General features: G+C 33.2%; 2 protein-coding genes across 2 annotated transcripts; one reads left to right on the top strand and one right to left on the bottom strand.

The window, feature by feature from the left end:
• The first annotated feature begins 6,154 nt into the window (after positions 1 to 6,154).
• LOC126887192 (uncharacterized) lies at positions 6,155 to 43,193 on the top strand. The gene is made up of 2 exons (XM_050654581.1): positions 6,155 to 6,331; positions 42,139 to 43,193. The coding sequence occupies exons 1-2, from the start codon at positions 6,325 to 6,327 to the stop codon at positions 43,149 to 43,151; spliced, it is 1,020 nt and encodes a 339-aa protein (XP_050510538.1). The 5' UTR covers positions 6,155 to 6,324; the 3' UTR covers positions 43,152 to 43,193.
• A 3,417-nt stretch (positions 43,194 to 46,610) lies between these two features.
• Positions 46,611 to 52,116, bottom strand: LOC126886084 (uncharacterized). The gene is made up of 2 exons (XM_050652928.1): positions 50,286 to 52,116; positions 46,611 to 46,783 (listed from the first exon to the last, which is right to left on the bottom strand). Exons 1-2 carry the CDS (start codon positions 52,114 to 52,116, stop codon positions 46,611 to 46,613), a joined length of 2,004 nt encoding a protein of 667 aa, XP_050508885.1.
• Positions 52,117 to 144,179: the final 92,063 nt, after the last annotated feature.

Here is a 144,179-nt window from a genome sequence, read left to right on the forward strand (position 1 = left end):
TTATATTAATAATTTATATTATTGTACTACATTTGAAGAGGGTAGGCGGCGCCTACTTTCCCTACCCCGACGGGCCGCCCCTGCTTCGAAGAGCAGTAGAAAAAAGACGTTACCGCGGAATTTAGGAGGAATAGAACTTATGGATATAGGTGAGCAATTAGATAAACAAATTGTTAAATTAAGAACTTATTTTCAGATGCAGGCTGAGACACCTACTCTACATTGCCCTATTTGACACAATGATGACACAATACCGATCAAATTGAGGAAACCAGAAATACGCATAAACCACCTTACAAAGGACGAAAAAATGCGAACCTAGATGGGTTGGGTAAACCTCTGACCTCTGCATTGGCGACATCCCAATGAGGTCAGCCAAGACAATAAAGCGACGAGCTATTGGTTGACATCAGGAAAGATGTTCCTTGACACAGAAGGTTCATTACTGGCCATTTAAGATCAGGTTATACCAACCGAAAATTACCTGAAATATATCGTCAAAGACCCTCAGCTCCAAAACGACAAATGCTAATAAATGTTGTACTACAAGCTAGTGTTGCCCAAAATCGGTCTTGGTCTTGCAGTCTTGGTCTAATTCTTGCGTTTTAGCAAGACCAAGACCAAGACCAAGACCGCCTTATTTTAGCAAGACCAAGACCAAGACTGACCGTGCAAGACCTGAGCAAGAACAAGACTAAGCCTGCGAGACTCTTGCGTCTTGAAGTTAGGATTGAGTGTCGTTTTATGGAATATATTAGTTCGGGAATATAGGTCTGGATCCCGCGTATGAAAAAAAAGTTGATTAATAGCAAGCTGAAAATTTGTTAATAGTTTTAGGGTGTCTAGTCGGACAAACTTTGATGTATGGGAACACTGGAACAGGGGAAGTTTTAATTGTGGAACAGGTTAAAATTTGGAACGTCAGACCACGAAAACGTCACATGTATTTTGTCCGACAGAACTTCCAATTGATTTGTTACCCTTTCATTAAACGCTCATGCAAAAATCATACTACTATTTATCACCTGTCATAATTCCTGTCATTTGACATGTTCTACGTGTTCCACTCATTAAAATGCCCATTTAGTGATAAATAGCAGTCTGATTTTTGCATGAGAGTTTAATGAAAGGGTAACAAATAAATTGGAAGTTCTGTCGGACAAAATACATGTGACGTTTTCACGTTGTGACGTTCCAAATTTTTAATCTGTTCCTCAATTAAAACTTCCCCCGTTCCAGTGTTCCCATATATCAAAGTTTGTCCGACTAGACACCCTTAAGCTAGTAACAAATTTTCAGCTTGCTATTAATCAACTTTTTTTTCATACGCGGGATCCAGACCTAATATGCTTAGAGACAATGAGATGCAAAAAAAATATAACAAAAATTTGGAAAATTGGATTTATGCACATTATGAACAATACGATAAACATATAAAGCGAATTAAAATATCCATATAAGAACACTCAGAGGTCAATTATTTCAATGTAAAAATAAAATATTTATTTTCATTGTTTCCTAATATCAGACAACGCCTTCGCTACGAAAGTAATTATTGTACTAGATTTTGACAATACCTTTCATAAAATAATCTGCTTGTGTTGTGTGACGCCGCCGACAGTATCATAATATCGCATTGAAACTTTTAAAGATATAATGTCGCCTTTGTTGATAAAAATATAATACGAATAGCATATCCACTGTTACGGACACCCAGTCAATTGGTTTTCCTTATCAGTTAGTGGAAATAATACCATATCGTAAAGACTAAACGTCCTACTTATAAACTTTTTGCAGAGTGTGCAATTAGATATTAGATCAATAGGCCAAACAAAATTTTTTGCTGAAAAAGCACTAGATAAGGTAATGCCCGGCTACCCTGTATAGTCCATTCACTCACGGTAAAATGTTACAAAACCTTGAAATTTTAAAGAACTGCTTGGATTTTGGATTGACATGTTTGCGTACACATAGCTAACACGTCAAAAAAGAGATTGGCCGATGCATGTGTGATTTTGCCCTGGGGATGAGTTTCACCTTTCACCCCTTCTTGGGGGGTTAAAAAACAAAGGTTCAAAATAAGTCAAGGTTGAATAAACTGACTAATTCTAAGCAACTTTTGTTCTATTTTATTCATATACAAATAAACCAAGTCAATACTTTTCGAGCTATTTGCGACTGAATATATTCATTTTTCAACAAAAAAAACACACGTTTTTCGACGGTTTTTGCACAAATGACTCAAAAAGTAAGTATTTTATCGAAAAAAATATTCTAAGCAAAAATATATCTTATAAAAAATTGAAATAAAATGATGCATTTAATGGTAGGGGAACCCAAGCGGGGACTTTTGCAGTTACTGGAGCGCGTCAGGTTATCACATAGGGAGAAACCTTGTACCCTGTAAATGTACCTCTACCATATATTGGCTTTTAATACAGGGAATTCGTTAAGAGAGGCCCGAAAAAAATATATATCCTTAGAAAAACTCGAAATCGTCAGATTAAGATAAGGTAAGTTTAGTATGTACATGCAAAACAGTGTATATTTAAAAAATCAGACGATTTGAGCGGGGCGTAAGGAAATGGGTGAGTCACAAAGTTTCACAAAAAACCGAATCTATCGAATGATAATAAACACGACCACCCACGGAGAGGGGTTAGGGGGGAAGGGGGGGTAAATTTTAAATTGTAAATGTGAACCTCACGATATTTCGCGAAAAGAATATGACATCGAAAAACTGAAAATTACACGTATTCAATATTTTTGAAAAATCTATCGAAGGACACCAAACACCAAATGCAAACTTTTATTAAGAAACAAACTGACTATCGTGGGACATGGTAGATAGCTCAGTTAATTAGACGTTATACTATAGGCAGGGATAGTTTAGATCGTGGGGTCAAACCCACCCAATGTGAGTTGTTTAGACATTTATTAATTTGGTTGGTTTTTACTATGTCTATGTGAAGTCAAGCTGAAAATGTACCTATACGCTTACGTTGTTCTAAGATCTAAAGTAATATTTAATAAATAGCAATATGCTAGTGGGTAACTGCGAGACTTGCAAGACTCTTGTTGCAAGACCAAGACCAAGACCAAGACTGGGAATGCAATACCAAGACCAAGACCAAGACCAGGTGTATTGGTGCAAGACCAAGACCAAGACTGTCCAAGTCTCGTCTTGGTCTTGCATTTGGGCAACACTACTACAAGCCCAGGAAACCATCCAGCATCTTACAGGGGGCTGCCAGGCATTTGCTGCAACTGAATACAAGGAACGGCATGACTCGGTAGGAAAGATCCTTCATCAAGTGATTGCATCCGGTGCCGCCCAAAATCCCGACAGCCAAAATCCCGACAGGCCAAAATCCCGACATACATTAATCCTCGCATAAATAAAAATTCCGACTTTTGTTTAATATTTTTATTACAAAATACTTTTGTTTAGTAACAAAAAATAAAAAACAGATGACCATAAACAAAAAACAAGAAATAAATGTAACTATATTTTAAAAAGAAACTTATCAAATCTGTCGGGATTCTGGCCTGTCGGGATTTTGGCCTGTCAGGATACTGGAGTGTCGGGATTTTGGCTGTCGGGATTTTGGGATAGACCCGATTGCATCAATCTCGTACTTCTCCACACGGAGCATCTCCCCGTATTATCAATACGCTCCTGAGGGTATGTTTGAGAATGAAAACTACAAGCTATACTGCGACCGCACTGTAGTCACAGATCAAACAGTGGCACATAATCAACCAGATTTCACACTATACTAAATTAACAGTTAGGATTCAGTAGAAATAAACAAGCCAAGACACGTTAAATGCTACTAGGAGCACTCCCGAATCATAATTTACAATGTATGTATTGTTGTAGGAAGGTTTTTTGGAAAAATTCAGAAAATAAATTTATATCACAGACCACGAGATCATAGATTTTCTTCACCCTGCATATGATCAAAATTGTATAGAGTCTAATTAAGTTAATAAACAGTGCTTTTTCGGGGAAGGTGAAATCGTTAATGTGGTTTTCGTTAATGGGTTTTTTTTAAAGGATTTACAGACAATGCTTCGAAAATATTGGAAAGTGCATGGTATTTCGTTTTGTAATCATCAATACGATTTGTGTAAATATTTCGTAGAAATTTTAAACGGTAAACAAATTTTATTGAGTTTAGAATGTAAGGCCTTTTGTTTAGTTCTTTGAAAAAACGATAGTAATTGATGTCTCTTAGAATTTTAACAAAATGGAAAGTTGGATACAAATTAAGTTGGTTTCTTAGGAAAGGAAAGTATGAATATTTTTGGTAGAGAAAGATCGATGGAAGGGATGAGAATGCGGAGTCTGAATTTGAGAGAGGAAAGATAGTCACTGTGTGATTAATATCGAGAGAGGGCAGTCCAGTTTTTGAAAAGTGAGAAATCAGTGTAAAGGGGTGAAATCGGCATTTGCGAGCAGAATCAATTTGAAACGAAATTGTTAACCGGTTGAGAAGTTAAATTTTCCTGTGTCCGAGGAAGATTCCTTTTGTTCTGTCTAGAACGAGTAGCTGATTGGTATCTATTTGCACAAGATATCGAGCAAGGAAAAACTGAGGAGAATTGGAGCGGGTCCTGGTTTTGTTTGTTTTTGAAGCAGTTTGGACGAGAGAGAATTTGTCGCAACATCCAAAGAGTACGTGAGGAAGAATCAAGGAAGACGCAATCTGGGAGGAGATGTAGCGAAGAAACTAAAAGGTTAGTCAAATAATTTGTTGAAACTGGGACAGTTTGTCTTTATCCACACCATATATGCTATTTTTTTTTGTATTGAACAGTTCTATAACTCAGTTAGTCATTCCAAATTTAAGCAATCAATTCAAAAGGAAAATGAGTAAATGTTATTAAATTTAGTATGAATAAATGAATTTTTTTTAAATAATTCTTTTTTGTTAAAACAAGGAGACATCAGAGTTAAAACTTGCTTTATTAAGTAAGAAATTGTTGCAACAAATTTAGATTTTAGTATTTTTGTTTAAATCTTATTTATACGGCATATTGGATAAATAAATAATAGATTACATTTATATGATATTGAATGTGTTTAATTTCCCTATCTTATCCTGGAAGGAGTAAGCAACTAGAGATAGTGGAAGCCACGAATTAAAGGTATTGCATCGAATACAAAATTAACCCTGAGAATAAAGTTTATTAGAAAATCTAATTTGAATTTGGTTTTGTTTACATAGGCAGCAATTAAATTGAGTGATTAATTAAATTAAGAATTTGCTAATCAATCTAATAAAAGATATAAAGTAGAGCATAACAGTATATACATTGAAAATCCCAAATCGTAATTTCCAAAGTTGATACATTGTAAATTATGATTCGGGGGTGCTCCTAGTAGCATTGAACGTGTGTTGGTTTGTTTATTTCTACTGCATCTTGATTGTAAATAATTTAGTATAGTTAATAAATTAACAAGACAATCAACACTAATTCATGTGGCGATACCTAACAACAATAATCTAGGTACTAAATTTACTGCGAAATTTAAATGCGAAAGCAATGGTAAATGCAAAGTACCCAGATGATACCTAATATTATGTCTACTACCGGTCATTCCTAAGAACCTCCTCGAAAACATAAACAAGCTTGGTCTAAATATGATCCTGGGTCCTGACCTTTCACCATGTGATTACCACATGTTCGGTCCATTAAAAAATGCATTAGGCGAAATGCGCTTTGATGATAACAATCAAGTGGAGAAATTCTTGGGAAATTGGTTAGATACCCGCCCCTTATTTTTTTTATGAAAATGGAATACAGAAACTTTCTAGCCACTGGGAAATATGCTTACAGAAGGAAGGAATAAGTATTAGAGAAAAATGAAGTATTGGTTAGTTGTTGTAATTATACGTCAATAAAAAGTTAATAGCAAAGGTCGGTTCATATTTGATGGACCTTTCGTATCTATAATAAAAAAATTTGATCTACAGGTGAGTTGACCATTTTTGATTGGCAGCGAACGTGTTAAATACCAGTAATTATCATAAAGTCCTCGTATATGCCATTAAAAAAACCGTAAAAAAAACAGAAAGATCAAAAACACTCTTCAGCGAAATTAATTCATTAATACGTTATATGTATTATAATCATATTAATGTATGTTTGGGAGTAAAAATAGAAAACACCGATTTGTAATTTAATACAGCATTTTAAGAGGTGGACAAAAGTGCATCATACTGTTAATTGTCGCGGGTTTTGTTGTGCGTTAAGTATTATAAACAAGAAACACTGCATTTAACCTCATCTTTTAAGTTGGATTACACCAAAGAAATGACAGGTATGTATTTTTGTGCATAATAAGTTTTTTTTCATGAGCTTTTTTTTATTTCTATTAATTCTAAGGGTATGATATTTATCTCCGGAATTAGTCATTACTATAAAGGTACTAGAGTAAACAAGACATACTTAATAACAAATTATACAGTGCTTTTCAGTTAAAACTATCCACCTTAATAGTAGCATGTACGAGGAAAGTTAGTACGAGTATGCTAAATGTGCAGTCACTCGAGCGTTATGGGGACCTATTGGGTTGTGAAGATTAGGTCATAAAACCACAAAAAGTTAAGTAACGTTTTCCATTGAAGTGGGGAATTTCCATTTTTAATTCAATTTTCCTTTTACAACAATCGTTTCTTTCGATTATAGCGCCATATATGCATAATTGGAAAAAATGTTTCGAATAAAAGTTTCTTATTTTTACGTAAGGAATCCAAATCTGCAGTCAAAAAAGGGGACTCCTATTTAAGCTTTTAAAATTACCCCCCACTCCAAGGCTGTAGGGGGTCGTGTTTGGTGTCATTCAATAAATTTTTCAAAAATACTGAATACGTGTGTTTTTCAGTTTTCGATCTGATGTTCATTTCGCGAAATATCGCGGTGTTTCTATTTAAAATTTAAAATTTACCCCCCACCCCTCTCCGTGGGGGTCGTGTTTAGTATCATTCCATATATTTTTGAAAAATATTGAACACGTATTTTTTAGTTTGTCAATCTGACGTTTATTTGTCGAAATATTCGCTTTTTTCTTGTGAAATTTTGTGACTCATCCATTTTCTTACGCCCCACTCAATCTGTCAGATTTTTTAAATATACACTATTCTGCGTGTACTTAACCTTTAACTACACGCGCTGGCGTATTTTGTACGCCAGATATAAGAATTCTACTGCAAATATATTTAAAAATTTAATTTTTGACCTTGTTTATCTCTCTAACCTATCACTGGAATGTGCTTTACAATTTGGTTTTGGTTTCGTTATAATAGGCGTTCTGGGAAGATCGTAGTTTACAGTTTATTATTTGTTGTTTCCGGTGGTGGACAATATACCCCACGATTATATTAATATAAGTAGTAATATAAGTACATATTTTAATTGTTTTTAGTTAATATGGCACAAAATATTTTTTTTATAAACAATACTCTTTCTCCTGTAAAAAATTTCAAAAAAATTTTTATTAATAGTTTTATTTATCATGGAATCCAGTTATTCCATGATTCCAATTATAAATCCCAGTTGGTTTACTGAGAAGGAACTCCATGTATTCACTGATGCCGAATAAGGTTTATAACAAACAACTAAGTGTATTTAAAAAAAAAATAAACAAATCCGCTGTTTTTAAGTGTTTTTCTTATGGCGTATAAAGTACGCCACGCGTGTAGTTATGTTGCAACTTGATGCGCGGGTAGCTAAAGGTTAAGTAACCTTATCTTAATCTGACGGTTTCGAGTTTTTTTTGAAGGATAGAAATTTTTTTTCGGGCCCCCTTAACGAACGCCTCTGTATTAAGATCCAAAATATGGTAAGGGTACATTTCCAGGGTCCAAGGTTTCTCCCCGTATGATATTCTGACGCGCACGAGTAACTGCAAAAATCCATGCTTGGGCTCCCCTACCATAAATAACTTTGGAACCACTGATGTTTAGAAAAAGCGCAAAATCACGTCAAATAATATTTAAAGGGATACAAATTATGCCATATTTAAGCTTGCGGGGAAAGGCACTCTCTCACCCTTTGAATCATCGCTTAATTTTTTTACATTACTTCCGCCATTTTTGATTTGATATTTAGTTTCTCCTCTTTGTACTGATTTCAGAAACACATGATGCTTAAAGTGATATATGAGAAAAATAAATACAAAAATGCAAAAAAGTGTTTTAAAAAAAAATAATTTTTTTAACAATATTACAAACATTTAGAACGAACATTTCACTACCAAAAATTTAACCAACAATAATTATTCAAAATATTAACAAAATAAATTCTTTTGAATAATTATTGTTAAAATTTTTGGTAGTGAAATGTTCATTCTAAATGTTTGTAATATAATATTTGTCAAATTTTATTTCAATCCAGTGTTCTGGCATTTGTATTAATGTTGTTCATAAACTATCAATTTAAGCACCATGTGTTATATATTTTTTAAATAGCTTAACGGTCAGACAAACTTTGATGTACGGGAACACTGGAATAGGGAAAGTTTTAAATGTGGAACATGTTAAAAATTTGGAACGTCAGACTACGAAAACGTCCCATGTATTTTGTCGGACAGAACTTCCAATTGATTTGTTACCCGTTCATTAAACTCTCATGCAAAAAATCAGACTAATATTTATCACCAATTGGGCATTTTAATAAGTCCGACACGTAGAACATGTCAAATGACAGGAATTATGTTGGTGATACAGAGCAGTCTGATTTGTGCATGAGAGTTTATTGAAAGGGTAACAAATCAATTGAAAGTTTTGTCCGACAAAATACGTGGGACATTTTCGTAGTCTGACGTTCCAAATTTTTAACCTGTTCCACAATTAGAACTTCCCCTGTTCCAGTGTTCCCGTAAACCAAAGTTTGTCCGATAAACACCGTTAAGCTATTAACAAATTTTCAGCTTGCTATTAATGAACTTTTTTTGGTACGCGGGATCCAGGTCTCTAATATTATTCTCAAGCTATTTTCATGTAGGATCGTAATGAAGTTAACTGTGTTTGTTGGAAATAAGCCACAATTTTACTTTGGAATAAGTTTTTTTGTCGCTTCAACTACCACTTCGGAAATCGTTCTCAAAATACAAATCATTAATAAATTTAAAAAAATTGATTGTTGCTTAGTAAAAGTATCTTTTAAGAGGAAACAGTAGCGATCAACAGGTAGCGAAAACGAGTTCCAAGATTGCGGCTGTAATTTTGAATATTTTTTCGAGATATCTGGCACACGTATTCGTAATATAATAAAGAATGGCGGTACAGAGCCTCATTTTAAAAATATATTAATATGTGGAAATTACTCTGTAATTAAATACAATATTATAAAAACGAGCATGTACCGCCATGTACTACTACTGAAATGTACTACTAATGAAATAAAAAATTTTTGTATTTCCAAAATGACACAAAATCTAGGCATCGGATAAAAAATTTATTTGAAGAAAGTGTATTTATTTGTTCTTCTTAATAGCGGTGCAGGCTCGTTTTTTTAATATTGTATTTAACTACAGAGTAATTTCCACATATTAATATATTTTTCAAATTGGGCTCCGTACCGCCATTCTTTATTATATTACGAATAAGTGTGCCGAATATCTCGAAAAAATATTCAAAGTTGATCGCTACTGTTTCCTCTTAATAATATCATTTTATCTAACTCAATAATATTGACAATTTAGATATAATATATTTATTATTAGAGTCCGGATTTCTAAGCATAATGCTTATGGTAAATAGTACAAGCAGAATTATTTTCTTTTTAAATATGAACGAAATATGCAAAAATAAATCATTTTGACACCACCTTTTATGCTTTTTTGCTTTTCTTAAATTTTTATCCCTTTTTTGAATTTTAGTGCTTATTTGGTGCTTTTTTATATACTATTATCATTTTTGCATTTGCGAACAGCAGAAATTTAATTTTGATCTGTGTAGTGCAATTGTGGATTTTGATCTCCCATTAAATAAATTGCAAAATGAAAGTTTTAAAGCATTTCTAGAAAAGTACTATCGAATACGTGCTGGACGAAAGTACCTACTCTGCGAAAAAATATGTTATAGTCGGTTCGCTAAACTCAGACAAAACTGGCTAGTGATTTTAGTTGGTAATTTTTTGTTTTTGACCAATTTTGCCAAAATTGGCAAACTTACTAACTATTTAGTAATTATTAACTATTTAGTAATTTTTTTGCCAATTTTACGCAATTGCCAAAATTACTTAGATACTAAAATCACTAGCCAATTTTGTCTGAGTTTAGCGAACCGACTATAATTGCGTTTACAAGAAAACCAGAAAAAAAGTAAAAACACTAGTGGGAAACAATTACCTCTGGTTTGCTGTGGACGAGACTACGTATATTTGTGGAAGGTACGTTGTTAATTTAATCATAGGCGTACTTCACGAAGAAATCTTGACGAAGGGTTATTTAGTTGCTCAAAAGAACTAGAAGCAACAAATAACAATTATAATACAGTTCCAAGATTCGTAATACAGCTTCCCGAGGCTGTGTCCACCAACAAAATAGTATTAATGCTTTTCGATGCTGCACCATATAATATGATCAAAACAGCAGCAAATCTTAAAGTGTTTTATCCAAATCTGATTCATTGTACGTGTCTAGCACACGGCCTGAATCGAATTGCTGAGACTATACGGCTGCAATTTCCACTTGTTAATGAGTTGATAAAAAATGGAAAAAAAAATTCATTAAAGCTCTTTTGGCCACACGGTCGATTTTTTACGGCGCGATAATTTACGACGCCCATTGGTTTGACTACCTCCTCCACCAATTTTAGATGAAATCATTTGGAGGAGGTATAGACCAGTAAGGATCTGTTCTTGGGTGGATGTGAGAGGTGGCATTCGGATTTTTGCGGATAAAGTTAGGTGATAACTTCGTTACTAATAATTGAATTATGCTTCTCAAATATGCCCGAAACATTAATAAAAAAAAATATTTAAAAATTTCAAAAACTTCGTTTTTTTTTCTAATTTTTCTGCTTATAATTTAAAAACTATTCATTATATAACAAAGTCGTATAGGAATAAATCAAAGATAATTAAATTTTCTATCAGATGCGATTGGTTAAAAATATCTTAATTTATCACCCTTGCTTCAAAATAGCAATAATATAAAATAAGGTGGCAAAACAAGCCTGTCTTTATTCAATGATTTTCCATCACTTAGGTTACACTTGGAACCTTCCTAATTCGTTTAGAGAATTTTTGTAATGTGATAAAACCGTAGACCAAATTTCATTAAAATTGACTTACTAGATTTTGCATAATAATTTTGCAATCTAATCTTTTTTGTGAAAAATTAATATTTTTAAAATCTTGCACAACAAAAACTAGAACATACAAAGATTTGTCAATGTTTTTGCATATAAAGAAGTACTCCACCTATCTAATGCATTTTACAGAATTGAAATCGGATTTTTTAAGCAGCCTCAGCACAGTTTTAAAGTTGTAAACAATTTTTTGGCTTATAAACAAATTTGTGCTGTGGCCAGGAGGGGGTGCTACGGGCTCCTTTATTTAGATGGACTTATCCAAGTTCTTTTATGTATTTTGACCCGTAGAACACGAATTTTTTGGGTAACAGTTGATCCGGATGTCGATAAGATTGTTATAAACAAAGAACTTGAGGAATTACATAAAATCGATTTTTCGCAAAATAAAACATTTTTCTGTATTTCTTGGGTAATTCTAAGCAAAAAATGTTGTTACAAGTTTTTCGTAGGATGCATAGTTTTCGAGATAAACGCAGTGGAACTTTCAAAAAATCGAGAAATTGCAATTTTTGAACGCAAATAAAGTTTGATTAAAAAATAAAATAGCAATTCTGCTGACAGCATTTGAAATTTTAAGACAAATTATACCGGTTTTAGTTATTTGCATTGTTAAAATTTATTTTTTTATTATTAAACAAAGCTATGTGTTTATAAGCCAAAAAATTGTTTATAAATTTAAAACATTGCTGAGGCCCTTTAAATAATCTGATTTTAATTCAGTAAAGTATATTAGATAGGTAGGGTACCTCTTAATATGTAAAAAAATTAGCCAACTTCTAAATGGTCTACTTTTTGTTCAGAAAGATTTTAAAAATTTGAACTTTTTTAAAAACATTTAGATTGCAAATTTATTATGCAAAATTTATTAGGTCGATTTTAATGGAATTAGGGCTTACAATACCGAGCCAAAATCTCAATACCGGTATTTGGTATTTAAAATTTCAAATACCGGGATCCCGGTATTAAAACCGGTATTATGAATAAAAAATATACACGTTATGTTTATACTATCCTCAGTTGTTATATCGACTTGTTCTTAATTTAATAATATATGAAACCTAATAAATTTTGTTTTGAAATAATTATATGTTGTTTATAACATTACACAGAGAGTAGGAATAGACAGGTACAAAAAATGTGCAAATAGAAAAACTATATATTTAATTCTAGGATAAATTTTGCATATACATAATAGGATAGTATTTTTACTTATGAAATTTGCTATTTGTAAATTAATTTAACTTTAAAATTACCAGAGAACGGCAGTTCTCGCCAGTGGCGCACACCTACAACCCCCTACACGCGACACTATTATATACACGAAATTTGCGATTTTCTAAATCTGACTGGGCCAACTTCCATCTTAAAGATCAGGAAAATACTCACCCATTCATATGTCAACCATCCATTTTGGTCCAAGGGTGTGGATTTTACGGCCCTTCCTATTTAGGGTCTGTTTTTCGTTCTCGTCCCCAAAACTCCCAAAAACTTCAAAAATTTAACTCCGGCCTTTGCGGCTTCTACTGATCATTACCTTTCCAACGCATGTCTAATCTTGAAAATCGGTTATACCGTTCAAAAGTTACCGAGCTCAGAAATAGGAGTCAATTTTTATTTAAAAAAGGGAAAATGTTTGTGGATATGTATGTATGTGTGTGGAAAAGTTAAACCGATCTGAATTTTTTTTTCTGTGTTTGAAGAGGGGGTGAGGGCCGATTCAGAACCGGTGTAGTTTGTGAGTTTTGACTACCCATAAGCCAGCTATAGGACTTGGTAGGTACAAAACGGCATATTTTTTGGCGGTATATATCTTAGGTTCCGGAAGAGACAGAAGAACAGTAAATACACCAAATCAATACCGTTGAGTTAAGCTTTCAAATGGTGTCTGAGCTGTCAGGATCAGACATACACACGGCTCAGTATAGGCGAAAAACTGAAAAACTAAACATTGAAAATTTTGGTTTTTCGACAATTACTCAAAATTTCAACCTACGAATTACGCCAATAACTCAGTGTTTGTAGAAGGACTCTAGACGAATCTAAAGATGTATACCTTATATCCGGAAAAATTCGAATTTTTAAGTTATAGGCTTCATAAATATGATCAAATATATTTCTTATGGGAAAAACGGTTTTTCAAGCTCAATAATTCCTGTAATAGCTTACGTTATCCTACTTGACCTTAGATGCATAAGATACTACTTGTCAATACGTTTCAAACTCATGTTTAGTGAACAAATCGGTTAAGCTGTTTAGAAGTTATTAAGCTACAAATGTATAATCCAATTAACGATTATTCCCTAAATGGTTTATGTAGTTGTAGTGGTTACGAGGTACGACGCTAAATTGATCTGGCAACGGGCAATCCGAGTTCATTTACCGGCCATCCCAATATTTTTTTCAATCTATTTCGAATAAAAAAAAATCTAGTGCACATTCGATAAACACTAGATAATTTGGGAGATAATGCGACAAAGGCGACCATTTATAAAGCTTAACGTGTAATCGAGAAACATTTCATTCAACTTTATACATTTAATTTATAAATAACTTTGAAAAACTTCTGATACAAGAATAAAAAACCGCTAACCGCCGTAAAAATGAGTGGCGCATACAATATTCCAGCTACAAAAGATCTGATATGAATATTACGTGGCGCGAAAATGTATTTTCATTTTGATGCAAAACAAAATTCTAGTTTTATTTTAAAATATTTTTTCATAATATTTTCTTAATTTGAAGTAAACGCGCCACAAAAATTTCAAAATTCAAACTGTATCAAAGTTACTCTTTTGTGGTGCGTTTTACTTTAAATTGGGCAAATCTTTTAAAATAAAACTAGAATTTTGTTTTGCATCAAAATGAAAATACATTTTCGCGCCACGTAATATTCATATCAGATCATTTGTAGCTGGAATATTGTATGCGCCACTCATTTTTACGGCGTTTAGCGGTTTTGTAAACTTGTATATTAATACACAGATTAACTTACTGTGACAAATATTTTATATGGATTACTCTGCATCTAGACCGCTATACATATATTTTCAATTATTATTAATATTTCAGAAAATAAGTGAGCCTAATTTATACACCACAATACACAAAAAAAATGAAAAATAGATCTGAAAATGTAAAAATAATTCTGATTAATAAATCTTACGGCTTATTTATAAAATAAAGTATTCTAATTTTAAATATTTAAGAATTTTTATACAACTCATTTTATGTATTTGTATAGAGGAGATTTAATAATTTGGTTGTAGAAGCTGATATAACACTTCGCCTTGAATTAACGACCTTCACGCTTTTAGAAAGCGCTTTACTTGACTTGTATGTGTAATAAACGTATTTAATAAATATTTTTTACAATAATGTTGGTTGTTTATCTTCAAAAATAATTTCTTGTAATAGAAAAAAATATCTTAGAAGAAGGTTTATTTTGCATCAATTCACTTTTTATAAATTAAGCTAATACCGAAATACAGGTATTTTTATTATAAATACCGGTATCGAATACCGGACAAAATCGTCGGGGATCCCGGAATTCCGGTATTGTAAGCCCTAAATGGAATTTGGTACACAACTTAAGTATGTTACAAAGAATTTCCTAAGCGAACCACTAGGGTTCTAAGTGCCACCAATGTGGTTAAAAAATATTGAGTAACAACAGACTTATTTTGCCCCCTTATTTTGTATTTATTGCTATATTGCAGAAAAGGTAATATATTAAGACATCTTTTACCTGTCCTATATCATACAAAATTCAATTATCTTTATTTTATTTCCCTACGACTTTGTTCCAAAATGAATCTCTTTAAAGTTATAAGCAAATAAAGCAGAAAAAAATCGATATTTTTCGAAATTTTTAAATATGTTAATTTTTTTATTAATGTTCCGGGCATATTTGAGAAGGAGCATAAGTCAATTATTATTACTGAAGGTGTCACCTAACTTTGTCTGCAAAAATTCGAATGCCACCTCTCACATCCAAAAATAGACGCTTTTTCGCAGATCCTTACTGGTCTAGTAGTCAAACCAATGGGTAAATGAACTTAATCGTAACGACTTCACAAGTTTCTTGACTCGTGTATATATTGTTTATGTGATCTGTAAGTTTCATCGGTTCAAAGTCCTTATTATTGAAACGGCTGTAGTTAAAAGGGGTTGAACGAGTCACTGATCACGAATGTATGCAAATTTAGAAACACCAAATCTTGATCAATTTTTGTCTAACAGAAAAACAAAAATATACATGATATTCAAAAAAGAAAATCTGACTTTTTTTGTATTTCGAGACTTTTGGTATCTCTAACAATTTTTAAGTTATTTTGAAAAAAAGCATATTTTTCAAAATTTAAATTTTTAAAAATTTTATTTTGAAACCAAATTTTTTCAAAAATAAACACTTTGAATCGATGAAACTTACAGATCATATAAACAAAATATAAGTAAAATAATTTATGAAGCGGCAACGATTAATTTCATTTAAGTTGCTAATTAGGGGGTGGTCTTCCCGATTTTTTTTTGCAAAAACAAAAGGGACCAACTTTATTTTGAGCGTAACTTGCTTAAATTTAATGCTAGAAACTTTTCTTAAAAACAGAAATAAAGCTTTTTTTAAACACTTTAAAAAAATTAAAATGGGTTTTCCCAAAAAGTGCTTAATTTTTTGGATATTTCACGTCGAAATATTCTATTTGAAATTTGGTGAATATGAATCTATATTTCATTGGCTATAACTCTGGTTCTACGAGATCCAGAGACCTAACGTGTACACCATTTTTTTACTTTTTTATAGGCTATATTTTTGCTGACAACAATTTTTTCGACAAAATACTTACTTTTTGAGTTATTTGCGAAAAACCGTCTAAAAATGTGGTTATTTTGTTGAAAAATGAACATATTCATTCGCAAATGACTCGAAAAATGTTGACTTGGCGAAAAAGCTCTATAGAACAAAAGTTACTTAAAATTAATCAGTTTACCCATTTCCGGAGTTGTTTTGGACATATATTTTTTCACCCCCAAAAGGGGGTGAAAGTCACCCCCAGGGCAAAAGCACACGTCGGCACAATATCACTTTTTTTCTTTGACATGTAAGCTATGCGTATTCCAAATTTCACGTCAATCCAAGCGGTTCTTTAAAATTTAGAGCAAAAACCGTGAAAGAATGGACTAGTAAGGGTGCGACTTTTTAGAGATATATTTCCTAACACTTCATTACCACCGGAACCAGTGTTCTCGGTGGGGTAGATGGTTAGATGCAGCTTTATACTACGCCTAATTTTTCGAAAATTTTAAAAGATTCGTATTTCAACTTAAAGATGTAACTAGCAAATCGATAGAAGATTGTAAGGATGTTTTAGGTGAAACAAAATTACAAAACAATCTTGCTTTTATCAAAAGCAACTTTTGTTCTGTGAATGAAACAATAAACCATTTGGATAAACGCAATTAGGTTAAAGCATTTTTGTTTCAGTTATCTATTTTTTTTTGTTTATTCTATTTTATTTTTAAATTTATAATAAGTCGTTTTAATTAGCTCTATTAGTTCTTAAGCTAAGCCTAGAGATAATTATATGTATTTTCCTAAAAAAATGGTTTGTCAAAATTTAGGTGTATTCTCATTTTCATGCTTTTTTTTTGTATAATAAAATGCTTTTTTCATAAAATCGTTATATTTTTAAGCGCTTTTTTCTTTTCTTTATGCTTTTAAATCCGAATTCTATTGATTATACATTTTAAAATTTATAACTTTAAAATGATTTTGTAAATATTTTTGAGCTGCGTTCCTGGGACAATTTTATTGAGTTATAGTTAACACTCTTTTAAAGCTTCAACCGTTGCTTTTCGTAAAAAAAGGTTCAAATTCAATTTCTGTTATATACAAACTTATTACAACGGATTAATAATTAACGAGGATTCACTCACCCTAATGAAAATAAAATGTCAGTCCTTTGTCCGTCCTAAATCAGCATAAACATGTCAAAAGGTATATATTTTTATTGACTTCTGACAAGCGACAATATCTCTATACTTACCAATTTAAGAATTTAGTAACATGTAATTTTAAATCAAAGGTAAAACAAGTTAATAAAATCATTTTTAGGTAAAATTGTGGCTTATTTCCCATTTGAATGTACTTGATTTTAAAACAAGTAGGTATGATATGAACAAATAAGTTGAAATTTTGTTGATTATTTCATTCATAGGAGATTCTGACCAATAGAAAGCTACAGAAATCTGAATTAAATCGATAATTTTTGATAATCTCCCGTCGTTAAGTATATTTCGTCAGATGCCCTTCGTTGCTACGAAAAAATACATTCAGTGACATTAATGACAATTAATGTTTTAAAAATTATAAAAGTGATGACTTTCAATCGTCAAAGATTTATAAAAACTGTGTGTTTAATGGTACTTACATAAATAAATTACAATAAAATTTTGGTTTTGAACAGTTTTATTCATGAAATAATCGCAACAAATTGCACTCGACCTCTGAAATTAATATAGAATTTTTGCTCTCGTGACACTTTGACATAATTTCACTCGCATTCGGCTCGTGAAATTAAAACTCTCAAAGTGTCACTCGGGAAAAATTCAATAATTTCAGAGCTCTTGTGCAATTACTACTGAAAATTTGAATTTCTCATGAAGATTTTCATTGTACTGTTTCGACTAGTGCACAAAAATACAGTAAATAAATACTAAGTAAGTAATTAACATACTGAAGAAGTAAAAAATACTTTATTTTATGACTGGTATATAAATTTTTTATTAAAAATTCTTAAAAAAGATCCAGGTTGGACTACAAGGACGTCACAGATTAACGAAAGTTTTTGGACTTAGCAGACCATCTTCAGGTTAAACTATAGATCATTTTATTTGAAACTAGTCACAGAAATTGTTCACAGGACCTTTATATTACAAGTATTAAGCCATTTGGACTTAGTAAAATGTAACAAAGTCGATGTAACAAATGTAACAAAAATATATAAGGGAGTCTTTATCTAGGCCCAAGACTGTATAGTACATGTGCTTCTTATATAAATATGAGAAAGCCGAATCCAACGAAAACAGTCTTTATGCTTTGGGCTTTCAGCTTTCTCATATAACAAGCACATGCACGGTGCAGTCTTGGGCAAATATGTAGACTTCCTTATATATTTTTAGTCTTGGACATTGACTTATTGTCGCATCTGATTAAGTCCAAATGGCTTGAAATTTGTAATATAATGGTCATGTGACCAATTTCTCTGGCTAGTTTTAAGTACAATGATCTAGAGTTTAACCTTCCAATGACCAACCTTTTTTTATTACACAGATTACCAACGGGGGTAAAAAATGACCCCAGGTCAAAAATGACCTGGAATGATTGTTTTCAGCAATTAAATCTTCATCTAACTATACATCCTCGTTTTCTGATACTATTTCATCTTCTAGATCATCATAAAAATCGCTAGCAGTAACAATTTCCTGTAACTCAGCCTCACTAAGATATTTGGGGCCATATCTTATATGTACACAAAATACTAAGAAACTATAATAATATACGCCAGGAAATAATAATAATGACTAACTGTAGCAGACAGAAATGTCATGATTCGTACATAACAGGCACCACAGTCTAAAAATAGATTTTTATTACGCGCAGTGTAAAACTACTTGGAATTCCACATAATAGACGGTATTTTACTAAACAACAACTTCAGAATATATTTTTTATTCGTAAAATACATGGAATTTTTTTATTTCCAAATATGAGGATATCTATAATGATGGTAAAGTCAAATAAAAAATAATGAGTTAAAAATTGAAAATACTTTTGAATTTATTAAAGAAAAATATACGCTTGGGTCCAAATTTACCCCCCCCCCCCGGTCATCTGAAAGTTAACGCGATAATGGTTTGCTAAGACCGAAAACGTTCGTTAATCTGTGATGTACTTTTAGTCCAACTTGGAATTAAAAAAAAATTAATAAAAAATTTATACAAGTTGTTTCATTACCAATTGTCCATATCGTAACGAGATATCGTAAGATTTATCCCAAAACACTTAAATAAAATATTCTTCGTTGCCGAGATACACAGTGTTTAATTACAAATGTTCTAAAATGATTTTAGCTCATTGTTAAAGTACCTTTTAAAATGTTTTGTTAAAACTTAACACACAGTTTACACATGTTAGGATACTTTAACTAGTGTTAAAAGATAGTTTTCCGCTGGAACCAGAGGCGTTCTGTAGGGATATACTTTATTTTCGCCACTTTTTCCCCCTCACAATCTACGCCACTGTCGTAATAATCATTTCAGTATGTTTTTTTGATTCTTCGTTAATTTGAAGTAAATATCATTCTGTTGTCTTAATGCGTTATATTGAGTAGTTTTCAAGTTATTTGCGTTTAAAGGTAATGGATTCAATGAGATTATGTGTATTTTAAACACAATATGATTTGTTTAAAATAAATTCGTCGCCTCAAAGCAACAGTAGGATATTTAAAAAAAATGACTTATGTGATATTTATGTCAAATGATCCGAAATAAACCCTTCTATTGAGTGTAACACTTAAAAAGTGATATACTTTTTTCATAATATTACATATTCTTGTGTAAATTCCTTTTAGCCCAAATTCTATAATGCAACACTAATACAACATACATATCATACCATTATATTTTGTCGTTTACCCATTTTGGTTTTATCAGTATTAATGCAACACTAAGTTATCTTACGCACATATCCTACTGTTGCCATATAATTATTGCCGAGTTGTGATTATGTCTTTGTTTATATCATCCAGCTTGCGGTCACAATTTTATCTTCAGTAATCTTAAACAATAGTTCTATTACATTGATGTTAAAAGGTGTATGTTAAGAGCAAAAATGAATAATTCAGCCAATTTAAATTGTATAAATCATAGGTATCTAGAAGAAGTCAGTATTTAGTGTCTTTAGCGAACAAAAATAATGATTCTGAGTTGTTGTCTGGAATCTATCAAGCACGGGAAAAAGGTAAGTTAAATTCATGATAAATTCCCCCTTAGAAATTTCGGGCTCATTTAAGAAAATGCAATAAGTTTTTACTTTCACAACTTTCAGCATACGCTATTACCAAAACTGATTCTGATGATTTTTTTATTTTATTTTGTTTATTATCTTGTCAAATTTTTAAATTTTTGGAAAACAGGTAATGTTATAATTTATGTAATAACATGTTTGAACAACAAAATTGTTTTTTTTTTGTATTGAAATGTGTAAAATTTTAAACAAAACTGTAGTGCAATATAAGTTTATAACAGAAATTTACGGATATCGTTAAAAAACGAATTATCTTTGAGGGCAACAGTAGTACAACTAACTTTTTTTCCAATTATTTTTCACTTTTTTATGAATTAATATAAATTGTTAGGTGACGCATTTAAAGTTAGCTACTCAAACAAAATTCCATGTAAATCCATTCAAATATAAAAAAGTTATTAATTACAGTGGAACCTCGATAAGTCGGCCCCCGATAACCCGGAAGTCCGGCTAACCCGGACCGATTTTCATCAGACAAACATTTCAAAAATAAAAATGTATGTATTATGTTTAAACATTTTATCTGTAGCCGCTTCTGGAATGTCTTAAAAATATCAAGTTTCATTGATAAAACTTGGCTTCGACCATAATATAATATTTGAGAGATAATGGGTATTTGTGTAATTTGAAATATACGGTGAAACTGACTCATGGCACACGGCGGCAGCGGCGGCAGAGCGACGTTCATTATCCATTATCGGGCTATCGCACACAACAGGCACCTTTTATTCCTTTATTTATTTTCAACTGTCTTTTAAAAAATTATTTTTAGAACAATGGTCTTTTAAACTTTAAACAATGAAAGAGCCACTGTTCTTAAATAACATAACATCGCTCCGATGGCAGACGAAATTGACACAACCGAAACTGACTGAGTTTTTTTACCTAGAAATGAACAATACTCTATCTATACTGTCTATACTACAACTATAATACTAATAGGTAAGTTAGATGTGTACTGTGCATATATATTTCATGTTGTTTTAATTATAACGGACTTTATCTATAAGTATACCGTATTATATTAATTTTTACAATGCTCTCCGGGTAACCCGGATTTTCGATAACCCGGATCGGCCGCGGTCCCTATTAATCCGAGTTATCGATGTTCCACTGTACTAAGTTTCGTAAAATTTTCAATTTCGGTTTTCTCGAAACTACATTATTTTACATATCCTACTGTTGCTTTGAGGTGACGAATATTATAATCTCATTGAATCCCTTGTCTTTAAACGCAAATAACTTGAAAACTACTCTATCGCATTGAGACAAATGGATGATATTTACATAAAAATTAACGAATAATAAAAAACATGCTGAAATGATTATCACGACAGTGGCGTAAATTGTGAGGGGCAAAAGTGCCGAAAATAAATATATATTCCTACAGCACGCCTCTGGTAACAGCGGAAACTATCTTTTAACACTAGTTGAAGTATCCTAACATGTGTAAACTGTGTGCCAATTTGGAACAAACAATATTAAAAGCTACTTTAACACTGGGCAAATACATTTTTAAACATTTGTAATAAAACACTATGTATCTCGGTAAGGAAGAATATTTTATTTAAGTGTTTTCGGTTAAATCTTCGTATTTTTTGCTAAGGTTTCTGCAGTTACGATATGGACAATTGTTAATGAAACACCCTGTGTACTAGCTACAAAAGGAAGTTTTTTTTATTTTTTTGTATTTTTTTTATATTTTTTTAATATTTTTGAGTTGCGTTCCTGGGATGCCTTTTTTGGAAGATAGTTCATTCGATTACATGAAATCAATTTTAACTTAAAAATAACCGTCAGAAAAATTATAGCATGTGATTTGTCTTTAAGAAGACCTCCGCATGCACTGATGACAGTAAGATTATCCTGTTAGTGACCCGATAATAAATCATGAGGGAAAAACCAGGAAAAAGCCTCATGATACTATTCCGACCTGGTTAAGTCAATGGTAACATGGTAACATTTAGTCTACCCTCAATATTAACACATATTTTATATGAATATATTCGATGGTGTAAAGGTCAAAGAGCGTAACCCTCAATTTATGAATTTTGCAGGCGGCTTAAAAAACTGAATGGTAGGGGAGTCCAAGCGGGGATTTTTGCAGTTACTCGAGCGCGTCAGATTATCATATGGGGAAAACCTGTTGCCCTGCAGATGTACCTCTACCATATATTGGCTCTTAACACATGGGCGTTTGTTAACCCTCCGTTATGAGACCGGACCGGACCGGTCTCCGTATGAGACCGGACCTCTATATAGCTTCCTATAACTCTGATTTTAGTGGAGATTTTGAATTGCTGCTGCATATACCTCTTCAGTCATCAGTCAACTGTGTGTGAAGTCCACGTGCAGTGTAAAAACGAGTATTGTACTTTTATTATTAGGCAGCACGTATTAATTAGTAAGGTAATTAAAAGTAGTAAGTAGTAAGGTAATTTAAGATCTTTTTCTTATTTTTAATGTTTATATATTTGTATATTTTTATTGAGATATGGATTACCAGAAGAAGAAGTAAAGATTATTAAAATTATTGGAGGAAGTATCGAATAACGAGGAACCTTATGAAGATGATGATGAACAAAGTTACTTTTTATTAAAGTAATATAATGTTGACACAAACGAATATCTAAAAAATTATATGATCATTATATTCAGTAAATAATATAATGATACACAATTTTGCAAATAAATTTTTTTTTCAAATATTGCTGACCCATATTTTTGGACCCGGTCTTCTGCACCGTGCGCGAGTATTCGATCACAAAATATTGGCGCGAGTAACGGAAGGTTAAGGGGGGCCCGAAAAAAAATCTGTCTTTAAAAATACTCGAAATTGTCAGATTAAGATAAGGTAAGTTAAGTACATGCAAAACAGTGTACCTATATATTAAAAAATCAGACGGTTTGAGTAAGGAAATGGGTGAGTTAAAAAATTTCGCGAAAAAAAAAGCGTTCGCGAAATGAAGGTTAGATCGAATAGCTAAAAAATAAGTGTTCAATATGTTTCAAAAATTTATCGAATGATACCAAACATGGCCCCCCACGGAGAGGGGTGGGGGGTAAATTTAAAATTTTAAATACAAGTCCCTCGATATTTCGCAAAATAAACATTAGATCGAAAAACTACAAAATACACTTAATCAATATTTTTGAAAAATCTATCGAATGATACTAAACACGACCCCCACGGAGTTGGGGTTACGTTAAAATCTTAAATAGGAGCCCCAATTTTTTATTTCAGATTTGGATTCTTTACGTAAAAATAAGCAAGTTTTATTCGAAACATTTTATCGAATTATGGATAGATGTTTATAAACTATAATCTAAAAAAACGATTATATGAGATGGAAAATTAAATTAAAAATGAAAAGTCCCCACTAAAATGGAAAATTTTAGTTAACTTTTTTTGGTTTTATGACCTACTCTTCACAACCCAATAGGTCCCCAAAGCGCTCTGGTGACCGCACATTTAGCATACTTCGCTCTTCTACTATATAGAGCTAGTTTCAATATTATTCTACTATTTACATGTAGCACTTCATCTCCTGAATTAAGTTAATACCACACAAATTTATATATATATATTTTTTTTTATTAAAGAAAAGTTACCGCATCCACCAACAGGTTATTAGCGGCATTACTAGATAAACAAAGGTTAACAATGATTTTTAACAAATAACAAATAGCTAGATTTGGTACAAAAATATTGATTTAGATTAGGTAGTAAGTCTTTCACTGGACAGTTTTCTCCTGATAAAGCTGGTAGGGTGTTTGGTAGATTGTTTATTGAACGTTCACTTTGATATTTAGGACCCTCAAATGACCAGTCACTTTTTGTAAAAAAAAAAACGTTTTAAAATCATTACATACACACTTGCGCACTAATTTAGATTCCGCACTTGATTGCTGCTTTACGAGTACATACTTCTGTCTGCCTCTTCATTGCCGATAATTCCTATATGTGATGGGATCCATATAAATTTCGGAGTCGTGTTGGTTTCTTGTGAAATTTGTAGTCCAGTTTTTATTAGTTTCTCTAAAGGACTTTTAGGATACAGATGCTGTATTTCAAGGAGAGAGTTGGGCGAGTCGGTGAGAAACAGAAATATTTAAGAGGTTTGCATGGTTTAGGGCACGATACAAAGCAAATAGTTCGTTGAAAGTAAAAAGGAGGATATAACAATAGATAGAAACCAGCTGCTAATCTATGATGACTGTGATGCATCACTTTCTAATCCGGAGCTCACCTCTCCAAGATGAGCAAGTATTTTTTTATTCAAGTTGGTCAGCCTTGTTTTTATTGATCTTTCTTTTAAGTAGGGACGGATTTTCTTTAGCATGTCACTGATACCTCTCAAATCAGAAGTGAAGTCATTGATTTTGATTATGGGGTTCGTTAAACCAGCTATGCTCTCTAGGAGGATGAATAATTTATCACAGTTCAGCGGAAATGGTGGTTCGTGATTATTGATAAAGGTTTTGGCTGGATGTAACATGCTAAAAATGGATATATTCGAATGCGTTGTTTCTTCAAGTTTAGATGTCTTTGGTTTCTTTCGAGTTGCTGTTGGTTTTGGTACTACAAACGGGTTTTTTTGAAGTGCAATATCGGTTTCTGGAGAGGCGACTTCACTTATAGAGCGTTTTAAATGAGTTTCTTTGTTTTCGGTCACTTCTGTATTTACATTTGGAAATTTTGGCTCAGTATGTTGTGAAAAGGTACTTTTGTGTGATGATGTGATTGGAGCTTGATTAGATTCAGACGTTTCAGGTTGGTTATTCGTACTGGTAAGGGTTTGCGTAGGAATTGATGCTGTTACTGTTTCTGCAGCCGAATTGGCTGCAGTTGTAGTCTTTGAAGTTATAGAACTTTGTGGAGTTTGTTGTGTCGCAGATATATTTTTAGGTTCGGTGCAGGCTGCTGCCACGTGTCCTGGTTTTTTGCATTTGAAGCAGACGTTTCCATCTTGAGAAATTAATATTGTGTAGTTTGTGTTTTCGAATGCTATTGTTACGGCGCTTGGGATGGTTAACTTGTGAGGGTTAACATATACTTGCCGTCGAAAGCTTAGGATATGGCTATACTCGGGAAGATTTGCACCGATTTTTAGAAATGTTATGGGAGATACAAGATGTAGACCGATTTTTTGCAGTTATTTTTCAAGGAAATAGTGTGGAATGGATGGGCATACTTGTGACATAACAATTCTTTCGGCAGGTGTTATAAGTCGTCTAGCCTTTAAAAGTTTTCCTCGGATAGTGATTTGGCCATGGTTATCTAAAAACTCATCTAGGATATTTTTGTTCGCAAGATAAATGCAAACTCGGTTGTTGGAAAGGCGGGAGGCGAAAATGATATTTTTAGGTTGAATAATGTTACCAAGAGGGATTAGGTAGTCATGAAGTGGAGTATTTTCGATTGAACTAAAGACTAGTGCTAGCTGTCTAGACGGAAATTTAAATTGATTTGTCACTACTGAGTAGCTTTTCGGTGAAATTTGGTTTTGTTGAGATTGTTGATCCATGCTTGCTTCGGTGGATATCATTTTAGAAGAACAGGTATCACCCATAAGAGTGAGTGCAGCCCTGTCCCCCTATTGGGAAAACCGACTCCAGTTTTGTCAGTATAAATCGCAATAAAATTGAAAATGTGTTTAAAATGTTACTGGTATATACAATTATTGTATATTATAATACAATGAAAAATTTACGTGAAAAGTCGATAATATGCCATATATCACTTACTGCTTTTTTGTTATGTACCACTTTCACAAAAACTTAACTTGTATATAAATAAACTTTTATTTATATTTACTTGTTGAAACGATAAATCTTCTGTTAATTGCTTTTTGATAACTGCCTAGCTCGTCTTCGATACGATGTTAACGGTACGAAGGTTCAAACTCTTCTCCACAAATTTATATTATTACTTACAAATACAAGAAGAAAATAATTTAATATTATATTTTGTGGGTTGCGCCTTTTGGCTTGCTTGTTTAAATATTTTGTTACGACTATTGATAGGGGGTTATGCTGTAAATATCAGAATCCCCTTTTAGTATAGTATAGTTGATCCAAAAGATGGCATAACCCAGACATCCAAAGTGAAAGTTATCCTTCAACACCAAATTGTTCTATATGGTCCACACAATGTCCAGAAAAAGTCACACCATTTTGAGCGTCGGGTTTGGGGGGAGAGGGGGGAGAAATCGGTAAATTCGTAGTTTTTTAAGTTTTTCGTCAATATTTCTAAGACGATGCGGTTTGGCATGAACAATCCTCTATACAAAATTGTTCTACATTAAATTTGAAATAAAAAAGGCCCTATGCATAACCTTTCTAAAATGAATGGTTCCAAAGTTACGGAGGTAGTATAGTATAACTTGTCCAAAAAAAGGCCTAACCCAAACATCCAAAGTAAAAGATTTCCTCCAACACCAAAATGTTCTATATGGTCCACATATTGTTCAGTAAAAAGTTACACCATTTTGAGCGTCCGGTTTGGGAGGGAGATGGGAGAGAAGCCGGTAAATTAGTAGTTTTTTAAGTTTTTTGTCAATATTTCGAAAACTATGCTTTAGCGTAAACAATGTTATACACAAGAGTATTCTACATGAAATTTAAAACAAAAAATGATCTATACATAATTGCTATAAAATCAACGGTTCCAGAGTTACGGAGGGTGAAAGTCGAGATTTTTGATACTTTTTATATTTTTTGGGCAATATTTATGCTATAACTAGACCAAAAACCCAGACATCCAAAGTGAAAGTTATCCTTCAACACCAAATTGTTCTATATGGTCCACATAATGTTCAGAGAAAAGTCACACCATTTTGAGCTTCGGGTTTGGGGGGGGGGGGAGAGGGGGGAGAGGGGGGGAGAAATCGGTAAATATAAAAAGTATCGAAAACCTCCACTTTTCACCCTCCGTAACTCTCGAACCGTTGATTTTATAACAATTATGTATAGAACCTTTTTTGTTATAAATTTTATGTAGAATATTTTTCTATAGAACACTCCTTACGCTAAAGCATAGTTTTAGAAATATTGACGAAAAACGTCAAAAAACTACTAATTTACCGACTTCTCCCCCATCTCCCCCCCCAAACCGGACTCTCAAAATGGTGTAACGTTTTACTGAACAATATGTGGACCATATATAACAATTTGGTGTTGAAGGAAAACTTTTACTTTGGATGTCTGGGTTAGGCCTTTTTTTGGACCAATTATACTATACTACCTCCGTAACTTTCGAACCGTTCATTTTAGAAGTGTTATGCATAGGGCCTTTTTTATTTCAAATTTAATGTAGAACGATTTTGTGTAGAGAGTTGTTCATGCTAAACCGCTTAGTTTTAGAAATACTGACGAAAAACGTAAAAAACTACGAATTTGCAGATTTCTCCCCCCTCTTCCCCCAAACCCGACGCTCAAAATGGTGTGACTTTTTTCTGAACGAAAATGGTGCGGACCATATAGAACAATTTGGTGTTGGAGGATAACTTTCACTTTGGATGTCTGGGTTTGGGTCTAACTATACCATACTATTTATGTTGGTTAGTATTACTTATTACTGTAATGTGATATTTGTTGTGTAAAATGATCTGATAGGTACACTGCCGTCCGTTAGCTAAAACATCGCTAGGGGGAAAGGGGGAAATTTTCAAGACATTGCTACTTTAAAACTATTTATCGTAGAAATATGTATGTTACTTCGAAAGGAGCGTGTTTTATTTCTCTTCCAATTAAATAGAGTTTCAAACAAAATTTACTTATTTTATGGTATAAAAAACAATAGAAGTGGTTTTAGCTGTGTCATTTATTATTTATTACCTATGAAAACCTTTACTAAAACATCACTAACCATACTTTAATGACGTTGTAGTTTAGTATTTTGGAACAAATGTTTGATACAATTTTTACATAGATTAGAGTCCGGTCCTGATAGCAAGCAAATCTTACAGCTTTATATCACTCCTGACAAATTTATAAATTCAAGTAGTTAAAAGTTGAAATATAATTTAATTTTTACATTGTTTGCAAGATAAAGTTTAAATGTGACAGTGTGTTAAAAAACCAACGATTCTGTGAGTACAAAATTGCATTATTTATATCTAACCATAAAATCAGAAGTTAAAAGGCAATATTTTATCGATTTCAATCCAAATTATCGATTATCGACAACAACTTTTTGCTGATTCAAGTAATTAGGCTGCCGTCTAATTTTGTTAAGAGGCCAGGTCCGGCTTCAGATCCGCTGTTCCAATGCATGTAAATTTTCAACGGGACGATGGCTGAACCGGAATTAGCTACTACTTCACGAAATACACCGACTACGTCACATATCTCTTACTCTCATGCATTAAACAGTTTTAAACATCCTTCAAAAGACCAAGGTATCATACTTTCAACCATACAAGGAATACAAGTTTTCGAATATGTAAAAGCTGTTGGATCAATAGTACAGCCCAAAAACGTTATTTGGGCATCCAGAATCGCAAACAACCGCATCTGCATCTACCTCTCGTCTAAATATATAGTTGACCAATTTCTTAGCTCCCACAAACATGTAATTATTGACGGCAACCAAATTGAAGTAAGAAGATTAATAACTCCTGCCCAGAGATTAATCATATCAAGTGTATGTCCTACTATACCTAATAGCATAATTGAAGACCATCTAAAAACTATGGGTATAAAATCCGTCTCCAACATGACGTTTCTACGAGTAGGCATGCAAGACCCGGAATATAGCCACGTGCTTAGCTTTAGAAGGCAAATCTTCATAAGTCCTTTAGAAAATGCATCGATTCCTGACTCATTCCTAATTTCATTCGACAATACATCATATAGAATATACATTTCCATAGACGGTTTAAACTGCTCCAGATGCAAGACGGTCGGACATCAAGATTCTGACTGTCCTTCTTTATCATCATTAAGTAGTCCAATTAATCAAACGGAAACTGACCATCAAGTGAACGTACTCAACTCTGCCAATAAAGAATATAGCCAGCCAGAAGAACAACCACGGAAAGAACACGAAGAAGGTACCCAGACATTAAAGGAACCGAAACTTAACATTACAAAAAATCACGAATTAACATCAGCCACAAACGACCAAACCACTTCCATACAAACAAACAAAGAACTACAGATTTCGTCACAACCACAAATATCCCAAGATTCAGTAATTGAAAGCGATAGAAAAATCTCTGAAGCTATTCATGTTACTAAAAGACAAATTTCCACTTCTCCCGAAATCCTTGAAAATGACCTACCTCCTCCCACTACTGAAAAACAAAAAAATAAAAAGCCTAAAACTCAAGATTCTATTCCAGATATTCTCAATGAAATTAAAGAAAAAATTGAAAATAGAATCCCTTCCTTCACACTTTCTTTTCATGAAATATGTGATTTTCTGTCAAATTCCCTTCACTCAAAACATCCTGAACTTATTGCTAAAAATTATTCAAATGAAAGCGATGAAATCAAAGAACTTCTAAACTTTATATATTCTCAAACACAAAATAAAAGTTTAAAAAACAATATTACCAGATTGAAGAAGAAACTACTTCTAAGCAGTCTTTCTTCTACTGACGAAACTGACTACGAATCAAGTTCTCAAGTAAATAGTTAAAATGGCCAATAATACATTCATATTACAGTGGAACCTCAATGGTTATTTTACCCATATAGAATCCATCAAGCTTCTTATAAACGATTATCTTCCTTTAGTCATATGCATAGAAGAAACCCATTTCAAACATCAAAATGTAACATTAAAAAATTATGTTCCTTTTCTAAGAAACCGAGTTACAGATCATTCAAGCGGCGGAACAGCAATTTTCGTAAGGGATGACATAGAGTCAACCGAAATACAACTGCAAACAAACCTGGAAATAGTTGCAGTGTCAGTCACCCACAAAATGAAAATCAATATTTGCAACGTATACTTACCTCATCCTACTGATTTAGATATAACTGAACTAAGCAATGTTTTAAACCAAATTCCACACCCAAAAATAATATTAGGCGATTTTAACTGTCACAACAGTACCTGGGGAAGTAACAAAACCGACAAATGTGGTAATCTCTTAAACAATCTCATCGACAATTTAAATTTAGTGTTACTGAACACTGGCAAATCTACTAGGTTCAATTCATACAATGGTACATTTTCAGCTATAGATCTCTCTTTATGCAGTCCGTCGCTAGCTACTTTATTATACTGGGACACATTGGGGTATTTATATGATAGTGATCATTTCCCTATCACAATAAACATAGATACTAATGATATATTGACTTTTCCAATTCACCAAACATGGAAAATAAAGTCAGCTGACTGGGATTTGTATCGAACACTTATAGAAGGACAAACAAACAACTTTAATTTAACCAATACCGCAAACGAAAATCTGGAACTATTTAATAATATTATTATTTCTGCAGCAACAATCGCAGTGGGGAAAACAAAATCAAGTAAAAGGCAGCCAGTTCCTTGGTGGAATAACGAAATTGCCCAAGCACTTACTTTGTCTAAACACGCTTTCAACGTTTATAAGAAACATAAAACTATCGATAACCTTATAATTTTTAAAAATCTCAGAGCAAAAAGCAGACAATTGATCAAGAAAGGAAAACGAGACAGTTGGAAAAAGTATGTGGCTTCAATAAATCCTTCCACTCCCATAGGCGACATATGGAACAAAGTACGCAGAATAAAAGGAACAAAATACTTCCGAGGCATAGATACGCTATCATACAATAACCAAATGCATTCAAACAAGGTAGCTATTCCAGAAATACTAGCAGATATATATGAACTTAATTCTAGTGATTCCAACTATAGCATATCTTTTTTAGAATATAAAAATCTAATGGAATCGTCAAATATACAAATCACCGAGAGCGACAATCCAATAAACAAACCCATAAGTCTTCAAGAATTAGAATTTTGTTTAAGCGCAAAAAATTCGACGCCAGGACCTGATGATATCCACCCTCTTTTCTTACGAAATCTTCCTCTAAATGCAAAACTAATATTAGTTGATATTTTTAATAATATTTTCATTCAGCACGACTTTCCTGATCTATGGTCGCAAGCAACTATAATTCCAATCCTTAAATATAATAAACCAAAAGACGATCCAAATTCCTATCGTCCAATCTCACTTACTTGCTGTACCTGCAAACTTTTAGAAAAAATCCTTAATTATCGTTTTAAATGGTATCTCGAAAACAATAACCTAATAAGTATCAGACAAAGTGGATTTCGTACGGGTAGATCCACAACAGACAATCTAATAACCCTTGAATCAGCTGTACATGAATCTTTTCTGCACAATCAAAAACTTATTGCCGTATTTTTTGACATAAGAAAAGCTTTTGACACAACATGGAGACATCTTATACTAAAAACACTTCAAGAATGGAATGTCCAAGGGCATATGTTGTCGTTTATTAAAAATTTTCTAGAAACACGAACTTTTCGAGTTAGAGCCAATGGATTCACATCTTCCAGACGAGTACTGCAAAATGGCACTCCACAAGGATCTACTCTAAGTCCTACACTCTTTCTGATTGCAATAAATAGTATTATACATCAAATAAAGCTGCCTGTATTTACTAGCCTATATGCAGACGACTTAGTCATTTATCTAAAAACAAATAATGTAACTCTGGGATCACATATATTGCAAACGGCCTTACATACAATTGAAAACTGGTCGCAAAACACGGGTTTTATATTTTCTGGCGAAAAGACACGTTATTTAATTTTTAGCAAAAGGAAAGACTATCCTAATATTCAATTAACACTTAACGGAGTTATGCTGAAGCAGTCAGAAGAAATAAATTTCTTAGGACTTTCTTTTGAACGTGACTTAAAATGGAAAAACCACGTAACGAATCTGCAACGTTCTTGCCAATCCAGAATTAACCTACTAAAAATGCTGTCAAATACCTCTTGGGGGGCTGATACAACAACTTTACTTAATCTATATAGATCATTAATAAGAAGTAAATTAGATTACGGCTGTTTATGCTACGATACTGCTAACAAAACATCTTTAAAAAAACTTGACTACATTCAAAATACGTGCTTGAGATTGGTTTTAGGTGCCACACGAACTAGTCCAGTAAGTAGTTTACAAGTTCTGGCTAATGAACTCCCTTTAAGCCAACGAAGGCAACTTCTATCACTGAATTACGTTGCCAGAATTTCAGCAAACAAAAGCAACGTAACCTACTCAACAATATTCTACAGAACAAATATATCTTCTGATCATTACGAAAACATTGCAAGAAATATGCTACCATTTCCTGAGCGAACAAAACGTATTGGTTTTAATTTAGAACAGTTCAGTCTCACTATACCCATTCATGTAAATTTTCCTCCCTGGATGATCAATCCTCCAAAAATAGATATGTCTCTAAAAGATCTCCCTAAACATTCCACACATCCTTTCCTTATCCAGCAAGCTTTTAAAAATTTAATTTCCAAATACCCAACAACTCATCGAATCTTCACTGATGCTTCCAAATGTGATGAAGGACATGCTGCAGCTTATATCTGCGGAAACATCAAGTCTACCGTACGAATCCCAACAAATTGTTGTATATATACCGGAGAACTTACAGCAATTCACCAGGCAATGAAAAAATGTGGTTCTATCCATGAAAGCAAATTTGTGATTATCACCGATTCAATGAGCGCATTACTTGGGATAAAACAGCTATATACAACTCACGCTATTCTTCTCAAAATCAAAGAAGAATTATCTTATCTACAGAATCAACAGAAAGATATTCTCTTCATCTGGGTACCTTCCCATATGGGAATAATTGGCAACGAGGAAGTGGACTCTCTAGCAAGCAATGCAACTACCGACCAAAGTATTTCTATCACAGATCAAATACCTTGGACTGATCACAAAGTAAATATCAAAGGTCATGTCCACAGAACGTGGCAAACTACTTGGAATCAGACTAACAACAAACTAAAAGAATGCCTAAGTCAAGTAGGAACTAAACTCATGTTACCAAGAAATAGAAAAGACCAAGTCATCATCAACCGACTCCGAATAGGACATACGTTACTAACACACAAGCATATCTTCAACAAGGAGGCCGCTCCGATGTGTACCAATTGCAACACGCAACTGACAGTGAAACATATAATTATCGAGTGTCCAGTGTACCAGAAAGAAAGGATCGCGTGTGCTCTTAGTGACAATATTAAAAGTGTACTGACTTCAAACCTAAACTCCTTATTAAATTATCTCAAAATGACTAAACAATACACCAGATTGTAAAGCATGTTTATATAATAATATGTATCTTACTGTTTGTGTATGTCCCCCCGCTAATAACCCTTAGTGGTTGATGCGGGTTTATGTGTGTAAATAAAAAAAAAAAAAAAAATTTTTACATAACTAAATTATCAATAATTCCGACACCATAATATCGCTACGGTGTTTAATTACGTTATAATTAAGGTTTTGATTTAATTTTTAAAACGAAACCTTGTCTAAAACATCACTAAAGGTGTTTAATTGTTTATTGGCTAAAATAGTTTACTCCAGTAGCCATTTTTTATATTATATGCTTAACTAAAACATCGCTTATTTGATAACCTTTCCTTAATAGCGATGTTTTAGTTAAGTAATAATGCCTTAGATTTGAAGCAATACAGTAAAATGTCATTAACCAACCAAATAAAACGGCAAACTTTGGACAAGAAACATTTATTATTATTAAAGAAATGAAAAAGGTATAAAAACAAAGTAGCACTCACAGGCCAAATAAAAAATCGAACAAAAAACAAAACTTATGAAGTGAATATCAAATTTTTAGAGGAAAAGGATGTAATTATTTATGTACTTAATTTCGTAGACTGGTCTAAGAAAAATAACAAACACATAAGGGACGGGGGCGCAGGATAGATTGAGTGGATATGATGGATAAGATTTTGATGAGATATATTCCGCGTGAATCCGAAAGCACTAATAATAGTACTAATACTTGTTTCATGAATCAGGAACTAGATTTATTTTTAAATGTTGTCGTATTTTAAAACATTGTTATCCGTCCTCTTCACCCGTCTCCTAATCATAGAAATTGTTTCTCTTTTAATATTATCATTAACAATATTTAAAAGTTATCAACGTTAATATAAATCTAGTTTCATTCCCCTCCTCGTCATCAGTTTTTGTTGGTAATGTTTTCCAAAATGTCAATTTATGTGGCGGTACTATAGGCGTTAATTTGTCAATTAACGTAGTTTTTCGGTTAAGTTCAACGCCTTTTGGAGAAGTGCGAAATGTGAGAATCATACAACTTGGATTTTTTTAAATATCTGTCAGTCATAACTTGCAGATATATAAAATCTTCATTAAAATTATTTTTGTATAGTAACCCAAATGAATTTCGTTTAAAACAAACATGTTTCATATTTTATAAGTAACCTCTTGGGTTACTTTTTTGTATACGCTTCTCACTAATCAAATTTGGAACATTAACAAAATTTTGTGGTGACATAGATTTGACTATCACTTTGGAGTTATTTATCGAAGCAACTGCGTCTTCGAAATCGGTAAAGTCATACAGATTACCCTTCTTCCTAATTGCAAGTTCTACCTGATGGTGAACTTGATCAGCGCTCATAAACGTATGATCAGGTTAAAAATAAAATAAGGAAATTTCTTCTGTAGATATTAAGTCACTGTTTACCATATGAACTAATTTATATAAAAGTAGCCAATTCTTATTTTGCGCTGTACAATTATCTAACCATATATTAAATGTTCTGGATATGGCGATTTTGCATTAAACATACATAAAAGGCGCTTATTATATCTTCTTGTTTTCGTCCAGCTATGCCATCATGCCACAAAACGGTTAACGGTTTTTGATTAGATGTTATTGTTCCCAGGGGAGCATGGAGCAAAAGTTTGATTGTAAGCAATTAAACGTGGGCAAAATATTATACTTTTAAAGGTTTCTAATCTTGGTAGCATTATGATATTTTCTAAATCTGAAGATATATAAATTACATTGTCACTTTGAGCCAGATTTTTATGCTTAGTATACAACTTCCTGGCTTGTGTATACTTAAGGCGATGTTTTCGAAATTCGACACAAATATTGCAATCTACTACAGTATTACAATCATGTGATGTTTGCTGTTTATGTAAATTAAAAGACTCACACATTTCGCACTCCTCATTACCAAGTCGAGTGAATGAAATATTCAAAGTTTTGAGTTGTTTGCGATAAACCTCATAGGACATATTTTATTTTCTTCTGGATTAGGGTGGGCCGAAAAAATATTTTTTTTATCCGATCGAAACGGGGTAGGTTTTAAAAGTTGCATTTTGGGTCCTAAAAGAAAACTGTAAAATATTTTTGTTGAAAACAAATATCTTCAGTCTGCGCATTTGACTAAAAATTTCAGTTTTTTTGGTATAAAGTAACTTTTTGGAAATAATTTTGTACACATTAAGAAATGAGATAGAATGACCGGGTAGCGTTATATATGTTTGTTAACACTAATAGAATAACCCCAAACAGTTTCATTTGTCTTATGCAACATCTTCAGTGTGCGCAAGAACCACCAATTTACGTGATTTTAAGGTTAAATACAATATTTTTATACCACTTACCTTTTCTAATACTTGAAGTCTAGTTGTTTTGAAAAGTCTACAGTCAGATTTTTTCTGTACATTTATCGAGGAAAATATAACATCATTTATGCAACTCTTCGCTAGTTCATAATGAACTACCCAGGACTCACCACAAGGATGTGGTTGCATATCGAGTCCCACCCGTGCCCTCCCTTTCACCCAACCATGAGAGCACGTTGGTCTTTTTGCTTAGGCTTTGAACTCTTTCTTGGAGTCAAACTTAGGCCGTATTGCTCTGTCAAATAGTCTAGTTCTGATTATTTGATCCCTTTTCTTTTCATCGCACGCTTGTAGTGCTGATCGTGTGACTTCTTTTACTGCTCTTTCGACAGCTTCCAGAGTTAAACAAAGTAGATTTGAGTATGGGTCAGAAATATTTATACGACATATGCAGAATAGTTACTAAAGGCGAATCAGCACCAGGATTTGGGGATAGAAGTCCTGGAAAGTTGAATCATGCACGCTGGGTGACAACTGCCAATCGTGTACTCCGATTGTACATTGCATCTAGTTCACCATCACATCAGTTGAAAGATTTAGCCAAATTTGTTGCCTTAGTTTATGCTCCAAGCTGGTTCACTATCAAATGCAATCACAAACTGAAGGATGGTTCAAGCAACCTTTGGAAAATGCTGGACTTTTCATCATATGTCACACGAACAAAAGAAAGTGATTCATAAGTGCATTCAAAATAATGCATACTTCGCACACCACGAAAATATGCTTGTGGCAATGTTCTCCGATGACAGGGAACACATTCGTCAGCTTGCGATAAGACGAATATTAAAAACGAGAAGAAAAAACGACAGAGAACGAGTTCGACTTTTTGAAATTCCTAAAATAAATTTTTCTGCCAAAGAATACGTAGATTTAATTGCATGGCAGTTTATGGATGTAACTGAGCCCCCTGTTACCATGCATCTATCAGAAGAGGACCTCAACAGAATATTGGTTGACGGCTTGTCAGATATTCTTGCAGAATATCTGACAAGCTATTCTGGTGTGCTGGGAAAATTACCGACACATACTCAAGCTGTCGAAAGAGCAGTAAAAGAAGTCACACGATTAGCACTACAAGTGTGCGATGGAAAGAAAAGGGATGAAATAATCAGAACTAGACTATTTGACAGAGCAATACGGCCTAAGTTTGACTCTAAGAAAGAGATCAAAGCCTAAGCAAAAAGAACAACGTGCTCTCATGGTTGGGTAGTGGAAGGGAGGGCACAGGTGGGACTAGACATGCAACCACCTCCTCGTGGTGAGTCCTGGGTAGGTCATTATGAACTAGCGAAGAGTTGCATAAATGATGATATATTTTCGTCGATAAATGTACAGAAAAAAGCTGACTGTAGACTTTTCAAAACAACTAGACTTCAAATATTAGAAAAGGTAAGTGGTAAAAAATATTGTATTTAACCTTAAAATCACGTAAATTAGTGGTTCTTGCGCACACTGAAGATGTTGCATAAGACAAATGAAACTGTTTGGGGTTATTCTATTAGTGTTAACAAACATATATAACGCTACCCGGTCATTCTATCTCATTTCTTAATGTGTACAAAATTATTTCCAAAAAGTTACTTTTTACCAAAAAAACTGAAATTTTAAGTCAAATGCGCAGACTGAAGATATTTTTTTTCAGCAAAATTATTTTGCAGTTTTCTTTTAGGACCCCAAATGCAACTTTTAAAACCTACCCCGTTTCGATCGGATAAAAAAATATTTTTTCGGCCCACCCTATTCTGGATATTTTGAACAGAAATCTTTGTACATAGAAGTTATACTGATATCGCTCGGTAAATATCGTCTCAATGACGCGTGCTCGCGTCTGTAGTGCGCTCTGCAAGATTGAATGATTGTATGTGGTTATTAATTAACTGGCGATCTATACGATACGTTTTCTGGTGTTTTCCACGCATGTCTGAATGAATGGGATTTGTAGCATCAAGTGACCTCAATATCGCGTCGTTATTTTTTTTATAACCCAAGGTAGCCAAAAAATATTTTACCCACGTCAATAACAGATCCACTTCTTTTCTTCTCAAACGCAAAACATCTTTTCGGTTTCTTTTAGGTTCACTTGTGTATTTTCTTTTCGGAACTGCTACAGCCACTTGAGACATAACAAAAACTCTTCGCTGTTCAAAAGACAAACTCAAAAAATCAGAGTTTAACTGTGCTCTATCTTGCCCAGTAAATTGCTCAGTATTCTAATTGCTTTTTAGCTCTCTTCTCTTTAATCCGTTCACCTAGGCCAGTGTCATACTTCTTTCGTTTCTGTGGTTGGACATCAAGTTCACTTTTCCCAGTACCAGTGCTTTTCGTTTGCATAGTGTTAGTATTTTTGTTTTTATTAGTCAAATCTACAGTGTGTTTTCTTGGCTCTTTTTTTCCCATTTTCAATGCATCTTATTTGACGACAGTGAATTACGGAATGTATGAGATGGTGAATATTTGGTGAGTGTAGCTGTATAAGTAGAAGGCTCGGTTAAATTTGTAGGAAAAGTTCGTAATTGACGTTACTTTGGCAATTTTCGGTGCGAAGGAACGTTTTCTGGCAAATTTAAATCGTCTGAATCTTCGCTTGAATCTGGAATATAATCTTCGTCGAGAAGTGAGTCCTCTGAATTAAAATCTAATATATTAGGACATAATGATGGTTTTGTATTATTATCAGGATGAAAAGAATTATGTTGGATAGAATCAGGTACATTATCAGATGGAAAATCATCTGCTGGCATTTCTTCATTATAAAACATATCAGTTTTTTCTAATGATATGCTGGGAAAGGCTTTGTTTAGCATAGTAATTTCATTTATCAAATTTAGGGATTGGTAAGATGTTAAACTATTTTGAGTCTCACTAAATTTGTTGAAAACTGCCGACGTCATGGAATATGGTCAAGCACACAAATTGTTTACAAATTCTGTTTCCTGTTCGCATCTTAAAATAATCCGAACTTGGTATTTTTGACGTTACCATATTATCTAATATGAGTTGAGATCGTCGGGAAATTTTAGAACTGCAAAAAACGAAAAATTACATTTACTAGGAATAATAACAGGTATTATTGGAATAGGATTAGAAAACAAGTAAATATTTCTTAAACAATATAAACTGTCATACACACAAACACACTATCATGGAAACATACAAAATATACAATCTTTCATCTTGTACATGTATCTACAGTACAAGTCGTAATTAATTCCATTAACTTTTAAAGCGCATTTGTTTAAAATTTTAGTAATAATAACAAGGAGGAACTTACCAAGGAATTTTCTTAGCCATATTGATGATTTGGCGTGAAATATCCTGTTCACCAAAAGCGCGTGACGTACTTTCTCCGATCGACAATTAATAGAACAATACCGACGATATACGATATGACATATGACCGCAGTGTAGGACAGGTGATACGGTGAGTGGGAGGTCGCCTAGTGATGTTTTAGCGTAGTATTGCTACTTAAAGGTGTTTTAGTTATGGAACTTCTTGGAGATTATTTGTCGCAAAACACGCTAAGAAAGATTAGTGATGTTTAAGTTTTACATCGTACAACAATATTTTAAATGTTCCTTACCTTTAATATCGTTAAGAAATTTTATCGATATTTTAGTGTAGTAATTGTGTATAACGGGTTTTTAGTAAAGTATTGTTTCGCGATGTAGTGAAATAAACCTTGACTAAAAAAAAGTTAAAGTATGTTAACGGTCTTATAGCTGTATAACTTTGGGCAACGTGGTTTTAGCTAGGTAGCTTAAATGAACATTTAAACAAAATACTATCATTGCAGGCGGTTCCTGATATTTTATTTGAGTAATGTGGATAAACGTAGTTTAAGCTTTGTAAAGTTAAAATTGTGTTGCAGATAACGATGTTTTTGTTTATGCTATCTTTGAAACTACAAAACTTAGAAATACGAATCCAGGACAGATCGATAGAGAATTTTTTTTATATAGTGTGGCACCTATAACTCAAAATCGGCTTATGGTGGCTTAGCGATGTTTTAGCTAACGGACAGCAGTATACAATAATAAATAATAGTAATCCTAAATAATGCTATATTAGAGTCGGTTCGCTAAACTCAGACGCAACTGGCTAGATATTTTAGTCGATAATTTTTTTGTTTTTTGACAATTTTGAAAAAATTGTCAAAATTACTAACTATTTAGTGATTATTAACTATTTAGCAATTATTTTTTGCCAATTTTACTAACATTGGGAAAATTACCGACTAAAATATCTAGAAAGTTGCGTCTGAGTTTAGCGAAGAGACTATATATATATGTATTAATATTAACCAATTAATCATTAGATATTAAACAAAATACAGAGTGGGCCAAACAGAACAGTCCACCTCGATATATGGCAGTATTTATTAGATTTTAAGAAAATTAAGAAACAGATCGATTTTTTTTCTAAGGGAGACACATTTTTACGATACATACATCTGTCATTTGTAAACCCCCTTCCTTCCATTTCCCCCACCCCTTATTTTTAAATAGGGAATAGGGTTTTCGTGTTACTTCATTTGAAAAGTTATTCAATTCTCTATTCAGTAACATTAACATTGACATAATTATTTATACAGGGTGTTCAAGAAAAATTATTTTGAATTAACTTAATTGAGAAAAACAGAAGAATGTATGCAATTTATTTAACTCATAATACATTCTACTAATGATAGAAAACAGAGAAAAATGTTTATTTGACAATTAAATATTGTTTTTTGCTTAAATTTAATATTCAACCTACCAAGAGGCAGATGGTTAGCTGCTTGAACATTGAAATTAAGCGAAAAGCAATGTTTATTTATCAAAAAACATTTTTTTCTGTTTTGTGACAGCAGTAGAATGTATTCTGAATTAAATTTATTACATACATTCTTCTTTTTGTGTCATTTAATTTAATTAAAATTTTTTTCTTGGACAACCTGTATAAATAGTTATCTTATTGGTTATATTACTGAATAAATAATTGAATAACCTTTTAAATGAGCTAACACACGACCCCTATTCCCTATTTAAAAATAAGGTGTGGGGGAAGTGGAAGGGAGGGGGTTGACAAATGACAAATGTATGTACCGCGAAAATGAGTCCCCCTTATATCAAAAATCGACCTGTTTCGAAATTTTCTTAAAATCTAATAAATACTGTCAAATATCAAGGTGGACGGTTTTCTTTGTCCCACTCTGTATAAAAAAATTAGTCTTCCTCATCAGTTTCAGCAAGTTCATCGGGCTCCGAAATATTCTGATCTAATTTTGATATATTCTTCTTGGTGCCGATTTGGAATAACATTATTTTTAATTAAATTAATTAGATTCGCGTATTTTTAGATTATCATTATTATCCCGGTTATTTACAGCGTTCTTCGCCTTCCGGTTCCCAGTTTTTTTTTAGATGCCAATTTAAATTCTTCGTTGTATAGCGGTGCCAGTGAAGGTGAAGTAATGGTTGATCGCCTTGTCTTGTGCCCTTTCACACAAATTCTTATTTCTTCTTCACTTTCCGGATCTAATGATGCTTTTGCTGTAACCGTGGAAAAATTTTGATCAGGTGATGCCAAGGATAAGTTAGACTTACGCCAATTATCCGGTACGTGATATTAGCTGTTCTGGGTTACGCCGTGAGGGTTACGCCAAATGTTGGGATGAAATTGTGAAACCACCAAATGTACATAATGATTCTGATATTTTATAGGTTTATAGTAATAGGTGGGGTACGACCTTTGTCCGGGAGGTGTATTTCTGGTCGGTCTTTCAGAAAAACCAAAAATCTCAATTTCTAATTTTTAAGGGGTTACGCTCTTTGGCATTTACACGATCGATATTATTGAATTACGAATGGTATCATTTTCTGTCTATTGATTTCCTGACGATATGAAATGTGAAAGGCACATCAAGAGTACACACGTTATGCACGCTATACAAATTTTTTATACACATGTTTTATACACGTATTTTTATACAACAAAATTGGACACAATTCATTTATAATGTTTTATTGAACGAAATACTATTTTTAGGTAATGGTTCCTTTTTGGCAGATTTAATCAATTATACAACTTTAGAGGACAACAATGACAATTTTGGTGATGACAGTGACAGCTATGAAGACGTCTATACCTTTTACGGACCCTTCAGCAAGGTGGTTAACATTTTTAAAGATATAATTTTAAGTTTATTCATACTTGTTCTTGACTGTATTCTACTGTATCTATTTTGTTCCTTTAGTAAAATTCGAAAAAAATACAACGTTTATATTTTAAATTTTGTTATTTTGGATACATTTGCACAGATAAAGTCCATCATTGATTTTTTGTTTATTTATACTTTATCTGTAAATCAATACTACAAGTTTAGCTATGTAATTTTTTTAACAGTTCATTTTTATAAGTACAGCCTAGCATTTTATTTTATTTTGTCTTTTTTATTAGCACTGGAATGGTTTGTGGAATCTTACCGACCACATTTACTTAATATTCCAGATTTTGTAAGAAACGTTGTTTTATTTGTTTTAAATTGTATAGTTCTAGTTTTAGGTATATTTACCTACTTTTTGCCTAGTATTGTAAGACATGATGATATAGTAATCTTCATTGCATATTTCGCAACTTTGTTTAGTATGTTAATTTTAAATGTATTAGTTCGTCGTGTGGACTTAACAAGAGCTTACGTTCATACGTCCTACATTCTTAATGTAGCAAATATCGTTTTTGTGTCATATTTCATTTTAATTTTATATAATATATTCCTTATTTATGTAGTAGAGCTAAATTTCGTTTGTTATTGCATTTTGTTGTTTACGTTGTTTATTCCTCAACTTCTAGCACACGCACATTTTGTTTTAATAATGTGGGTTTTCTATAAGAATAACATTGATGTAAGAAATGTTGTAAATCGCCATTTTAAGGTTTTGGAAGATTTCAACGACGACAGAACGTTAACAGAAAATCAAGAGGTTGAAGAAAATACGTACATTCATGCAGATAATTTTGGTAGTGTAGATGATACTAGACGAATAAGTAGTTTTATATAAAATGTAGAGTGATAATACTTTGTAAAAAAATACAATATCAAATACCATCTGCGATTTACTCTTTTTTTTTTTCATTTAAGTAACCTTATCAACTACGAAAATGTTAGCGTTTAAACAATATGTTACCATGATATAATATTAACTGGTAACTGGTACACTTTTGGAAGGGTTGATATAATATATAGGTTAGGGTGGTGCGAAAAAAGTCAAGTTGATAATCCAGTATCGCTATAGTGCGGAAAAGTTGCGATTGGTAATTAAAAGAAAAACAAAACAAAAATTATTCAAATCGGAATTTATCTTCCGAACCCGCAACGGTCCTAAAGATTATGAAAAAATGAAATTTTACCTTTTTTTCGGAAATTTTTATTTATTTTCCATGTACATTTTATTTATCGCTATAGTAAAATTTATTTACAGTTTACATGGTTGAGTAATAAAAACAATAGTTTTACGCACTTAACGAATATCTTCCACTCCCGCAAGGTCAATCAAAATCTATAAAAATTTGAAATTGTTGATGATTGTGATAAATTAAAAAACATTAAGTTATCTCATTTTTCTGTTACATTGTGAAGCTCTTCGCTTGTTTATATATTGTATAATAATATTTAAACGACCTAGAACTCACAATAAGAAGGTGGTTGCACTTTTTACTCCACCCACACCCTTCTCTCCTTACAACCAATGAGTGTGTGGTTTTTATATTATTTACATAGTACATTTCTTTTTAATTTGTTTGTATCCAGCTTTTAAACGTCAACTTTGAAATTTGATTTGGTGGTAAAATCTGGCAGCATGGACCTTGATTTAAGTGTTGCCTTGATGAATCCATCTCTTGATTGGATCCCACATACATTAGACGATACTTCCGTGACCAACTCTACGTACCGCTAGACAGCGTGCGTATGACAGGGACGGTTTTGTACATTCCAGTCTGGCGTGTTGCGTAATATAATGTAGGAACTTATATCTTCATTTGAGACGCTTTGAAGGACTGGTGGAGAAGATAGTTTTGCAACATTCCAATCTAATATTTCAGTGTAGTGCTGTGCTTCAAAATTTAAAGTAGGAGGGATAAAATTTCTAATACTTTTGCCCTTGGCTTTAGTCTATCCGGATTTTAACACTCTTCTTAGCCCTAGCTCTCTAATGTGTTTCTTTTCTCCCTACTAGTTGAAATTTTGAAGCACGGGACTAAACTGAAATAATAGATTGAAATATAATGTTGCAAAACTATTGCAGACTGTTGCAAAACTATTTTCTCCACCACTTCTTCGAAGTGTCAAATGAAGATATAAGTTCTTGCATTACATCGGGCGACATACCAGACTAGAATGAACAAAACTATCCCTGACATACTTAAGCTGATGAGAGGTGCCTAATGTTGGTCACGGAAGCATCGTCTAATGCAGGGGAGGCCAACCCGTCGATCGCGACCCCTGGGTCGGTCGATCGATGGCAAAAAAAATTATCTACCTACCTATCTATTATCGTCCTAAATATTACAAAAATTTTTAGTCAGTAGATCCCAGAGAATTAGAAAGACAGACATTAGATCTCGAGTCCGATTAAGTTAGTCACCATTGGTTTAATGTATGTGGGCCCCAATCAAGAAATGGATTCATAAGGGCAACACTTAAATCAAGGTCCATGCTGCCAGATTCTACCACCAAATCACAATACAAAGTTGACGTCTAAAAGCTGGATACAAGCATGAAAAAGAAATTTACTATGTAAATAATGTAAAAATCACACTCATTGGTTGGTTGGAGAGAAGGGTGTGTGTGGAGCTAGAAGCGCAACCACCTCCTCGTTGTGAGTTCTGGGTTGTTTAGGTATTGTCATACAATATATAAACAAGCGAAAAACTTCTCAATGTAGGAGAAAAATGAGATAACTAAACGTTTTTTAAATTATCAAAATCATCGAAAATTTCAAATATTTATAGATTTTGATTGATTTTGCGTGATCGGTAGATATTCGTTAGATGCGTAAAACTGTTGTTTTTATTACTTAATCATATAAACTGTTAATATATTTTACTATAGCGATAAATTTAACGCACATGGAGGATAAATAAAAATTTCCGAAGAAAAGGTAAAATTTAATTTTTTTCATAATCTTTAGGCCCGTTGCGGGATCGGAAGATAAAGTCCGATTTTAATAATTTTTGTTTTGTTTTCCTTGTAATTACCAACCGCAACTTTTCCGCACTATAGCGATACGGGATTATCAGCTTGACTTTTTTCGCACCACCCTAATATACGTGAAGACCTTCACGTCATTCTTGATCTTATCCCTTCTAGTATTTCCCAACATTTTATTAATAGCAATTTTATTTCAGCTACTTCTATTTTCTTTTTCTGAACTCTCTTTGTAGGCCACACTTCCCCACTTTACATCAACGTAGGCTTGTTAATCTTTTCTTTTAGCTTTTCACAGATTTTTTTACCCCCGTGTATCCCACTTATTCGCTTCCAGTTAGACTAACGAGCCCATATGTTAAGGGCAGTGTATCTATCTAGTGTCCATTTTTTTTATTATTTTTCTTTTGTAGTTCCTTCTTCTATCGGAGGCTGACTATCATCACAGCGATCCGTACCTTATTGGCGGGAGCTCTGAAAAGATCTGAGATGCAACTATACCACTCTCTCAAATTTCTCAGCCAGGAAATTCTTCTTCTACCTATGGATCTTTTCCCCTTAATTCTTCCCTGGATTATGAGCCGTAATATCTCATATTTCGCAGCTCTAGTAATGTAGCCCAAATATTCCAGTTTTCTTGTTTTGATGTTCTTTATCACCTCGCCATCCTTTTGTAGCCTTCTTCTGCATTCTGCAGAACACTTCTGCATTCGATACTCATTGGATCCATGGTAGTTTCAAAATCCTTCTATAGCACCACATCTCAAATGCTTCCAACTTTTTTATGTTGTCTACTTTTAGTATCCAGCTGTCCATTCCATACAAAAAAAGTCGAGAACACGTAGCATATTAAGGGTCTTACTCTCAGCTCTAGAGGTAGGTCTCGAGTAACAAACATTTTTTTTATTTTTATAATTATTTTCATATAGGTGTCAAAATATGTAAACTATTTTACTCGTTCTAGTTTTTTTTCTCAAGCAATTTGATGTCTTCTACTATTCCTATTCCTTCCCACCTTTCAACATATACTCCGATTTCGACATAATAAACGTAGACCTCTCCATTCAGGAATTGCCCTTTTCCAAGACTTTATCTTCTGCAATATTCTTTTGCTCTCCTCCACTAATACAGTATAATTCCCAAAGATTATTGACCAGGCAAACGCCTCCCTTACCTTCTTAGTCAGTACATCTGTTCCGTCTCCTTATTTTTTTTTTGGCATGGGCTTTTGCCATTCAGCCAGTTAGATGTGGATGTGGTGAAGAATTTTCAGAATTTCACGTAAATTTTAATACAACAGATCTAAAACAAATTACAATAACTTGAATGTAAGGAGTAAAAATGTTCGTTCATCGAAGCGTTGGTTTTTGTGTGTATTCTCGTCGTTATGTACTTTTTCGTCACCCAGTAACCCTGGCAAATGAACTTGGGTCACTTCGTTCGGCAATCTTCGGTAATACGCACTTGTACAATAATTGGCAGAGTCTAATAAATTTCAAAGTCAATGTACTTAACATATACTCCCCCACCTTGAAACCCCAAAGACCGGGTTTCAATAAAAAGTCTTAAAGAAAAAGTCAAAGATCATATTAATTATAGTTTTCAAACAAAAGTTATTGATCTTGGTTAGGCAGAACACATAATTTCACAACCGGTCGTTTAATCTCACCAGAGTTTGTCTTTATCACAACCAACCGCACAATATTGTCACTTCCGGTGTAAGTTTTTAAAATTCTGCCTAACTGCCACTTCAAGGCAGGAAGTCCATCATCCTTTACTAGAACCATGCGTCCAGGCTGGATCAGCTGTTGGCAATTCTCCTTCCACTTGACCCGCTGCTGAAGATGGGATACATATTCTTTGGACCATCTTGTCCAAAAGTGCTGTAATATCTGTTGCACCCTTTGGAATCTTGAAAGACGATTTTCATTAATGTCCATTAAGTTTTGTTGTGGTATACTCGTCAATGAAGATCCAATTAATAAGTGTGCAGGAGTAAGAGGGTTAGGGTCATTTGGGTCATTAGAAAGAGGATAGAGTGGTCTAGAATTGAGACAAGCCTCTATTTGATATAAAACCGTGGTAAATTCTTCAAATGTTAAAATTGCATTACCTACTACACGTTTCATGTGGTGCTTAACTGATTTAATGTTTGACTCCCATAATCCACCGAAGTGGGGAGCACGTGGAGTAATGAAATGCCATTGAATACCGTCGATTGAGAGGTCTGTAATAATGTGATCAGCATTTGTGTTAAAAAATTGTCTGAGTTCATTATTTGCTCCCACGACAGTGCTGCCGTTATCTGAAAATATTTCGGAGCATTTACCGCGTCGGGCCGTGAATCGGCGTAATGCCGCTAAGAAGCATTCTGTCGTGAGATCACTGACAACTTCTAAATGTATAGCCTTACTGGCGAAGCAAATAAAGAGAGCAATATAAGCTTTAGAAGTTTTGTAATTACGACCCTTTCTATCTCGTAATAAAACGGGACCAGCATAATCGACACCAGAAACCGTGAAGGGACGTGAAGGGGTAACTCGTGACTCCGGAAGATTGCCCATAAGATACTGTTCGGGTTTATTGTTAAATCTAAAACATCGGACACAATCACGAACAATTTTTCGAACCAAATTGCGCCCTGATATTGGCCAGTAATTTTCTCTTAAGGAAGCAAGAAGTGCTTGAGGACCAATATGTAAAAGTTTCAAATGCTCATGGCGAGCAATGAGTATCGTGAGGTGATCTTTCTGAGGTAGGACTATGGGGTGTTTCTTGTTAAAATCAAATGACGAATGATGTAAACGACCGCCAACGCGTATTAATTTTGTTGTTGTATCAAAGAATGGAGTTAGGCCAAGAAGTTTACTTCTTTTGTCAATTTGGTTGGAATTGGAAAGTGCATCATAATCATATGGAAATGACTGACGTTGTACGAACCTAATTAAGGTTAAAAGGGAATTATTGAGTTCTATTGTGGTCAAGGGACCTGTTATTCGTAAATGTTTATGAATTGACAGATTGTCTTTAAATCTTAAGACATAAGCAAAGACGCGTGTTAGTTTATTTAATGAAGAATATTTGTAGTAAAAGGTAAATTCGTTGTTGATGTGATGAAACACAAGAGTTTTGTTACGCAGTTCAGGTAATTCAGAAGTTATACAAACTTCTTGATGTTTTGTATATTGAGGCCATTCTTCTTGAGGCAAAGTGAGCCAAGAAGGGCCATGAAACCATATGTGGGAATTACTGAGCGAAGAAGGACTTATACCTCGTGACAGTAGATCTGCTGGATTATCATAAGTATTAATATATTTCCAAAATTCAGGGTTGGTCAGTTTATGTATTTGTGAGACTCGATTTGCTATAAAAATCTTAAGTAAATGGGGAGAGGTGTTTATCCATGAAATAACAATTTTAGAGTCAGTCCAATACGTAATGTTTTTAAAGGAGACATTTACAGATGAAGTGACCTTTTCAACAAGTTCAGAAAGTAGTGATGCCCCACAAAGTTCGAGTCTTGGAATGGTTACAAGTTTCATAGGAGAAACTCGAGTTTTAGCACAATAAAGATTTGAAGTGTAATTTCCAAATGTATCTGTGCAGCATATGTAAATACATGCACCGTAAGACGCCTCCGAGGCGTCAGAAAACCCATGAAGTTGAACAGAAACTGGGTTAGAAGAAAGTACATGTCTAGGTATTTTTAAAGTGTTTAATTTTGTAAGTTCGAAGTAGTATTTCGACCAAAGTGTGTAAATACTTTCAGGAACAGATTCATCCCAACTTATCTTGAGTTTCCAGAGCTCTATAAGAATAATTTTCGATGTAACTGTTACGGGTGAAAGTAACCCCAAAGGATCAAATATTTGTGCTGTACAGGATAAAATCTGTCTTTTGCTAATCTTTAAGTTAATTGTGGAGATATTTATAGAATATTGTAGGGAAGCACAAGACGGATTCCAAAGTAATCCTAGTGTTTTGTTATGTTCGTCAGAACCAAAATGCAAAAAATCAGGATCAGAATGATTTTGTAGAGACGAATCATTGGTAGTCCATTTTCTCAGAGGAAAACCGTAGGAAGATAATAAATATGAAATAGTTTCCTTGATTTCTCGGAGTTCTTCCGATGTGTCACAACCAGTTAATAGATCATCTACATAAAAATCGTGCAAAATTATAGAGGAAATTTTTGGGTATTCGGAAATATGTCGATGAGCAATTTCATGAAGAGACCTAATGACAAGAAACGCTGCTGATGCAGTACCGTAGGTAACAGTATTCAGTGTATAAGCAGAAATTTCATCATTTTTATTAAATCTCCAAAGGATCTTTTGAAGGTAACGTTGTTCAGGAGTAAGGAAAACCTGACGATACACTTTAGTTATATCTGCACCCATTACGAATTTATGTTGACGAAATCTAAGTAAAATGTAAAATAAATTATCTTGTAAATGAGGGCCGACATACATGATGTCATTTAATGAGTAGCCTGTGGTAGTTTTCGCACTACCATCAAATACAACTCTTAACTTTGTAGTGGTTGAAGTTTCCTTTAAAACGCAGTGATGAGGTAAGAAGAATCCAGAATTATCATTAGTGTCATTTATTAGGGACATGTGACCAAGTTTAATGTACTCACGTATGAAGTCATGATATTCTAATTTCAATTGAATGTTATTTTCAAGTTTTCTCTCTAAGTTTAAAAAACGTTTTTTGGCAGTAGTTAGAGAATCCCCTAAAACTGATGGAGATTCCTTTAGTGGAAGAGTAGTGATAAAACGACCATCACAATGGCGAGAAATATGCTGCTTAAAATGATTTTTAAAATAGATGTCTTCTTCGGAAACAAACTTAGTTTTAGGACACTCCTCTAGTTCCCAAAACTTTGTGAGCTGTGAATCTAATTCACTGGTAGAAGAAAAGTAACAATTATGTTGGGGGTGGTGTTGAATATTTGTTGGAATTGGGCCAGAAATTATCCAACCAAGAGTGGTTTTTTGAATGATCGGTAACCCAGGACCAAGTTTGATTTGCCCCACGCTTAAAATATCCCAAAATGTGTCAGCTCCAATAAGAAGGTCTACTGGACCAGGTTTTTCAAAATTCTGGTCAGCTAGAAGTAATTTTGTTGGAATATTGAGCTGGGAACGATTGATCTGTATGTAAGGTAAATTACTTGTTATGTTGGGCAAAATTAGACAAGATATTTTTTTCGAGAAATTGTTAATATCTGATTTAAATATTAGTGATGTCCGGAAGTTAATATTGTGAGTTAATTGATTAATTCCCGAGATCGAAGTGTTGATTTTTTCCTTTGAAAGTTGTAAAATATCACAAAATTTCTCAGATATAAAGTTGGATTGACTTCCGTTGTCCAAGAGTACTCTGCATTTATGTGAGTTGACGAACTTGTCAAAAACGTTAACAACAGCAGTTGAGAGTAGAATATACGGTTTAATAGCAGTGTGAACACTTGAGCTTATATGATGTGTTGAAGAGAAGTTAGAGGTAGAAGTAGATTCATTTGACTGCAGCCCAGTGTTTGGAACATTGGAAGGTAATGAAGATTGAGAAGAATTGTTTTCTGTGGAAACTGAATTTGAGGATTGTGAATTCTCGAAGTGTAACAGAGTGTGATGGATCTTTCCACATTTTCTACAACCAGTAGAACGACAATCCTTAGTACGATGGCATGTGCCAAGACAATTAAGGCATAAACGTAGACGTTTTGCATTGTTTAACCTATTAGTAGGATTTAGTTTTAAGAAGTCAGGACAATAATATATTCTATGTTCCTTGTTACAAAAGTTGCATTTAAACCTATTCTCTGTGTTAGAAACAAAGGCTCTTGTTTCAGACTTATTACCTTTGTATCGTGGTGAATTTTGATCCTGTTTATTATCATTGTAGTTATCTAATGACTCTAAGATACGACATCGTTCTTTTAAAAATTTCAGTAAATCATCTAAAACTGGTAGGTTGTCTTTACAATTTTGTGACTCCCAAGAGCGTCTTGTTGAGTTATCAAATTTTGTTGTTAACAAATAAATAATCAAATCATCCCAGTGTTTAGTGGGGCGTTTTAAAACTTCTAAAGCACGTAAATGTTTTTGTGTATTATCTAGAAGTTGTCTGAGACCTTGATTTGATTCTTTTGTGACTAGTGGTAGGTTAAAGAGAGCTTTAATGTGATTGTTTACAAGTAACTGTTTATTTTCAAATCTTTCGATCAATAAACTCCAAGCAATGTCGTAGTTTGCATCGCAGACTTGCAAAGATTTAATAGTGTCGGCAGCTATGCCACGTAATGACAGACGTAAGTAATGAAACTTTTGTACATTGGAAAGTGAAGTATCATCATTAATAATAGAATTAAAACTGTCGCGAAAGAAGAGGAATTGATCAAACGATCCATCAAATGTAGCTAGATTCAATGGAGGTAACTTAATGTTACTTGTATTTGTAGGCCCAGCTGCTGTTGAACCATTGACAATACGTGAATCAGACGTTTCAGTAGGTCGTCTAGATAAAATAAGGTTTTTGATGTCAGATATTATTTTAAAATATCTGTCCTCAAAAGTCTGCCTTTCAATGGCATGTATTGTGTCATAATTTTCCTCGCAGTCAGGATCATCAGTTTCAATAAGCAGCTGAACCTCATTAAAAACATCTAAAAGCTCTTCGGCTTTGGATAATCGCATTTCTAAATCTACGAGGTCGATAATTTCATTATTTTCTATACTTCGAAAATATGTTGTTAAACGTGTAAGAGCACCTTTAGTGGCCATTCTCTTTGTTTTGTTTTGGTCTGACATTTTTGACAATTTGACCAAAATTTATGAGGATGCAAAATAATTAAATATTATGTATGTATGTGGCGTATATTATTATACAGATATAAACAATCAAAATGTGTTTGATGTTTAAAGAAATAAATATTTGATCTTCGATGAATGTAATTAAATAAAAAGAAATGATTTATTCAAGTGCAGAAAACGGAAATAAATGTTTTGTAAGTCAATTATTATGTACGTAAGAATTATTATTAACGTTTAGTTACGATCTGTCAGAATAAAATAAAAAATCAGCTAGCACATTCACAATGAATACGAGAGTAGGTAAAACGTCAAATATGTCACTATTCGAAATAAATATATTAATTTAGATTGAAACTCATGTACTTAAAATATTTATCAAATAGAGACTGAAAAAATGTGAAATTATAAAAAGGATTCAGTATTCAGTGTTGTAAATGTAGCTTCCTGGGGTTGATACAGCGGGTCAAGTACGACGTCGGTTCGTAGAATGTAAAGCTGCTATTTTCTTTGTAGTTCTGCTGGCACTGTAGATTCGCAGTTCGAAGGACCAATAGTTGTGGATGTGGTGAAGAATTTTCAGAATTTCACGTAAATTTTAATACAACAGATCTAAAACAAATTACAATAACTTGAATGTAAGGAGTAAAAATGTTCGTTCATCGAAGCGTTGGTTTTTGTGTGTATTCTCGTCGTTATGTACTTTTTCGTCACCCAGTAACCCTGGCAAATGAACTTGGGTCACTTCGTTCGGCAATCTTCGGTAATACGCACTTGTACAATAATTGGCAGAGTCTAATAAATTTCAAAGTCAATGTACTTAACACCAGTCACAACTTTTTTAAGTTCTTCCTAAAGAAAAGAAAAGAAAGTAATTATCACAATACCTATTTGATTATCAGTAAGGAATAACATGGTTACTCGCTTCTCGTCTAGGGACCCATCAAGACATTAAATTAATACACAAACTAGACTAGGTCACGGAAAGAAGGTTTTTAACAAATGGGGTAAAACAAAGGTTATTAGTTTAACTGTGCTCACAAGTTAAGATTACGTTTTAAAATAAATTCTGTTAAATAATCATATACGGTTTTATTATTTAATGACAAAAGGTAGCAAATGTTATAGGGAGGAAGGATTTTATGATTGATTAAATTTTTTATTAAGTGATCAGTTTGTTGTATATATTTTGTACATTCAAAGAAAATATGGTTTAAATCTGCTCCTTTTTGACAATCTTCACATAAATTGGAACTTAAAATTCTAAGTTTTGCTAGATGGGCTGGATAACACGCGTGTTCAGATCTCATTCTGATAATAGATGTAATGTATCTACGTGGGACAGAGTAATTTTTAAACCAAAATTCACTCGGGATTGTGGGTTGTATCAGTGCATATTGTGACTTGGAGTATTGACTATATTCATAATATTCTTGTTTCCACTGTTTGTTTAGATCATTCTTGATTTTTATAAATACATCTGGGATGCAGAGCTTATAATCTGTTTTCACACCAGAAGCGATGGCTTTCCTAGCTAATATATCTACATGCTCATTATACTCGAGCCCTATGTGAGCTTTAATCCACAAAAATCTAACTGTTCTTTGCTCATGGTGTAATTCAAAAATAATTTTTTTAATTAGAAGAATGTAAATATTTGTGTTTTTACTGGGTAAAAACATAGTCTCAATGGCTAAAAGAACCGACAAAGAATCAGACGCAATTGTTGCGGAGCTGTCATTGGAACTCTTAAAATGCATTAATGCCTCATAAATTGCTATGGCTTCAGCAGTAAAAATTGAAAAATTATGATCCAGTGTAAACATGTTTTCTATACTTTTTGAGGGGATATAAAAAACGCATCCAGTGCCAAAAGAAAACTTTGATGCATCTGTGTAAATAACTGTTGATTCTGGCCAGTTTTCTAATAAATTTCTTAAAATATTGAAGATGATTGCAGTATTTACATGGTACCTTGGTTTAATTACCGTAATAGTTTCCAAAAAAGCATCAAAATCTTCAAAGTTTGAGCTGTTATATGTATGTGAGTTGGTGTAATCGCAATTTGAGAGATTCCTAAAAGCCTCACAAAGTGGAGGGGAGTTCTTGTGGATCCAGTATTTATTTATTAAATCTGCATTATTAAGTTTGCTAATATTGGAGTAGAGAGAGGAGTTTCTATGACAAATATTAATCAGAAATTTTTGACTAAGATATTGTCTTCTATATCTCAATGGAAATTCAAGAGATTCAACATATAACGAATTGGTTGGAGTTAACTTCATAGCACCCAGGCAAATACGCAATATTGTATTTTGAAACACATCTATTTTTCCCAAGATATACTTAGCTGCTGAACCATAAAAAACACATCCATAATCGATGATTGATCTTATGTACGATTGATAAAAAAGCAATGCCGTTTCTACATCGGCTCCCCACCAAGTTTTAGAAATTGCTTTAAGGAAATTTAATCCCTTGTTGCATCTGTTTAACATGAATTCGATGTGTAGCTTCCAAGTTAATTTACGGTCAAGCATCATCCCTAAATATTTAATTGAGGCACAGAAATTATTCTCACGACTGCTTACTGTTATTTTGTCTATTTTTGGGAGATTATGTCTCGTGAAAATACATATACTGGATTTGCTCGGTGCTATTTCAAATCCATTTTCTTTGAACCAGCTATTAGAGAAGTCGTCAATTTTTCCTAAAATTTGTATAAAGATGAGTATATCAGAAAATCATCAGCATATTGTATTATATTAAAGCTGTTATTTGCCATTGAAATATTGTGTAAATCAGCTGTATACAGATTAAATAATAGAGGGCTTAAAACTGATCCCTGTGGAAGTCCTAGGTTATTATATCGAGGACCTATCAGTCTATTATTATTAGATCTCAGATAAATTTTTCTGCAAGTGTAAAAGTTGAGTATGGTTTTCGCTAATGCAGCTGGTATGTGAAAGTTTCTAATCATTCTTTCCATTAGGATGTCAAGACACACACTATTATATGCACCTTCTATATCTAAAAATATTGTAGGTAGATATGTATTATTGCTAAATGTATCCTGAATGTCTGTTACTAATGTAGCAATAGCGTCTACAGAACCACATCCTTTTTTGTATCCAAATTGAAATTCTGGAAGTAAGTTATTCCTATCTAACCGCCATTCTAGTCTATGTTTGATCATTCGTTCTAATGTTTTTAGTAAACAAGACAAGGGAAATGGGTCTGTACGAATCTGCTAAGTTGGAATTTTTACCTGGTTTGAGAATAGGCATAATAATTACTTCTTTAAATTCATAAATAACTGAATTATTAATAATTATGTCATTAAATATATCTAATAAAAAGAGTTTAGCAATTTTAGGAAGAAATTGAATCATAGGATATTTAATATTGTCTAATCCTGGGCTTGTGTTGCATCTGTTTTTGAGTGCATATTCTAACTCAGCGATTTTAAATGGTTCTAGTAAAAATTTCTTTTCATTATTTTTTGTAGTAGGTATTATAATTTCTCGTGGTTTAACAAATGGTGGTGCTATCTGGTCAAAAAATTCTTCCTCTAATGTACTGTCAAAGCATTTTGTATTCGATATTGGTTTTCTGTTTATTTTCCTGGCTTGATTCCATAAAAATGATGATGGAGTATTTTTGTTAAGGGTGGAGACAAAATTTTTCCAACTTTGCTTTGCGATTGCTTTCAGTTTTTTCTTACCGTTTGCTATGGTCTCTTGACATTTCAAATAATTCTCAAAATTCGAATTGTGTTTATAATTTGAAAGTGATTCTTGTCTCTCACTGATGATTTTGTCACAATCTCTATTCCACCAGGGGGGAGGGGTTTGAATTTTGTTTTTAAAAGGTTTGTACCGTGGAATTGAAATTTCTGCTGCCTGGTTGATCCCATCTATTAAGAAATTGTATTTTTCTGATATATTTTCCATTTATTATTGCTTATCAAAAAATTGTTCTACACATGATCTATATAAATACCAGTTGGCCTTTTTTACGTTCCACTTGCTGGCAGGATTAATCTCCTCGTTTTTATTCTGGAAATTTATTTCCATGTTGATGATAAAATGGTTTGAACCTAAAGTGTCAGGATAGACGGACCAGTTTATTTTACTAGTTAGTTCAGGCGAAACAAAAGTTACATCAATGGCTGAGGTATTTTGGTCCGGTCGGGTAAAAATAGTTGGTTGACCATTATTCATTACTATACAATCCAAGTCATCTGCAACTGTTGTGAGTTGTTTTCCAACTGCGTCATTAAAAGTCGATCCCCAGATTGCATGATGTGCGTTGAAGTCTCCACCTATAATTGCTGGTTTACTGACTTCCGAAAAAATATTTTTCCAATCATCTACTGTGCTCTTACTTTTAGGTGATCTGTATATAGATAATATGCTTAATTCACTTTTTCCATATTTAATCTTTGTACCACAAACTTGAATATCCTTATTAAAATTACAATTTAAGTTTAATTCACTAAAAGAAATTGAATTATGAATTAATATACCCATACCGCCAAAACCATCTTGGCGATCATTTCTGATAAGATTGTAACCATTTAATCGATACTGCAAATTACTTTTAAACCATGTTTCACTTAAGAGGAGAATATCTATTTTTTCTTTGTTTAATTAATTCATTAAGCTACCTTTATTGGCAACCGCAGATCTAGCATTCCATTGACTTATTTTAAAAGTATTTTTAAGAGACATTAAAATTTACTATTATCTACTTTATCCAATACTTGTTCTAAACCTGAAATTATTGTTTTATCGTCTATTGTTTTTATGTCTTCCAATGTACGAATGTTACTTAAAAGATTAATTATAAAAGATGACACACATTTAGCTAATTCATTTTTGTTGTCAGTTTTTCCATAGTTTGGTTTGTATGGGTTAGGAGGTAAGGGATGTGAGGGTCCAAATGTGAATGGAAAATGTGGTTGATGTGCTGGTGATTGCATAGGAGGGGTGTTGGCTTTTCTTTTCTTTGCTGTAGGAAGGTTTTCACTACTAGAAATAGTTTGACGGTGTGTTGAAAATTGGGTTTGTTTCATACTTATATTAGGCCGATTTAAAGAAACATTATTGTTATTTACAGGGAGTGTGGGAAATTCTTTATCATAACTTGAAAGAACAGAAAAAGGACTGTGACTGATTTGGCCGGAGAATGAATTTTCGCAATATAATTTTGCTTCTAAAAAGGTAGTTTTTTGCTCTATCATAATGGTCTTGATTTTCTTCTGCTGCTCATAAAAAGGGCAATTTTTAGATATTGTTTCATGGTTACTATTTTTACAGTGAATGCAAAACATACTTTTCTCACATTTATGATCTGGATTTTTTATTTCACCACACTCTATACAGGATTCCTGTGAGCTTTTACACTGATTAGAGACGTGCCCAAATTTCAGGCACCGGTAACATTGAACAACCCTACCAACAAAATGCTCAACAGGAAAATAAACACGATTGAAAGCAACGAAACTGGGTAGAATATTTCCCTCAAAAGTAATGACTACAGTTTTCTTATCTACATATTCTATTGTATTTTCTTTTTGAATCCTACGTTTGGTTCTATATATATTTAAAACTTTTGACGTGCATTCAATATTCTCTAAAAGATAATTAACATCAAACGTCGTATCCACGTCTCTTACCAACCCTTTCACTTCTAACAAGTGATTTGGTATATAAGCTCGCAAATTATGTTCTTTTAGAGACTTATTATTTACTAAGTTGTTAGCATCTAAACGAGAATTTAATAAGACTTTTATCCTATTCTTCCCAATACTGCGTATTTGCTGTATGTGAGTAAATTTTAAGTTTTTAAATAATAAATCCCCTAAAACCATGGGGTGTAATCTTGATAAATTACTTAAATCACCAATTCTTTCAATATATATCCAGATATTATTTAAATTGTACTTATCTTACTGCAAATTAAAATGTTTTATCTCCTTTCCCTTGGACTGTAAATCATCTTTTTCCTGAGTTGTTTCACCACTATTTTCCAATACACTATTTCCACTAGACACGTCCATATCAATTTCTTTCGTCAAAGAGGACGTCTTTAGATTTTTATCCCCCATTACGGGGTCTATTTATTTAAAAACACAAAATTTATGTATTTATTTTTAAACAATCACCAAAACAAAAAGGAAAAACTAGAACTAATTAACAAGCTATTAAACCAAATACGATTACTACTAGACACGTCCGTATGGCTTAAAAGTATGCTGTAGAAATCATCTCCTTATAGTTTAGTAAATTTTAGTTTTTTCGATTTTATTTTACGATGTAAATTCATACCAGACCATTGTTAAAGTTTGGGTAAATTATTTTTTAGAAAGCTCTTAAAAGATTAAAATACATTCATTTTTACCCATAGTTCTGGGTAACATTTGTCATTTGTATTTGTAATCCTCTTTAGAAAGTAGGTATTTGGAAAGTTGTGCGAGGCAAGAGATATTCCAGCTTCTTAGAAGGACAATGATGACGATTTGTTAATTACGTTTTTTCCAAAGTGAAATTTTGTAGGACAGATAGAGACATTTTTGCTTTCCCCACCACCCGAAATTTCCGTTCGAGAGCTTTTTGTACTTTTAGTAGTAGTAGAAGCGAGCAAAACTTAGATCTGTAAGCACGTATAGCAATCAATAAAGATTTCTATAGAAAAGTGTCGTCGAATATTAATTTTATTTTGCTAAAGTAATATTAATAGCATCGTATATTCACGGTAAACTAATCGTGAATCAAACAACATCCTTAACAAGATTAAACAGGTAGGAGGGACTGAATGAACAGCGTTTAATACAAACCAACAATCACTAAAAAACTTTCAGTCACTTCGACAAAGTCCTTAGTTTGGTGTATTCTCTCCTCTCTTTCTCTCTATCGACTTCGGCAGAAGTCCTTAGTTTGCTGTATTCTCTCTTTCTCTCTCTCTTTTTCTCTCTCTCTCTCTCTCTCCCTTTCTCTCTATCATTCATGCCCTTCACGAGTCTTACGTACTTCTCAGGAACCCATTTAGCTCTCGTGCGTCTTCATAGCTGCTGTCTAGAAACTGTGTCGTACCTGTAGATACCATACTCATGATCTGTAGATACCAAATGTAGATTTCTTTTCTTTTCGCTGTATTTTTCTACCAACTGTCTCAAAGGAAACGAGGTATCCGTTGTTTTTCTTCCTGATATAAACAAAAACTGATATCCTCCTATCAGTGTCTCCCTACTTAAAATCCGCTTTACAGTTCTCTCGGAAATTTTCTTTGTCTGCGTCTTTATTCCTCCAAATTCCCTACAGTCCTGAATGTTCTGTTTATCTTAATAAAGAGATACCATCACGCTCTCCCCCCCAAAAATTGGGCATCCTTTCGTCTTCATATATTGTATATATCATATTTATAATTTTACATAATATTATCAACCTCGTTCTCTTATATTCTGCACATTCCTTCCTCCTTCCAAATCTGCACCTGTATTCCATCAGGACCTCCTACCTTATCATTATCCTATTCAAAGCCTCGACTACCTCACCTCTTGTTAGCTCCGGTATTCTGGTGTTCTTCATTTAACCTTCGGATGACCAAGAGGGGGAAATTGTGACCCCAGCCTAAGTTTTTCTTTAATAAATTCAAAAGTTTTTTCAATTTTTAACTCATTTTTCTTTATTTAACTTTAATATCACTCTAGATATCCTCATATTTTGAAATAAAAAAATTCCCTATATTTTACGAATAAAAAATATATCCTGAAGTTGATGTTTAGTAAAATATCCTCTATTATGTGTAATTCCAAGTAGTTTTACGCTAATGACGTCGACTTTGCAAAGTAACAAGACACTTACTCCACATACACACTACACATGACACTAATACTCATGTTGTGACTGGCTGAATGACATAAACTCCATGCCATAAAAAAATTCATTATTTTGTTAATTGTCATTTTTGACCTGGGGTCATTCCCCCCCCCCCCTTGGTCATCCGTGTAACAAAAAAAGGTTGGTCGTCGGAAGGTTAAAAACATTCTAAAATACTCATACTATGTCGCAGATGTCGCTATAACATCCTGACATTTCGTTCGTTGCAATCCGAGATTAGAAGCCAAGGATTATTTTGGATCAGTCAGAGAACGCTATATATGCACTCTCTGACGAGAGACTAATAAGTCTAGAAACCGGTAAAGGTGCTTGCGGCCTTTCTGATTGAACTAAAATTTAATACGGCTTTAGGTTTCGTATTGCAACGAAATGAAAATGGATATAAATTTTTAATTGTATTAGATTTACTCCTACTGAGTACGGAGGGATCCATCTTTCGTTGGAATTTTCCGCGCTGGGCAGATGGGACGTGATTTGCAAATTTTAGAAATCCCTCATGTTTTCTAGTCTCAGAATCCGTTATGGCTTGAATTTTTAGATGCCTCGGAGGTGTAACCACAAAGATGGTCCCAATAGGTTTTAATCTAGTGGAATATAAAATAACATTTTAAATTTTATTTTATGTGCTGTTACATTAAAACTTAGACTGTTTTCTAGCAGATGTCACTATTGCATCCTGCCATTTCGTTCGTTGCAATCCGAGATCGGAGGCCGGGGATTATTTTGGACCAGTCAGAGAACGCTTCGTATGCACTTCCTGGCGAGAAACTAATAAGTCTCGAAACCGGTAGGGGTTCTTTCGGTTTCTATGATTAAATTAAAACATAATACGACTTTAGGTTTCGTTTTGCAACGAAATGAAAATGGATATACACTTTTATTACTCATACTGTCATTGCTTTATTACAACATTAGATTTTAACACTCTTCCATCCGCAATCTTAAGCTGACGTACGTGATGGCGTGTCTCTTGGTTTAGTACGCTTTGTAACCTTTTCATATTTTCGAGTGTTTCCAACTTTTCATACAACTTTGCATTCAAAGATATATGACATGCCTTTGTAATAGTGGGGAATGGAGATTTTAGCTATAATAAATGTACTTAGACCCCATCGAGGTACAAATTTGACAATAGAGAGTAACACTGTCAACTGGAGATTTATATACTTATTTTTAATTTTATCTTTTTTGGCACTCCACTCATCCATCTAAGCATTCTCATTTCCGCCACATGCACTCGTTGTTCCTCTTTCTTTTTCACTGCCCAACATTCAATTCCGTACATCATAGCCGGCCTTATGGTTGTTTTAAAGAATTTTCCCTTCAACTTGATTGGAATTTTCCTGTCGCACAGCACACCACTCACTTCCTTTCACTTGATCCACCCAGCCCTAATTCTACTGCATACATCTCCATCTATTTCTCCATTACTCTGTAATACCGATCCCAGTTACCTAAAATTATTGCTTTTTACAATCAGTTCACCATCCAAAGATATCATTTTATTTGTAGTAACTCCATCTTTAAATGAACATTGCAAATACTCTGTCTTTGTCCTATTAAGTTTTAAGCCTTTTATCTCCAGAGCTTGTCTCCACTGTTCCAGTATTTGTTGTCTCTTTCACTATTTCCTACTAACACGACATCATCAGCATACATTAAGCATCATGGAATATTACCCTGTAATTTCGCTGTTATCTGGTCCAAAACTAATGAGAATAAATACGGACTAAGCACCGAGCTTTGGTGCAAGTATACTTTCATATGAAATTGATCAGTCTCTCTCACACCTGTCCTAACACTAGTCGTTACTCCCTCATACATATCCCTCACAACCTTTACATATTCACCAGGGACTCTATTCTTATGGAGTGCCCACCAAAGAATCTCTCGAGGAACTCTATCATATGCTTGCTTAAGATCATTGAATACCATATGGGCGTTTGTTTGTTTACTCCTTTATTTTTCCATCAACTGCCTTATAATGAAAATTGCATCTGTTGTTGATCTGCCCTGCATAAAGCCAAACTGATTCTCGGATATTTCGGTCTCTTCACGTATCCGTCTATCAATTACTCTTTCCCATATTTTCATGGTGTGGCTAAGCAGTTTTATAGCCCTGTGGTTTGTACATCGTTGTTTATCTTCCTTGTTTTTGTAGACAGGTACTAGTATACTGCTTCTCCATTCGTCTGGCATTTGTCCAACTTCCATATTTCTATTAAATAAACCTGCTAGCCACCTTGTTCCTGTCCCTCCCAATACTCTCTTTGATGATGCTTTGGGATAACTACTATTTACACCATGGTATACAATGGCGTACTTTATACAGACCATTCAACGTACAAACTGAACTGGTGATGATTTTATCACCTCAAAGGCAAATTCACTCAGTAGATAGAGTACAACAAGGACACTAAAATCTCGAGAAAATTTTACCGATTATTTTGTTAATATTAATCTCTTTGAATATCATAATACACTAATTTAAATTATTATATACCTAATTCTCTATTTTCATCTTTTCTGCTTCTATTCATCTTCCAAAGTAAGATTTCTCTTTTTTTATTTGAATACTCATCCGACTGCAGATCGCAAATTGATGGCCTTGTGTAAATTTCGTTAATTAATTTATCGATGTCTATAATATACACACAAATTTGGCCAACACTCACTGAAGTAATCAAATAAAACCGCTGCAAAACATTTGCTCTTCTGTGTTCAAGCACGAATAAGCTATTACTGATGCGCCACCAGAAATCGCAAAACCAGCGGCGGTGCATGATTCTTAGCTTGTATTTGGCTGATGCGATGCGGCGAGGTGGCCCAATTTTACTCACGGTTACATTTACTCACGGTTTTTGCTTCAAATTTTAAAGGACCGCTTGGATTGACATCAAATTTCTCATACACCCGTAGTTAACATGTCAAAGAAAAAAAAAATGATGTGCCGATGTGTGCTTTTGTCCTGGGGCTGATTTTCACCCCTTATTGGGGGTGAAAATACACGTTCAAAATATGTTCGGAAATGGATAAAATAACTACACTAAATTTATAATCAAGATGCAGTAGAAATAAACAAACCAAGACACGTTAAATGCTACAAACACTCCCAAATCATAATTTACAATGTATATGTTACCTTCGGTAAAAGTAGATAATTGGTAATTGTATACCTGTGTTGCACAACACAAGAATCATAAACGAGGCGCCGCTCATAATCATAAACGAGGCGAGCGGTATACTCCCATAAGCAGAGGATACCTATACTCTTATATTCACCAATTTTTATGCATGTCTACCACACCAAATTTTTTATTCGAGAATATTATATTTTTGAGAGTTCAAATGTCTTTTTTCAATGTTGTAACTGTGCCGGAAATTGACATTAACCTCATAACAAAAGACAATTTCGCTAATCGCTTTGAATAAAAAATATCCGTATTCTTATCGAAATAAATGCTTTTTCTCTCTTGGTAATTTTTCAAAAAATCTCCTTGAGTTATTTGCAAATTGTTGACACAGGAATGTCACATCACAAGTGTGTTCAGCCTTTATCAGGGGTAGGATATCTTGCGGGAATCCTGGTATACATATAACCAGAGACTTTTACATGAATTAGTCCATTCACTCACGGTAGAATATTGCAAAGCATCTAAATTTTAAAGAAACGCTTGGATTGACATGAAAGAAAAAAAGTGATAGTGCACCTTTGTGTTTTTGTGTGTTTTTGCCCTGGGGTATCAATTTTTCCCGGGGGGTGAAAAAGCATATCAGTATTCAAAGTATGTCCGGAAATGGATAAACTGACTAATTATAAGCAACTTTTGTTCTATAAGGTTTTTTCACTGTAAATACTTTTCGAGTTATTGGCTAGTGAATAATGTTATTTTTTTTTCGGTTTTTCGCAAATAACTCAAAAAGTGAATATTTTATAGACTATTTCACTAGGATATTTTTAACTGATAAAAAGTTATAGCAACGTCACGTTTCCTACTGACAAAGCTCCTTCCTGACCTGGATTTCTCAGCGACAAAATTATGACAGATCAGTCACGAAGGTGTCTGGTAATTTTATTGTTGTCAGCTTGACAAACGTCATTGAGGCGTAATCAATTTTGGACAGATATAATGAAGAAATAAAAAAATTGGTTTCGGAAAATGTCCCATTGAACACGCAGAGGTCCAGAAGTTCTATTTGGACCCAATTTTCGCAGTTTCTAGTGTGAGGAATTTTACGCTTGAAAGATGTACTACCATATTGGAACTAGCAAAAACTCTGTCGGATTATGCCTTTAACATAAAAAAGGCAATGGCGAAGACTATAAAGAGTCGTCGGTAAAGTAATGTTGAATTCTACAGCAGAAATTGTACAAACAATTATTTAACAGCATAAAAATCGACGCTGTTACAGGCTTCACAGACCCTTTCAAATGTGCAAGATTTGCCAGATATATCAAGCGGAGGCAGCTTCAAAGTATTCAAGAAAAAAAACTCAGTTAAAAAGCATTATCCACCGAAGAACTATTAAAAATCATCTAAACCTTCGACTAGGTAACCCCCGATGGAGCGCAAAAAAAGTTTGTTCACCTTTGCTCATTTGAACTTGCTTGGAGAGGCCATGGGGCAGAAAACTGCAAGATTCACTTTTTCCAGAAGGAATTTCATGTTGTGGGAAGATTTATGGATCTAATTAAATACAACAGCATTTTTCCAAAACAAATCAAGGCGGTTCGAAAAGTTTGGCAAGAAGCAAATGGCTGGTAAGAAATTCATCAAACGAAAACTTATACCCAGTTAGATTATTATTTTTGAAATGAATGGAAAAAGAGGACCAAACATTTTATCAGACAGACTTTTTCTTACCGTTCACCCCAACTGGAAGGATGCATCTTGGTTCAAAAACTGTCCACTTGCAATCAACACCGTATCTAAGTGGACAAAAATGTCAGCTAAAAAAATTGAAATAGACACAAAAAACATAAAATAACAAGCCATTCTCATCGATCTTCAACTTTGTCAGCCTTGTTTAAGGAAGGTGCTTCTGAACAGGAGTTAATTAAATTAACGGGTTACTTAAATGCAAGCTATATAAAACCATATCTGCAGCTGGATTCCAGTCACCACCAGAAATTGATCGAAGATCTCAGAACAACAAATGAAGGTGGACCTTCGGGTTTTTAAATGCTACAGGTCAGTAGTACACAAAATCATGCTTTGGTAGAAAATAATGGGCAAACTACTATAGCTTATACTTATAACAATTGTACATTTAATATTGTTAACAAATAAATAAAGATTATGTTTTGTTGGCATGGTGCATTAATTGTCTCGTGAAATAGTCTTGTCGGATATCATCCGACAGAAAATTATTTACCGGCAAAATTTTCTTCTGCTTTCATTCAAATTTGTTGCCTTTTGGCAATTTTCGCTTATGAAATTTTGACAAAATCACTCCACGTACATCTCGTGGTTTAACCGTCAAAATTTAATTCGAGAAAATTGCCAGGCAACAAACTTTCATACCTGTCGAAAATATTGCCGGCAAAATTGTTTTTCTTATGATATTAAATACGAAAATATTATATTTTTTATAGTTCAAATGTATTTTTTCATTTTTCTAACTGGGCCGGAAATTAATAAATAACAAATGGCAATTTCCCTAATCGCTGTGAATAAAATCTTCTCATCGAAATAAATAGTTTTACTCATAATCGGTTAGTAATTTATGGATTTCTAACCTTTGAAGTAATCAGGAAGCGACTTATTACTTACTTTAGTTTCCCAGCTAGCCGGGAAATTACTTTCCCGGCTAGCATCTGTCACTTTTCTACCTGCAAATGTCAATGTCATTTTTGATTAAAAGATGGTTCAGAAAGAATAGAATCCACTCAACATTTATTTAATTAAGAAACAACAACAACAATAACAAAAAGAAAACTATTTGGAATTATAAATATTAATAGTTACATTGGAACTATGATTACTATTAACAGTTAAAGTAAGACCGTGTTGCTCAAAATTATGAGTTTCAGAAATAGATGATTAGTAAATATAATAAACAAAATTTGATTATATGTACAATTAATGGCGTCGTGTATCGCCTAAATATCAAATTCAACAAACTTGTTTTGTTACCTAGCAACGATCTCACAGGTTACTTAAAATAATTCATCTTATCACATAATGAAAATGGATACAGATATTTGAAACGAAATTATTATTGGAGATTGTGAGTATTAGAAATCCATAAACTACTAACCGATTGTGAGTAAAATAGTATACAAACTTCGCGGGAACTCATTCTAGCCTCGCGTCTGTAGTTTACCTCGGTGCTTCGCACCTCGGTAAACTACCTTGCCGCTCGCTGAAATAGAGTACTTTCCCGCTAGGTATGTAATATACTATTCTCTCTTGGCAATTTTTCGAAAAATCTTTTTCAGTTATTTGCTATTTTTGACACAGGAATGTCACATCACAAGTGTGTTTAGCCTTTATCAGGGGTAGGATATCATGCGGGAATCCTGGTATACGTGAGATTACATCATAACTTTTTTAAAGTGTTTAAAATAGTTATTTTCCTAACTAGTGCGGAAAGTGATACTTTCACGCACGTTGATTCGAACTGCCGTTGACCCGAAAGACGCGATAGCGGAGTTCGGACAAGCAGTCGAGTGCGGGGAAGGCACTTTCCGCATGAGTTAGGAACAATATTTTTTCTAGGATGTACATTTGGAAAAAAGCCACAAAAATAGAGTTATATCAATTTTTATTTAGGAGTGAAAATACACAAATAATTCTTTGACAAGGTTGTCAAAACCAAACTTTCAATATAATGGGTTACCACGACAGCGATACTGGTTTCCATGACGACGATTCAAAACCATTAGAATTGTCTATTGATCTGACTTTTAATAGTATATTATTCAACGAGCATGTAATGATGGCTATTACTCACGATGATGAAGTTTGCGACACGAGCCGTAGGCGAGTGTCGTAATTCATCAGAGTGAGTAATAGCCATTACATGCGAGTAGAATACTATACTTTTTCTACGACCTCTTTTTTTATTTTAATTAGTAAAAAATTTAATTATCAACTACTCGAGATTTAAATTATAATAATTTACAAAAATACCTAAATGCTATTTACCCCTAGTACGTGGCTGAATAATTGGTTACCTACTATTACTAAATTCTTATTTGTTGTAAAAATACAACTAGAAATAGTCAATATAAGTTCTATTCGTTTCCGAAAAATTATAAGCTTAAATTTGTACCTACTGTCAGTGAATCTAATAAATAGGAAATGGCTGTTGTCGGTGGACGTATTTCATTTATATAGTTATAATGTATATTTACATTTTACTATATATTATATAATAATATAACTATACATATGTTATAACATATTTAACACAATATAACTTGAATAACAAACACAATATTAGTTATAAATTCCAATTAACATAAACAAAATGTACTAATGTCACTGTCACTAAATTAAATGATAAACGTCAAAATTTTTAGTAAACAAGATATAAACGTAAAAAATATACTGACATTGTTACAGTTAAAATTGCTTTAAAAATTTTTCGAAGTTAATTATTGATATAAATTACAATAAATATTGTATTAAATAAACAAGTATAAGTAATTTTATTTGCAGTTTATATACGATTAATATTAAAAGTGGCATGCGCCACTTGAATCCAACTTCAGCCCGTGAGTAATGACCCGTGAGTAACTTCAGCCCGTGAGTAATGAATTATTACTCACGGGTAAAGTAATCTATGAAAAAATAGCGAATAATGAGCATGTTATTAAACGGTCGTAGAAAAATAATTTTATTTCACCGAATTATCAGTAGTAATTGCACAAGAGCTCTGAAATTATTGAACTTTTCCCGAGTGACACTTTGACAGTTTTTATTATGTCAAAGTGTCACGAGAGCAAAAATTCTATATTAAGTTCAGAGGTCGAGTGCAATTTGTTGCGATTATTTCATGAATAAAACTGTTCAAAACCAAAATTTTATTGTAATTTATTTATGTAAGTACCATTAAACACACAGTTTTTATAAATATTTGACGATTGAAAGTCATCACTTTCATAATTTTTAAAACATTAATTGTCATTAATGTCACTGAATGTATTTTTTCGTAGCAACGAAGGGCATCTGACGTAATACACTTAACGACGGGAGATTATCAAAAATTATCGATTTAATTCAGATTTCTGTAGCTTTCTATTGGTCAGAATCTCCTATGAATGAAATAATCGCGCTAATTTCATTAAAACATGAACACGAAAAAATAAAAAGACTAAGTTTTCACTCTAATGGCATATAACATATCCCACCAGAATGAAAACAATGGGAACCTTCTCTGGTTACACCTCCGAGGCTTCTACAATTTGCAAGCCATACGGATGCTGAGACTAAGGAAGATGAGGGAATTCTACAATTTACAATTCACGTCACATCTGCTCAGCGCGGTAAAGTTCCAACGAGACTGGTTCCCTTCATACTCCACACAGAGTAAATGTAAATCAAAAATGAATAACCATTTTCAATTTCGTTGCAAAACGAAAATACAGCCGAACCATATTCCAGTCCAATCAGAGAGTGCTGCAAGCACCTCTACCGGTTTCGAAACTCATTAGTCTCTCATCAGGAGGCACATATGCTGCTCTCCCTGATCCAACCAAAACAAACCCCAGCGTGCAGTCCCGAATTGCAACGAACGAAATGGCATAGATGCCCTAGCGGCAACTGCTAGCAAAAGACTAAGTTTTCACTCTAATGGCATATAACATATCCCACCAGAATGAAAACAATGGGAACCTTCTCTGGTTACACCTCCGAGGCTTCTACAATTTGCAAGCCATACGGATGCTGAGACTAAGGAAGATGAGGGAATTCTACAATTTACAATTCACGTCACATCTGCTCAGCGCGGTAAAGTTCCAACGAGACTGGTTCCCTTCATACTCCACACAGAGTAAATGTAAATCAAAAATGAATAACCATTTTCAATTTCGTTGCAAAACGAAAATACAGCCGAACCATATTCCAGTCCAATCAGAGAGTGCTGCAAGCACCTCTACCGGTTTCGAAACTCATTAGTCTCTCATCAGGAGGCACATATGCTGCTCTCCCTGATCCAACCAAAACAAACCCCAGCGTGCAGTCCCGAATTGCAACGAACGAAATGGCATAGATGCCCTAGCGGCAACTGCTAGCAAAAGACTAAGTTTTCACTCTAATGGCATATAACATATCCCACCAGAATGAAAACAATGGGAACCTTCTCTGGTTACACCTCCGAGGCTTCTACAATTTGCAAGCCATACGGATGCTGAGACTAAGGAAGATGAGGGAATTCTACAATTTACAATTCACGTCACATCTGCTCAGCGCGGTAAAGTTCCAACGAGACTGGTTCCCTTCATACTCCACACAGAGTAAATGTAAATCAAAAATGAATAACCATTTTCAATTTCGTTGCAAAACGAAAATACAGCCGAACCATATTCCAGTCCAATCAGAGAGTGCTGCAAGCACCTCTACCGGTTTCGAAACTCATTAGTCTCTCATCAGGAGGCACATATGCTGCTCTCCCTGATCCAACCAAAACAAACCCCAGCGTGCAGTCCCGAATTGCAACGAACGAAATGGCATAGATGCCCTAGCGGCAACTGCTAGCAAAAGACTAAGTTTTCACTCTAATGGCATATAACATATCCCACCAGAATGAAAACAATGGGAACCTTCTCTGGTTACACCTCCGAGGCTTCTACAATTTGCAAGCCATACGGATGCTGAGACTAAGGAAGATGAGGGAATTCTACAATTTACAATTCACGTCACATCTGCTCAGCGCGGTAAAGTTCCAACGAGACTGGTTCCCTTCATACTCCACACAGAGTAAATGTAAATCAAAAATGAATAACCATTTTCAATTTCGTTGCAAAACGAAAATACAGCCGAACCATATTCCAGTCCAATCAGAGAGTGCTGCAAGCACCTCTACCGGTTTCGAAACTCATTAGTCTCTCATCAGGAGGCACATATGCTGCTCTCCCTGATCCAACCAAAACAAACCCCAGCGTGCAGTCCCGAATTGCAACGAACGAAATGGCATAGATGCCCTAGCGGCAACTATGGAGGTGTAACCAGAGAAGGTTCCCATTGTTTTCATTCTGGTGGGATATGTTATATGCCATTAGAGTGAAAACTTAGTCTTTTGCTAGCAGTTGCCGCTAGGGCATCTATGCCATTTCGTTCGTTGCAATTCGGGACTGCACGCTGGGGTTTGTTTTGGTTGGATCAGGGAGAGCAGCATATGTGCCTCCTGATGAGAGACTAATGAGTTTCGAAACCGGTAGAGGTGCTTGCAGCACTCTCTGATTGGACTGGAATATGGTTCGGCTGTATTTTCGTTTTGCAACGAAATTGAAAATGGTTATTCATTTTTGATTTACATTTACTCTGTGTGGAGTATGAAGGGAACCAGTCTCGTTGGAACTTTACCGCGCTGAGCAGATGTGACGTGAATTGTAAATTGTAGAATTCCCTCATCTTCCTTAGTCTCAGCATCCGTATGGCTTGCAAATTGTAGAAGCCTCGGAGGTGTAACCAGAGAAGGTTCCCATTGTTTTCATTCTGGTGGGATATGTTATATGCCATTAGAGTGAAAACTTAGTCTTTTGCTAGCAGTTGCCGCTAGGGCATCTATGCCATTTCGTTCGTTGCAATTCGGGACTGCACGCTGGGGTTTGTTTTGGTTGGATCAGGGAGAGCAGCATATGTGCCTCCTGATGAGAGACTAATGAGTTTCGAAACCGGTAGAGGTGCTTGCAGCACTCTCTGATTGGACTGGAATATGGTTCGGCTGTATTTTCGTTTTGCAACGAAATTGAAAATGGTTATTCATTTTTGATTTACATTTACTCTGTGTGGAGTATGAAGGGAACCAGTCTCGTTGGAACTTTACCGCGCTGAGCAGATGTGACGTGAATTGTAAATTGTAGAATTCCCTCATCTTCCTTAGTCTCAGCATCCGTATGGCTTGCAAATTGTAGAAGCCTCGGAGGTGTAACCAGAGAAGGTTCCCATTGTTTTCATTCTGGTGGGATATGTTATATGCCATTAGAGTGAAAACTTAGTCTTTTGCTAGCAGTTGCCGCTAGGGCATCTATGCCATTTCGTTCGTTGCAATTCGGGACTGCACGCTGGGGTTTGTTTTGGTTGGATCAGGGAGAGCAGCATATGTGCCTCCTGATGAGAGACTAATGAGTTTCGAAACCGGTAGAGGTGCTTGCAGCACTCTCTGATTGGACTGGAATATGGTTCGGCTGTATTTTCGTTTTGCAACGAAATTGAAAATGGTTATTCATTTTTGATTTACATTTACTCTGTGTGGAGTATGAAGGGAACCAGTCTCGTTGGAACTTTACCGCGCTGAGCAGATGTGACGTGAATTGTAAATTGTAGAATTCCCTCATCTTCCTTAGTCTCAGCATCCGTATGGCTTGCAAATTGTAGAAGCCTCGGAGGTGTAACCAGAGAAGGTTCCCATTGTTTTCATTCTGGTGGGATATGTTATATGCCATTAGAGTGAAAACTTAGTCTTTTGCTAGCAGTTGCCGCTAGGGCATCTATGCCATTTCGTTCGTTGCAATTCGGGACTGCACGCTGGGGTTTGTTTTGGTTGGATCAGGGAGAGCAGCATATGTGCCTCCTGATGAGAGACTAATGAGTTTCGAAACCGGTAGAGGTGCTTGCAGCACTCTCTGATTGGACTGGAATATGGTTCGGCTGTATTTTCGTTTTGCAACGAAATTGAAAATGGTTATTCATTTTTGATTTACATTTACTCTGTGTGGAGTATGAAGGGAACCAGTCTCGTTGGAACTTTACCGCGCTGAGCAGATGTGACGTGAATTGTAAATTGTAGAATTCCCTCATCTTCCTTAGTCTCAGCATCCGTATGGCTTGCAAATTGTAGAAGCCTCGGAGGTGTAACCAGAGAAGGTTCCCATTGTTTTCATTCTGGTGGGATATGTTATATGCCATTAGAGTGAAAACTTAGTCTTTTGCTAGCAGTTGCCGCTAGGGCATCTATGCCATTTCGTTCGTTGCAATTCGGGACTGCACGCTGGGGTTTGTTTTGGTTGGATCAGGGAGAGCAGCATATGTGCCTCCTGATGAGAGACTAATGAGTTTCGAAACCGGTAGAGGTGCTTGCAGCACTCTCTGATTGGACTGGAATATGGTTCGGCTGTATTTTCGTTTTGCAACGAAATTGAAAATGGTTATTCATTTTTGATTTACATTTACTCTGTGTGGAGTATGAAGGGAACCAGTCTCGTTGGAACTTTACCGCGCTGAGCAGATGTGACGTGAATTGTAAATTGTAGAATTCCCTCATCTTCCTTAGTCTCAGCATCCGTATGGCTTGCAAATTGTAGAAGCCTCGGAGGTGTAACCAGAGAAGGTTCCCATTGTTTTCATTCTGGTGGGATATGTTATATGCCATTAGAGTGAAAACTTAGTCTTTTGCTAGCAGTTGCCGCTAGGGCATCTATGCCATTTCGTTCGTTGCAATTCGGGACTGCACGCTGGGGTTTGTTTTGGTTGGATCAGGGAGAGCAGCATATGTGCCTCCTGATGAGAGACTAATGAGTTTCGAAACCGGTAGAGGTGCTTGCAGCACTCTCTGATTGGACTGGAATATGGTTCGGCTGTATTTTCGTTTTGCAACGAAATTGAAAATGGTTATTCATTTTTGATTTACATTTACTCTGTGTGGAGTATGAAGGGAACCAGTCTCGTTGGAACTTTACCGCGCTGAGCAGATGTGACGTGAATTGTAAATTGTAGAATTCCCTCATCTTCCTTAGTCTCAGCATCCGTATGGCTTGCAAATTGTAGAAGCCTCGGAGGTGTAACCAGAGAAGGTTCCCATTGTTTTCATTCTGGTGGGATATGTTATATGCCATTAGAGTGAAAACTTAGTCTTTTGCTAGCAGTTGCCGCTAGGGCATCTATGCCATTTCGTTCGTTGCAATTCGGGACTGCACGCTGGGGTTTGTTTTGGTTGGATCAGGGAGAGCAGCATATGTGCCTCCTGATGAGAGACTAATGAGTTTCGAAACCGGTAGAGGTGCTTGCAGCACTCTCTGATTGGACTGGAATATGGTTCGGCTGTATTTTCGTTTTGCAACGAAATTGAAAATGGTTATTCATTTTTGATTTACATTTACTCTGTGTGGAGTATGAAGGGAACCAGTCTCGTTGGAACTTTACCGCGCTGAGCAGATGTGACGTGAATTGTAAATTGTAGAATTCCCTCATCTTCCTTAGTCTCAGCATCCGTATGGCTTGCAAATTGTAGAAGCCTCGGAGGTGTAACCAGAGAAGGTTCCCATTGTTTTCATTCTGGTGGGATATGTTATATGCCATTAGAGTGAAAACTTAGTCTTTTGCTAGCAGTTGCCGCTAGGGCATCTATGCCATTTCGTTCGTTGCAATTCGGGACTGCACGCTGGGGTTTGTTTTGGTTGGATCAGGGAGAGCAGCATATGTGCCTCCTGATGAGAGACTAATGAGTTTCGAAACCGGTAGAGGTGCTTGCAGCACTCTCTGATTGGACTGGAATATGGTTCGGCTGTATTTTCGTTTTGCAACGAAATTGAAAATGGTTATTCATTTTTGATTTACATTTACTCTGTGTGGAGTATGAAGGGAACCAGTCTCGTTGGAACTTTACCGCGCTGAGCAGATGTGACGTGAATTGTAAATTGTAGAATTCCCTCATCTTCCTTAGTCTCAGCATCCGTATGGCTTGCAAATTGTAGAAGCCTCGGAGGTGTAACCAGAGAAGGTTCCCATTGTTTTCATTCTGGTGGGATATGTTATATGCCATTAGAGTGAAAACTTAGTCTTTTGCTAGCAGTTGCCGCTAGGGCATCTATGCCATTTCGTTCGTTGCAATTCGGGACTGCACGCTGGGGTTTGTTTTGGTTGGATCAGGGAGAGCAGCATATGTGCCTCCTGATGAGAGACTAATGAGTTTCGAAACCGGTAGAGGTGCTTGCAGCACTCTCTGATTGGACTGGAATATGGTTCGGCTGTATTTTCGTTTTGCAACGAAATTGAAAATGGTTATTCATTTTTGATTTACATTTACTCTGTGTGGAGTATGAAGGGAACCAGTCTCGTTGGAACTTTACCGCGCTGAGCAGATGTGACGTGAATTGTAAATTGTAGAATTCCCTCATCTTCCTTAGTCTCAGCATCCGTATGGCTTGCAAATTGTAGAAGCCTCGGAGGTGTAACCAGAGAAGGTTCCCATTGTTTTCATTCTGGTGGGATATGTTATATGCCATTAGAGTGAAAACTTAGTCTTTTGCTAGCAGTTGCCGCTAGGGCATCTATGCCATTTCGTTCGTTGCAATTCGGGACTGCACGCTGGGGTTTGTTTTGGTTGGATCAGGGAGAGCAGCATATGTGCCTCCTGATGAGAGACTAATGAGTTTCGAAACCGGTAGAGGTGCTTGCAGCACTCTCTGATTGGACTGGAATATGGTTCGGCTGTATTTTCGTTTTGCAACGAAATTGAAAATGGTTATTCATTTTTGATTTACGAAAAAATAAATTTAAAATAAATTAGTAAATAATATCTTAATATTAGTTTATTGCATGTCTTATAATATATTATAATGCGATATTACGAGGTACTTTATTTTCCCGCACGCCGTGTGGGAAAATTTACTTTCACGCATGCCGTGCCGGAAAGGGCATCTTTCGGAAAAGAAATGCGTGCGGGAAAATGGCTCATTTATAACGGCTGTAGAAAAAAAATTAAGTTTTATTTTTTGAAAAGTTTCTAGGATCAAAAGTAAGGAAATTACGCTCAAAATAAATTTGGTCCCTTATAATCGTAAAAATATCCCCGTAATTAGCATCCCCAATAAAATTATTCGTTACTACTTTCCAAGTTACTTTACTTATGTTTTGTTAATATGATCTGTAAGTCTCATCGGTTCAAAGTGCTTATTTTTAAAATGGCTGTAGTTGAAAAGGCTTGAACCAGTCACTGATCACGAGTGTAAGCCAATTTTAATCAGACATATCTTAACCAATTTTTGTCGTACACAAGAACAAAAAATCCAAAACCTTCAGAACTGCAAACCCTATATTTTTTATTTTTTGAGATTTTTGGTATCGCTAATAATGTTTTTGTGATGGGCTTTCCTGGAAAAGTGTTTCATTTTTTGGTTATTTCACGTTAAAATATTCGATTTGTAATTTGACGAATAATAATCTACTTTCCATTAGCTACAACTCTGTTTGTACTGGAGACAGACTTACAGTCTGGTACAGACTTGTTTTTACAGTCTAAAAACTTGTTTTTTTTTGTTGAAAAATAAACATATTAACTCGCAAATAAGTCTAAAATATTGAATTAGTGAAAAAACTATAGAATAAAAGTGCCTTAAAATTATTCAGTTTATTTATTTCCAGTCTTATTTTGAACATAAAATATTTGTTTCATCCTTGAGAAGGGGTGGTACTCACCAACAGGGAAAAAGCACACATAGGCACAATATCACTTTTTTTTCAAGCGTTTAATAAAAAATTTTCCTCTTGGTAAAAGGTATATTAGTTTAATCTACAAGGAAGTTCTTCCTTGTAGATTTTTTTTTCGTTGACATGTAGCTATTTGTATGCAAAATTTCATGCCAATCTAAGCGGTTCTTTAAAATTTGGAGCAAAAACCATGAGTAAATGGACTAAATATCTTTTTGAGGATTGAAGACTTCATAACTCATCAGCGTGATATGGGAAACTGTAGAGAATGATCTGGGTCTGGGCGCACTCCACCCCGCATTGGAGCGGAGAGCGCCCCTCACCAACATGAATTTTACACCCGAATGTCATTTTAGGGTTGTGCAAGTTTCACAGGGTAGGTTCGTCTATTATTTGATTGATACGGATATGAAACAAATCTGTATAAAAAATTTGCCACAATACACATGGTACTTCAATTAAAGAAAAATTAAGTTAAGACTGCAGAATATTTCCTAAATATTCGATTTATCAAAATTAAGGTTTATAATAACTATTTCCGGTTGTGTTTGTTCGAATATTTTAATGGTGAATTAATATTGATTGTAAAACATAGTAGGTAGTAAATAAAATAGTTATCTATTTAATAATAATTGGAATGGTGTAAATTAATTTTGTTTTTATTTTGTCGTTTCATTTAAATTGGTGGACAGTGTGTTTCCCTCCCACTAGTTACATATACCGAAACAATTATAAAGCAATATATTAACTTATAAACAAAAATTTTTAATTAAATATGTAGTATTTGAATTAATCAGACTAGATTGTAATGAGAATTGCATTTTACATTGGTTTCGATTTCGAATCCGGAAATAATTTTAAAATGTTTTAAATGAAACATTTACACAATTATTTCTTAATAACATTCCCAATAGATTGTAAAGCGAAAGTCCCTGATGTTGAATAATGATTAATTGTAAAATAATAATATAAATTACAGAAGAGAAACAGTATACCCCATTCCACGAATATACGTCTGTTTTGAATTATCGCGACAACGAATATTTTACTGTGCAAAATATGAAGAACGAAAGTAAATTGCAAATTATATTGTTGTTTATTGGAGTAATTATTAGAGCAAAATACTTTCGTACTTCTTATGTTGCACACTAAAATATTCGTTGTTGCGATAATCCAAAACAGACGTATATTCGTGGAATACACCATACGTTATTTTCGTTTATTTTACTAGATATGTTCATTGCTAATTTTTGAGTCAGTAAATACAGTAAATCATTTTTTGGCCACGATAATAAAATTCGCGTTATGCCAACCAGCGAAACTCATCTATGTATGTAGATTAATTAAGGCGAGTCAAGTCCCACAGCACTTAAGCCACAATTGACCAATTATTGTGCATCCTCCCAGGGGGTTGTCGTCCTTGGTTCATTGTCTATTCTGCCATTTCCAGGAATATTGACAAATTGCCAGGGGATATCTCTCCTATGTCTACAGGTGTAGGCCAAGGCTCGCCGAACGCATACTCTCGTATTGACGATAACTCCGGACATTCATATAGTACATGTTCGACAGTTTCGTCATCTCGTTCAAACTTCCTGCACAGAGTTGTGTCTACTAGCCCCAGTATGTGGAGCTGTTTGCTTAGTTGAGATTTTACAAGAGAGTGACATTTTACAATTTTCATGATTGTTCCAGTTGACCATTCAAAAAGGTTACCAGGTCCTAAGATTCTTAGGCCCGCTGTCTTCCTAGCCAGGTGGTGAGCAATGAGGTTGCCTTTATTTCCCTTGTATCCTTTAACTCACCTCAAGATGACGTTGTTATCATCCGAAGTTTGGGCTAGTGACTCCAATATTATGACACTCATTACTAGCCCTACTACCCAAGTAGCACCGAACGGGTTTATTAAGTCTTTTAAGGATGCTTTAAAACTGTAGAATAAAACTAAAATTAAAACCATTTGGTTTTTAAGTAAATCTTAAGATTGCAATAAAACCGCTTTCAGCATAAAAGGGCCCACTCTGAAAGAGGTCAATAAAACAAAAATAAAAACCTTCTTAAAACTTTGTTATCTGAAGCAACTGGTTTTAAAGCTGCTGTGAAGGTTAAAAAACACTTTAAGTGCAGACTGTTTTATAGCAAACTTAAAAGGTTTCCTAAATGAAGACTTTTAAAGACAATTTACCATATTAAACTATTCTTTAAACCCATATACTCCATATAGGCCAAAAAATAATAAGAAGAAAAAATAAGATGGAGGTTATGTTTAGCAAGCGTAAACAATTGTATGTAGTAAATAAAATCAGTTATTAAAATGCAGTACTGCAAGCAAAATACAATTAATTAAATTTACCTTTATATAATAATTGCATATCATATCAATATTGTGGAGCAATATATAATTTTTCTGCGTCAATGACAGAAGGTATGAAATATACGTCAATTTGACAATTTCAATTGACAATATGAATTATTTAAGATAGATGCAATATTTCTCCGCGACTCGCGCACGGTAGTTTCTCGTTTCCCTTTCCAAGTACTTGCACACCGCGAATAGGCCAACAAAATTTTTACATGTGTTATGAGAGGTAGATACGTATTTGTAACCATAAAATAATAAAAAGTACTTGGTTATTTCGGACTATCAAGCTAGAAAAATACTTGCGCACCCAACTTTATTGATAATGTTAACAAAAATAAGTCGCAATAACTCACGCCCCCTAAAATTTCTGACTTTTGGCGATTAAAAAACAAAAATAATAAAAAAATTTAAATCCAAAAAATATTAATTTGAAAGAAAAGTAATTTTATCTACAATTTTAATGTTTTAAAGTTAAAATAAATCGAATTTGTGTCTTTAATTCGCTTATTTATAATTTTTATGTAAGCCTTATATTGTAATCTATCATGGCTTTCAGCATCTCTAGAAAGCAATATGGCCGAAATCGAAATAAAACTATTTGGTCTATCGACAGAGAATTGTTAAGATCAAATGGTTTTATTTTATACCTTTCCAAGAGCATATATCCTACATAAAAGCAAGGTTCCCTTGGAATTAAAATCGTTTAGTTTTAATGCTGCTGTCAATAATGCCACTCTGTTTTAATGTGAATCTAACCTAAAATCGAGTCGTCATTGTGCTGCGTGTGTTGTATTTTTCTTTTAAAATGACCAGTTCGTTTATATTTTAAGTACTTGCGAGTTATTTCTTCCATTTTAACTGTACTTCCACTTTTTACAACACACTACAACCACTCTCCAGCTCTAAAATAAATGGCCGAATATTTTGGACATGAAAGAAGAGGAGATGATATTAGTTTTATTGTTGCTAACAAGAAGTATAGTTTAGTCTTTACGATAACCAAATTGATTCAGAGCGTTTGGTTTTAATATAGCCTACTTATTGCTTTTAAGACAGCAACTTTAAAGACAACTAAAAAATAGTTTTAAGGCATATGTTTTACTGACATAATAGTCTTAAGATCAAGTAAGTAGATAAGCAAGCGTTTTAATAATAGGTTTTATTAGTTATATTAGGAGAATCTTTAATACTGAAATAAAACGAAAAGGTAACAAACAAGTATCTAATAAAACCAAACAGTCCGGAAGTTCTTCATAAAATTGATTAGTCTTAAAGTAAACTGAGAATAAACAATTTTAAAATTACAATAAGAAAAATTTTCTATTAAGATTAATTAGTATTAGTCTTATTTGATACTCTTATTAGATACTATAAAACTAGTGACAAATGCATAACAGTTTTAAAGTTCTGGCAGTATATCTACTTTAGGTAACTTTAACCTTCCGATGACCAACCTTTTTTTGTTACACGGATGACCAAGGGGGGGGGGGGAAAGGTAATGACCCCAGGTCAAAAATGTCAAAAATGACAATTAACAAAAAATTAAGTTTTTTTTTAATTTTTTTTTTATTTTTTAATTTTTTTTTTAATTTTTTTTTGCATGGACTTTATGTCATTCAGCCAGTCACAACATGAGTATTAGTGTCATGTGTAGTGTGTCTGTTGAGTAAGTGTCTTGTTACTTTGCAAAGTCGACGTCATTAGCGTAAAACTACTTGGAATTACACATAATGGACGGTATTTTACTAAACATCAACTTAAGAATATATTTTTTATTCGTAAAATATAGGGAATTTTTTTTATTTCAAAATATGAGGATATCTAGAATGATATTAAAGTCAAATGAAAAAATAATGAGTTAAAAATTAAAAATACTTTTGAATTTATTAAAGAAAAACTTACGCTGGGGTCACAATTTCCCCCGCTTGGTCATCCGAAGGTTAAAACCATTATCTTCTTATTTACCACAATAAAAACTTTATAAACCTTAAATAAAACTAAAATGTTTTTATTGTGCTACTTAGGTATGGCACATGGTCTATTCAGGGTTAGTAGCGCTTATCTGCTTTCTGTGCAGATTATGATTGCTTTACCAGCTATACCTTTCTGGGTTATCTCTTTGACGGCTATGGAGATACGATCCAGTTCATTCTGAGCTACGTTGGCATTTTGTCCCATTTTTTTCCAGTATTTTATACTAAGGTCCAGTGACCTGGAGTATATCCCTTATCCTGAGCTTCCTTAAACTCATGAAACCCATCTAGTCGCTATAATCGCTTTAAAAAAAATTATCGAAAAATATCTCTTAGGGTCAAAGAAAGCCCCACTTATTCTTCATTATCTTTTTAACAACTGTGGACTAGGAGATAACTCGTATATTGCGTTCTTTTCTAGGATACAAATAACGAGTTATCTCGTTTTTTCTATATTTATGTGCCATTATTGTATACGATTAAACTTGGAATATATCAATTAAAAGATTGATGGATAGATAGCTTCTGGAAAAAGAAAAAATCTGTGCCGGCAAGCATGAGCTGTAAATTTATAATATAAGTGAATATAAATATCATTATTATGAAATAGGTGAAAAGAAAAAGAAAGACATCACTATAATAAACATGCAGAACGTGGTCTCCAATAGAAAAGCATGGAAAATATGGATAAAAGGCGGAACCCTAAATCCGATGCCCTGAAGGGCACTAAGGATTATGAGAAAAAAAAAAGAAGAAGAAATGTATTTTGACAGGTCAAATATGGTACAAAGTTATCAGTAGTAATTGCACAAGAGCTCTAAAATTATCGAATTTTTTCCGAGTGACATTTTGACAGTTTTAATTTCAAGGGGAGTGAAATTATGTGAAAGTGTCACGAGGGCAAAAATTCGATAATAATTTTAGAGATCCAGTGCAATTTGTTCCGATTATTTCATAAATAAACCTGTTCAAAACCAAAATTCTATTGTAATTTATTTCTTCTTCTTCTTCAGGTGCCATCTCCGCTACGGAGGTTGGCAATCATCATAGCTATTTTAATTTTTGAGGCAGTAGCTCTAAATAGTTGTTTCGAGCTGCATCCAAACCACTCTCTCAGGTTCTTCAACCATGAAATTCGTCTTCTTCCGATGCTTCTTTTGCCATCTATCTTTCCCTGCATTATGAGTCGTAGGATGCCATACTTCTCGCCCCGCATCACATGTCCGAGATACTGTAGCTTCTTTTCTTTAATTGTAAGTTCAACTTCCTTTTCTTTACCTATTCTTCTCAGTACTTCATTGTTTGTAACTCTATCTACCCAGGAAACCCTCATAATTTTTCTATAGGTCCACATTTCAAAGGCGTTAAGTCGTCTCATTGTCTCTATATTTAACGTCCATGATTCCACTCCATAGTATAGAACACTGTAGACGTAACATTTTGTTAGGCGTACTTTAAGAGCTAATGTTAAATCTTTGCTACATAGGACCTTTTTCATTTTTATAAAATTAGAACGTGCTTTTTCGATTCTGGCTTTTATTTCTGCAGTAATTTATTTATGTAAGTACAAATTAGTACAATTAAACACACAGTTGTTATAAATATTTGACGGTGGAAAGTCATCACTTTTATAATTTTTAAAACATTAATTGTCATTAATGTCACGGAATGTATTTTTTCATAGCAACGAAGGGCGTCTGACGTAATATACTTGACGACGGGATATTATCAAAAATTATCGGGTATAATATCACAAGAGAGTGAGAATAAATTGAAAATAATGCCTCAGTTTTTCGAAAATTTGTTGTCTGGCAATAGACACGAGAGCTCGCAGGGCTCGAGTGGCTATTGCCCAATGACAACAAATTTGAGTAAAAATGAAGCAATATTTTTTTATTTATTCTTACTGTCGTGTGATATTCGTAAGATTAATTTTTAATACGTATATTATGGATATTTTCTTAAATGTGACAGTTGTCAAAACTAGGAAACTGGTTGCCATTAAACAGAAACAATCTACTTAAAAAAATTCTATCGGTAATGTTCTACAGTAGATAATTCTCAGTATAATTTTAATGTGATTGGACAGAATTAAACACGTGATCAAATATATTACTATACGATTGGAAGTTAAAATCATCAAAAAATAATCAGTTTAATTTTTATTTCCGTATCTTTCTATTGGTCAGAATCTCCTATGAATGAAATAGTTACTGAAATAAATTAGTTTAAAAAATTTTTACCCAAATTCCCCCAAAAAATTCCCATAAAAGGCAAATAATAACAACGAATATAAGTCGGTATAAAATTATTGATATTGTTAAGTTACTTTTCAATAGATTGCAAAACTAGTATAGGCTTATCAGTAGTAATTGCACAAGAGCTCCGAAATTATTGAATTTTTCCCGAGTGACAATTTCACAGTTTAAATTTCACGAGCCGAAGGCAAGTGAAATTATGTCAAAGTGTAACGAGAGCAAAAATTCTATATTAATTTCAGAGGTCGAGTGCAATTTGTTGCGATTATTTCATGAATAAAACTGTTCAAAACCAAAATTTTATTGTAATTTATTTATGTAAATACCATTAAACACACAGTTTTTATAAATATTTGACGATTGAAAGTCATCACTTTTATAATTTTTAAAACATTAATTTTCATTAATGTCACTGAATGTATTTTTTCGTAGCAACGAAGGGCATCTGACGTAATATACTTAACGACGGGAGATTATCAAAAATTATCGATTTAATTCAGATTTCTGTAGCTTTCTATTGGTCAGAATCTCCTATGAATGAAATAATCAGTAATATTCTAAAAATATTATTATACATATATCCCATACCAATTACTTACTTACTATATTAATAATTTAAACTAATACGCACTTAAACAGGGACGTGATACAGTAAGCAAAATTAATTACGGATATTACCTGAATATGTGCTAAAATGTCCGTCATCTCAAGATTTGATATTTGATCCTCACAGACTGACAAGCAGATCGTTGTCGTCAGCTGGCACATGGCCTAAGATATGTTAATATTTACATTAATTTGATTAGATCTATATAAGCTTTGCATACAAATATACACATACGTACATACACACACACGATAAATGACACTGGAAAGGAATAATATACACTCACCGGCATGAAAAATGGACATGGAAAGACCTTGAATTTTTGATAAAATTGTGGAAACACACTTGTTATTTTTATTACAACTTACATATATAAATAATACCCATATAAATAATATGAAAAAAACATAGATAAATTCGAAGGAGTAGAACGATTCCAATACCTAGGAGCGATATTCACTAGGAGACCAAAGATGAAAGAAGAAATTCAAGCGAGAATTATGGCTGGTAATCGTCATTACTCTAAACAAATTAATACTTACTAGGGACATATTTAGAAGGGCTAGGATAATAGACAATGTATACAGTGAGCACGTAAAAGTTGGAATAAATTCATTTTCTCGAGAACGGACGATACTGGAAAGAAATCCCGAAACAGGTCAATTTTTATTTTTAATTTACGACTTTTTGGCACATATATTATACCCATCTTAGCGTTATGACGTCATCGATGATTTTTTTAAACTAGAATAGGGGTCGTGTGATAGCTCATTTGAAAGGTAATACAATTCTCTATTTAGTAATATAAACATTAATATAATTATAAAAATAAAATAAAAATTCCATTTTTATTCAGTTGCAATGCGAAGGCAAAACAATCTTATTTTTCACTTAGAATACGGAGCGCAATCCAGCACTCTGAATCGACGATTTTCGACTCTTGTTGGAGTCTCATCGGAGAGAACGTAGGCCTGCTGCGCCATACATGGTTTTTATACTCCCTATTGTCTTCTTCGCTTCAGCATCCATCTCGCTTGCAAATTTTAGAAGCCTTGGAGGTGTTACCAAGGAAATGGACCAATAAGTTTTCAATTTAAAAATATTTTAGTAATATTTTAATATTTTTAAATATTATTAATATTGCTATTAATATTTCTATTAACACAGGCAGTTGTGAACCCGAAATTAGGAGACGCATTCAACTAGCAAGAGCAGCAATGAGTGAACTAAACGGGGTCTGGCGTGATCGTCACATTACTATGAGAAACAAAAAGAGGCTCGTTTCAACTCTGGTCTTTTCCATATTTTACTATGCATGCGAGACATGGACAGTTAAAGAATCAGATAGACGACGTATAGACGCCTTTGAAATGTGGACATGGAGAAGCCTGCGTCGAATTCCATGGACGGCTCGCCGTACAAATATCTCGGTTCTGGATGAAATTAAACCGGATCAGCGTCTTTCCAGTACCGTTTACTCTAGAATTTTAAAGTTCTTTGGTCATATCCATCGAAGTGATCACAAAATGGAGCGGTTGGTGGTCCAAGGAAGGCCTCAGACTCAACGCCAACGCGGAAGATATCCACAGCGATGGGCGTACATTACTAAAAAGCTTCTCAACAAACAGTATACTGCGGCAATACATGTAACTGATGACTGCGACCAGTGGAGAAATATTATCAATCAAACTGTCCGAGCTGCTGAAGCCCAATTATGAACCACAACACATCTACTAAGATGTTAATGACTATGATGATGATGATGATTAATATTGAAAACTACTTCATCTTTCAATTGAAAGATGACGCTAGTCATCTAGTTCATTTACGTCAGTTGCGGAGTTGGGGAAAAACTCTCGGTGTTGGTCACTTAGAGTATGGAGGATTAGGCCTACGCTCTCTCCGATGAGACTCCAACAAGAGTCGAAAATCGTCGATTCAGAGTGCTGGATTGCGTTTCGTATTCTAAGTGAAAAATAAGATTGTTTTGCCTCCGCATTGCAACTGAATAAAAATGGAATTTTTATTTTATTTTTATATTGATCGTTACTTCTTAGAGTAACTAGGTCCATTTTCTGTTGGAATTTACCAGCTGAACAGACTGGGTCGTGAATTGTAAGGTTTTGAATTCCCTCTTGGCTTCTTTGCTTCAGCATCCATCTGGCTTGCAAATTTTAGAAGCCTTGGAGGGGTTACCAAGAAAATGAACCAATAAGTTTTCAATTTAAAAATCTTTTAGTAATATTTTAATATTTTTAAATATTATTAATATTGCTATTAGAATTGAAAATTACTTCATCTATTAATATAATTATTTATACAGACTGTCCAATTTTTTTTTAATTAAATTTATTGACATACAAAGAAGAATGTGTGTAATTTATTTAATTCAAAATACATGTTACTGCTATCAAAAAACAAGAAAAAAATATTTATTTGGCAAAAATATTGTATTTCGCTTAAATTAAATATTAAAGCAGCCAACCACCAGCCTCGTGAAGGTCTGAAGATTTAATTAGGGCGAAAAGGAATGATTATTTTTCAAATAAATATTTTTTTTTCTGTTTTCTGAGAGAAGTAAAATGTATTTTAAATTAAATAAATTACATACGTTCTTCTCTTTGTCAATAAATTTAATAAAAAAAAATTTTTTGGACCACCTGTATAAATAATTATGTTAATGTTTGTATTACTAAATAGAGAATTGAATTACCTTTCAAATGATCTATCACACGACCCCTATTCTCATTTTAAAAAAATCATCAATAACGTTATCACGCCCAGATGGGTGACGTCACTGGTAAGATATATATACCAAAAAGTCGTAATTTAAAAATAAAAGTTGACTTGTTTCGGGATTTCTTTCCAGTGTCGTCCGTTCTCGAGAAAATGAATTTATTCCAACCTTTACGCGCTCACTGTATAAAAGACAGTGATACTTGATATTATAGGTATGCCAGCCGTACACAGTTTGATTTTCAGAATGCAGTGGGTACCAGAGAGTAGGGTGGAACGAAAAAGGTAAAAAAAATAAGAGAAAAGAAAAATTCTTGTGGCTATCGTTTAAAAGTTGTGTCAGGTGATGAAAACAATTGGCGCGAGAGCATTTTGAAATAAAAAAATATCTTGAGGTTCCATATTGGATTTGAAAAATGAAAAAAAAATATTTTTGTCGAAAAAATAAATATAGCTCTGATCAAATTTCAATGATCGTGTTTTACCAACTAAGTGTGACATTCTAAAGTGCTTTCTCTTTATTCGTAATGAACTTAAGTTGACAAATAATAATAATGACGTCTTTAATGCCGTTGCAACGAAAGTAGAACAAATATGAATAAAAGCTTCTATTCCAACATTATCGCATAAGTGCATTCAAGATATGATTAAATATATTTATACAGAGTATTAAAATCTTAAGCGATAGGTACACAACAACCCAGAAAGCATCTGATTCATAAATAGAAAAGATTTGCCAGTTTCCAAAGGAGTGTAAAAAGTTATTGAATATCGCGGCTTGCAAGTGCAACATGACTGGAAGTGTGTGTGTGTACTTGTGATAAAATCAAGAAAGTACCACAAAATGAGCGAATTTTTCTTCAAGATCAACGATCCTGTCGAAAAATGGCAATTGGACCAGTGGATATTGCAGCATCTGCAGCAATAAGGAAGAAAGTGGAAAGAACCATGAAGGCACGGGCAAGTTCTCAAAAATATAATACTGACGAAATTGTTCTTAAAGCATGTACCATAGATTCATCTAACCCAGTCATGTCAAAGATACGGCCCGCGATCGCAATGTGTCACAGAAAGAAGAATCATGTTTTTTAGAGTTTTTAGACTTCACTCGATTGCTTGAATAAAATAAATTTTTTCTTAATGTATTTTTATTATCCTTAGAAACTACCAAGATTAAAAATTTTAACATAATTTGGCAAAATCCGATCATTTTAGCAGTGGCTTAATATAATTTCATATATAGTGACATCGGCAACACTACGAACTTAACTTAACGAACACATCACAGTCATCACAACACCACTGATATGTACTACGTTTAAAATGGCGACTCTGTACTTTTCAACTTCAAAGGCGGCATCAGGGAGTGTCCTTGCTGTTCGTTTATTATGCTGTGGTCTAGACTAGAACCTTCCTTATCGATATAAAAGAAGTGCGTCGACGTGTCACGTGAGTCAGTTGCGAAGTAGTGGTTGAGAAGGTATTGTACATTTTTTTGTGTCGTGCGTGTGCGATATCCATAATTGTGTCGAGTTCCATATTTGTTACGATTTCGGCATAATGTCACAAAAACGTAAAGTTGATAGTGAACGTAGAGTTTTTCAGTCTAAATGGGAAAATGCATATTTTTTCATAGAATGGAAAGGTAAACCACTGTGTTTGATTTGCAATCAAACAGTTGCTGTTTGTAAGGAGTTTAACTTGAAGAGACACTATGATACGAATCATAAATCAAAATTCGATTGTTACACTGAAAAAATAAGAATGGACAGATTGTCATCTTTAAAATCTAAACTTCAAGGTCAACAATCGATGTTTACTAAAGCTAATACTGAGAGCGAAGATGCCCTGAAATCAAGTTTTATTATTGCATTAGAAATCGCGAAGAGATCAAAACCTTTCACTGATGGTGATTTTATTAAAGACTGTATGTTAAAAGTTGCCGATGTTTCATTTCCATTTCAAAAGTCAATAATTCAAAATATTTCGCTGTCAAGAAACACTGTTGCTTCAAGAATAAATGATTTATCTCAAAATTTGGTTCTTCAACTGAAGGAGAAAATTAAGGAATTTACAAACTTTTCACTGGCTGTTGATGAGAGCACTGATACTGTTGATACAGCTCAACTTGCTGTTTTTATACGAGGTATTAACAGTAACTTTGAAATAACTGAAGAACTATTAAAGTGCGTTCCATTGACAGGTACTACAACAGCAAATGATATTTATTCTGCATTGGAGCATTTGATGGCAGAATATGGACTCGATTGGAATATACTTAGCAGCACAACTACGGATGGCGCTCCTGCCATGGTTGGCCAACATTCGGGCGTTGTAACTAAATTAAAACAGAAAACATCAGGAAATTTTGTGGGATTTCACTGTATAATTCACCAGGAATCATTGGCATCCAAACATTTAAAAATGGACCATGTCATGCAACCTATAATTAAAATAGTAAATTTTATAAGGAGCAGAGGACTAAATCACCGACAGTTCAGGCAGTTTTTACAAGATTTGGACGAAAAGTTTTCTGATGTCCCTTATTTCACCGAAGTTCGTTGGCTCAGTCGAGGAGTAGTTTTAGAAAGATTTTTTGCATTACGTGACCCTATTCAAGCTTTCATGTTAGAAAAAGTCAACCCAATTGATTATGACAATGACTGGTGGGTTGATTGTGCCTTTTTGGTAGATATGAATAAACACTTGACTGATCTGAATGTAAAGTTACAGGGTAAAAATCTGATTGTCACTCAAATGTACTCATGTATTCAAGCCTTTGAAACAAAGTTGAGGCTGTGGGAAAATCAGGTAAAAAATCAAACTTTGGATCATTTCCCTCATTTAAAATCATTTGGCACAGTGGATCAAAAAAATTGGATCAATATTCTCAACTTCTGCAAAATCTTATCACGGAATTCAACAATCGTTTTGAAGACTTCCACAAATTGAATGAAATGGAATTCCCAATTTTCAACAATCCATTCAATTTTGAAGCTTCACAGGCACCAGTTCATTTGCAAATGGAGTTGATAGATCTTCAATCGGACAGTATTTTGAAAGAAAAATTTAAAGAGGTTAACGCACTTACATTTTATACACAATATTTCAAGAGTTTGGATAACTACCCGGAATTAAAAAAGCATGCAGCACGCATTCTGTGCATGTTTGGTAGCACCCATTTATGTGAGCAGATGTTTTCCGTCATGAAAATAAATAAGAACAAACATCGCACAAGACTTACAAATGAACATCTCCAATCAATTCTTAAAATAAATACAACGAATATGATACCTGACATCAATGAGCTTGTCAAAAACAAGAGAAGTCAGGTATCTGGATCCTCGAGCTCAAAATAATTACCCTCTTTTATAACTTTGATATGATTTTTAACAACCGTATATTATAAGTATACTATTAAATAAAATGTTATAATAATTCAGTACATTTTTTTTTATTTGAATCTGGCCCGCCGACACATTCTGAATTTAATATATGGCCCTCTGCAAAATTGAGTTTGACACCCCTGATCTAACCCTTCCATAAGTAGCAGCTTGTCTGACTCAAATTCTTCTGATGCAGATGATAATGAAGAAGAATTCATTGCTCCTTTGTCAACAGTTACAGTCCAACCATCTACGTCACAAATACTGCGGCACTTCACTTCAATGGCTAGTATGCTTTTTTCATTGCAATGCGCTACCTCTACGTCATTTAATTCAACAGTTAGATAGACGCACCAGTCGACCACTTGGTTTTTCAGGGCCAATAGGGAAACTTCTGGAACGCTGTGAAGAGAAGGCTGTTGTCGATTTTGTCGCAATAGAAAACAACCTAGCAATATTATTAGAAACAACAGACCTTAGTAACGATCAGAAGTACTTGTACCAAATCAGTCAAGCAGTTGCTGCGGAAAAATGTCCTAATGATTTGAGCCTTACAAAAAAACTGGGAAAATATCACACGTAAGTTGGCTGACAGTTGATAATCGGTTGCTTTGATTGTATGTTGGAACTGAATGTCCCAGCCCCCAATTAATTATGTTAGTAAGTTTCATCCAAAAAGTGTATGCACCAGTTTGGTTTTATATAAAATTTTATCCACAATTTCTACCAGATGGCCAAAGAAAAATTGTCGATGCCGTTATCCAAAGGAATGCTTATTTTGCCCATCCCGAAAATGTATTACTCGGTATGATGAAAGATGAACGAAAACATATACAGGAGCTAGGACTACGCAGAGTGCCGAAAGCTAGAGAAAGTCAGAAAGAAAAAAGATCCGGAGATTGAAGATACCAACATTAAATTTTAGTGCTGCAGATTATAATGACTTAATTTCTGTTTCTGGATTCAAAGTTATGGCTCCTCCTTTGCTAAAACATATTTCCAATGAAGATGTAAGGGATATGATTGATTCTGGGAATTACAACAACATAGAGATCTTAAACTCCCCTTGTCATACAAAATTCGTGGAAAGAACTGTTAAGTTAGTAACTGAAGTATCAGCTGCTGTTTGTGGACCAGAATCAAGGGATGGCTTTATTCGTTCAAGATTGCAGTCTAGAAATATGCCGTTTTTTAACACAAAATCAGACTACCAATCTTAAAATGTATATTGTATCATAAAACAATTATTTAGATTCAAAGAACTGACAAAAAAATAAATTTTTTAAATTTAATTTTTTTTTGTTATTCCCAAAAATTTAAATTTAATATGGAACCTGAAGATAGGGTCCAATACAAAAAAGGTTTCATACAGTTTTATTATACATCAAAATACAACTTTTTCGCACTAGCCCCATAAAAGATAATGACTTCGAATTTTTCATTCCACCCTACCAGAGAGGCTACCTTTAGTATACAAGTGCTACTTCAACGATGCGGTAAAGCACGACAAGCTGATGGAGGTATTAACCAATATTGGAGTAAACACATGATCTAAGAATTATTATTAACCTTTACTGGAATCAAACATCGTCTATCTGGACAGAGGCAGGAGAATCCGACGATAATAAAATCAAATGTGGGGTCTGTCAGGGATGTATACTAGCACCACTGCTGTTTATCATACTCTGAGGAAATCGTTCAAGAAGCAATGGTTGATATTGAAGCCAGAATTGGAATTAACTGAGAATGTCTCAATAACATAAGATATGCATATGAGTCGGTGGTACTTGCTGAACGTTCTGAAGCTATCCAGGAGTTAATAAATAGGATCACAAAAGAAAGTCATAGATATGGACTTTCACCAATGTTTAATAAAACAAAATAATATGATGATAGCTAAGAAGGAACAGCAATTTGTTGATGTAGTCTATTTAGATTTCTCCAAAGCTTTCGATCGTGTTCCCAAACGTCGATTACTAGCTAAATTGGATCACTATGGTATCCGCGGAAAGTTAAACTTTTGGATTCAAAATTTTCTATCAGAGAGGTACTTCCGAGTTCGTGTTGGGGAAGCTTATTCACTGGACAAACCAGTCAAGAGTGGAGTTCCACAAGGATCAGTACTTGGACCACTACTATTTTGTATATACACTAGTGATCTTCCTCTTGTTGTATCCAGTAAGATTTCCATTTACGCAGATGATACTAAATTATATGTGAATCCAATTATTGACCAACATGTTCTTCAAACCGACCTTGACGCAATATTCAAATGGTCCTCAGAGTGGTTACTTCCACTGAATATTGAAAAATGCGTCATACTACATATTGGCAAAAATAACCCATTACTACCATACTTTATTAATGGGCATCCCATAGAGTCAGTAACCTCCCACAAAGATCTTGGAGTGATAGTTAATAGTAACTTAAATTGGTCTGACCATATAGTGTCCGTGTGTAAACGTGCAAATTCCAAACTGTTTCTAATCCGCAAATGTTTTACACGAATATCTCTAACCTCAATGAGTAAACTTTACTCTATATACGTCAGACCTATTCTTGAGTTTGCAGGACCAGTGTGGAGTCCAGATCTTAACCGTGATAAAGTCTTACTTGAAAATGTTCAACGTAAAGCCACAAGACTGGCATTTGGCCGTGTAAGACCTAATTATGAAGACAGACTATCCTTGGCTCATCTAAAAACATTTGAACATCGACGTCTTCGAGGTGACCTAATTATATCCTTCCGTATTTTAAAATATAATTTTGGAAACCTTAACACAATATTTACGCTAAATCTAGACGAACGATTAAGAGGTCATCGTTATAAATTAAAGAGAGAACAGACGACAACAAGATCCAGAATGAACTTTTTACCAAACAGAATATTTAACATCTGGAATAACTTAGATGAAGACACCATATCGGCAACTAGTGTTAACATTTTTAAGAATAGACTTGATAATTCTTTATTTTCTTTGCAAGACTGAATAATTTTAGGACGGCATTATTTATTGTTTCAAAATTTTGTTTGAAATTGTAATCTTTAAAATTTTTATTAGTTTTATAACGATATTTTTCTTTGTTTTGAACATTATGGGAGCTTTACAGGATTGAACTGTTTTAGGGCGACATTGTTTTATTGTTTCAATATTTTTATTTGATGTTTGTTAATTTTTAACTTTATTCTTAATTTGTATTACTTGTAAAATGATATTTCTCTTTGTTTTTGGGCATAATAGGAGCTCGCTCCTCTGCCCTTATTTGATTTATAATAATAATAATAATAATAATAATAATTTGGACGAATTAGTGTGTACGGTTAACAATTAGAAAGAGCAAAAACTTACACCTCCATTGATACGAACGTCAATGATTAGGACCATTCCCTATACGCCACTTGAAAGGAAATTGAGGCTTTCGAAATTGAGTTTATCAATCAAAAGGGTGTTAATTACAGGGTGCTAAATTTTAAAAATCCCCTTTTTATACCATCAGAACCGCTTATGCTAGCGTAAAAAAACTTTCAGCGATGATCCATGTACAAGTGTTATTTACAAATTTGTATAATTTACCCCCATATTTTCCCCAAAACCACCCAAAAAAAGAAAATGAATAAAGAAAATATGCAAAAATTTACTCAGGGCCACCTTTGTGGCTTTAGGGTGTAAAGAAAGTAAAATATGTATAAGTTATAACATGTAGCAGACAGTGTGTTCTTTTATTTGTCATAAGTATGTTATTATTAGTAAAATGAATAGGTGACGAAAAAAAAATCAAAAACTGGAGCCCGCCAAAGCATTTCTGAGGTTTGCGGCGCCACTGTGCCGTAACGGTTTCTTATATAAAAAATTGTATAGGACCTTATTTGTAGAGCAAATAGTGGTCTTTAATTATGTATACGCGTTATTTCAAAAAAGGAGGTATATAGGTAATGAGAAAATCGTAAAAATATGCTCGCCAAACTTATTTTCAGGGATAGGAGTAGTTTCCGCAGGGATGTTGCAATAACCATAATATACATACATGTATTTATAAAAAACCCTACTGATGCAGTAGTATTTTTCCCTACCCCCTTTAAAGGAATGAAAATGGATGTTCCGGGACAAATCTTTTAAGAAAAAGTTAGTCTCATAATAAGCACCTCTTGATATACCAGAAAAAAAAAATAAAACCGGACTTGTGTCGAGTTTGCGAAATTTAACCTGTTCCCTACACTAATATACTAATCAAAGAAACAAAAATAAAATTTGTATAGTAAACAATGGAAAGTGATGATGACGAGGTCGTTGCTGTTGTGGCAACTATTTTATTACTGTCCCAAAATTATAACCAGAGTACATATTATTTGGTTGCAAATGAATTAAATAATCATCCTGGTAAATTTCAATCATTTTATAGAATGAGTATTTAATTGTATTCAAACATTTACATTGTTTTATTGTGGGTCCTGGTTTAAAAGAAAAACAATATTTTCTTGTTATTGTCTATTCGAGTAACACTCCAGGTTATAATAATTGTACAACTCTTCGTTCTGCTCCACCCCAGAAACCAATGCAATATTAAATTCTTGGTCGGCATCGTTTTACTTAATTATTCAAAACATTCAAATTGATATCGAAAAGTAGAACACGTCCTATTTCATGAAACACGTTTCAAGAAGATACAAATGTTTCATGGGCATGAATCACATTCGTTTCATAGATATGCGGACGTCTATTTGTTTAGCAGTGTTTTATTTTCATAAAACGTGTTTCACGTTTCATGTTTCTTTGGTGTGCGCCTTCCGAAGATAAAAATGGTTTACACGCATGAATAACACTAATTTCATTGGTATGCGGACTTCTATTTGTTTAGCATTGTTTTATTTATGTCATGTTTGATGTTTCATGTTTTACGTTTCATGTAGCTTTGGTGTGCGGCTTCCCTTAATGACACAATCTGGAAGAACAAACACCTAAGACAAGACACAAAAGCATGAATCTATAAAGTAACAATTAGACCTATATTGACATACACGGCGGAGACAAGACCTGACAGGTCTAAAACGAGACGACTACTAGAAACAAAAGAGATGTAAATACTCCGACAAATATCAGGGAAATATCTGTTGGATAGGGAAAGAAGCGAAAACATACGAAGATCATGCAATTTAGAAGACATAAATGAATGGGTAACAAAACGGAAACAGAAGTGGAATGAACATATTAGTAGAATGGCAGAGGATAGAATAGTACGAGTAGCACGAGGTAAGTCACCAAATCGACGAAGAAGTATTGGCAGACCAGGAAAAAGATGGTGCGATAAATTAAACAATTTAGGAGGCTAATATTGAAGAAGAAAAGGCTTTAAAGCCTACATACAAGAAGGAAGAAGGAAGAAGAAGAAGAAGAAGAAGAAGAAGAAGAGGAAGAAGAAGAAGAAGAAGAAGAAGAAGAAGAAGAAGAAAAAGAAGTTCAAATCAAAGTCAAATTTTTCAAAATGGATTCATATATTTCAGAAATTTAAAACATATAGGTATCTAATCGTTATCTCACTAACACCTACAAGTAGTTGGTACGACAAAATTTATAAATAATTAAAAATTCAATAATTACGAGAAAATAAAATTTAAATATAAAGTTCTACATTATTTTATACACCTACTGCATTTTAATTATATAGGTAATAAGCATCACAATAAAAACCCGAGAGCCTAGCGTTTAAATCAATTTCTTTCAATCATATCGCTGTATGGTCCTATTGATCAGAGCCGGTTAATTTGCGTATATATTGGTCCAGTAACACACATTAAGTAAACGGCTGGGCTATATAAGATTTCAAATAGTATCCCAGACCAATTAAATTTTTATAAATAGGTACCGCTTTGGTAACTTTACAGAAAACATTTATTTTCAATACGAAAATATTTATAATACAAGAATTTGGAAAACAGGAATTAGATTTAAAAGATGTGAAAATGTATTATAATAACACATTATAATAACGTATTATAGAAACATTATAAATTCCAAATATACACATATTTCAATTCGGCTTCAGGAACGTGAGTGGAAAGTAGAGCTTTATTCTTACTTATTATAATTTGATAGATATCCCATGACATGAATGTAAAAATTTGCGCCCCATTTTTTTTAAACATGCAACACCAGAAACGAGCAGAAATACTTACATCAGCTAGTACAGATAGAGTAACTTACGAATCATCACAAAACTCTATTGTCATCAGATAGCTTAGATAAGGGTGGTATAGCATATTTTGAAAAACTGCTGACAGAATATTCTCATTATGATGAGACACACATAACACAAACTATTGAAAGAAGCAGAAAGTTATGATAATGAGACAGAAAACCGCCAAAAATTGAAGTATTTAAAAGGCAATCAAACTGCAGAAAAATAACAAGGCCCCTAGATGTGATAGTATACGCTCAGAATGGTTTAATTTGGGAGAAAGAGAAATAATAAAAAGAATAGGTATATGAATAGGTATATACACGATATATGGAGCAAGAGCAGAAAACAAATATATATTGCCTGGGGAGTTAAGGAACATACTGAAGCTCACCAACCCAGAAACTCGATTCGCTAGATCGTGTGATATGAGCGAGGGTTCGATCAAGAGTTTTGCCGTAAAATTACAACCGGAAGTCCGAGATTAAATTTCTCACCTTGACTACTATCAATGAGTTATAAGCTCTGTTCGCGCTGAATATCCTGAATGTACCCAGAGGGAGAACGCCTGCGCATAACAAAATTCAGCGTTCGCGGAGGTCGAATTTTTCCCTCTGAACAACCTCCGGATTTTTAATTCGGTGTTTGCGCACTACAGAAAAAAAATCTTGAACGTGTCCGGGATACCCTCTCGACGTTCGAGGATTTTGTTTCGGATTTTAATTTCGCACAGGCGCACAAAATATTTGGGAAAAATTTCTTGACATTGTGACCGATGGTCAGTGACCATTATTATTCTGTTCTTACCCCGTTCAATTCTTAACCTAAAAAATTGTTTAAACAACTTGTAGATGTTGATTCTGGTTATTAAAGTTTTTAAATTATGTAAAGTGTTGTATCATTTCAATATCCTTCAAACAAATTTTAATATTTTTTATATTAACCTTCCGATGACCAACCTTTTTTTGTTACTCGGATGACCAAGGGGGGAAAAATGACCCCAGGTCAAAAATGTTAAAAACAACAATTAACAAAAAAATGAAGTTTTTTTTTATTATTTTTTTATTTTTATTTTTTTTATGGCATGGACTTTATGTCATTCAGCCAGTCACAACATGAGTATTAGTGTCATGTGTAGTGCGTATATTGAGTAAGTGTCTTGTTACTTTGCAAAATCGACGTTATTAGCGTAAAACTACTTGGAATTATACATAATAGACGGTATTTTACTAAACATTAACTTCAGAATATATTTTTTATTCGTAAAATATAGGGAATTTTTTTTATTTCAAAATATTAGGATATCTAGAATGATATTAAAGTCAAATAAAAAAATAATGAGTGTAAAATTGAAAATACTTTTGAATTTGTTAAAGAAAAACATACGCTGGGGTCACAATTTCTCCCGCTTGGTCATCCGAAGGTTAAAGCCTTTTTAGTTGATTTTGTCAATGTTTTCCATTTAGTATGATTATAAATAAGTAGGTACCTTTTCTAGTATTATTATCTTATTACTTTTCATACGAGATTCGATAATTATCTGCTACGGTAATATTACAATAAATTGTACTGTGTTCTTACTTCATTTCTTCTACCTGGATGAGCTTATAAGTACCAACATATTCTTGTGGTTTATTTTTCAGTTTAATTTATGAGTTAAATTAGTCTTTTATTGAATAATGAATCATGAAACAATGAATAATAACACATCAAACTTATTCTAAAACTATTTCTTGTGTCTTGTTATGTTTCTTTATTTTTGTGGTGTAATAAACCACAACACAATGCCACAACCTATCAAATTCAATATACAAAATTGCAAATGATTGCTTTACTAAATTATTCCTTCCTTCAGATAATTTTCAACCCCCAGGAAGTTAAAGGTAATTATTATATCAAAATACTAAGCTGCAATTTCCAAGTAACTCAACAATCTTTTACTCTCTACAAAAATTTAAGCCGGATTTCGGCGTGGAAATACCATATTATATTGTCGAAATAATAAAGACGCTAATCAAATTTCTAATTTCTAAGAGAGGCATTGAATAGAAAGCCAATCCTTTGGCTGTTGCTGTTATTCTCTTTCTCTTTGTTACTGTTGACATACAAATTTGTTGCTGCATTTTTTGACATTGATTTCGAAATAAGAAAGGGACAAGAAAAGGCTTCCTTCTCTAACCTTAATGTATGCAACATTACATTACGAATCCGAAAATACTACTATACAGGGTGTCCAGAAACTCTACCGACAAACGAAGACAGGAGATTCTTCAGATAATTTTAAGATAATTTAACCCAATTCACTTAGTCCAAAAATGCTTCCTAAGGGAGCTAGAGCTCTTTGAAGATGGAGTCTTGTAATTAGTTTTTTCTTAAATACCTCCAGAACGCTTTTATTTAGAAAAACAAAAATTGGTACGCGTATTTATCTACAAGATATAAATCTAATCCATCCATTGCAAATTTCTAGTACCTATCATAGGCGTCCGTTTTGGGTAGGGCAACGGATATTTTATCGCATAACTTTTTTATCTTTAACGTTTATGCATTTCTGACACTGGATTATGAAATTTTGAAGTATTCTAGTACTAAAAGATACTCTTTTTTTAAATCGGTAGGACACACCGTTTTCTAGAAAAATCGATTTTAAAAATTTTTCGCTTTTTAAATAAAAAAAAATATTCAAAAAAAAAACTGTTTAGAAAGACGAAAATTGGTACATTTATTTATATTCCAGAGATAAATCGATTTCATTAATTGCGAATTTCTATTACTGGTCATAGGCGTCTGTTATGGGTAGGTCAACAGTTATTTTATAGCATAACTTTTTTGTCTTGAAATTTTGAGCATTTTTGACACTAGATTATTAAATTATGAGGTATTCGAGTACTAAAAGTTACTCTTACTTTATGTTGGTAAAATACTTCGTTTTTTTTTTTGAAAAGTTCTTTTCCAATTCCAAAAACGAAAAACTTTTAAATTGATTTATCTAGAAAACGGTGTGTCCTACCGACTTAAAACAAGAGGACCTTTTAGTACTAGATTACCTCACAATTTAATAATCCGGTTTCAAAAATGCATAAAAGTTAAGGACAAAAAGTTATGCGATAAAATACCCGTTGCTCTACCCAAAGCGGACGCCTATGACCGGTACTAGAAATTTGCAATGGATGGAATCGATTCATCTCTAAAAAGCAAATATGCATACCAATTCTCGTTTTTCTAAATAGAAGCGTTCTGGAGGTATTTAAGAAAAACTAATTTCATGGCGCCATCTTCAAAGAGCTCTAGCTCCCTTAAGAAGCATTTTCGGACTAGGTGAATTGGGTTAAATTGTCTTAGAATTATCTGAGGAATCTCCTGTCTTCGTTTGTCGGTAGAGTTTCTGGACACCCTGTATAAGTCTATACTTACTTATATAGCGAATACTACTATAAGGTCTCACTCGCGCTTAATTTGTCATTCTAACCGGTATAATGACGGAGAAATTGTATTTACAATGTCCCTAGGAAAATCGGACATGGATAATTCAACGTTTTCAAATTTTTTCGAAATTGGAGAAAATAATAACATTTGTAACAAGTTTTGTATATCAAGGGAAGGCCGAATAAAACCACTGTTCGGCTTACACAGTTGCTATCTACACATGCAACCGTAAATCGCTGTTAAGCCTTTAATGACAAGGATCTGACTATCCACATATAGTGCGAGAATTATTGGCTCAAAATGAGTTAATACTACGGCTGGTTTATAACAAAAACCAAAGAGAAAACACGAACATTTATATACAATTTTCAGGTTAAAAGTTCCATTCTGATTTTTATTTTATGTTTTCGCTATTCGTATGCGCTAAAATAGAAAAATAAAACCCATCACTTTATTACTTTATGTAGTACATGATTATTCATGTGTATCGTAGCCAGAAGAACAAACTGCATAACCCGTTTGAAGATCACTAAAGATAATTTTTGTAAATCGTATTTCTAGCTCTATCGAAATATACTTAATAGCCTAGGCGCAAATATTTTATGGCTATTTCTAATTTTCTGTCCTTACACGTCAAATTACGTGTAGTAAGATTCTCACTGGTATGGAGATGTAAACATTAGTTGACAATGGCATTGTCATCATTACCATAGAGACGGCTATTCATTCTGTTTTCGAATATTCTTCGATAACCATTACTTGTATAATCGCTTAAACTATTAATTCAGTTAATTAATAGGAGTATTTTTTCACTAACTATTTATTCAGAGATTACAATAATTTATATACCATACAAAAAAACTAATAATCGAGAAAAGAGAAAAATTGATAAAATGATTTTAATAATATTGTTTCGATGAAACGCTTAGATAAATTTTGAACATCTTTAACAACAAAATACTTGGATCACAGAATATATCGTGCTGTTGTATGTGCTTGGTTATCTTCCATAAATAAATTACAAAAAATAACTATTTATTAATTTCACGTCTTAAATCAGTTACTTATCAAATACACTATCAATATTTAATAAACAACTGAAAATATTCCTGAAGCCGTGTCAAATATTTAGTAGCCTTATTTGTCACTGGCTTGTCACCACATTCGGTTCGACTGAGTGCGTTGCATTCTATGACAACAATAGCGAATGTTTGATTTGGAAAATATCACCACGGACATGGTGTCCATTTTTTCGAATCCTGGAAAAATTAATGAATATTTTTGAGCAATTTAAGCGCATGAAAGGTTACATCATTACCGAGGGTAGAAAGTCCTTTGGAATAAACAAAAAGTTTCTTTTCAATGAGATATTTGAAATTAAAAGTCACACTCAATATTCTCTTCTTTTTCACCCCATCACGGGTTAACTGACTAATTTTAAGCCATATTTCTATAGTTTTTTTTAACTAAGTCAATATTTTCGAGTTACTTGCGAGTGAAACTGTTTATTGTTTAACAAAAAAAAAACACGTTTTTCGGCTGTTTTACGCAAATAACCCAAACAGTAAGTATTTTACCAAAAATATATTTTTAGCAGAAATGGAGCTTATAAAAAACAGAAAATTATATATTCAGGAAGTCTATAGACCCAATACAAGCAAAGTTGTAGCTCGTGAAAAATACATTATTATTCGTCAAATTCTAAATCGAATATGTCAACGTGAAATAACCAAAAAATAAAGCACTTTTCACCGAAAACTCATTAATTTTTTTAAAGGTTTAAAGTGCATAGGAAGTTTTACTTTTGTTTTTTATAAAAGTTTTTAGCATCGAAACTAAGCGCCTTACGCTCAAAATAAAGTTGGTCCCACTTTCTTTTGGTAAAACAATTGTGAATATATTCCCCTTTTTAGTAACCCAAATGAATTAAATAATTATCGGAAGACTAAGTTTTCACTCTAATGGCATACAACATATCCCACCAGAATGAAAACAATGGGAACCTTCTCTGTTTACACCTCCGAGGCTTCTACAATTTGCAAGCCATACGGATGCTGAGACTAAGGAAGATGAGGGAATTCTACAATTTACAATTCACGTCACATCTGCTCAGCGCGGTAAAGTTCCAACGAGACTGGTTCCCTTCATACTCCACACAGAGTAAATGTAAATCAAAAATGAATAACCATTTTCAATTTCGTTGCAAAACGAAAATACAGCCGAACCATATTCCAGTCCAATCAGAGAGTGCTGCAAGCACCTCTACCGGTTTCGAAAGTTATTAGTCTCTCATCAGGAGGCACATATGCTGCTCTCCCTGATCCAACCAAAACAAACCCCAGCGTGCAGTCCCGAATTGCAACGAACGAAATGACATAGATGCCCTAGCGGCAACTGCTAGCAAAAGACTAAGTTTTCACTCTAATGGCATACAACATATCCCACCAGAATGAAAACAATGGGAACCTTCTCTGGTTACACCTCCGAGGCTTCTACAATTTGCAAGCCATAGGGATGCTGAGACTAAGGAAGATGAGGGAATTCTACAATTTACAATTCACGTCACATCTGCTCAGCGCGGTAAAGTTCCAACGAGACTGGTTCCCTTCATACTCCACACAGAGTAAATGTAAATCAAAAATGAATAACCATTTTCAATTTCGTTGCAAAACGAAAATACAGCCGAACCATATTCCAGTCCAATCAGAGAGTGCTGCAAGCACCTCTACCGGTTTCGAAACTTATTAGTCTCTCATCAGGAGGCACATATGCTGCTCTCCCTGATCCAACCAAAACAAACCCCAGCGTGCAGTCCCGAATTGCAACGAACGAAATGGCATAGATGCCCTAGCGGCAACTGCTAGCAAAAGACTAAGTTTTCACTCTAATGACATACAACATATCCCACCAGAATGAAAACAATGGGAACCTTCTCTGGTTACACCTCCGAGGCTTCTAAATAATTATCGCTTTACCCTTTACTCTACTTATGTATTTCTATATGATCTGTAAGTGTTACTAGTTCGGAGTCCTTATTTTTGAAAAGTTGTAGTTGAAAGGGCTTGAACGGGTCACTAATCACGAATATATGCACACTTTAAACAGCAACATTTTATCCTATTTTGTCTTAAAGAAAAACAAAATAAAACCAAAATATCTATCAAAGTACAGCCTACATTTTTTATTGCTTGAGATGTTTCATATCACTAATATTTTTTAAGTAATTTTGAAAAAAATGGCCAATTCCTTCCAAAACTAAAAAAAGTTACTGTAAAACCAAATTTTTCCAATAAGAAGTATTTTGAACCGGTCAAACTTCATATAATCAACGGATCACATAATCAATAAATAGGGAGAGATTTTCATGATTTTTTTGCACATAAAAAGGGTAAAATTTTATTGTGAGCGTAACTCGCTTAGTTTTGATGTTAGAAACTTTAATAGAAAACAAATTAAAACTTTTTTAAACACTTTAAACAGGTTTTTTCCGAAAAGTACTACATTTTTTGGATATTTCACGTTGAAATATTTTTCAGTTAGGTACTTACTTTTTTTTTTAATTATTTACAAAATACCTTCCTAAAACGTTTTTTTTTGTTGAAAAATAAACCCCTCGCAAATAACCCGAAAAATATTGACCCGAACTTAAAAACGCTTTAGAACAAAAGTTGTCTAGAATAAGCCAGTTTATCAATTTCTGGACTTATAAACGTATGTTTCTTCACTTCCGAGATATATGTATGTCTTTCACCTACCAAGTAAAGGCAACCAACGTCACAAGTCCAACGTGATGTGGAAAGTAAGTAATAGGGATGGGAAAAACTTACCGGTTATAACCTAAAACCGGTTTTTCTTCTGCAATAATCGGTTTTTCCGGTTTTTTTGTTGTCACGATTATAACTGGTTTTTATTTTTAAAGTAATAACCGGTGAGAAACCGGGTAAGTGGAAAAAATACTGAATTCAAAAAAAAAATGTGAACATTTTTCGTACACTGAGCGAAAATGGGAAATTTTAAGCTGACTGAAACTGATTTCACAACATAGTCCAGAAAGCCACTGCGCATCCGCTAGGAAAAATATTCTAATTCGGATTTTTTGCACAATCTTACTCAAAAAGGACTCCTTTTAACAAATTTGCATGTTGCCAGGACCAAAAGGTGGTCAAACATTTTTTAAACGTTTGTTTTTTGTTTTTTTCCTAAAATTATTATTTTTGCATGGAGAAAAGTTTTTTTAGACTTTTTGGATCATTCCAAACAGAAAAGGTCTTTAGTGACTTTTCTCTAAAAATGATAGTTTTTGACATATAAGCGATTAAAAATTGAAAAATTGCGAAATCGGCCATTTTTAACCCTCAAAAACTATGTGAAAAACTGAAAATTTGAATGCTGCCAAGGTAGGTAGATATTCTTTAAACATCGATTGATGAAATCCCGAAGAGTTTTTTGCAGTACAGTATTCAAAACTCCTTTGTTTTTTAATTGCTAATCAAGCGTGCGCGACACTATTTTCCACCGACAGTATGGTGCAAATGAAAGGAATAAATTCGTTATTTCGTAAACTGGCGACTTTAAGGAAAAATCCCGAAACATGTCGATTTTTATTTTTAAGTTATAATATTGTGGCATATATGGTATACTAGTGACGTCATCCGTCTGGGCGTGATGACGTAATCGATGATTTTTTTTAAATGAGAATAGGGGTCGTGTGGTAGCTCATTTGAAAGGTTCTTCAATTCTCTATTCAGTAATGTAAACATTTACATAATTATTTATACAGGGCGTCCTTCTACTTCTTTTTTTGTCAAATAATTTAATTTAATAAAAAATTTTTGGACACCCTGTATAAATAATTATGTAAATGTTTTTATTACTGAATAGAGAATTGAAAAACATTTCAAATGAACTAGCACATGACCCCTATTCTCATTTAAAAAAATCATCGATAACGTCATCACGTCCAGATGGATGACGTCATTAGTATACCATATATGCCACAATCTCATAACTTAAAAATAAAAATCGACCTGTTTTAGGATTTTTCCTTAAAGTCGCCAGTTTACGAAATAACGAATTTATTCCTTTCCTTTGCACCATACTGTCGGTGGAAAATAGTGTCGCGCACACTTGATTAGCAATTAAAAAACAAAGGAGTTTTGAATATTGTATTGCAAAAAACTCTTCGTGATTTCATCAATCGATGTTTAAAGAATATCTACCTACCTTGGCAACATTCAAATTTTCAGTTTTTCACATAGTTTTTGAGGGTTAAAAATGGCCGATTTCGCAATTTTTCAATTTTTAATCGCTTATATGTTAAAAACTATCATTTTTAGAGAAAAGTCACTAAAGACCTTTTCTATTTGGAATGATCCAAAAAACCTAAAAAAACTTTTTTACATGTAAATAAAATAATTTTAGGATAAAAACAAAAAAAAAACGTTTAAAAAATTTTTGACCACCTTTTGGTCCTGGCAACATGCAGATTTGTTAAAAGGAGTCCTTTTTGAGTAAGATTGTGCAGAAAATCCGAATTAGAATATTTTTCCTAGCGGATGCGCAGTGGCTTTCTTGACTAACACTGATGACTGATTGCTATACTGATAAGGACTGATATTCATTCGAATGGAGTATCGCAAACTGAAGCGCAATGTAAATGTAACCTATTGGGTATTGGCTGTGACTAAAAAAACCGAACACAGATTTTTGGAACAACCGGTTTATTTGACCAGTTATAACCGATAGGTTAAACCGTAGGTAAAAAAACCGGTATAACCGAAAACCCGTGTTTTTTCAACAACCGCCATCCCTAGTAAGTAACACCTAAATCCAAATTTTGAAGCATATCCGAAGTGGCTCTGAAAGTTACACTTTAAAACGGTCATTTACTGGGCTATATAAACCATTATTTTCTATAAACCACTTTTTTATTATTATTTTTTATATATTTTTTTTGTATATTCCCGGTATAACAGCTAGCTCAAAAAGATTTACACACACCTCAGACTATTAACGCACATGATAATATCACTCGATAAATCACAGATGAATGGCAAAATTTATTGCCCTATTAGCCTTAGGACAGGGAGAACAAATAACAAATATTGGAACCAAATATTAACCCAGCGCCTTATTAGTCTGCGGCTACCTATCTCATAAATTATTCAGTTTCGTTGGTTAGTTTTGGTCTCGATTTTGGGAGCCACTGATAAATTCTCCTGATCGTATGAGAACTCGTTTACTTAATATTAACAACTTTCACACGGTTTTATTTTAAACCCTATCTGATATGCGGAGACTATAAATAAAGTTTTATATCGTGTGAAATGATTTAAATAAATTAAAGAAAATCATTAAATAGATAATAGCAAATAAATTACGTAGCTAATAAATACTGCTGAAAACTCTAACTACGAAATCTTACACTATCCCCTTGTGATTACATATTTTGCAGTTGTAGGGGAGTGCAATTAGAACGAAAACATGAATTGTTTCGGAAAAATTCAAACAAGCGTATATTTTTCTAAAACTTTTTTTGTTAGTTTATATACATGTTAAAGTAAAAAGTTTGGCCGCTAATTGTTTATTATTTTTTAAACAATAACAATGGTTTTGTATAAATAATTTTAAAAATATCGATAAATTCATTATTTTACTTTGATAAAATATGTTTCTATTTTGTTTTTGATTATTCTGAATCCGAATATGGCATTGCAATTTGAAAATTCTTATACAGAAGCTCTTATACAGTGTGTCTGCGTAGCTAGGAACCACATGGAAAACTTTTTTATTATCAATTTTACGAAAAAAAGTTATTCCTAATAAAATGCTCTGGATAGTCAAAAAGCTAAAACTCAACCATCAGATATCAAATTTTATCAATGTTATACGAGTTATGTCAAAAATATTAATTTCGTTAAAGTACATTTATATTCCAGAATATCAAAAAATGTTATTATGAAAAGTTGTTTGGAATTAGAAACAATGTCTAAATATACAATTAAATCGTTCTAATTGAAAAATTTCAATTTTTTCTCAAATTACAGATACTCATCATCATTTTATTACAATTATGATATTATCACTTTTACGAAACAAAGTTATTCTTCATAAAATGCCCTCCCTGGTCTAAAATCATCAGATACAATCATCATATATCAAATTTTTTAAATTTTATACGAGGTATGTAAAAATATGAATTTTCGTAAGAAATAATTGCCTTTATTATTCACAATATTTTAATTAGAAGGATGTAATTGAACACCACCACAAATTTTTTAATTCCAAACGACTTTTCTTAATAACAATTTTCGATATTGTGAAATGTAAAGGTACTTTACTCTTGAGTGAAATTCATATTTTTGACATACCTCGTATATCATTAATTAAATTTGATATTTAATGAGTGCATCTTAGATTATATACGATGCAGAGTATTTTATAAAGAATAACTTTTCGTAAAACTGATAATAAAAAAGTTATCAATAGGTTCCAAGTTACGCAGACATACAGTATAAGAACTAAAAATTTTTTTTGCTGAGCATTTATTATTGTTGAAGCTTATTATTAAATGTATTTTAGGTAAGTTTTACGGAAAAAAGTTTTGATCACTTTCTATAAACATTTTTTTAGCTGGTAATTTTTTTAGCTGGTAAAAAGAAATAGTTTATTTCATTTTTAAAGTAAAATAATTTAGTGAATTTTAAAGACTGCATCCTAAGCTTTAGAAAACCACTTATAAAACTCTAATAGATTTGTTCAAAATTGAGTAACACCGTCTTAAAATAATGGTAATTCTATAAAACTACGAAGATTTAAAAAATTACAATTTTTGAGACGTCATATAATTTGAATTAAATTTTCGAGATTTTTTTTGAATGATACATCATTTAGTAAGGTGCCTGAAAGGTAAGTTGTGCAAAATTGAGAGTTTTATAAGAAAAATTGTATCAGTTACACATTTTTAAATCATTTTTAAACAAAATTCATGTAAGGCTACCTTTCCGCCCACACCGTACTTATGCCCATACATTTTATTTCTTTATATTATAACCATAAGATAGCTTAATTATTCTTCTTTCATGTTCAATATGTAAAATTTTATTTGCTCAATTAGTTAAATAATTACATTAAAATTACTCAACCGTGCACTTCGCCGTACGTTAGTTTACAGTGCGCCAATGTTTGTGAGAAGGGTGACTTTAGCGTTATAAATAAAAAATAATAGAAGGTACAGATTTAATTTTAGGAAAATTCTTTATAAATGTTTTTTTTTGTAAAACTTTTTGACTTTTTCAATGGTCGAGTTAGTTTTTTTATAAAATTTATATTTTCTGAGTTCTTTAAAAAAACATCCAATTTCGTAGTTCATTAGTTTAATAAAAAATGAAGCACCCACTTCTCGAGTAGAACTTTTTAATATGTTGTTTATTAAACATTTCTTAATGAAATTACAAAAAGTTCTATCTTGTTTGATTTTTTCCGAAGTGAAAATCTATATGCACTCCCCTGTGGTGATGTACAGCATATTTTTAAACTAATCCCAGATATTGGTTGTGGGCGATTACACAGGTCAAGAAAAAAAATTTTTTTAGTCTATTATTTAGTAAATATTTTCTGTATAAAATTAAACAAAATCTTCATAAATAATAAATAAAGTTTGCTTTTGTACCTTTAGATAATGAAAAATAAATATACCGTCTCTTGGAATATTTTTTGAGAATCCCTTGCATTTAATATGCCAGAGAGGGGCGAGGGGGGACTGTAGGTGTGAAGCGAGAAGCAGACTGGCATGGTAGTGTGCGCGTTAGCATTGCAATGGAATAACGTATTTTATGTGTCTTAAGGCCTAACAAATGTCTTCCAAAAAGTGTAAAAATAACGTGTATTCTTTTTGCTATATTTGTGGAGAATGAATTAAAGTGGGAGCCGAAATGTTTTGTTTGGCAGCTCTACAAGAAGCTTAAATTATTTGTTCTTGACAACGGAAATAGATTTGCATCTCTTCCACTGACTCATTCTGTAATAGTCAAAAACACTTACAAGAGCACTAAAATGGTGCTTCAAGTTTTGAAACATGAAGAGTACGTCTGGCCAATGATAGGCTGATGATGGGATTTCCAAATGGTTGGTTTTCTGGTGCGAATGCAAGGCGGGCACACTAAGTATCTATATTACCTTCGTTTATGGGATAATGGAGCCGATGTTTTTCACTGCAAATAGCACTCGTGATTTTATAGGAACGAGTTTCAAATTTTGAGCCCCATCATGCTTTAATGCCTCCACTGCACATAAAATTAAGTCTCATGAAGCAGTTCTTAAAGGCTATTCGTCAAGATTCTGAGACCTTTATTAAATTTTAAAAGCAATTTTTCCGAAACTCTCACAGGCTGATAATTACAAAGAGGCAATTACCATGATAAAATATTCGTTATATTAAAACGAATATTTCCGAATATTTGACAGTTTCGGAAAAATTGTCTTAAAAATTTAAAGGTCTCAGAAAAAATTACATTACATATTATGTAATGTAATTTTTTGTGTGAAAGTCCCTTGTGCTCGTATTTGATGTTTTTAACTTTTCCGGCTACAAAAACCAACAACAGGAGTGAGCAATTTTTTCAACAAAGAGTAAAAGTTTTTTCCATCATTAAAAAAACTGCATAAGAATAGAAGTATCTTTATATCGTACATGGGATCCATCTCTCTTTATAGTGTTATTTTGAACTTTTTGACGTAAGTTAAACTTTTGAATTCTAAGATCAATTATTCATTAGAGATCTTTTTATTGTAGCATAGCTCTGAAAGCGCTCAGCTAGGAATTATTTATTTTACACGCTTCAAAATTACCCTGTTTACCTGTAGTCATAGGTGTGTACAAAACTATTTCAGTCTTTAAATTTATTTAATTACAAAGAGCTTGTAAGGTTACAAACGTCACATCTTTGATATTTTATTTTTAAATAATTATTTTATTATATTTTCTCTAATATTTCATTAATTATTTTCTTCTATTCGTACTTATTTGCTTTTTCGTTAAAAACTTGTTTGGCGCCCTCTTTTATTATCCTCTATTTCCTATCTCTCTTTTCATCTAACATCTAAATCATCAACTGAACATACTGAACGTACCCCGTAGATCCTTACTCTGTAGATATTTGTCTTTTAATACGGAACATGCCTGCCACCTTCTACGTCCCACTGTCATGGCAGTGGCACTTGGTGGTGGAAAATTAATTTCGGTATAAGAAGCTTCAAAATTAAAAGATTTTCCATCAACACTACATAAATTCTCTTGGGGTGAATTTTTCATACAGCTTTTTATAATAATTTCTTATAGTCATTTTTTCCTATACCTAATCTTCTATGTCTACCACCACATGGTCAGTTTTAAATAACTATTTTTTATATAATTTGGATATATGCATGTGAGTAATCAAATAATTTAACAATTTCCCTCATCTTGATTCCATTTAATTTACCCTTGCCATCTACTACTTTCTGAATACTATTTGGCAAAGGTACATTTTGGTTTTCACTCCTTGATATTTAATATGTGTTTTTATCTTATAGTTTTTGGGATAAAGATCACCGTCTTCCCTCTGGGAGCTTCAAAAAAGCCTATCGCAAGCTATGACACTAAGGCTGACAGCAATGAGACCATGATATCTAGACTGCAACGACTACCCTCTCCAGCTGCAGGGGCATAGGGCAGAACATCTGCCCAGGTCTACAAGAATTCTACAACAGTACCATTCGACATCAAGAAGTTACCATCGAACCAGATACCAAAGCCATAAATATAATCCAGAAATTGTTAGTTTTTGGCAAGAATTTGAACATATGTGTTAATGCATTTAATAAGTCATATTTTTATTATATCTTTATGAACAATAAACGTGATTGGTTAAAAATACTGTTTTGTTTGCTTCCATCTAAATTTTCAGAGATCATATTCTAAGATTAGGACAAGACGAACACACACCCTGAGAGATTGAGCTAAGCTTAGGTTAACGATAGCTACCTTAGTTGGTTGAAATATTATTTTCGAATAGTGTTTCAACGGTGCCGCCCAAAATCCCGACAGCCAAAATCCCGACGGCCAAAACTCCGACACGCCAGAATCCCGACAGGCCAAAATCCCGACATGTAAATTATTATGTATTTTAAAAGAAAAAATTATTTAAACACTTCATTTTATAATATAAAAGCTATACTTACTGAAATGGAAGGTTGTAAGTGACATGATAGTATCTATTATTATGAAATTAAACTTGGATTCAGGATTGGATTATACATATATTATTGGACTATATCGACACCCCCATCGAACAAGGTTGTAACTCAAGTTACATCTATTTTCAAATTTCAACACAGGCGAATTCAGAAAAAATTGCGCACACGTCAATATAAACGACATAGTTTAATTCTCAATAGTTTGGCTAATACTCCATTGAAAAAAGTTGTATTTTAACTTACTTGTGACATTTTAGCGTGAAAAAGGCAGTAACACTGGATACTCCCTATGTTAAATATTTACTTTCTTTATATTTGACGATTAACAAGGTTGTTAAATGAGTTACAACTTTGTTGCACATATGTTTAATTTATAAAGTATTTAAACATATGGTGTATCTCATAAGTCAATTTATCGAAATGAAAATAAAAAAAAGGATTTAAAGGCTTTTTTCCATTTTGATAGTTGCGGTGGACAAAATAAATATAGAATAGTTTTTGCTTAATACTTCTATACAGTGAAACAGTGTAATATTAACATTACACATGTATTCTTCGAAATAGCCCATTCACAAAACGAGGGTGATTCAATGCATGCGCTTATAGAAAAACGGAAAAAACATTAAGGCGTATATGCTCCAGACCAATGAATAACCATGATACGATATGCCAAAGCATCAGTCAAGCCTAAATCCGTAACTGAATCAAATCAGAACCAAATCCTAAATTTTAAGCTATTTAAGGACACGCATGTTAATTTTGATGTAGATATTAATAGTAATAAAAAGCTGAAATAATCAAGTAAAATGGTCTAGAATTAAATATTAACAGATACGCAATAAAAATGCGAAAAATTTGAGATATTTTATACCATGATTTTTTCATAGTGAGAGAATATTATTGTTATTGTAAAATTTATAATTTCCAATAAAAATTGTGAAAACTGTTAGTTGATATTTTGTTTAAATATCCCTTAAAAACTCATTTTCTCCTAGCTATACTGCAACTAACTCAAAACATCCAACTTTTTAATAGTTAAACGAGAAAAATAATTAACACAGAGAGTGTAAAATGGTTGTTAGGCGACTTACAACCTTTTTCTACGAATACTCATGTTTAATCTCAAGGTTGCATCTCAACCAAACTCAAGATTTTCAATAGTTATTGAAATTACAGTAATCCCTTATTATAATATAAATATCATATCACATTAGTGTAAAATAGTCTAATCATTTCGATACAAATTTTTAAAAAGTCATGTTTTCGTTTTTTGCCTCTCCTGTAAAATCGCTGAAACTGAGTTACAACCTTGTTCGATGGGGGTGTCGATATATTGGCAAAAAAAATAATTTATTTCATATACCCCTGTTAGAAATTTTATTTGGAAAATTAGTTCATATTAAATGGTAAATACTTTTGTTTAGTAACAAAAAATATAAAAAACAGATGGCCATAAACAAAAAACAAGAAATAAATGTAATTATCTGTTAAAAAAAACGTATTAAACGTGTCGGGATTCTGTCCTGTCGGGATTTTGGCCTGTGGGGATTCTGGCGTGTCGCGATTTTGCCCGTCGGGATTGTGGCTGTCGAGATTTTGGCTGTCGGGATTTTGGCTGTCGGGATTTTGGGTTAGACCCGTGTTTCAATGAGCTGGGGTAAGGTATTGTCGTTTTCGTTTCAAGCTTATTTGGAATAAGCTTGAAAGCTTCAAAATCATGGTTTGCTGAATGTCTCTTAAAGTACAAATGCTACATGCACACTGGGATCAATTTAAAGACAACTTGGGTGCATATTCAGAAGAGCAAGGGAAACGCTTTCTCCAAGATGTAATGAGCTACGAACAACTTTTTCAAGAAGAATTTAATAAGAATATGATGGGTAACTACATCTGGGGGCTACATTTGAATACCAAAGCTATTCATTTTTAAAGTTTTTTTGTAGTTATTTTTGTATTGAAGCACTGACAAATTCTCCTGATCGTATAAGAACTCGTTTACTTAACAATAACAAATTTCACACGGTTTTATTTTAAACCCGATCTGATATGCGGATATACAATAATAGACCAGAAAGGATCTGCGAAAAAACGTCTATTTTTGGATGTGAGAGGTGGCATTCGGATTTTTGCAGATAAAGTTAGGTGTCACCTTCAGTAATAATAATTGACTTATGCTCTTTTTCAAATATGCCCGGAACGTTAATAAAAAAATTAAAATATTTAAAAATTTCGAAAAACGTCTATTTCCTATCTCTCTTTTCATCTAACATATAAATCATCAACTGAACATACTGAACGTACCCCGTAGATCCTTACTCTGTAGATATTTGTCTTTTAATACGGAACATGCCTGCCACCTTCTACGTCCCACTGTCATGGCAGTGGCACTTGGTGGTGGAAAATTAATTTCGGTATAAGAAGCTTCAAAATTAAAAGATTTTCCATCAACACTACATAAATTCTCTTGGGGTGAATTTTTCATACAGCTTTTTATAATAATTTCTTATAGTCATTTTTTCCTATACCTAATCTTCTATGTCTACCACCACATGGTCAGTTTTAAATAACTATTTTTTATATAATTTGGATATATGCATGTGAGTAATCAAATAATTTAACAATATTCCTCATCTTGATTCCATTTAATTTACCCTTGCCATCTACTAATTTCTGAATACTATTTGGCAAAGGTACATTTTGGTTTTCACTCCTTGATATTTAATATGTGTTTTTATTTTATAGTTTTTGGGATAAAGATCACCGTCTTCCCTCTGGGAGCTTCAAAAAAGCCTATCGCAAGCTATGACACTAAGGCTGACAGCAATGAGACCAAGATATCTAGACTGCAACGACTACCGTCTCCAGCTGCAGGGGCCTAGGGCAGAACATCTGCCCAGGTCTACAAGAATTCTACAACAGTACCATTCGACATCAAGAAGTTACCATCGAACCAGATACCAAAGCCATAAGTATAATCCAGAAATGGTTAGTTTTTGGCAAGAATTTGAACATATGTGTTAATGCATTTAATAAGTCATATTTTTATTATATCTTTATGAACAATAAACGTGATTGGTTAAAAATACTGTTATGTTTGCTTCCATTCTAAATTTTCAGAGATCATATTCTAAGATTAGGACAAGACGAACACACACCCTGAGAGATTGAGCTAAGCTTAGGTGAACGATAGCTACCTTAGTTGGTTGAAATATTATTTTCGAATAGTGTTTCAACGGTGCCGCCCAAAATCCCGACAGCCAAAATCCCGACGGCCAAAACACCGACACGCCAGAATCCCGAGAGGCCAAAATCCCGACATGTAAATTATTATGTATTTTAAAAGAAAAAATTATTTAAACACTTCATTTTATAATATAAAAGCTATACTTACTGAAATGGAAGGTTGTAAGTGACATGATAGTATCTATTATTATGAAATTAAACTTGAATTTAGGATTGGATTATACATATATTATTGGACTATATCGACACCCCCATCGAACAAGGTTGTAACTCAAGTTACATCTATTTTCAGATTTCAACACAGGCGAATTCAGAAAAAATTGCGCACACGTCAATATAAACGACATAGTTTAATTCTCAATAGTTTGGCCAATACTCCATTGAAAAAAGTTGTATTTTAACTTACTTGTGCCATTTTAGCGTGAAAAAGGCAGTAACACTGGATACTCCCTATGTTAAATATTTACTTTCTTTATATTTGACGATTAACAAGGTTGTTAAATGAGTTACAACTTTGTTGCACATATGTTTAAGTTATAAAGTATTTAAACATATGGTGTATCTCATAAGTCAATTTATCGAAATGAAAATAAAAAAAAGGATTTAAAGGCTTTTTTCCATTTTGATAGTTGCGGTGGACAAAAAAATATAGAATAGTTTTTGCTTAATACTTCTATACAGTGAAACAGTGTAATATTAACATTACACATGTATTCTTCGAAATAGCCCATTCACAAAACGAGGGTGGTTCAATGCATGCGCTTATAGAAAAACGGAAAAAACATTAAGGCGTATATGCTCCAGACCAATGAATAACCATGATACGATATGCCAAAGCATCAGTCAAGTCTAAATCCGTAACTGAATCAAATCAGAACCAAATTCTAAATTTTAAGCTATTTAAGGACACGCATGTTAATTTTGATGTAGATATTAATAGTAATAAAAAGCTGAAGTAATCAAGTAAAATGGTCTAGAATTAAATATTAACAGATACGCAATAAAAATGCGAAAAATTTGAGATATTTTATACCATGATTTTTTCATAGTAATTAAATCATCTTGGAGGAGACTACTAACTCAGTGAGAGCTTTATTATTGGACTGTTTAGCATAGGGTGAATTTAAAATAGAATAAAAAAAATAACAGTAAAAAAACCAGACCTTAAAGTAAATTGTAATAAAAATATTTCCTACCTTGTCATTTCTCGTTGCACAAGCTGGAGCAGGCCTGCTATTTTTCGTACTGCTATTGCTGAGTAGTATAAATCACTCGCGAGGACTATATTGAGTTTCTATACACTTTTCGGAATAATTGTAAGTGACTGTTAACCAAGAGAGTTGGTTGGCGAATTGTCTTTTTAAAATGAGGCGAGTAGGCAGGTAATTACATACAAAAAACTTTAAGGTTTTTACTTGAAAATAATGATAAAAATTAATACATACTCACTGAATTAGGTATTGGCCTACTCGTATATACGGGGTGTCCCATAATATTGAAAAGAAAATGAATTAAAATATTCTTTACAAAAACAAGAAAATTAAAAATTGTTATTCCTACTTATGTGGACGAACCTCAACCGCCCACCACAATACGCAGTATTGTTACGGCTCAAAAGGCAAAGGACATAATTTTACTATAGAGCGTTTATATATACCACTATTAGTTTTCACTGTGGCCACTCTAACTATACCATCAGATCCAGGATGAACCTCAATTATACGGCCCAAAGGCCATTGTAGCGGGGGAATATTATTTTGGCGGATTACCACTAAGGTACCTAGTTGGACGTTTGGAGACGGAGAATTCCATTTAGCCCTTTGATGAAGAGTTTGGAGGTACTCCTTAGACCACCGTTCCCAAATCTGTTGGTTCAACTTATTTAATAATTGCCAACGATTCAACCGATTGTGCGGAACATCGAGCAACGTTTCTTCGGGCGAAGCACTCAAAGGCTCCATGGTCAACAAATGTCCTGGAGTTAACGCACTAAGATCGTTTGGGTCTGAACTTAACGGGCATATTGGCCTCGAATTCATGATGGCCTCAATTTGAGAAAAAATAGTATATAACTCTTCCAAAGTTAGTACTTGTTCTCCAATTGTGCGAATTAAATGACCCTTTACCGTCTTAATATTAGATTCCCATAAACCTCCAAAGTGTGGAGAAGAAGGGGGAATGAGATGCCATTGAATAGATTCATGAGAAGCAGCTTGTGATGCCAATCTGTTAAGTTCTGCTCTGGCTCCAACAAAGTTAGTGCCATTGTCACTATAAACATGTTGACATCGGCCTCTACGACTGACAAATCGCTTAAACGCAGCTAAAAACGCGTCAGTGGATAAATCAGATACGAGCTCTAAATGAAGAGCTTTTGTTGAGAAACAAATAAAAAGCGACAAATACGCTTTAAGAGTTTGAGACTTTGGAAGTTTGGAAGCTCTTATAGGAAAAGGGCCCGCAAAATCAACTTCAACATTACTGAAAGGTTTTAGTTGAGATATTCGAGCTAGCGGTAGATTTCCCATTAACGGAACTGGAGACAAAGGATTCACCTTAACACATTTAGACAGTACTCTACGAATGGCTCGTTTGGAAGATATAATCCAAAAACGCTGAGAAATTAGGTATTGAACAGTTTGAAGCCCGGCGTGTAGATATTGCAGATGAGTAGCTTCAATAATCATATCAGTTAATTTACAACTGTTAGGAAGTAATGCCGGAAATTTGCGATCATACGAAATGGGCGCATTAGCTAGGCGACTACCTACACGTAGAATTCCCTTTGCATCGATAAAAGGTGAAAGCTTTCTTAAATTTTTTGGAAGCAGCTGTTTATCTTGGATAAAATTTATTAAAGTATTAAAAAAGATCTGCTGTGTTCATTTAACAAAAACCAGTAAGGAGTTATGTTGCTCCAATAAACTTAAACAACCTATTTCCAGATTACCATATCGGTTTTTGGTTACATAATGGAAAAAACGAATAATGTAACACAAACATCGAACACACCTATTTAAAGACGAATGACGATCCAATAAAATATCTAAAAAATTATTGGGAATTTCAGCAATCAATGCGACAGTCCGCACTTCCAAATTTACATTAGTAGACTCCTTTGAATTAAGTTCAAAGAACGTTAGCGGATCAGATTGTAAGAAGGTTGGCCCCACCCACCATTTGGAACAGTTAATTAACTCAGAGGGTAAGCAACCCCTTGAACCAATGTCAGCAGGATTTTCTTCAGAAGGAACATAGTGCCAACATGAAGAAGTTACTCGATCCTGCACAAAAGCTACTCTATTGCTCACAAAAGTTTTCCACTGATGAGGGGAAGATTGTAACCAACGTAATGTAACAGCAGAATCAGAATAACAGTATATTTCCTTGATTTCTACTTTATCTTTAATAACAGAAGAAACAAAGGAGACTAGTCGAGCCACTAAAACCGCAGCAGACAATTCTAATCTGGGAATAGTAAGTCCCTTATTAATGGGAGCGACCTTAGATTTAGCTATAACAAAAGAAACAAAAGGTTGGCCTGAAGGTGATAAGCATCGAAAGTACAAGACAGCGCAGTAACCTTTCTCGCTAGCGTCACCAAAACAGTGAACTCCTAAGCGTAAAATATCGTCAATTAATAAACGACGAGGTAAATTTAATTTACTCAAATATGCTACATCATCAATGTATTTTTTCCACAAACGGATAATTTCTTTTGATGGAGCATCATCCCAACCAATCTTTTGAGTCCATATTCTTTGAATAAGGTGTTTAATTAGAAATGTTATTGGAGATAAAAATCCAAGAGGATCAAATATTTTTGCTAAATTGGACAAAAGATGACGTTTTGTACAAGAAGAGTCTAAAACTTGAACTTTAAAAGCAAATGTATCCGAAGAAGCGTCCCATTCCAACCCTAATACTTTAAGTGTTTTGGACGAAATATCATCATTAAATGTAAGAGGTTTTATTGCTAAATCTGATACAGCTAATCCTTTCAATAAATCGGGTACATTACTGGACCATTTTTTCAACTCAAAACCTCCTTTGGCAAGTAAGGCAATAAGTTCGTCTCTTAGTGCTAAGGCATTTTCGAAACTAGGACAGGAAGAAACGATATCATCAACGTAGGTTCCAGTTTTAAGTGCCTCGGCTGCTAGAGGAAACGAATCCCCGTCATCATTAGCCAACTGATGTAGACATCTAATAGCAAGATAAGGAGAACAAGAGAGACCATAAACAACTCTGTTGATACGAAGATCTCGAACAGGTTCAGAATTATTAGAACGCCAAAGTACTCTTTGATAATCTGTTTGAGTAGGATTAATTAAAATTTGCCTATACATTTTAGAAATATCGGCCGTAATTACATAACCATGCAATCGAAAATTAATCAAAATTGTACAGATGTCAGTCTGAAGCTTAGGACCAGTGAATAATTTGTCATTGAGTGAGGGTTGATTTGGAAGATGCCCGGAACCATTAAAAACGACCCTTAATTTACTTGTTAGACTTTCAGGTCTTAAAACACAATGATGCGATAAATAGTAAACATAAGGTGAATCGAAGTTATTCAATGGGACAGGTTCCATGTGACCGAGCTCAACAAATTCCTTCATAAAGGTGCGGTATTGGTCATAAAGTTCAGGAGATTTTTGAAGCCTTCTGTCTAATGAATAAAACCTACTAAGAGCAAGTGATCTAATATTAGGAAAGACAGGATTTTCTTCCTTAAAAGGTAGATCTACTACAAAGCGTCCTGAATGTTCACGCGTATAAGTATTCATAAACATATTTTCCACTTTAGCGTCATCAGGAGCTAAGCAAAAAACTTCAGGGACTGCTTCTAATTCCCAGAATTTCTTTATTTGCTGATCCAAAGAAACCGTATCTTCAACTTGGCAAAATAAAGACGTAAGAGTAGGTGCCTTTGAAATATTTACTTTTCCCATAAGCACATAGCCAAATATAGTATTAATTGCATCAGGTTCATTGCATCAGATTGCCGTAAATACGTCCATCCAAAATAATTGTAGAGAATACATCAGCTCCTAAAAGAATGTCTATGGATCCTCTACGAAAGAAGTTATCATCTGCTAACTTTAAATTAGCAATATGGGGCCAAGTATTAACTTCTAAATTACATAAAGGCTGATCCTCACATATTTTTGTCAAGACTAACGCATCGGTTGTCAAAATAGGAGAAGATTTACGTACTGGTTTAAAAGAAATGGTAACCCCACCTAAATTAGTGTTCGACTGCATAGAACCTAATCCTTGGATGTTAGCTGAAGTTTTCATGGGACGTAAACCTAAACGCCTAAGGGTCTTTTGACAGATGAAGGACGTCATGCTTCCCGAATCTAACAGACACCTAACAGGTTGGTAGTTACCGTGACAATCAAGCACCTCAATACATGCAGTGGAAAGCAAAGTACTTTTATCAGCGGAAGAAAAACACACAGAAACGGATGATCCAGTCGTTGAATTTAAAGTGGATGCCGCCGAATCTTGAACATTCTCTTCTTTCTTAGAAGAGGAGAAGCAAAGTAGTGTATGATATTTTTTATGGCACGAGTGACAAGTCCATGTAGATTTGCATAGGCTAGAACGATGTGATCCAAGACAGTTAATACACATCTTGTTCTTTTTTATTTATTGAAATCGATCTACAGGAGATTTTGCCAAAAAAACGGAGCATTTATAAATGGCATGGGTATCATTAGTTTTACAGATAGAACATTTTGGTTCAGGTTCTGTTTGAGCAAGCAATGATGTAGATTTGGAAGAATTAGGTTTTTTAGAAAAGTTAGATTTTGGTTTAGTGTGAAAATCAATATTATCTAAAGCGAGACAACTTTGATTTAAAAAATCATTCAGTTTTTTATAGCTTGGGATGGTTGAATTATTATGAAAAAGCTCAAAACGTGTTACTAAAGAAACAGTTAATCGTTTTAAAATCATTTGAACAAGTATAAAATCCCAATGTACTGTGGGTAGTCCTAGCTTATTTAGAGATGCCACATTTTTCGAAAATGTATCTAACAACTTGCGTAGTTCTTTTGGATCTTCTGAAGTCAGTTGTGGTGAACTTTCAAGGTTATTCCATAAATTGGCAGCGATTACCCTAACATTATTAAACCTTTCACAAAGCAGATCATAGGCAATTGGATAATTGTTTGCTGTGATGTCAATATGATCCACAGCATCGCGCGCTGCACCCTTTAAACACGATAGTAACAAATTAAATTTGTCAATTGGTTGTAAGTAAGTAAGAGTATGAACGCGAGCATCAAACTGATCTATAAAACTTCTAAATTCAGTTATTTTTCCACTGAAAGATGGCAATTCCGGTTTCGGTAAATTAAAATAATTTATAGGTAAAGGATTTTGAGACTGTGAAGTTGATGTAGTTTGCTGACTTGATGTTGAAGATTTTCTAAAGGCTTGCACGTATGTTAATTTAATTTTATAATATAATTTGTCAAAATTACTACGGCAATCATCTTCGACTTTAAATAGCGCGTCCTCATTATCTTGCTCAGAAACTAACATAATTATTTTATTATGAAGATCATAAAAATTGTCACGAATTTTTTCCAATCCTTCATACATAACTTCCAAAACCGGGTAAAAATTCTTATCGTCAGCAGCTACCTTTAAAGCAACATCATGAATTTCAGTCATTTGTTGCACTTCAACTTGTCTTAAAGATTGATATTTTTTAATTTTATCTGCCATTTTGTAAATTTAAATGTAGAATTAATAAATTTAGAAAAATATGAAATTAGCGTTAGGAAATAAAATAGGTTCACCACACGAAAATTAATAAAAATACAACCGAACTTTGTGCTAATAAAATAGAAAACTATGTCCTCTGCTATTTGAATATTTATAGACAAAAAATAATTATAAAACATAAACCCTTTAAATAAAAATTACTGTGTAAAATAAACACACAGTTTCATCTATAATAGAGTCAACCTGTATAATAATTATTATAACAAAATTTGTCTATTGGCCGACGTTGACAATTTAATAATAACTACTTTTACATTAATGTGTTCCTTTTTTACTTAAAAAACAACATTAACTGAGGTATAGGTACCACTAACGATCGGCACAAACAAAAAACCAATTTACTAATTGATACGTGATTTTAATTTTGTAAAGAATATTTTATCGCCTTATGTTAAAGAATAACAAAAAAATAAAGTCAAAGGAAATGCGGTTAAATAACCTGAATTTGATTCTGATCTTTGTAAATTAGCAAAGTATGACAATAAAATCAAACAATTCAGGTTTAAAAGAAACTTTCCCCGACTATATTACCCTCTTAGAAAAATGAAAAATGCAAGAAAAAAATATAGAAAATGGATCTATCAGGCTCGTAACGGATCAATAAATCATCTTGGAGGAGACTACTAACTCAGTGAGAGCTTTATTAGTGGACTGTTTAGCATAGGGTGAATTTAAAATAGAATAAAAGAAATAAGAGTAAAAAAACCAGACCTTAAAGTAAATTGTAATAAAAATATTTCCTACCTTGTCATTTCTCGTTGCACAAGCTGGAGCAGGCCTGCTATTTTTCGTACTGCTATTGCTGAGTAGTATAAATCACTCGCGAGGACTATATTGAGTTTCTATACACTTTTCGGAAAAATTGTAAGTGACTGTTAACCAAGAGAGTTGGTTGGCGAATTGTCTTTTTAAAATGAGGCGAGTAGGCAGGTAATTACATACAAAAAACTTTAAGGTTTTTACTTGAAAATAATGATAAAAATTAATACATACTCACTGAATTAGGTATTGGCCTACTCGTATATACGGGGTGTCACATAATATTGAAAAGAAAATGAATTAAAATATTCTTTACAAAAACAAGAAAATTAAAAATTGTTATTCCTACTTATGTGGACGAACCAGTAATAGAATATTATTGTTATTGTAAAATTTATAATTTCCAATTAAAATTGTGAAAACTGTTAGCTGATATTTTGTTTAAATATCCCTTAAAAACTCATTTTCTCCTAGCTATACTGCAAATAACTCAAAACATCCAACTTTTTAATAGTTAAACGAGAAAAATAATTAACACAGAGAGTGTAAAACGGTTGTTAGGCGACTTACAACCTTTTTCTACGAATACTCATGTTTAATCTCAAGGTTGTATCTCAACCAAACTCAAGATTTTAAATAGTTATTGAAATTACAGTAATCCCTTATTATGATATAAATATCATATCACATTAGTGTAAAATAGTCTAATAATTTCGCTACAAATTTTTAAAAAGTCATATGTTTTCGTTTTTTGCCTCTCCTGTAAAATCGCTAAAACTGAGTTACAACCTTGTCCGATGGGGGTGTCGATATATTGGCAAAAAAAAATAATTGATTTCATATACCCATGTTAGAAATTTTATTTGGAAAATTAGTTCATATTAAATGGTAAATACTTTTGTTTAGTAACAAAAAATATTAAAAACAGATGGCCATAAACAAAAAACAAGAAATAAATGTAATTATCTGTTAAAAAGAAACTTATTAAACCTGTCGGGATTCTGTCCTGTCGGGATTTTGGCCTGTGGGGATTCTGGCGTGTCGCGATTTTGCCCGTCGGGATTGTGGCTGTCGAGATTTTGGCTGTCGGGATTTTGGCTGTCGGGATTTTGGGTTAGACCCGTGTTTCAATGAGCTGGGGTAAGGTATTGTCGTTTTCGTTTCAAGCTTATTTGGAATAAGCTTGAAAGCTTCAAAATCATGGTTTGCTGAATGTCTCTTAAAGTACAAATGCTACATGCACACTGGGATCAATTTAAAGACAACTTGGGTGCATATTCAGAAGAGCAAGGGAAACGCTTTCTCCAAGACGTAATGAGCTACGAACAACTTTTTCAAGAAGAATTTAATAAGAATATGATGGGTAACTACATTTGGGGGCTACATTTGAATACCAAAGCTATTCATTTTTAAAGTTTTTTTGTAGTTATTTTTGTATTGAAGCACTGACAAATTCTCCTGATCGTATAAGAACTCGTTTATTTAACAATAACAAATTTCACACGGTTTTATTTTAAACCCTATCTGATATGCGGATATACTATAATAGACCAGAAAGGATCTGCGAAAAAACGTCTATTTTTGGATGTGAGAGGTGGCATTCGGATTTTTGCAGATAAAGTTAGGTGTCACCTTCAGTAATAATAATTGACTTATGCTCCTTTTCAAATATGCCCGGAACGTTAATAAAAAAATTAAAATATTTAAAAATTTCGAAAAACGTCGATTTTTTTCTGCTTTCTTTGCTTATAACTTTAAAACGATTCGTTTTGGAACAAAGTCGTAGAGAAATAGAATAAAGATAATTGAATTTTGTATGACATACGACTGGTAAAAATGTCTTAAAGTATTACTTTTTCTGCAATATAGCCATAAATACAAAATAAGTGGGCAAAATAAGTCTGTTGTTATTCAATATTTTTTAACCACTTTGGTGGCACTTAGAACCTTAGTAGCTCGCTTAGGAAATTCTTTGTAACATACTTAAATCGTGTACCAAATTTCATTAAAATCGACCTAACAAATTTTGCATAATAAATTTGCAATCTAAATGTTTTTAAAAAAGTTCAAATTTTTTAAAACCTTTCTGAACAAAAAGTAGACCATTTAGAAGTTGGTTAATTTTTTTACATATAAAGAGGTGCTCTACCTATCTAGTACACTTTACAGAATTAAAATCGGATTATTTAAGGGACCTCAGCAATGTTTTAAATTTATAATAAAAATTTTGGCTTATAAGCAAATAGCTTTGTTTAATAATAAAAAAGAATGTGTGTGTACTTTGTACGCACGTAAGAAGAGATTCTTCTATTATATAATGGGTAATTTAAACGAAGTAAATATACTTAAAAGGTTATTTGTACTTATTTTATTTAAAAATCAAACTAACTTTCTTATCTACCACTTTCAAAAAAGAAGAATATCTTCAAAAATTATATAATAATATACTTACAATCATAAAATCTATAAAAAAAATAAAAAATAATAACTTGCTTGGGGCTTGAACCCACTTCACGTCTACCGTGCCGTACGAAAGTTGACGCCATTTCAAACTGCACCAAACTCTCGTATACGTCATGTGGGAATATACACAAAATAAACGTTTACACCATAAATTTATATAAATTTAATAAAATTATTAGTTTGATTTTTGTCGCAATAAAATACAACAAAATATAGAGTCAGAAAACGATATATGAGATGAAGATTTATAGAAAGTTTGTTCGTAATCAGATTATGTAAATTAAAGCATTGCCTACTAATAGGTAACTACATTATTTTGTTTACATTTTCCAAATAGATAGGTATTGAAACTATTAGGTATTTCCAGCTGAAACATTTAGAATTACGTACCTGCGGCTTTTCAAAACTATTTAAAAAGTCACTATAATTATAAATTTGATTTTATTTCTGTCCCCACATCAATAAAAACTAATATTATACAATATTTTTGTTTACCGATAACCTCCATATTGAACAATTATTGACAGATCATTTCAAAATTTCAACACCCAATCAGAGCCCGTATAACAACTAATACCATACTGTCGGTGTGCGCATGCGCGCGGATCAATCAAATTTTACCCTCAATCGATTCGCCGCTAAAGAAGAATATCTTCAAAAAATTAATTTTTAGCAATGCAAATAATTAAGACCGGTATAATTTGACTTAAACTTTCAAATGCTGTCAGCAGGATTGCTATTTTATTTTTTAATCAAACGTTATTCGCGTTAAAAAATTGCAATTTCTCGATTTTTTGAAAGTTCAACCGCGTTTATCTCGAAAACTATGCATCCTACGAAAAAACTTGTAAGTACATTTTTTGCTTAGAATAACCCAAGAAATAAAAAAATTATTTTGCGAAAAATCGATGTTATGTAATTCCTTAAGTTCTTTGTTTATAACAATCTTATCGACATCCGTATCAACTGTTACCCAAAAAATTCGTGTTCTACGGGTCAAAATACATAAAAAACTTGGGTAAGTCCATCTAAATAAAGGAGCCCGTAGCACCCCGTCCTGGCCACAGCACTAATTTGTTTATAAGCCAAAAAATTGCTTATAAATTTAAAACATTGCTGGAGCTGCTTAAATAATCCGATTTCAATTCTGTAAAGAGCATTAGATAGGTGGAGTACTTCGTTATATGTAAAAAAAATTGACAAATCTTTGTATGTTCTAGTTTTCGTTGTGCAAGATTTTAAAAAATTTAAATTTTTTAAAAAAGTTTAGATTGAAAAATTATTATCCAAAATCTAGTAAGTTAATTTTAATGAAATTTGGTGTACGGTTTAAGCACATTACAAAAATTTTCTAAGCGAATTAGAAAGGTTTCAAGTATAACCTAAGTGATGGAAAATCATTCATTAAGGACAGACTTGTTTTGCCCCCTTATTTGATATTGATTGCTATTTTGAAGCAAGGGTGATAAATTAAGACATTTTTAGCTAACTGTATCTGATAGAAAATTTAATTATCTTTGTTTTATTCCCATACGACTTTGTTCTAAAGTTAATAGTTTTTAAGTTATAAGCAAAGAAAGTAGAAAAAAAACGAAATTTTTTGGGTTTTTTAAATATTTAATTTTTTTTTATTAATTTTCCGGGCATATTTGAGAAGAAGCATAAATCAATTATTATTAACGATGTTATCACCTAACTTTATTCGCAAAAATCTGAATGCCACCTCTCACATCCACTTAAAAACAGATCCTTACCCTCTATAAATAAAGTTTTATATCGTGTGAAATATTTTATATCATTTAGAGACAATCCTTTAAAAGATAATAGTAAATAAATGAAGCAATAAATTATATACTGCTAAAAAATCTAAGTAACCACTAAATCTTACACTAATCGCCTTGTGATTATGTGCAAACTGGTGATATACAGCGTGTTTTTAAACTAATCCGAAATATTGGCTGTGGGCGATTATTAATCAGTTTGCTTTCGATATCAGTATTATAGACCAGGGCATTTAGAACAAAAAACATTGAAATAAATACATTTTTAAATACAGCACCTAGAGACTTACAACTATTTGCATTGTGTTCGGGATGACGCCAGAAAAAAACGCACGTTCCTAAGAAAAGTGTAATAAGTCAAAATAACAAAATTTTTCAGGAGAGCAAAAACAATTTTTGTCGTTTTTAAAATGCGAATAGAAGACCCCGTAAGTGAATTTATATATTTGCAAATAATATTAAAAAATACTAAATAAATTATTATTTCTTAATCTGCCCAAATATCTTTATGAAACAAAACAAAAAAATTGATATGTTACAGTTTTCTTCGAAAAATAATTACAAATTATATCAAAGAATTTAAAGATACAGCATATTCGAATAATGATTTTTATTATAAATCGGTTTTTAACAGAATGTAAAAACAGTATAAACTGAAAATATCGCCTACTAAATTATTCTTGGATATTTCAACATAATGAATAGTAGAACACTTGGTAATACTTAGGAATATTCCAAAAATAAATTTATTTTGTGTGGTATTTTTAAAATGTTTGTAATTCATTTGATATATCCCTGTAGTGTTTAATAATTCCTGTGCAAATTCTAGAGACTTTTTAGTCCTTTAGTCTTTTGTGTATTATTTTGAGGCCCGTCTGATTAATGTTCTAAAAACAAATAATACATTGATCATAAAGCCCCAAAAATTACATTTACAGATAAAAATAATAGCCTTATTCGCGGTACAGTATCTCGATTAGTCCCGGATTCTATTATTACATTATTCGAATACACACAATAAATATATTTGTCAAAACTTTCCGAAGAAGATAGTATTATCTGAAAATATCACACTTTTTGGCGGAAATCAAGTGAAAAAACTGAAAGATATTCCGATGATCAGAGTAACAACTCGAAATATTACGCTCTTGCTCGGAATTGTAAAGTGGAAATATTGGCAAATATTCCGATAATAAGAGTAGCAACTCAAAATGTTACACTTTTACCAGGAGAACACGAAACTAAAGTTTACAATACTTCTAAATGAGACAGTAATAACTACACTTATTGCACTATTTATCGGAATTAAAGCGGAGTGTCACAATGATACCACGATAACTGCGTTTTATTACTGTTCTCATTGGAATATGCCGATGAACCTGTTCCGAAGAATAGTGATTCTTTCGCCATCTAGGCAATAATTATCGAACTAAAATTACTACGGGTTTCTTCAGAGATAGAGCATCCGATATACTATCCATTACTGTAGAAAATTGAGGATCGAAAAAATTTTGATTTATAACAAATTTCTTCGGAACGTGCGAAAAGTCTACAATAGAAAAATGGATGGACGTACATAATTGTATTGCCAGTGCAGCAAATGTTTAATCCCCGATAAAAAAAAAGCACCAGGCAAGAGCGTCGAAGGAATAAGTATACCAGTACAGAATTAACTGAAAACCTCAAGGTCACTTGAATTGCATAAACGAACGTCTGTCATCCCTTCTCCTCGCGATTGTAGACAAATCGGTTTTACTGTACGGAAACCACGGAACATTATCAGAGAAGTTTGCTGAGAATGGAATATTAGAATTAATGATTTATATGGGAAATAAGCCACAATTAAAATGAAAAAAAAATTATTTTATTAACGTTTCGACGCCCAAATCGGGTGCCGTTATCAAAATACAAAATATTACTAAAATAGACAAAAGTGTTGTTGCTAAGCAAAACAATCTTCTAATAATTTATTTAATCTGACTCATTTATATTGGCCATTCAGACATATATTATACATTTTAAAGTAGAAGACTTTAAAATGATATTGCCAATCTTTATGAGTTGCGTTCCTGGGACGACTTACTGAAAGATAGTTCATTCGATTACATGAAATCAACCCCAACTCAAGAATATCCATCACAAAAAAATTATAGCATGTGATCTGTCTTTAAAAAGACAACCAAATGCAACGACAGTAAAAAGGTTGTCTTTTTAAAGACAGATCACATGCTATAATTTTTTTGTGACGGATATTCTTGAGTTGGGGTTGATTTCATGTAATCGAATGAACTATCTTTCAGTAAGTCGTCCCAGGAACGCAACTCATTAATATTGGCAATATCATTTTAAAGTCTTCTACTTTAAAATGTATAATATATGTCTGAATTGCCAATATAAATGAGTCAGATTAAATAAATTATTAGAAGAATTTTTTTGCTTAGCAACAGCACTTTTGTTTATTTTAGTAATATTTTGTATTTTGACAACGGCACCCGATTTGAGCATCGAAACGTTAATAAAATCATTTTTTTTTTCATTTTAATTGTGGCTTATTTCCCACATAAATAATTAATCATAAAAATGCCACAAGGGAATAGCTTCAGAACAACATTAAGGAACTGGAATATTAGAAAACGATAACGTCGAGGAAAGCTGGGAAAAACTCAAAATTAAGATAATTAATGCAGAAACAGAATCACTTGGAAAAAGGAAAGCAACGAATACTTATAATATATTTATCAAAAATCCCCATGGTTTAGAGAGGAAATGAAGATAATATTTGAAGAAAAGAAGAAAGCCTTTTTACAATACAGAACAAATCAAGCACAACAGGCTTACAACCACTATAAACAAATCAGAAACGAAACGAACACTTGAGTCAGATAAATAAATAGGGAACACTGGGAGAGCTTCTAAAAACAGACGGAACACGACTTCAACGGAACACAAATGGAAATATGGAGAATGATCAAAGTACAAAGAAAAGAAATGAACGAAGTAATAAAGACGAGACATATTCGGAAGAAAACTTGGGCATACTATTTTCGATCTCTATTTACTAAAGGTGACGATAATGAACCACCAACACCTGAAGTGACAACAGACGAAGAAATAAGCTTTGTACAATCAGAATTAACCCTTAAACGCCCAACCTTTTTTAGGTTCCATGTACGCCCAAGGGTGGGTAAGAAGTGTCCACCTCGAAAATAGCAAATATATTTATTGAGACTTGTTGGAAATGGATTAAACTTAAGAATCTTATGCTTAATATCTTTTTAACAATAAATAATTTTTTTTAATTTTTAAACACGTAATAAATATGTTACAAGGGAATACGCATTAGGTGGACATTTATTACCCACCCTTGGGCGTTTAAGGGTTAAAGGAAGCATTAATAAAATTAAAAAATGGAAAATCAACAGGAGAGGATAGAATTAATGGACCCAACCTACAGACGACAAGATCTGTCAAAAAAAAAGATTAAAACTAATCCAAAAAATAATAGAACAAAACAGATTACCACAAGAATCGAGATCAAGCATGGATATGAGCTATTACCTCCGATTTCGTTGAACCTCCATCGATTTGCATGAAAATTGGACAGTGGTTAGAGGATATCTCAAGGAACAAAGGTGACATGGTGCCAACTTGCGCTTTTACCCTGGGGGTGGATGCCACCCCTTTTTGGACGTAAAAATTGTTTTATTAAAAATAACCCCATAATTCGATAGGGGGACAAATTTCAAACCAAATTTGTTAAAAAAGGTTATTAAAATAAATCAAAACTTTTTCAGTTAATAAAGATCAAAAATTTTAATTTTTCTTGAGAAAAATGCATGTTTTTAACCAATTTTTCATCAATAATTCAAAAAGTGTAAGTTTTTACAAAAAAGTTATTATCAAAATTAAAGCTCATAAAAAATTGAAATAAAGCCCTTACTAGAAAAACCTCTTAATGTTAACTAAAAGTGAGTTATAGGTAATTGAATGTATATTTTTTTCGGCGAGTAAAAACTCTAACTATTCAAGCTGAAATAACGGGAAATTGATGCATTTTATAACATAAACATTAAACATTTGTCAAAGTACTTAAAAAAATCTATTAAATGAGCCCCCAAATATGTTGATAGCGTTAAAATTTATGCTCCAAAATTTTTTCAAAATTTATCTTTTAAAATTTTTTCCAAAAAATGTTATGTTTTTTTTTTAATAACTCCGTTCATGTTTAGGATATCAGGTTTATCTTAAAACTGTTTAAAAGTTAATTCCAAGTGCTATTTAAGCACGTTAAACCTAATCTTTTAAACACCTTACTTTTTTAAAAATAAAAGGTTAAATGATCCCGGTTGCATGGTTCCCACAGCAAAATTTAAGATTTAAACGTTTCTATCTCGGTTATTTTTTATCCTATAGAAATAGTAAAACAAGTCAAATATTTGGCATAGAGAAAAATAAAATTAGGTTATATATAATTAGAGTTATTGTCAAAAGAATATGAAAATTATAATAATTTTAAAAATTATGATTTTTTTAAAATATACCTTTTTTCAAAAATATGCATTCTAAACCGGTCAAAATTGTCAAAAACATTACTTATCCTAGTATAAAGAAGTTCTTGAAAGGATTACTATAAATTTTAATTTTTATGGAAATGGCGTATGTTTTATTTTTCATTTTTTCCTAAAAAATTCGAAACGTTTCTTTTATTTTCATTATAACTTGCTTAATTTTGACGCTATTACCTTGTTCTGAAGCTCATTTGATAGGTACTCCGAAGTACTTTGACCAATGTTTAGCCGGAATATTTTATACATTGCATCGTTTTCCCGTTATTTAAGCTTGAATACTTAGATTTGAGTACTCGTCGAAAAAAATACACATTCGATTGCCAATAACTCACTTTAAACTAACATTAGTTTAGTCCTTTATGTGAGGAATGTATTAAATTTTTTATTATCTTCAATTTCGGTAATTATAACTTTTTTTAAAAGCTTATATTTTTGATTTATACGTGAAAAACCGATTTAAAACATGCATTTTTTTACGAAAAAATAAAATATTTGGTCTTAAATAACTCAAAAAGTGTTGATTTATTTTAATAACTTTATATAACAAATTTTGCTTATAATTAATCCCTCTATCGACGTATGGTATTATTTTTAATAAAATAATTTTCACCCACGAGAAGGGGTGGCATCCAGCCCCAGGGTAAAAGCGCAAGTTGGCATCATGTCACTTTTGTTCCTTGGGGTATCCTCTAATTACTCACCAATTTTCATGAAAATCGAAGGAGGTTCATCGAAATCGGAGGTGAAAACCTTCAGTGACTGCACTAATCTTAATACTTCCATTCAAAAGGGAGAAAAATCAGATCAGGAGAATTACAGAGGAATTAATTTATTAAACACAACATTAAACTTAACGACCAAAATGATAACAAACAAATTGAATGAAATTATTATATTAGCAGAAGAACAATAAAGTTTTAGGTCGGGAAGATCATGCACCGACGCTATATTTATAATGAAACAAGTTCAAGAAAAATCATTAGAATAAAACAAACCGGCATATTTATGTTTCGTAGACCTTAAGAAGGCATTTGACAGGGTCAAATTAAAAAGGGTTATCCATTATTTGTTGTTGGCAAGAGATGTACTTCTAGGAATAATTAAAACAATCGAAAATATCTACCAGAACAATACAATAAAAATAAAAGTAGATGAAGAACTAACACCCAATTGAAGCACGCAATGGGATAGGAAAGCTCCCTGAGTCCTCTATTGTTCAACCTAATAATGAATGAACTAATAAAAAAAGTGGGAACTAAAAAGTGACACCAAATGGAAGAAATACAACTTAATCTACTATGCAGACGAAGCAATACGCATCTCTCAAAGTGAAGATGATGTGCAACGTATGTTGCACCATTTCAATATTATAAATGCTAGAAATTTTAACATGTTAATTTCCGCCAAAAAACACAAAACGCATGGTTATAAATAAAACAGATCTAATAAGATGTAAATTAGAGCTGGGGGGGTCAGATAATAGAACAAGTCACGTAATTTAAATATCTATAGGCATCACACGATCTAGCTGCGGAAAGCTCGAAACAGAAATGGAAGATCTAGTGAATAAAGCAAACAGAGCCGCAGGTTGCCTTAACGAAACAATATGGAGAAATAAAAAATCGGTAAAGAAGTGAAAGGCAGTACTTACAAATTAGTCATCAAAACAATAATGACATACAAAGCTGAAACACGACCTGATACAGAAAGAACCAAAAGAATGCTAGAAACAGAATGAAACCCTTCGAATGGGATAGAGCTAGAAGTGCAGATATACGACAGAGGTGCAAGGTGGACAACATTAATGACTAGGTAAAAAACAGACGGGTAGAATGGAACGACCGTATAAGCCGAATGTCAACAAACAGAGTAGTTAGGACGGCTAGAGACGGTTCCCCAATAGGAAGACCATGAGTGGGAAGATTACGAAAACAATGGAATGACAACGTACTAGAGGCACATTGAAAAACAGAGTCATGTCTATACAAAAAGAAGAAGAAGAGGAGGACCTTTAATATCTTTGCTTGCACTCCGTTTTCCCGGTACTTTTATTTGTCTTTTTGTCTTTTATTACTGCTATTATCTCGATTTCGGTCGGTTTGTGTGTTTTTGTTGATCTGCTTCTTGTGTCAATTTGTTTAATTTTTGTTCATTTATTTTCTGGTAACATATCGTCCTTATTTCCGCAAAACATTGTGCATTTGTTTTCTGTAACTCTTTTTCTGTCTTTTTTACTCCTAGATACAAGTTTCTAACTTCTTATTAGACATAGTTTTCTTTTATTATTTCTATTTGGTTTTCCAGTAATTTTCTTTTTTTTGCCTGCATAATCTTATTAATTATAATATTTTCTATTTTTGCGTTCTTCCTCTCTCTACGCTTCATTTGCAGTCCGCATCGAAAAGAGTTATATTTTTAAGTTTTTTAATTTTATAACGTCTGTTATGTGTATCACGGTTTTTAGTGTTAGTTCATATTCCTTCTCCATTTTCCCCGACGTGATTCTTCAAAATTTCTTGTATTTGGTACCAACTATTAACAAAGCCATTTTCATTGGACTTTTGCCGGAATTCATGACAAATCGTTTTTTTTACACTTATACACTTAAGTAAAACTCGCCCTTTCACTTTCTGCCTTAGATCGTATGTAAATTGTTTTCCTATTAATTTTTGTTATTTTATTTTATACCTTTTACAATAGGTTCTATCCTGTTCCTTTTGTTGGCCTCATATATTATCATTTCTGTCATATAGTTTTTATAAATAATTACCTCCCGATTCATTGGCTATCGAATCATGTCTGCCTTTTTGGGTAACTCAAAAATGGTTGATATTATAATTAAATATAGGTATACATATACATATATGTTTTGTGAGCCTAAAATTAATTAAAGTCGTTAGATTTTAATAACAATATATTCCTGTATATAATTATTATCCGCTCAGTTTATATAATAAATTGATCCAAAGTAATGAATCACTAGTGGCATTTTATACAATTACCGATATTCATTAAATTTGCTGTATTGACATCAGCACCAGTCCAGTGGGGTTATTAATTATTAATTGAAAAATAATTGAGTTAGAAATATATTATTCAGGCTAATGTAAAATATAAAAAGTATATATACATGGTGTCCCGGAAAACAGTACGTTCCTTTCTTAGTACGTGTTAGAATGAATGTAGATATCTTACAAACTTCTTTTTCTAAAGTCATCTGTTATCTCAAAAAGTAATAATAAATCTCTTTTAGTTAAACTTAGATTTGGTAACCCGGCAGTAACTCGAGAATACATCGTAATGTTATGTTTTCGATTCGCAAGCATCAAGATAATAAAAAATATCGAGGGCTGAAAGGCAAAAATTAACAAGCGATATTTGGCTAACTTTACTAGAGCGGTTTAAAGTTTGAAATTAAAAAAAAATCATAAAACATGATTTAGTGGTTTTATTGTCATAATTCTAACGAACTTTAAATGCAGTTTAGATACTTTATAAAATACCCCTTGTAGATCATGTATATTTTTAATAGTTTATGAAATAGTGTCGGTTAGTAATATTTTCTGCTAAATCGCAACCAGGAAAAAGTTACCAACCGACTATATTTTTTACCTTCAACTGGCAAAAAATACTGAAGGTGACTGATTTTTATTATCGGAACTGGTAAAATTGACTAACCTGATAAATTTTTGACTTTATTTTAAGAAATATAACCTATCCGAAAACCATTTATGTTTTGTAACAGGTAAAATGGTTGAACTAGAAAAGTAAAAAATATAATTTGCAGTAATTATCATATTAATAACAGGCCTTACTTTGATTCGTCTCGTCTTTATCCATACGACATGCATGATCAGTGGAATGTATAAATTTCTTATTTGAAATATGTACTGATTTCTTGGCATGATGCTACACTACTTACCAAAAGTAAATCTTTGGTAGATGCCCCGGCGTTTGCCAAAGCTTGGTTTAGGATATTATATATTCGTTTTCTACTATCCATTATAGTCGAGGCATTGAAGGATTGAAGTGTCGATTTTTTTGCAGTAAGACGGATTTTAATACGGATTGGTGCATTGGATTCGTGAGAATGTCAGGAAATTTTGTGAACTAATGTAACGAATAAGAAATCTCAAATTGCATTTTTTGTGCATAAGAAAAATGCATTTCAAAAATGCATTTCGCTAAATAGTGGGAAAAATTGACTAAATTTTCTTACTCGGGGATTTTTGGGGTCGCTGAAAAGGAATATGAGGTCGACGAGAGTGTGCAAACTACCTGGTGCCTGCAGTGGGTGTAATAAACGTCTTCTTCTGGAGTATTATAGTAATTTGTTAAATAATTGGCCCAAACTTGTAACTCGGGTGTTTTTGGGGTCGCTGAAAATGAATATGAGGTCGGCGAGAGTGTGAAAAGTACCTGGTGCCTGCAACGGGTGTAATAAACGTCTTCCTCTGAAAAATTATGGTAATTTATCATATAATTAGTTTAAACTCGTTACTCGTTACATTTTCTTCTTCATTATTGCCTTCTTCTCTCGAGTCCAATGCAATATTTGTGCAATCAGAGCCTGCACAATTTTTTGAGGCTAAATTACAAACTAAGCCATGCTTCCTGCAACCGCATGAGTTGCTGCAGTCTGACTTACAACTACAGAATATTAAATTTAAAATGTTTGGAGGACCAGGTGGCTGAGTCATTCTAATTGGAATTAATACATTATTTTGTAAATCCCATCCCCAATCGGTTGAGTTCATGTTACTGTCCTCTCCGTGCAGCCAAATTTGTGTTTGTAAATATACCCTTTTCAAATGCTGGGTAAATGCATCAACAGACGAAAGAATTTTTCCAATGACAATCTTTTTATTTTTGGCAATAGCCATTAAGTACATTATGTATCTAGTAATTTTCTCTCAAGGCAAGACCACATCATCCACTTGCGCCTTAATTCAAACTGCTTTAAATGGTATGAAATTAGAATTTAGTCGTTGTGATATTTATTTTCAGTGACCCCAAAGACTTCTGAATAACAAGTTTGGGCCAATTATTTAACAAATTACCATAACAGTCCAGAGGAAGACGTTTATTACACCTGCTGCAGGCACCAGGTAGTTTGCACACTCTCGCCGACCTCATATTCATTTTCAGCGACCCCAAAAACCCCCGAGTTAAAAGTTTGGGCCAATTATTTAACAAATTACCATAATAATCTAGAGGAAGACGTTTATTACACCCGCTGCAGGCACCAGGTAGTTTGCAAACTCTCGCCGACCTCATATTCATTTTCAGCGACCCCAAAAACCCCCCGAGTAATGAGTTTAAGTCAATTATATGATAAATTATCACAATACTCCAGAGAAGACGTTTATTACACCCGCTGCAGGCACCAGGTAGTTTGCACACTCTCGTTGACCTCATATTCGTTTTCAGTGACCCCAAAAACCCCCCGAGTAAGAAAATTGAGTCAATTTTTCCCACTATTTAGCGAAATGCATTTCTGAAATGCATTTTTCTTATGCACAAATGCAATTTGAGATTTGTTATTCATTACATTAGTTCACAAAATTTCCTGACATTCTCACGAATCCAACGTACCAAACTGCATTAAAATCCGTCTTACTGCGCCAAAAATCGACAGTAAGACCTTTTTTTTGTACTTCAATGCCTCGACTATTATATTAATAAAACAATACGAATACGTTGATCCAAAATTGAGTTATAATAATAAGTAATACCCAATACTAAAAAATATATGTATATTTCAACCAGGACACGGTCCTGGTAGGCAAATTGTGAGGTTGATTAACGTCTGTTCCGTGAATAATCCAATTTCCATTGGAATTACGAATAGATAAATCGCCAAGTTAACACAGTGTGTAAATAAAAGTACAAGTGCACTAGTGAGTGAAAATAAATCGTCCAAAGCATCGAAAAAGTAAGATCTCTCCATTATTTACTGTAAACAGGTATTTTAGATGCCAATAATTATTCGAACAATATAAATAAAATAAAACCACTGATAAGAAATTCAAGTTTTGATGGGTCAAACAGACTTGATTTATTTTCGCAGTGCAGAGTCGGACTTATAAAATAAATCTAAAATAGTGCGAGAATTAAAAATCAATAATTTTAATTTTTACGGTGATTACGAACTGGCTTAAAGTTAATTTCTAAATTAAGTTTATAGATTGTGTCTAATATAGGTTTATTTTTTAAACTAACCTTATATTTTATATTGTATTCTATACAGATTTTTCTAATTGTAACATTTAGCGGGGCACTTTTAGAAAATGGAAAGAAAGGATAATGACACAGGAAGTGAAACCGATGACGAAACGAAACGCAAAAGAGAAAACTTGGATGATTGTTTTAATAGAAGTAAAATTACAAAACGGTCACCAAGCAAAGCAGGCAACGAAAAAAATGAAGACATGGAAAATGTTATGATTACGATGATGAGAGAGCTCATGAATAAAAATGATGAAATGCTTCAGGAAATAAAACAAATAAGAAAAGAACAACAACAAACCAATAAAGAGTTAATGGATGTAAAAGTAGAGAATCAAAAACTAAAAAAAGAAGTAAAATTGCTACATGAAAGAATGGAGCAACTGGAGAAATTTAGCAAAAAGAAAAGCTTGATCGTAACTGGGTTGAAAGTACAAACAAATGATGATAAGAAATTAAAAGAAGAAATGGAAAATTTCATAGCCCAAGAGTTGCAAACACAAATAAAACTAAGAAGTGCAACAAAAATAGGAGAAACAGTATGCGCAATAGAGACAGAAACTTTCACGGATAAAATGGAAATCCTAAACAAGAAAAGTAAACTAAAACAGCATAAAGACCGTATCTATATAAACAACGATTTGACATCGAAAGAAAAAGAAATACAAAAGGAAATAACTAAAATAGCAAAGGAAGAAAGAAGCAAAGGTAAGCAAACGAAAATCGGCTACAAGAAATTAATAGTAAATGGCAAAATCTGGATATGGGACGAGGAGAGAGAACAGCTGATAGAAAATTCAAAAAACTAATAAACGAAGAACAGCGGCTGAAATATGGTATTGACATGGCAAAAAAAGGAATAACGACTTTGGAAAATGAGGGAAAAAACGATACAAATAAAGAAAAACATGAGGAAATAATAAAAATTGGAACCTGGAATGTACGAAGTACGTACGAAGAGGGTGCCTTAAAAAATTTAGATAATATTATGGAGAATTACAAAGTAGACATCCTGGCCTTACAAGAAACAAAACAGTTGGGAACTGAAATAGTCAAAATAGGAAAAAGAACCTTTTTTAAGAGTGGCGGGACAAACAGATATTTTGGAGTTGGATTTATGGTGACAGAAAAAATAAGTAAATTAGTTATAGACTTCCAAGCAATATCAGATAGAATATGTTATTTAAGAATAAGAGGAAAGTACAGAAAAATTAGCATCATTAATGCACATGCCCCCACTGAAGAAAAAGACCTAGAAACCGAGACAGAGTTCTATGAGAAGCTAAGTAATTTGATGGATAAAATTCAGAAATATGACATAAAGATAATCGTAGGAGATATGAATGCCAAAATAGGAAGAGAAGAGATTTACAGAAGTATAACGGGTGGAAAAAGTTTGCATAAGGAATCAAATGAAAATGGGAAAAAATTAATTGAATTTGCAACAGAAAATAAAATGAAAATTGTAAGCACAAGATTTGACCATAAGGATATTCATAAGATAACTTGGATATCTCTAGATGGAAGGACAAAAAACCAGATAGACCACTTATTAATAGAAAGTAAACATATCAGAGCAATTACCGATTCCAGAAGCTACAGAGGGGCAGATACCAATAGCGATCATATTCTAACGATAGCCAAACTTAAACAAGAGCTGCCAAGAAACCCAAGAACAGCAAAAGAAAGATTAACATACAAGATAGAATTACTTAAAGAAGAAAAAACGGCAAACAAATTTGTGGCAGAGATAAATAAAAGACTTCGTTACCCCACCGCAGAAGATATTGATGAAGAATGGAGGAATATACAGATAGCGATGACAGAAGCAACGGAACTATGTCTAGGAAAAGTACAAGCAGAGAAACGAAGAGACTGGTTTGACGAGGATTGTAAAATAGCATTGATACGTAGAAATAAAGCAAAAATAGAAAAAGACAAAAATAATACACAGGATACTACAGAAAAATATAAAATGGCAAGAAGAGAAGTAAAACAAATCTGCAGAAAAAAGAAAAGAAAACATCTTGACAAACAGTTGAAAACAATAGAAGAATCATACATAAACAAGGAAATAAGAAATTTCTACCAAGAAGTAAAAAAATCTCGAGGAACTGCAAAGAGTAAAAAAAGTTATTGTAGAGGTAAAGACGGTGTGCTTTTAGGAGAAACAACAGAAAAATTGAACAGATGGGCGGAGTATTTTGAAGAACTATTAAATGAAAATAAACAAGCAGAACCCCAGGAAATAAAACAACATGAACAGGATAACACAGAACAACAACGTGAAGAAGAACCTACACTACAAGAAGTAAAAGAAGCAATATTGAAGCAAAAAAATAACAAAAGCGCAGGAGAAAGCGGAATTCCGGCAGAGATTTTTAAAGTAGGAGGAGAAAAGCTGCAAGAAAAAATTTTCCGACTAATATTAACAGTCTGGCAAAAAGAGGAAATGCCGCAACAATGGAACAATGCACTCATCTGTCCAATCTACAAAAAAGGTGATGAAACAAGTTGCGAAAATTATAGAGGAATATCGCTATTAGAAGTGGCCTATAAAATACTTGCAAAAATCATCCGAAATAGATTGCAAAAGGAGGTAAATAAGATCATTGGAGAATACCAAGGAGGTTTTAGACCAGGAAGATCAACAACAGATCAAATATGTTTATTAAAACTAATACAGAACAACAGCTACGAACAAAATTTGGGACTACACATGTTGTTCATTGACTTTAAACAGGCTTACGACTCAGTAGACCGAGATATGCTATATGAAGCAATGAGATCCTTGGGTATTTCAGGAAAGCTGGTTAAATTAGTGAGAATGACGCTCAACAATACAAAAAACAGGATAACACTGGAAGGAAATTTTTCAAAACAATTCACAGTGAATAAAGGACTGAAACAGGGTGACCCGCTATCTACAGACTTATTTAACTTGGTACTAGAACACATAGTAAGAAGGATAAAAATTAATACAAGCGGTACCATATTTAACAACAGACAGCAGTTTATAGCTTACGCTGATGATCTAGTCATCCTAACAAGAACAAAGGAACATCTCCAAAAAATATTCCAAAAGTTCGAAGCGGAAGCAAAAAGGTATGGATTAAGAATCAACCAAGGAAAAACACAATACATGGTAATGAAAGGAGATATAAATAAAGAGGATAACTATATAAAAATGAAAGGAGAAGGAGATGAATATAAATTTAAGGAAGTAGCAGAATTCGAATACCTGGGAGTGACTGTAACCAGTACTGGAAGGGAAGAAAAAGAAATAGATAAAAGATTATTGAAGGGAAGTCGAGTTGTGGGTGCCTTAAACACGATATTAAAAGCCAAAAATGTATCAATAAACGCGAAAATCAGAATGTATGAAACGATAATACGGCCCACAGTGTTGTATGCGAGCGAAACGTGGGTAATGAATCAACAAGAGGAGAAGAAGATACAGATATGGGAAAGGAAGATCCTGAGAAAAATTTTTGGAGGTATACAGATAGCGGAGAAAACCTGGAGGAGACGAACAAATGAAGAAGTAATGAGGATGTATGGGAGACCAAAAATAACGACAAAAATACGAGCCCAAAGAGTTAGATGGCTGGGACATATTACTCGAATGCCAGAAACTAGAAACGTCAAACGAATATTGAATGACAGAGCAATGGGAAAAAGGAGACGAGGTCGACCAAGGAAGAGATGGTTAGAGGCTGCAGAGAGGGATTTGGAAGAAATCGGGGTGAAGGACTGGAGAAAGAGTGCAGAGGACCGAAGAGAATGGAGAAATATTATCCAGAATTTAGAAGCCGTAGGCCTATAAGGCCTGTTAGCGCTGTTATATATATATATTTCAACTATTCCACAATTCGGAGCAAACTGACCGATAGTCTGTTATTAACTACAAATCAAACTATGATTTAGAGGCGTTCTAAACAGCGGAACAGGTTACGTGCAATAATGATAAGCTTCCCTTTAAAATTTCTTTTTTAAAGAAATATATCTAAGCAACAAAAACATTATAAAACGGCAGGTAAATTATTACCAAGCGACAAATTCTACCTATTTTAGGGAGAAAGAAAAAACTATTTATCTTGTTAGTTACATCTAGATATAATTAAATAAACAATAAAAAAATATGAAAAAAAATTTTTAAGAAACGATTTTCTTTAGTTTCGAGTGATTAAAATTAAAAATATTATAAAAAAATCAACCAAATAGCACACAATAAAAAAAATTGAAAAAATCTAACACATCCGTTAAAGAAAAGCGTGGCGCGTGTTCATCGAATAAACGGTTTTTGCCCCACGCTTTTCTTTACCGACTGTGTTATATTTTCTCATTTTTTTTTATTTTGTGCTTTTTGGTGGATTTTTTTATATTTTCAATTTTAGTCACTCGTAACTAAAGAAAAGCGTTTCTTAAAAAGAATTTTTTTTCATATTTTTTTATTTTTTACTTTTTAGTTTTACACTTTTCAAACATTAAAATATATCGTCATGTTTATTAAAATATGTATAAAACATAATATGATGTACTAACATGAAAAGTCGTCGGAATCGGCAAAAAAATTGAAACTTTATTGTTTATTTTTGAAGCATAACGTAAACAATTAACGTAAAAACGAAATTATGTATTGTTCATATCATTAGCTATACAATCCGTAAAAGTTTCAAGTTTATACATTGTAAAAAACAAGAGAATTTAAGCGTTTTCCATTGCGTTTTTTTTTTATTTAAACAATTAATAAACATGAAAAAAATTTTTTATTGACTATTCGTGTATTGTTCGTCTGCAAATTTTCATCCACTTGCATTGAAGAAAAGGTAGTCAAATTAACGTCTAAAGATTTGACGCAAACTATTGAACTATATAAAAGCGTTTAAAAAATGGTATTTAATTAATGTGCGAAAAAAGTAGTAAATGATAAAAAAAAATATTTTTGGATAGGGTAAAATTTCTTAAGCATTTTAAAAACTCTAGATATTGTTTGTACAAAATCACTAAGTGCTCAAACATTTAAAATACAATCTAACAAAAACTTACTAACTGTAAAGGATTAAAATGGGATAGGTACCAAATGAAAGTTGTTCTTAAATTTACAAAATTTGAGTTAGTCCTGTCGCCAGGGGGGGGGGGTACAACGGCCTCCTTAATTCAGATGGACTTACCCAAGTTTTTTTATGTATTTTGACCCGTAGAACACGAATTTTTTGAGTAACAATTGATCCGGATATCGATAAGATTGTTATAAACACAGGACTTGGGGAATTATATAACAGCGATTTTTCGCAAAACAAAACATTTGTTTGTATATTTTGGGTGATTCTTGGCAAAAAATGATCTTATAAGTTTTTTCGTAGAATGCATAATTTTAGAGATGAACGCGGTTGAACTTTCAAAAAATCGAAAAAGTGAAATTTTTGAACCCGAATAACTTTTGATTAAAAAATAAAATCGCAATTCTGCTTACTGGATTTGAAAGTTCAAGTCAAATTCTATCGGTTTTGATCATTTGCATTGCTAAAAATTACGTTTTTATTTGTTAAACAAAGCCATAAACACACAGTGTTTCCCGTGCCCAATGCATGCGTTTTAATCAGAGACATGTAAAGAGAATAGACTTGGCTAGGGATATGCCACTCAATGCATCGAGGTGTAACGCCGACATAGTATTGAGTGGTCTAGCCATCTTTGTCAGTCACATGCGCGGAATCGTTTGGTTAAAAGAGATAGATTGGCCACCGATCGACTGTTTACATGCTGTTTCCGCGTTACGCTTTTTTGGGGAGTATGCCGAGTCTAGGCTTAATAGGTCAATGATTTTAATGTACGTAATCTACGTAGAAATTGTCTGTATGCGCGCCTACTCGTTGGATTTTAAATGAGAAATGCATTGAAAACATCATTCAATCACTATGTGTTTATAGCTGTGTTTAACAATAAAAAAAATTCATTTTTAGCAATGAAAGTAATCAAAACCGATAGAATATGACTTAAACTTTCAAATTCGGTAAGCAGAATTGCTATACCCTATTCAACGAACATACGCCTGTTTTGGATTATTTCGACAACGAATATTTTACTGTGCAAAATAAGAAGAACGAAAGTGAATTGCAAATTACATTCTTGTTCATTGGAATAATTATTAGCGCCATTTACTTTCGTACTTCTTATGTTGCACAGTAAAATATTCCTTGTCGAAGTAATCCAAAACAGGCGTATGTTCGTGGAATGGCCCATATTTTATTTTTCAATCAAAAGTTATTCGGGTTCAAAAATAGCAATTTTTCGATTTTTTGAAAGTTCAACAGCGTTTATGTCGAAAACTGTGCATCATAAGTAAAAATAATTTTTCTTAGAATGACCCAAAAAATACAAGAAAAAATTTTGTTTTGCAAAAAATCGCTGTTATGTGATTTCTCAAGTTCTTTGTTTATAACAATCTTATCGACATCCGGATCGACTGTTACCAAAAAAATTCGTGTTCTACGGGTCAAAATAAATAAAAAAGCTTGAGTAAGTCCATCTGAATTGAGGAGGCCGTTGTACCCCCCCGGGCGACAGAAATAAGTCGCTTGGTCGCCGAAAATTGTTAAAAATGTCAATTATTTTAAATTACCAAGCGACAAAAAATTCATCGTAGCCACATGAGGATACAACCAATCGATGCAGACAAATTTTCTGATTTTAGTGATACATATAACTCAATATCGTCCAAATTGGCGTTTGGTAACTTTTACCTTTCAACCTGTACGGTAAAGGTCTTTGTACCCTGGGTGAAGCTCACTGTGACAGTAATAGCGCTGTTAGAATCTATGTTAAACGCTATCTCGAACGACGACGTCCTAATATGCGAAGTTTTGTGAATGTGTCCCAAAGGTTAGAAGAGACGGATTGTATGGTACCTAAAAAAATTAGCGGTAGAACACGAAGTAACCATAGACTAAATGCAGAAGATGCGATTTTAGATATAGTCAATGATTATTGATAATCCAACAGTAAGTACCCGAGCTGTAGTTAGAATTGTTGGCGTTTCTAAAAACATTGTTCATAAGATATTTAAGGAAAGCGTCCACAGGCCCGAATCGTACGCGTCGGACGCATCGTACGCATCGGATTAATTTTTCATACTGCGTCCACTGTATCAGCAGTGATCGGATTACCAATGCCACTTACCTGCTAGGATAGAAAAATTACTAAGGTAGACTTTAAAATTGGTTGTTTTATTTAATTAAATAATTAATTTATGCATATTAACTATATTTTTTATTAGTATGGTAAAATATGATGATATTTTAATATATCTGCTTAGTAATAAGAAATCCTCAAATACCTAAAATATATATAGTCCTTTTTTAAATATCTACAAAACGAAACATACTAGATACATACAACCTGATATCAAAAGAAAGCCTGGAATATTTACTCCAAAATACAATACTAATATACATGGTGTCCATTTAAAAAAATGAAAAAAAATTGTATCTGCAAATAGCGATCACATTGTATATTATATTGATATACCTATTCTATGTCAAAAATATTAAATTATTTAAAATGACAATATACTGGTAAAACACCCATAAGTAATTTTAAATATTTTGAAAATTATTAACTTTAGACCTATAAAACCTTACACAAACTTTACATATTTTTAAAAAATACATTCAAAAATTATTTGTAAACATTCTTTATCGGCATAGTAATATTACAGTTTATACACAAATTCTCTCGGTAGACCGCAAGCTATAGCAGAAACACGACGGTAGACCGCATAGTAGCACCCATTTTTTAACTAGTTATACATTTGGATATAAAGGAATACACAAAGCTGTTACAATTTGATTTAAATGGAAAATAGTAACTACATCAGTAAAAGTTTCTTTAAAGAATAATATTAAAGTTGCCTTTCTCAAATTGGTAAAATACTTTCTGGGTTTTTAAACTCTACTTGTAGCACACTTTGCTTGCTTTTTCATCTTTTGTGAGGGACAATGAAATGTCTTGCATCAATTTTACAGTTCTCTCAGGAACATCATTAACAAGTCTAATATTTTTTAAAAAGTTCATTGCATTTAAGATAGAAAAATGTGTTGATTAACGAGAATAATTTTCATAGTTGGATACTCAAGTTAGTTTAAAAGAGACCAATAAACATGAAAAATGAGTAATATTTATGATATTTTAATCCCCATAATCAACTTATGGGCTGTAATATTTTTACCTGAATATACCCATATATATGTTATAGCCAAAGCCAGAATTTTAGGCACTCCTAGGTCTGACTAGGCAATCCTCAGGTCTGACTGACGGTCTTAGTCAAAGCCCGGAATAAATTACCGTTTCGGCCTTTGACTAGTCAAACCTGGGAGAGACTACGTTGATCAGGCAAAGGTCGAAATTTAATATTATGAAATCGGGGTTTGACTAGTCAAACCCCGATCAGCTATTAAAATGTCTTAAATTGTTAGATTAGGTTTAATAATACGTTATTTTTTAATTTTAATAATATATAATTTTAGTAAATATTATTTATTTTCTTAATATTGTCGTA

The sequence above is a fragment of the Diabrotica virgifera genome, chromosome 6 (genome assembly GCF_917563875.1).
Source record: "Diabrotica virgifera virgifera chromosome 6, PGI_DIABVI_V3a".
Classification (NCBI taxonomy): Eukaryota; Metazoa; Arthropoda; class Insecta; order Coleoptera; family Chrysomelidae; genus Diabrotica; species Diabrotica virgifera.

What these genes read in the sequence shown, in the direction of transcription:
- LOC126886084 (XM_050652928.1), bottom strand. Translation starts at nt 52,116, where the DNA reads ATGTCAGACCAAAACAAAACAAAGAGAATGGCCACTAAAGGTGCTCTT. An exon ending in CATTCAAAAAACCACTCTTG is followed by an intron (nt 46,784 to 50,285) that starts GTTGGATAATTT and finishes GAAATTTATTAG; the next exon opens with ACTCTGCCAATTATTGTACA.